General features: G+C 32.2%; 14 protein-coding genes and 3 long non-coding RNA genes across 20 annotated transcripts in view; 8 read left to right on the top strand and 9 right to left on the bottom strand.

The window, feature by feature from the left end:
• Positions 1–6,636: 6,636 nt before the first annotated feature.
• LOC124842059 (B3 domain-containing protein Os01g0905400-like) lies at positions 6,637–10,124 on the top strand. The gene is made up of 7 exons (XM_047318470.2): positions 6,637–6,783; positions 6,870–7,042; positions 7,512–8,283; positions 8,670–8,741; positions 8,919–8,978; positions 9,079–9,194; positions 9,644–10,124. Exons 2-7 carry the CDS (start codon positions 6,908–6,910, stop codon positions 9,908–9,910), a joined length of 1,422 nt encoding a protein of 473 aa, XP_047174426.1. The 5' UTR covers positions 6,637–6,783; positions 6,870–6,907; the 3' UTR covers positions 9,911–10,124.
• A 4,882-nt stretch (positions 10,125–15,006) lies between these two features.
• Positions 15,007–16,935, bottom strand: LOC124842060 (adenine/guanine permease AZG2). Its single transcript, XM_047318471.2, has one exon. It carries the CDS (start codon positions 16,763–16,765, stop codon positions 15,164–15,166), a length of 1,602 nt encoding a protein of 533 aa, XP_047174427.1. The 5' UTR covers positions 16,766–16,935; the 3' UTR covers positions 15,007–15,163.
• An 11,879-nt stretch (positions 16,936–28,814) lies between these two features.
• Positions 28,815–30,213, bottom strand: LOC124842062 (uncharacterized). Its single transcript, XR_007029148.2, has 2 exons — positions 29,276–30,213; positions 28,815–29,184 (listed from the first exon to the last, which is right to left on the bottom strand). It is a non-coding gene; the product is annotated as an uncharacterized LOC124842062 (long non-coding RNA).
• Positions 30,214–42,351: 12,138 nt separating this feature from the next.
• Positions 42,352–59,203, bottom strand: LOC148195151 (DENN domain and WD repeat-containing protein SCD1-like). Its single transcript, XM_088095099.1, has 19 exons — positions 58,737–59,203; positions 58,513–58,606; positions 57,480–57,681; positions 57,038–57,179; positions 56,840–56,940; positions 56,287–56,350; positions 50,385–50,498; positions 49,016–49,236; positions 48,351–48,405; positions 48,173–48,256; positions 47,370–47,565; positions 47,145–47,274; positions 45,945–45,987; positions 45,810–45,854; positions 45,370–45,445; positions 45,168–45,241; positions 45,030–45,080; positions 42,488–42,645; positions 42,352–42,403 (listed from the first exon to the last, which is right to left on the bottom strand). The coding sequence occupies exons 1-19, from the start codon at positions 58,908–58,910 to the stop codon at positions 42,352–42,354; spliced, it is 2,076 nt and encodes a 691-aa protein (XP_087951225.1). The 5' UTR covers positions 58,911–59,203.
• A 2,351-nt stretch (positions 59,204–61,554) lies between these two features.
• Positions 61,555–63,787, top strand: LOC124842729 (cytochrome P450 CYP736A12-like). The gene is made up of 2 exons (XM_047319291.2): positions 61,555–62,661; positions 62,782–63,787. The coding sequence occupies exons 1-2, from the start codon at positions 61,972–61,974 to the stop codon at positions 63,475–63,477; spliced, it is 1,386 nt and encodes a 461-aa protein (XP_047175247.1). The 5' UTR covers positions 61,555–61,971; the 3' UTR covers positions 63,478–63,787.
• Positions 63,788–64,041: 254 nt separating this feature from the next.
• Positions 64,042–67,880, bottom strand: LOC124842727 (aluminum-activated malate transporter 9-like). Its single transcript, XM_047319285.2, has 6 exons — positions 67,318–67,880; positions 66,898–67,035; positions 66,500–66,769; positions 66,292–66,428; positions 66,054–66,200; positions 64,042–64,878 (listed from the first exon to the last, which is right to left on the bottom strand). Exons 1-6 carry the CDS (start codon positions 67,673–67,675, stop codon positions 64,201–64,203), a joined length of 1,728 nt encoding a protein of 575 aa, XP_047175241.1. The 5' UTR covers positions 67,676–67,880; the 3' UTR covers positions 64,042–64,200.
• On the top strand, positions 67,628–68,158 carry LOC148195152 (uncharacterized). Its single transcript, XR_015780684.1, has 2 exons — positions 67,628–67,767; positions 67,957–68,158. It is a non-coding gene; the product is annotated as an uncharacterized LOC148195152 (long non-coding RNA).
• Positions 68,159–68,896: 738 nt separating this feature from the next.
• On the bottom strand, positions 68,897–71,865 carry LOC148195153 (aluminum-activated malate transporter 9-like). Its single transcript, XM_088094470.1, has 6 exons — positions 71,235–71,865; positions 70,900–71,037; positions 70,495–70,764; positions 70,196–70,332; positions 69,966–70,112; positions 68,897–69,897 (listed from the first exon to the last, which is right to left on the bottom strand). The coding sequence occupies exons 1-6, from the start codon at positions 71,587–71,589 to the stop codon at positions 69,238–69,240; spliced, it is 1,707 nt and encodes a 568-aa protein (XP_087950596.1). The 5' UTR covers positions 71,590–71,865; the 3' UTR covers positions 68,897–69,237.
• A 7,738-nt stretch (positions 71,866–79,603) lies between these two features.
• Positions 79,604–80,641, bottom strand: LOC124842731 (uncharacterized). The gene has a single exon (XM_088093761.1). It carries the CDS (start codon positions 80,590–80,592, stop codon positions 79,948–79,950), a length of 645 nt encoding a protein of 214 aa, XP_087949887.1. The 5' UTR covers positions 80,593–80,641; the 3' UTR covers positions 79,604–79,947.
• A 1,985-nt stretch (positions 80,642–82,626) lies between these two features.
• Positions 82,627–85,474, top strand: LOC148195154 (uncharacterized). The gene is made up of 3 exons (XR_015780751.1): positions 82,627–82,809; positions 82,960–83,032; positions 85,273–85,474. It is a non-coding gene; the product is annotated as an uncharacterized LOC148195154 (long non-coding RNA).
• Positions 85,475–102,422: 16,948 nt separating this feature from the next.
• Positions 102,423–103,131, bottom strand: LOC148195155 (uncharacterized). Its single transcript, XM_088094954.1, has 2 exons — positions 103,113–103,131; positions 102,423–102,990 (listed from the first exon to the last, which is right to left on the bottom strand). Exon 2 carries the CDS (start codon positions 102,817–102,819, stop codon positions 102,493–102,495), a length of 327 nt encoding a protein of 108 aa, XP_087951080.1. The 5' UTR covers positions 102,820–102,990; positions 103,113–103,131; the 3' UTR covers positions 102,423–102,492.
• A 3,597-nt stretch (positions 103,132–106,728) lies between these two features.
• On the top strand, positions 106,729–111,709 carry LOC148195156 (lysM domain-containing GPI-anchored protein 3-like). Of its 3 annotated transcripts, XM_088094613.1 has the most exons (6): positions 106,729–107,453; positions 108,708–108,822; positions 108,909–109,070; positions 109,237–109,268; positions 109,359–109,418; positions 109,747–111,709. In XM_088094613.1, exons 1-6 carry the CDS (start codon positions 106,793–106,795, stop codon positions 109,791–109,793), a joined length of 1,077 nt encoding a protein of 358 aa, XP_087950739.1. In that variant the 5' UTR covers positions 106,729–106,792; the 3' UTR covers positions 109,794–111,709. The 3 variants fall into 3 exon arrangements, with proteins under 3 accessions (XP_087950739.1, XP_087950740.1, XP_087950738.1); XM_088094614.1 differs by lacking the exon at positions 109,747–111,709 and having other exon boundaries at positions 106,729–107,487; positions 108,685–108,822; positions 109,359–109,727; XM_088094612.1 differs by lacking the exon at positions 109,747–111,709 and having other exon boundaries at positions 109,359–109,727.
• A 151-nt stretch (positions 111,710–111,860) lies between these two features.
• LOC148195157 (zinc finger protein CONSTANS-LIKE 16-like) lies at positions 111,861–113,457 on the top strand. Its single transcript, XM_088094616.1, has 2 exons — positions 111,861–112,835; positions 113,103–113,457. Exons 1-2 carry the CDS (start codon positions 111,957–111,959, stop codon positions 113,328–113,330), a joined length of 1,107 nt encoding a protein of 368 aa, XP_087950742.1. The 5' UTR covers positions 111,861–111,956; the 3' UTR covers positions 113,331–113,457.
• Positions 113,458–116,885: 3,428 nt separating this feature from the next.
• On the top strand, positions 116,886–123,645 carry LOC124839643 (kinesin-like protein KIN-14P). The gene is given in 25 exon segments (XM_088095100.1): positions 116,886–116,979; positions 117,087–117,244; positions 117,327–117,437; positions 117,714–117,930; positions 118,337–118,464; positions 118,573–118,656; positions 118,828–118,905; positions 119,011–119,103; positions 119,321–119,557; positions 119,898–120,107; positions 120,338–120,667; positions 120,751–120,832; positions 120,924–121,019; positions 121,098–121,274; positions 121,389–121,495; positions 121,584–121,762; positions 121,855–122,019; positions 122,116–122,369; positions 122,455–122,507; positions 122,509–122,619; positions 122,709–122,984; positions 122,986–123,041; positions 123,148–123,227; positions 123,230–123,268; positions 123,355–123,645. Coding segments are annotated over 25 exon segments (3,471 nt in total). The 3' UTR covers positions 123,411–123,645.
• Positions 123,646–124,668: 1,023 nt separating this feature from the next.
• Positions 124,669–126,974, bottom strand: LOC124839641 (uncharacterized). 2 transcript variants are annotated; one of them, XM_047315528.2, is made up of 4 exons: positions 126,817–126,974; positions 126,199–126,386; positions 126,033–126,096; positions 124,669–125,444 (listed from the first exon to the last, which is right to left on the bottom strand). In XM_047315528.2, the coding sequence occupies exons 2-4, from the start codon at positions 126,357–126,359 to the stop codon at positions 125,139–125,141; spliced, it is 531 nt and encodes a 176-aa protein (XP_047171484.1). In that variant the 5' UTR covers positions 126,360–126,386; positions 126,817–126,974; the 3' UTR covers positions 124,669–125,138. The 2 variants fall into 2 exon arrangements, with proteins under 2 accessions (XP_047171484.1, XP_087949903.1); XM_088093777.1 differs by lacking the exon at positions 126,817–126,974 and adding an exon at positions 126,622–126,723.
• Positions 126,975–133,885: 6,911 nt separating this feature from the next.
• LOC124837604 (uncharacterized) lies at positions 133,886–136,927 on the bottom strand. The gene is made up of 6 exons (XM_088093801.1): positions 136,573–136,927; positions 136,074–136,486; positions 135,455–135,766; positions 135,014–135,388; positions 134,708–134,916; positions 133,886–134,617 (listed from the first exon to the last, which is right to left on the bottom strand). The coding sequence occupies exons 1-6, from the start codon at positions 136,719–136,721 to the stop codon at positions 134,369–134,371; spliced, it is 1,707 nt and encodes a 568-aa protein (XP_087949927.1). The 5' UTR covers positions 136,722–136,927; the 3' UTR covers positions 133,886–134,368.
• Positions 136,928–143,860: 6,933 nt separating this feature from the next.
• Positions 143,861–144,179, top strand: part of LOC124843904 (NAC domain-containing protein 20) — a 2,851-nt gene continuing 2,532 nt past the window's right edge. Inside the window, exon 1 of the mRNA XM_047320739.2 lies at positions 143,861–144,179. This exon is cut by the window's right edge and continues 51 nt beyond it. Within this exon, the coding sequence (XP_047176695.1) occupies positions 144,077–144,179 (103 nt within the window). The 5' untranslated portion in view covers positions 143,861–144,076.

Raw genomic sequence — 144,179 nt, forward strand, 5'->3', positions numbered from 1 at the left:
TGTTCAAAGTATTAAATGAAAATTTGTTATTTTTAATAATAAAATAAACTAACTTTTTCTTAATGAGTTGTTAGTATGCATCCATATTTAAATATTTGATTGAAGTCTTCTGATCAACCTTTGAAATTTACTATTTAGGGTCCATTTGGAAAAGGAATGAAATGAGAGAGGAAGAAATAAATAAATAGAAGTGAATTATAAGTGAGAACAAATATTGTTTTAATTGACGAAAATAAAAATAAAATAAAGGGTGGAGATAATTTTTATCCATTTGTTTAGTTGGATATAAATATTAAAAGAAATAATATATTTAATGAAAATAAATATTTTGTTTGACATTTGAAATGTTTATGTTTGAAAATATGTTTTTGTTTATCATAATTGTGTATATTATGTGACATCTCTATTTTAAATAACTATATTATTTATTTTATTTGTACCTAAAAATAAGAGATAAAAAGTCTTATCCTTTTACTCTTGTAATTATATTTATTTAAAAAAATCATATATTATTTAAATAAAGTCTAAATAATGAAAAAAAAATCATTAGTATTTTTTATGAAATATTGTACTATAATAAAAATAATTAATAAAAAAATACTTCTTAATATATTAATTTGTAAACAATATATATACAAAGAGAAAGAAGATAAGGTAATATTAATTTAAAATATCATTATTTATAATTTTGTAATATATAAAATAATAAAAATCAATGAACTATAAAGAAAATTATATATATGTTGTATTATTTTTTTTAGTACTATGTGTACTTGTTTGTATGGTATATAGATCACTTGGTAATCATCATATTTTGTTATCCTTAAAAGATGTTCAAAAATATATTTGTTCAAAAAGAATCTAAATTTGGTTCTAATGAGTTAAGATCAAATCGAGGTAAGAGTATTTATGTTTGGGAAGTCCCTATTTGGTATATTATGAGCTAAAAGGCAGTAGGGTCTAAGGAAGTTTTTACTAAGTAAGCGAATATGATGATAGTAACCTAAACTAGGATATTCACGGATCAAACTTGGGACTATCTTATACCTGCTCGTCATCGACAACGTATGTAGTGAGTATATATCTCTTATGTGAGCCAATAATGAAATATAGGAAAACACTAAAATTTGGGGATTTGAATAGTATTTTTAAGGCTCTTTTACAAATAGTGATTAGATGGGCTGCATAGTAGTATAACACACTTAGTTAAATATAACGTTTGAATGGAAAACGTTGTTTGAAAATAAATGTTATAAATCACACTTTAGTTTTTTCTTTTTTTGTTTACTCAACTTGAGTTATGTTTAGATCTCCCTTAACAACCTATTAAGAGGTTCCACTGACATTTTACAAAGATTATAAAGAATGAAAATCGCTCTTGATAAACCTGACTAGAATGAGTTTAATCATTCCTCGTATCCACACTAAACAATCTGTCTAGAATGTTTAACTCCGTTGAGTTAAACGATATATACAAGTGTTTGAATTCACTTATGAATATAACATCATAAGTGTTTGAATTCACTTATGAATATATATATATATATTACTTCATGAGATTATCATTGGATATTGAGTTGATTATCAAGATAAGCTTAATAGACTTTTCTAGTAACTTGGTAAGGCTTAGGTCTACATTGTAGAGTAGTAGAGCTTTTTCCTATAGCCCGATGTGAACTTGAGCTTGTATGATGTGACAGAGTAAATGGCTTGAAGGAAACATTCTCAAAATGTTCCTTTTCTCTCACAACATATTTTTTCTTGGATGTTATTATTTTGATTATATCTTTTTTCTTTATTGATCTACACAAATATCAAGAAATAAAGTATACAAACATTAAAGTATTTTTTCGTACATGCATTAAATGTTTTGAACGTTGATAATAGTTAAGTAGTGTAGTTTGTTCAAGACATTTTATCATTTATTATTTCATTAATAAATGCATCATTTTGTAAGACAAATGTATATTCATTAGATGATATAAACATAAGATGCTTTCTCAAAGGCTAAAGCATTCAACAGTCACGTATTAGATGATGTTTTCTCTAGAAGGCTTTGCTTGATATAATATTGTACTGAATGAAAAGGTTATTTTAAGTTTAGTGCTATATAAGAGATAGACTTTTGTTTTCATAAGAAGCTAGTTTATTTTTCTCATATAGTTTATTGAGAGATTTCAATTAGTGACACTTTCTTTTAGATGCTGTTTATGATTTTCTAATTCGTTGAATAGAAATACCACCATGTGAGGAATGTGAAAATCTTTTGCCCCAAGTCTTCGAACGAAAAGAACAACTTTGTGAAGAAGTCATTCATAACCCTAACTCTTTGCTTTTAAATTTGGAAACAATAACTTTGCTCACTTGAGGACGAATCAACAACAACCTTAACCCTTTGCTTTTAAATTTAGGAACAACAACTTTGTTATCTTTAACACGAATCAACAATTGTCCTAGCCCTTTATTTTTAACCAACTACTTCAATTTTAACATTTCCACACACATTGTCAAGTCATTTCAACTCAGCATGCCACATAATAAATAAGTATACAAGTTGTAATTGTTTTTAATGTTGTAAGCAAAAAGGATTAAACTGGACTATTTTTACAAAATATAAGACTTTGTGAACTTTTGAAAAAAAATAGAACAACTTTAAATATACCATAGAAACTAAGAAACCAAAATAGGTAGTATACCTATTTTTTATTTGTAATCTATAATACTAAACATTTATCATAAATTTTACCTTCTTTCACAAAATATAATTTTAGCCTCCTATAGAGCTAGTTGTTTAGCCTATAAATTAGTAAAGGTTAAACGCCTTTAGTTGTCCCTATTTTTGTGGGTTTTTTCCAATTCGATCGTCGTTTTATTAGAATCCAAATTTAGTCCTAAAAAATGTTAATTTGAGTCAATTGAGCCTCTATCGTTAAATTGGCTTAACAAGGTTAAGTTTTTGATGAGGTGGGAGGTTGACGTGACCAGTTTTTAAAATATGGCATTCTGAGACCTTTATATATGGCATTTCATAAATAGGGATTTTAAAACATGGCATACGCAGATGAGAATGGATTTTAAAAATAGGGTTTCTTAATGGATTTTAAAACGTGGCATATGCAGATGATAATTTAGGGATCTAGGGTTCATTGTTCTTGAAGATTAGAAAGCACTTGAAGTTTCGAAAGAGGGAAGTGCGACAGCAGAAGAAACAACAATGTCTATGGGTCATTCGTGTTCATCTTCCACTTGTAGTAAGTGTCAAAAGCAATTACGTTGTGTGAGCTTTGGTGGAGATGAAGGCTGGAACAGGAATGTGAGCTCTAGTGGAGATGGAGGGTGGAATAGGAAGGACTCATCACTGATTTGTCATTATGGAGAGAAGTCTGTGTTGAGGACTACGGAAACCAATAAGAATCGAGGCAAAAAATTCTAGGGTTGCCCTAAGTATAAGGTTGGAAGTGAAAATGTTAGATGCAACTACTTCAGATGGTGTAGTGATTGGGGATTTCACGAAAGTGTTAGTTGTGAGGTGTTGGAAGCAAATGATGAAAGGTTGTTGAAGAGGTTAGAAAAATGAAAGTGATAAGAAGATTGATGTGCAGAAAGTTGTGATAGGTCTTGAAAGGTGGATGAAATTTTTGGTTGGGGTTGTTACTGTTCTATGTGTAATGAACATCATTGTAGTTACAATGTTTAATGGAGGCATGACATCTGGATATTGGGTTACCACCCAGAGGTTGTTTCCATTAATAGGATAGATAATAGAGGAGTAAATTTCTTCATACGTTGACTTTTGAAAGCATAGAGGTATGTAGTCCTATGCATCTATGTTGAGAAACCTCATTGCTGACAATACATGAACACAAGGTATTCCACTGATGTTCCATTTCCGATAGGAGCATGAATATTCATTTATATTCACCACAAACTTGTCCCCACTTTGGGACACATGTCTGACTTCAAATAACCTTTGTGCAGACCAACTGTGAACATAAGCCAACATTAGTTATTTAGACCATCTGTGCTACAAATAAAGAAAAAAATACATATCTCATAATTCTTGGATACTTGGGAATCCACTCTTTGTTAGTAGTGCCTCCTTTTGTAGTCTATTGACTACTTTTTGACAAATTGATGACTTAAATGACCTTACCATTGACCTATTAGTGGCCCATCTCTTCATCATGTAAAGTCTGATTTCCTCCAACATTTTAATTATTTGTTTTGATCTCGTTTGAACCAAAACACTATTAAAGGCTTCTGACATGTTATTTACCAAGGTATCAGATTGTGTTGTGCTTGTGAACCTTGATTTGGATCAAAACCTTTAATGAAGATGTATGTCATACAATCAATATGTAAAATAATCAGAAAGTAAAAGATATTTAAACTAAGAGTGGCAAGCCTTGGAGAAATAGCTATCAAGTGGTGAAAAACGTCTTAGTTAACCTCTTTGATACTTCTCATCTCTTTCTCCCATTTTTTGTGGGTGGGTTGTTGTAGTTGCCCTCCACATAAGCTTCTTAAGATTCTTTCCAGGGAATTTCTTCCTAAAGTTTACATATAAATGCCTTACACAAAATCTGTGTGCAACTCCAAGAAGTAAATCTTGTACAGCTGGTAACAGACCCTGTGAATGAGTGAGCAACAAGTTAGTTGATATTGATTTGAAGTCATTTTTATAACATAAAAGACAATGAATATACTGTAATTTACCTTATGTTGATCTGATATCAATGTAAGTGAAGAACACACCTCAGGTCCACCCAGGTCTTCAATGAGTAGCTCCATAAACCATGTTCAGGTCTCCTTGTTCTCAACCTCTACGATGGCATATGCGAGTGGCAACATTTGATCGTTTGCATCTCGACCAATAGCAGTTAATAGCTCACCACGATGTTTGCCTTTCAAAAAGGCTCCATCAAGGCTAATGATTGGCTTGCATGAGACAAAGCTATCTTTGAATGCCTTTAGGCATGCGTAAAACCTCTCGAATATTGGTTTTCCATCATTTTCTTCAACTTTGACCTTGACTGTGGACACTGGGTTTCTTGCTAATAGCTCATAAGCATAATCATAAATTCTATTATATTGTATAGTGAAGGACCCTTCCACTTCGTCTGATGCATAGGCTTTCGCCTTGTAAGCCATATTCTTAGATATTGTTATGTTCCATTTCCTACTAATTTTACCCTCAACTTCATCTGCTTCTGTTCTATTACCATCACCTTCGTCAACTTGTATTCTCTCAACCTCAACTTGATCTGCTTCTGTCCTCTCACCATCACCTTCATGAACTTCCTTTTTATCACCCTCAACATCATATGCTTCTATTATCTCAGCTTGACCAACAACAACTTCTACTCTCTCACCATCAACACCTACCCCCTCATCCAATTGTTGTGTTACACCATCATCTATAGCCTGACCAAACTGTGCACCCTCACACCCTCATGCACCTCAGGTGCAACTTCGTCACCTCCTTCATCAACATTATATTCAATCATGCGAATCACATCATGTTGAGACACAATGTGCACAACATATAAATGAACTTGACCATTTAACCTAGTTAAAGTGACCATATGCATGTCACCTACATCATCACACAAGGCTTCTAGCCTATCATCTAATATAGGACCACATCCAACAGAAAATCACAAATCCTTAAATCCATCGTACCCGAGACCTTTGACTACAGTCACTACAACAAAGTAACTCCACAAGTCAGGGTCAAAATACATTGTATCACTTTCCCCTTCATACTTCAAGAAACCATTGTTGACGAACTTTTTCCCATGGTGAATAACAACCTCTATATCATCGTCCATCACAGACAACACAAGCAACAATATTCTACACCTAGAAATAACCCTAAAACGACAAAAAACACCGCTTATTAAAGTGATAATGACAGAACAAACAAACTTTAACTATGGGGGACCATAAGCACAATATGCAAACACCACATTTTCGGACAACCCCAACCCCACATTAAAAAAAAGCATTGCCAGAAAAGCACCAAATATTAAATTCATATCTATTTATAGTAGAGATACTAACCTTCCACCAAATTTCACTTCACACACATGTTGAAGGACTTTGCGATTCACGTCGAAACTCCAATCACAAAGCTCCAAAGCCCTAATTAAGCAAATATCGTCTCCACTAAGGACTTCGCGCAAGGTTGCGATAACTCTCCTCTCAGATTTTTAATCCCAAATTCAATTTCATTGAACCCTAAATCTCATTTCAGAAATCCTTATTATTAAAATCTAAAATGTTGGCAAATTTCACGTATAAAAGGTCTGAGAATGCCACGTTTTAAAAACTGGCCATATCAACTTCTCATCTTATAAAAAACTTAATTCTCTTAAACTAATTTAACAGTAGAGATCCAATTAATTTAAATTAACATATTTTAAGACTAAATTGAAAATTCTAATAAAACGAAGATGAAATTAAAAAAAGTAAAAAAATTAACTATATTTTAAGATTAAATTAAAAATTCTAATAAAACGAAGATGAAATTAAAAAAAAGTAAAGGGATTTAACGATATGTAGACAGACAAAAGAAACTAACTAATGGGTTAAAATTTTTATTCTGATTCACTGTTTTTTCGATGACGGACGGATTTGTCGGGTCTAACAGGTTTTGACAGCAGAGAATTTGGCCTCGAAAGTGGAAGCTCCTGATCTCTCACATCACGTGTTCGAAGAAGGTCACGTCAACTGCTGACTGGATTGCTGTGCATGCGCTCTATCACCTCCTCTTTCCTTCTAGTACTGTCCAAGAATCGCTTGTGCTTAGTTCCCTCTAGGAAAAAAAAAAGTGCTAACTTTGGTTTCTGTTTCTGTGCATTGTTAAGGAGAGAAATTTGAACAGTTGATTGAGAAGAGAGGAAAAATGGGTGGCGAGGAACAGGGAGTTTCTGTTTGTGCTGCCTGCACCCACAACTGTCTATTGTTCCACCAAACCAAACAAACCTCACCAACCTCTTTCTTCAAGTTCCTCACTAGACAAGATTATTTAACAACTTTGGTTCGTATTTTACTTTCCTTTTTCAAACATCAACACCATGTCTTACATATATAACTTGATAAACTGTTGGCAGTGATATAATATTATACTGTTTATACCAACTCTTCAAAATGTCCCAAAAATCTGACCCGCAGCATTCTCACTATTAGCCATGGAAATAAGTTTAGACAAAAAGATTAACCCCTTTTTGACCAAATGAGATTTTGGTTTGAACTCTTCCCCATGTATACCCGATATCGATTTCTGCTTTTGTAACAATGTACAAGTGATTTTCTTCTTTCATGGCGCTTAGTACATTATACAGCCATTCATATTATTTTGTTACCTGAAGCAGATATCTCAACACAGCCTGCATTTTGCTTTGGTCAATCCAATTATTTTCATACTACTCTTTTTTGGTGTATTTATCTTTATATTGACCATGGGTTCTGATCTTGTATATTATTGCTCAAAATCTATTAAACTGCAGTGTATTCCTCCTGCTTTTAGTGGTATTGTGGCCAGCATGGTTAATAAGAAAATCAATCTCAATGATTCAACTGGGCAGCAGTGGAAGGTTAAAGTATCAGAAGTTAATGGTTCATTTGTTTTTGGGGAGGGATGGAGTCGTTTTTCATCAGGTCATGGGCTTAAAGTTGGCTATCTTTTGGTACTCAATTACATTAAGGATTTGCACTTTGATGTCAAGATCTATGATACTTCTGCCTGTGAAAAGCTTGGTCTTCCTGAAAAAAGAAATCAGAAGAAAAGAAGTAGGGGCAAAATTGGCTCACCAGTTAGAGATGGTATCTTGGTCAGACAAGAACTCGATGCGCCAAGGCAGTGCAGCGAGGTTGACTTAGTAGTACCACAAAAGGCTAAAGAGAGTGGCCAACATGTGCTCGTACTAGATCACAGTGAAGAAGACCCATGTCATTCAAAAAGCCTAGAATTTGACCAGAGCCATGAGGATGATGGGACCATGAAAAGTCAGAACGGAGATTTAATAGTTTCTAATGTTGATTATGAATCCAATATCGTTGAAAAGGATGCAATGATATGCAGTAAGGATACTATGCTTGAAGGGGTGTTGAGTACTGAAGTTGCCTTGGATATATCTGAACTTCGAATATATGGAAGAAGTGCTTCTCTAGAGGCAGACACATATACATATGACAAGACTTTTAATTCGAAAATTGAAGAGAACAAAGCCATCTTGTCCAACAGGGAAGCTCAAGAGTGCCAATTTTCCAAGGCCTTAGGTACTACAGTTAATAGAGTACCTTCATTTTCATTTCTAGAGACTTAAAGCGGGTATAGGATCAAATAAATATCATCCTATTAAAGCTGATTTGTCTTACACACTTGTAGTGCTTCACGCTTTTAATTATTCTCTTGTAATGCATGCCATGATTTCCTAGATTCTTGTACTTTGCATTGCATTATTTTCAGAGAACTGATCATTCTGCAATATCTATGAAGGAACATACTTTACATATTGGTGATTTTCACGATACCAAACAGAAGTTCAATGGGATCTCAAATTCATTGATGCTCATATTCATAATGGGGCATCTTAGTTTATAAATATTCTCTCAAACAAGCCCTTTAATTTACCAAGATTATTAATCAGTTATTATGATTACAGGTGAAATGAAGAAATTGCCTGTGGACATGACTCCCAACTTGGACAGCTCCATGGATGAATTTCATTTAACAGGTGTTTTCTTTTCTGTTACCGCTGTTGAAATTTTTTATCACTTCAAATCTCGTTATACATGCGTTCATGTACTTGTCTGCATTGTTGTACATGGACAAGTTCTCAGTTTATATGTATTTCCTCCTACGAATCCCCTTCTTTATTTGCCTGAATCAATCGATTCTATTATGATTACAGGTGAAGTGTCTAAAAAGTTGAAGAAAGAGTTTGTAACTCTCAATGAAATGGAAGCAACAGGTGTTGAATCCCCCTAAATCACTTTTTGTGAATCTACTTCTCTGTACTTACTTGCAGTACCAGATTCTGACTCATGGATAATTTTTCTGTGTTATTGTAGGATTGCCCAAGGAAATCAACGGACTGTTGAACTCTGACATATTTAATGAAGATAATGCGAGTCACTTTAAACCTACACAGCTCTCCTGTGTGGTTCCTCATGATAACGTTTTCCTTGTACAGTATTAACAGTCCCTGATCGACCTTGTCTCCATTTATTTTCTTAATAGTTTATCTTGTAAATTGATTTTTCGTCACAAACTGGGATTATGTTTATTTAGGACACAACTTAACTATAGTTGCTTGAATCAAAATTAATGTTTCATCTTGATACCCTATGCTATCCTTTAATGCCAACTTTTGCTGTCTGGACTAATGAGATGAAATACCAATTTTGATTGGAGATCAACACTGAAAGCCTGTTATACTAAATCTATTATGTTCTATCAGTATGGTTACATTTCGTTAATTACATGATAGCTACACTACACACTTGGCAAGAGCCATTCCATTTTGTATTTTGAATGCCAAATTGACTATTTTCATTTAGCTTCACGCTGTTCTTTTATGTTTGCTTGTTCATTCTTTCATCTTTGTTTGAGCACTTGTACTTATCATTGCTGCAGGAATTGCCCTCATGCCTGCCTTTGATTCGCAAGGTAAAGGTAGATCAGCAAAGGAAGATGTTAGTATTTCTTCGGGATCCACTGAGGAGATTGTGGCCGGTGTATTATCATGAAAAACCACATTTGAAATTACTGGCACATGGATGGTTAGATTTTAGCAGAGCTAATAACATTCAGCCAAAAGATGAGTGTATTTTTGAGGCTGAGGTTGATCCTGAGTGCAAGTCTAAACGTATCTTATCTGTTCAGATAGTCCACAACAAGTGATGTTTGTTGGTATATTATTACAGAGAAGCATATGCAGTGTTTGTGTCTGTTTTCTTTTGGGTACATGCTATAGACTCCTGTACCACAATGGTTTCTTTTCAATGAAGGACTTGTCATCTATTTTGTTAAGTTTTGTTTTTTATGTAATGGAATCAATCAGTAACGTTTCTGGTTTCTGATCCAACTGGTATCAGTTACTCTAAAACCATGGATACTGCCAATGTTTGTTTGCTTAAGTCATTTTCAATTTTTCTTGAAACAGCTAGTCTCCAGTCGTTTCAATCTGTCTCCTGATCTATTCGACTTATAATTAACGTTCAAGATTCCACATGGATTACTAGGAATTTGTAAACGTAAATTTTGTATTACAAGCGCATTTTTGTAGAATTAAATTAGATTAAACTTCATTTTCTTTATATTTTAAATAATTTTTAAATTCTAGAAAAGCAGCATCTCTTTTTTTGGTTTTTGTCAATACAATGTTTTCCAAATTTCAATTTTTTATGCCGAATATTTAAAATGAACAATAGAAGTTGTCCGGATGACTTTTAATAGTTTTATATTGTTTAAGAGATATTAAATATTCATTTCACTGTCCGATACATCTTTTAAAGACGTAGATTTAGTCTTTTAAAAATAAAATAAATTAAAAATTTGGAGGAATTAAAACTAACCTAAATTTTTTTATAAGTCAAAACATAAATTTATTCTATGTATAAGTGGTTTTGAATAATAAAAAATCAGAAGAGAATAGGATAAAAGTTAAATTTACGTGTTTTTTAGAACTCAAAAAATGATTAAGTATTTTTTTATTAATTATGTCGCTTTATGTAATGAACATTAAACATATATATTACATTTTTCAGAATAATAAATGCATTTATTTTTATTTAATTAAATGCATTTCCAGAATTGTGTAGAGAATTTTTGGGGGTGTGAATTACTGCTGTGAGATTTCTCATCTTCAATATGACCTACTATTCTTTGTTTTCATGATCAACCCTTTGAGCATGAGTTGGATGTTGAAGAAGCATATGTGAGAATCAAATCAATGATGAAGTTGGAGATTTATGATCATTTGGTTCTTACTCGAGCTTATTGTTAATGTCCAGTGTTCCTAGAATTAGGATCCTAATTGATTGGATTTCTCCCAGAATAGCAGAGTGGAATATGTTCTAGGAATTCATAAAGGAGTTGTAAAATTATTCACAAAAAGTAAGCTTACCTTTCTTCAATGCATTTAATAACATATAGGCAAACTTTTTCAATCATCTCCATATTTTTCATCCATCGATAAATATAAAAGGTTTATTTTGATATTTTTAATTGGATAATTCAAAAGTTAAGAATGACTTTTAGAGTGTATAATTAAAAACTAAAATAAACTTCAAAATTACATAATCTGGGAAATATTTTTTTCTTAAAGAAAAATTTTGGATTTTATATCTAGAAAAAATAAAACTTCTAAAATTATATAATCCAAAAATAAAAAATGACTTTAGAATGTATAATCTAGAAATTATTTTTCTTATCTCTAATTTTCAAAGTTATTTTTAATTCTAGATTGTACGATCTTAACTTTATTTTTTAATTCGAAAGTTAATTTCAACTTTTACAAAATTCAAAAGTTACTTTTAACTTCTAAATTTTGTCATCTAAAATGTATTTTTTTAAATGACTTTAGAACGAATTTTTATATTTACGAAGTTAGAGGAAGAAGATTTGGAAGTGTAAAAAGAATTTGACTAACATTAAGTTCTGGTCACAATGTTCGGCTAAGTTCATTACAAAGCCTTTGGGCCTACGTCTTATTCCACTTTCATTTCACCTTTTGGTAATTATTTTCTACACCCTGTTATATTTTTCCTGGCCCCATCATTTTAATTAGTTCCAATTGTATCCTTTTTATTTGAAATCTGTCTCAACAAGGAGAAACGTGAAGAACAAAGATTGGTGTTACGTTGGTAAAAAATGTTCTTGGTGTGTTTTGACATTGTTGAGTTGGTGAAGGAGGATTTTGGTCATTTGAAGAAGGAGATACATTGTTGAAAGTATAGCAAGGAGATATGTTTTTCTTAACAGAGATTTGTAAGAAGAGATTTATATGGAGAAACCTCTAGGATTTGTTGTCTAGGGATGTCTTCTGGATTGATATGTCATCTTCGCAAATCATTATATGGCTTAAAAGTCTCCTAGAGCTTGGTTTTGAAAATTTAGCAACATTTTTCAACAATTTGGTATAACACAATGTGATGGATGTTTCTACTTGATAGTATATGTTGATGACATTGTTCTTACAACCAATGCAACCATGTCCTAGATGAAATAACATCTTTGTCACCATTCTCAAATCAAAGATATTGGCAAATTTAGATATTTCTTGGGTATTGAGGTGACACAATCCAACAATGGTATTATTATATCTCAAAGGAAGTATACATTGGATATTTTGGAAGAAACTGGTTGATGAATTCAAAATTTGTTGACAAACCCATGGGTCATAATACCAAACTCATACCAAATCAGGGGAAGCCTATGTCTGAAAAATTGAAGATTAGTTGAAAAATTGAATTATCTTATAGTTACTCTTCCTAACATTTCCTTTATAGTTAGTGTAGTAAGCTAATTTCTTAATTCCACATGTGAAAATCATTGAAATGTAGTCATCCATATATTAAAGTACATTAAAGGGTCTCTTGGAAAAATGTTTTTATATGATTTCAATAATCATACAAGAGTTGTTTGTTATTTTGATGCTGATTGGTCAGGGTCTCCTTCTGATAGATGATCCACTTTTTGATATTGTGTCTTCATTGGTGGTAACATGATTTCTTGGAAAAGCAAGAAACAATATTGTGACAAGATCTAGTGCAGAAGTAGAATATAGAATTATGACCTTAGCCACTTGTGAACTTGTTTGGCTTAAGCAATTGTTTAGAGAGCTACAATTTAGAAATGCCACTTAAATAACACTTATATGCGACAATCAAATTGCTCTTCATATTAGCTATAATATTGTATTTGATGAGAGGACCAAATACATTGAGATTGATTGTCATTTCATTTAAGAAAAGATTGTATCTAGAGATATCAAGACTAAGTTCGTTAATTCAAGTGATCAGTTAACAAATATTTTTACTAAGTCTTTACGAAATCGAGAATTATATTTGTAACAAGCTTGCTACATACAATTTATATGGACCACCTTAAGGGGAGTGTTAGATATCTTAAGTTATTAGACATATTATATTTATCCTTTATCTTTAGTTACTTGTCTTCTGTTACTTTGTTATTATTCTTTAGTTTGTATTTTGGGCTTAACCTATATTTTCTTCGTATTATAATAAAGTATTTGTATGTATTTTTACATAAAAAAGATTAATTTCACTATATTTAATAAAAAAAATAACTTTATTCAAATAAATATAAATTACGATTAAGATAAAATTCTAGCATATATCATTCTAAGCTACAATTCCCTATAAAAGTCATAGTTTAAAGTATGATTGTCTCACATTAAATAATCGTATATGTTATGATTTTATCTTAACCATATTGCTTTGTTAATATTTAAAAAATGTTATTGTATCAGCATGCTACATTTTCATTGGAAGTGTAATTTATGTTGTTTTAATTCATATATTTGCATTAGTATTGTATAATTATCTAGTAATAAATGTTTTTTCTTGTATTTGAAAAGTTATTAAATTTTGTATATGAGAGAAATGATAACTATTTAAATGATAATATAAATTAGTTATAATATAATGTAAGTATTGAGTTGGGCACTAAAATTTAACATTTAAATTGATTGTACACTAATCTATTTGTATAATAAATGGGTCAAACTTGTAAATAAAAAATTATTTTTCAATATCAGTTCCTCACCTAAAAGAAAAGGTTATTATAAGGTATAAAGTGTTTCTCGTAATCAATATTTATTTATTTATGTAAAACATTTAATATTAGTAATTATTTATTTACGTAAAATACTTATTGAATATTTTAAATGATTATTTTAATTATTATTAAGTTCATATTTAATTTATAGTGTTTCGTTAAGTCTACGCATTGAAATAAATTCTAAAAACATTTTAAAATTATGTATAAATTATATACAAACAGTATCCATGTAAATAATTTAATTATATATTAATGTTATAGTTTATTAATGTAAATTAAAAGTTATTGTACAGTTAATTTTTTTTATTAACGATGGTATAAGGTTCTAAAATATTTTGTCTTCTTATTATATATATATATATATATATATATATATATATATATATATATTTCATTGCAAAAATGAAAAGAATAAAGTTGCAAATATTGCTTACTTTTTAACTATAATTGTTAAAGCTTTCTCTACTTCCTATATTTCATAAAAAAAATACTCATTTCAAATATTTATTATTTGTCATTTTATTTTAAGAAATATAAACAGTATAGAAAGCTCTGATAAATTTCAATAATGTATGTTTTAGAAGAATTTACGCTCGTTAATTAATTGAATCTTGTTACAGTTTGACCGAAAAAGATCACATATGTTTTTTAAGGTAAATTGTATATATCTTATTCTATCTAAGTTTATTTGAAGAAATTAAAACCACAAAATCTATTGATTAATGTATATGAAGAATTTAAAATCTCTCCCAAAATTTACTAAGAGGAAGGGTGGTTCACTTATTCACTACTGTCATATAACGCAGAGAACGAGCAAAAAGAAAAAAAAAACCCTCCAACAAAAATCTATGGTTTTACATTACTTAAATCTAAAAAAAAAAAAACTTATTAGGTCGAAATCTACCTTAAAATATATAAAAAGTAGGAAAATGTTATTTGGACAACAAAAGTTTGACACAATTTTGACAACGGCGACGTGGCAGCTGTGCATTGGCTCAGTGAATTGAAAACAAACCAGAAAAAACCCAAAATACCCCTCACCCCGGTTCACTGAGCCAATGCACAGCTGCCACGTCGCCGTTGTCAAAATTGTGTCAAACTTTTGTTGTCCAAATAACATTTTCCTAAAAAGTATGTGTATGAAAAATAGAGAGAGAGAAACGGGGAATAGAATATACTGATCAAGGCAGATATGAACCGAGAAATTTTACTCTTGAACTTAAATAAATACAAAACAGAGCATAAGTTGAGGCTACTTGTGCGCTAAAATATACGTAGCATGACACTGAATATCTAATATCTATGTTATCCAAAGTCTATAATAAACAAGAAGGTGTAATAATAAGCATGTCATACTATTTCCACTGCTGCAGTAGCAGAAACTTGGTTTTGTTCCTTGGCCACCATTCTCCTCATCTTCCTCAACCAATGTACAATGCTTGCAGCATAATCATAGAGGCTGAGAGCAATGTAGAGTCCAATCCCAGCAATGATCCCATTTGCTATGGAATATGTGAGAGGCATGAGGAGCATTGTGGCAAAAGCAGGCACTGCATCCTTGGTGTTGTTCCAATCTATGTCCTTCACCACCTTCATCATCATCACTCCAACCATCACAAGTGAAGGTCCTATAGCCCAAGGAGGAACACTAGACAAGAGAGGAGTAAAAAACAGTGACAAGAAGAAGAAGAACCCAACCAAAACTGCTGTTAGTCCAGTTCGACCCCCTTCTCTCAAACCAGCCGATGATTCCACAAATGTTGCTGTGCTCGACACACCCAATGCAGAACCCACGATCGTGCTTCCTGCATCAACCATGTAAGCCACGTACTCACCTTCAAAATGCCCCTTTTCATCCAAAAACCCACCAATCTCTGCCATCGTGTACATAGTCCCAGTGATCGCAAGCACATCAACGTAGAACAAAGTAGCCAAAGCCACCCAAACTCCCTTTTCGTTAAAATCACTAAACCTTATCATTCCAGCAGTGGATTCGATCTTGTGAAAACCAACCACTTGCTTGAAATACTCATAACTTTCATCACCAACTGGGGTGTCAGGAAAATAAGTAACTTCTGTGTGCCTAAACCAAGACACAAGAGTCACAAAAACAATGCCATAGATCATGCTTCCCTTGATATTCTTCATCAGTCCATAGCTCGTAATCAGGAGGCCAACCATGCCCAGCCAGAACTTTGGGCTTTGCAGTTTCCCACCCAAGCAAGCCCCGGTTTCTGGGTCTACGATCTTGCAGGCCGTGATGGTAACCAGGTTGGAAGGGTCGGGCCCAATAAGCCCAACGCCAAGGCTTGACTGCAGGCCCGTAAAGGCGATGAAAAGCCCAATCCCGGCTGCACAGCCGAGCCTCACTGAATGAGGGATGAGCTTGGCAAGCTTCCCCCTCAACCCAACGGCAGATATAAACAGAAAAGCACAACCCTCGACCAAAACCACAGCCAATGCAGTTTGATACGACATTGACCCGGTTCCATGAAAACCAACCAAATTAAAAGTCAAGTAAGCATTGGGCCCCATGGCCGGAGCCAGGCCCAAAGGAAGGTTAGCCAACAGGCCCATGGCAACAGAACCAACAAGAGCAGAAACGGCAGTGGCCACAACCAAGTCACTCTTGGTCTTGGCAAGACAACTCTCGTACCCAACGTTGGGCTTCACCCTGCAGTCCGGGCCCGCCGGAGAGGAGCAGTCGGCGACGGAGCATGTTCCGCCGGAGGCACCGATGATGGTGGCGTTGACGGTGATGATGTAAGCCATGGTGAGAAAAGTTGCGATGGCAGCACGAAGCTCCCTCGTGAAGCAACTTTTCCTCTGTTCCAACTTGAAGTAGGAGCCCATAAAGGTCTTGGAAACGGCCTCGTTTAGGGCTTTCTCCATCTGGGAGAAGGAGTTTGTGAAGGCTCTGAGTTTTGAAGTTTGAGAGAGATCTCTTCCCATGTTTAGAGTGATGTTAACGTGGAAATAAGCAAATGAAATGAAGAAGAAGAAGAAGAAGAAGAAAGTGTGAAACTTTGTTTGGTGGTTGGTTTCATCATGGCTACTTCTTTATATGGTTTGTTCTTTTGGTTTAAAATATCTGTGCACCATGCCAACTTGTTTTCTTTTATGAATTAAGAATAACGTTTAAGGGAGATAAATAAATTATATTTGGAGTTTTCTTTTCTTTCTCATTAATTTTATACGACATACAGAAACGTCTACCTTACATGCACGCACGCATCTCATTCATTTTGCTTTAAAACCGCTTAAGAGAGTAAACATACACATTATATTCATTTAATTCCTCATTACTCTTTTTCTTTTTCTATTTATTTTACAAATGCAATAATTTATTTTTTATAACTTTTTTCCTTTTACAATATATAAAGTGTCAAACCATCACTATTCTAATGTTTCTGGGAAATCTGCACCCTCTTCTTTTATTATGCTAACTCTTTTATTAATTTTAATTTTTTCTTTGTATTTAAATCAAATGTATATTATTATGTTATATATTTAATTTGCAGAGAAGAAAAAGAATAAAAGTTATACATTTATTAATAAAACAAAACGAACGTGATTTGTCTCCTAAAATGCCATATATTCTTATTTTTAGTAGAGTGGTAGAATTATTTTTATTATTTTTCCTTTTCTTTCATTTTTATAATAGTAATATAATAATACACGGGATTAATTAATGTATATTGATGTGATAATTTGTTATTAATATTTAGTTTAATTATATAATAATTTTGAGTATTTTTATTTGTCTATTGATTTTTCTCATTCAGTCTTACTAAGGGTGGATGACGTAATTGTTATTTTCTTTCTCCAAATTTTCTTATTAAAGGTTTTAAATCATTATATTTTTTAATTAAATCAGTGTCATCAAGTAGGGAGATATTATAGTTTGATTTTACAAAACAAAACATCATGAAGTGGAACAACAAAATATAAAAGTTTTTGAATCTTAATTATTTTTATAAAAAAATAGCATCCTTTATTTTATAAATTAAGTACTAAAATAAAAACCAAATCAACCACGTAAATACATATGAAAATAATATTTGATAAATTAAGATTTCATAACTTCATTTTTTCTATTATTTAAATGTTCAAGACTAATAGATCAAACAATCCTTTTAATAAAAATATAGAATCAATTGAAAAGCATTTAAATTTATTAAAAATTTAAACTTACTTAATCTCAAAACATTTTTTTTCTCAAGATTGACCGTCTCACCAATACATGAGAATATTAATTAAATAAACATAAAAATTATTTAGAAAAGAAATTACATCATAAATATGAAGCCAATATTCATTTTAAAGTGGTAAAAAATATTTAGTAAATAGATTAACTAAATTTAAGGCTCTCTCGGTAATTAATAATTTGTCTTTTTTAACGTGAAGTGGGTGGTAACTACAATGGAATCTTTATTTTCAAATTGTATTCTTACAATTCACAATATGTCAACGTAAAGTTGAATAAATACTTGAATTAATTAGAATTATCTCTTATAAATAAGTAATGTGGAAAAATACTTCAGATATGGCATGAGAAAAAAAAAACTATGGATTTTGACTCTAGATGATGAAGTAATGATAGAGATAGAGTAGGTGGTTTAAGTTGAAAACTTTATAATATAAAATAGTGTGCACTTTAAAATCACGAAGTTCGACGAAATTAGAAAAAGGAAATATAATAGGGTACTCTGATTCTGGTTTGATTTTGTTTGCAATTATTAAGATGCAAGACAAGAAGATACATTTCAAAATCCAAAATTAAAATGTTTCAGAAATTAGTACTATTTTGGCAACACTCATGTGGGAGAATCTCATCAACCTCAAATATATCTAACGTCTGTCTCTCTATGAAATTGTTAGAATCAATCTAACATTATATAAAAGACACGTCAAAATCATCAAGCCTAACCAATTGCATAACAAAAATACAACATATATTTAGAAGGTTTAGAAAAATAAAAACATAAAATACAGTATATTTAAACAATTTTTTTTAAAGTATTTAATAAAACAATTTTTTTTAAAGTATTTAATAAAACAATTTTTTTTAAAGTATTTAATAAAACAATTTTTTTAAAGTATTTAATAAAACAATTTTTTTAATACAACTATGTCTATAATTTGAAAGAGTATGGGTGTGGTCTGGGTGATGAAATTTTAATTATTTTATTCTATTTCCATTTCTTGCATGATACAATGCGATTCATACCTTATCATGGTCACGTGACAAGATACTACGCGCCTGCTTCAAAATTTAAAATAAGAGCATTAAACATAAAGTAATTCCTTTTAATAATTTTATTATTCAAGTTTTACAGTCTCTTTAAAGTTAAAATCTGATATCTATAAAATCGTGTCTAAGAGTAGAAATAGTTCTATACATTATACTCAAATATTTTATTATTAAAAAGTTAAAATATAAATAAAATTTTTAGTAAAAGACTTTATTTTATAACAATTTATTATTTCTTTAAAACATTTTCTCTAAATTTTTTTGTCATTTATCTGACATTCATTTATTTCTTTCAAATCTGGTTCACTTTATAACTCTTGTTATAGAAAACAACACAATCAATTGGACAATTTTAAGAAGTAAGTTTATTTTCTAGTCTTTTCTTAAGCCAATTTTGTTTTAGTTGCATGAGATTTTTTAAGAAATTTGCATGTTTAAGTACCTTTATGTGAATATTTGTTTTTTTTATGATCACGAGCGTATGTTTTTAATAAGGTCATATTAGATTCAAGTCTATCAATCATTTGTTATTACATGAAAATTTATTAGAAAGAAAAAATAAAATAAAAGAATATAAAGCATAAGAGACTACACCAAATCATGATAAAATTCATACTTCATGAAACATAGGCAAAATACACCTATTATGAAAAAATATAAATAAATACATGGAGGTAAAACATCAAACCATTTATATTGTTTTTTACGAATAAAAGCTAAATTAGCTTACTTATCAGCATAATGGTTTCCTTCATGAAAAATATGACAAACTTTGAATTAAATATATGTACAAAAATGCAAGCACCGACACCATCTCTTTCTAAGAATCAAAAGAACTACTCAGTTGATAAAAAAATGACAAACTAGAGAATAATCACTTTCAAATAAAAGCTTATAAAAGCTCTCCCTCTGAGCATGCTCTAAAACATAAATGGTTCCCACAATCATACACCATATAACTTTGTAGAAAATAATCATAAAGAAAGAAAGCAAAAGCAAAGAAAGTTGAAATTTGTAAAGACAAAGTAGAAGGCAAACTCCACTTAATTGGGACGAGCCATATCGCATATTGGATTCCCTCAAGAATAATGCCTACAAGCTAAAGGAGCTTGGAAGAAAGCTCATCCTAGAGACATGGAATGTCACACACCTAAAGATATATTACAATTGAAGGTATGAGGATGTGTGTGCTTTTTTTCCTTTGCTTGAATTTTGTCCCTAAGTTGGCTTTTAACTGACAAGATTTTAACGAGATACACTTTACTTTTACAATAAAAGTTCTCTTTTGTTTTACATATCTTTATTTGTTAAAATAAAAACCTCAAAAGTGAATGCTAGAAGGTACTAAGTTAAGCTTGTAAACGCGAAATCTAAGTTATCTAGATGATAACATAAGTTAAAGCTCGCAAAGACAACACCCGAGTTACTTAGACAGTAATAAAAGTTCGCAAATGGAGCACCAAAGTTACCTAGATGGTAACATAAAGCTAAGCCGCAAACACGACACCCTTGTTAACCTAGACGATAACATAAAGTTAAGTGCACAAACGTGGCACCTGAGTCACCTAGACGGTAACATAAACCCATAAATGTGCACCCAAGTTACCTAGACAGTAACAAAAGCCCACAAACATGACATCTGAGATACTTAGACAGTAACAAAAACTTGCAAACACGATACTCGAGTTACTTAGACGATACCATAAGCTCACAAATGTGGCACCCAAATTACCTAGACTATAATACAAGTTAAGCCAGCAAAGGTGGCACCCAAGTTACTTAGATAGTAACGAAAACCCCAAACACAACACCCAAGTTACCTAGATGGTAGCATAAAGTCAAACCCGCAAAAACAACATCCTAGTTACCTAGACAATAACATAAAGTCAATCCCATAAAATGTGGCACCCTAGTTACCTAGATGGTACATAAGCCAAAAAACAAGGCACCAAAGTTACTTAGACAATAACAAAAGCACAATAATGCAACACTCGAGTTACTTAGATGGTAACATAAACCCACAACGTGACACCCGAGTTACCTAGACGGTAACACAAGTTAAGCCCGCAAATGCGACATCCAAGCCTACCTAGATAGTAGCACAAGTTAAGCCTACAAACGCGACACTCAAGCCTACCTAGACGGTAGCACAAGTTAAGCCCGCTTAGGTTGCACCTTAACCTACGTAGATAATAGCATCAACTTAAGCCTGCCAAGACGACACCTAAGCCTACCTAAGTCGGCAACACACACAAAGTCTGCCTATGTCGACAACATAAAGCTTGCTCAGTTAAATGACATCAGATGTTGTCCACATTAATAATTAAAAGTAATCAAAATAGCATCCATGGTCAAAGAAAACCACCCGCATGCAAAGTAAAACACTACTACATACAGTTTGGCCAAATGGCCAATGCACCTGCAAAGGCAAATACGACCACAAATAATCCGACCAAACAACCAAATCTAGTTGTAAAAATAAAGTCGCCTACAACTTGACCAAATGGTCAGTTACATTCACAACAAGCATTCTCTTTACGTTAATCAAGCTTCCGAGCTTGAAGGGCTTATATACATACCCGACCCAACAAATATACTAAGTAGCATGGCTCAACAAGGCTCATTCAGCATTATTGACTTAAAAGTGGTTAAAAAATATTTTAAGAAAAAATACACACTGTCATAATGACATTCTCTTACTCTTATATTGATCCAAACTATTTCATTGGTTTGAACGTCGATTGTAACATCTCATTTTTTATAGTAAAATACTACTAAAATAAATATTACATATATGATATTTGATTACTATAAGAATTTTTTTTTATGAAAGACAAAGTCTACACTTGTAGAATCATATGACCTCCCAACTGTTTCACCATCACCTTTTGCTGGAACAACTGTAAAAAATGTCTCCCTAAGCTCACACCATTAAGGTGATCATCACAAAAGAGAAAACATACACAAAGACAGACAACACATAAGTAAGGGTAAGCTAGATTCAAAACAATTAATAATAATTTTATATATACCTATTTAAACATTATACATAATGCAAACATATCAAAACACAATTACCAAACACTTTATGCAATACACTATTATGAATGGACTATCCGGACTTAGAATGATTGTCGAGCTATGGCGGGTTGTGCACTTGTGGTGACCTCTACTGCTTTACAAAGCCATTTCCAATGGGTTTCACCCTACCACTCTCACAAGGTTAGTCTGTTCCACGCCTTGGATCATATTGAAAGCACCCAAGACTAAGACCTCATGCTACTCTCACCATATGTGTCAATCTTCTCTACTTGAGAATGAAAGACCATTAGAGTTTCAGGATAACCCCCAAGGCTGAGCTCCCTACATTCATTCTAACACACTTGAAACCACACCAAGAACTTCCACCTTGCAACTAACCTTCATAACTTTGAAACTATTGATATCACTTCACATTCACATAGTACACCAATTCACGAGACTACTGATCATACATTAAAGAAATAGAAACAACCATACAAGTCATTAGAAATCACCCAATAACACAATTTATTCATAGCATCTCGATAATCATATGTAGGTAAGGAAAACAGCTTTGCAACCCTCATCAACAGCTCCGGAAGGGTCACAAACCCCTAAAACGACCTAAAGAACGTCCAAAATGGACATCCAGAACCCTAAAAACTCCCTAAAAATGTTGCAGTGCAGTCTAGTGGCGCCCAACGACACCACACCATGTCGCCTAGCGACCTCCAACCAGTCAGCTAGCGCCCAGCACTATGCCGGCCAACGGTATGACAACAACTAAACCACTTCGAATTGAACTTTGGGGACCCTAGCTCAACTTCTAAAGACCCCTAGAACCCTCCAGAACTTTACAAAACTTAGAGAACCTTGTTGTAGCTCAGATTGACACTCGAAAACCCATTTTTCACTTCTACAAGCTACGCAATTTCATTTCTACTCTTTTAAACCATCAAATCAATTTGCAACCTGCATAAACAAGTCCAATTGCACTTGCTAGTGCACTCCAAAACCACATAATACTCCCATCTATCCTACTTCTCATTTTCACCCCTTAGAACCTCTAAAATGTGCTAAAATCTCAACCTATGAAGTCATTTTTCATTTTATAACAAATTTTACTGGTTTAAACACATAAACAAGTCCTAATAGGTGTGATAACATACATATAACCTTCCAAAATAGTGCAGACCACTTACCTCAATATTTCACTACTCAATTCCCTCTTTTAACACCAAAAACAGTTGAAAACAACCCCTATAAACTACCCTTTTTATTTCACATAGTTTTTAACCATATAATCCCTCCTAACAAGTTCTAAATTACCTCATGATAGTACCAAAATAGATCCCATGACATCCCCATACCTATTTCTACATTTCACTACCTAAAACCCCTCCTTTTAAACTTAAAGTCTAATTAACTTGACCAATACTCTCACAACCACTTGAATTCTATTTCAAACCATAAAATATCCTCATCACACACAATTAAAAAAGTATACAGTAGCAAACACATCCTCATACCAATTACAATAACACCATATCATTGAAACACCAATTTAACATACGTCAAATTTAACCCAACACACCAATTTTTACTAAAACTTCTAAGATTTATAAAATTACTAAATTTACACTACAAACACAACTAAGATAAGGTCTAGTTTTCCTTACCTCAAAATAATAGCTTAACCCACAGAAACGTCCCGCCAGTCGCTTGAAACGCAAGAAATTCCTGAACAAACCTACGAGATACCAAATTGGAAACGGAGAGAGTTCTTAGAACTCTAAATTCACCGAGAACAAGAAAAGAGAGCTAAACGATAAATGCATGATCATTGACCGAAGCAAAGAGGTAAGAAAATGAGTAGAAACTTACTTGCTTTAAAACAGAAATTGATCGGTTGGATTTGTAGGCCTTGACTTTGTGGTCGTCTAGGCACCTCCTGATCGTCAAACAGATGACTTAGAAGTTAAAACATTTAGAGAGAAGGTAGAAAACTCTAGAAAAATGGTTTCTAGAGGGATGATGTGTTTTAAAATAATGAAATTCGTTTATAACAAAACTATTTATAACTAAACCATTTAATATTAAAATAATCGAATCTTACTATTTTTAAACTATCATCGTATCTAAAATACCATTCTCTTGGATTTTATATTAATAAATATTTTACATGTGGATCTTGTCTTGTTACTATCATAAAAAATATTCAATAAGAATCATTAAGTTACTTACTTCAAATCACATGAGAACATCTTTATTTGAAATTACAAATATTTTTTCACATTGGTATTTACAAAATGAATTTAAGAAATAACTATAAAAGATAAATATTTAAAAGTTTTACATTATTTTTAATAATATTATAACGTAAAAAAATCTTAAATTAAACTTATATTGTATGTAAATATTAATTATATTTCATCATTAATCCAAAAAGCAGTTTATTAAGTAGATAATTATAATTAAAATTTAAAATATTGACTATTATAAATTTCTGAAATCTAAATTTATTAATTTATAATGTTTAATTTTACATTAATGTTCTTTTGTTAACGCAATCAATATATTTAATATTTTAACTTACAGAAACTATTTTTTAGACAATATTTCACAGTTTATGAAATAATATTGATTACTAATTTATAGATATAAATATTTGATAATAGTTTAATATATTTTTCACTAGAAGAAAAATCATTAAAAGAATTGTAATGAAGTAAATATATATTAAAATTTATTTAATGACTAATCTCTTTCTGCTCATATATTAAAAGTCATTTAATAAATAACGTTTAATATATATATATATATATATATATATATATATATATATATATATATATATATAATATATATATATATATATATATATATAGTTATAGATAAGGGATTTAAATTGTTGTAATTTAAATTTGAAATTTATCTACACTTAGAATTAAAAAAAAATATTAAAAATCTTAAAAATAAAAACGTAAATAATTTAATACATATTTTTTTATTAACTTTTAAATTAATTTTTTCTGGTTTAATAAAATTTAAAATTTAAAAGTAATAATTATCTTTTAACACCTTAGTCACATAGTTCTTGTTCACTTAAATGGATTTGGAGAAGAGTGATTAAATGAATTTGAGAGGATTTCAAGATAAATTTTTTGTTGTTTATTTGAGTAGATTTTGGAGGTCAGAAAGAATAAATTTCGAAATAATTTTTTTTAATATGTGACATCAATCAAATTCTATACTAATTCTCGTAAATATATCGAGTCTCACATTACATATTTGTGAGAGTTTAATACAAGTTTAATAAATTTGTCTAAGATAAATGTTAAACAATTTTAACACCTAAATTTATGCTTAACTCAACTTTATAATCTCAAATTGTCTGGTAAAATTTATATTTCATTTATATTTTATATTTCAACTATATTTCTATTAAAGATATATAAAATCTCTAACATAATATTTTTTTTCTTAATATTATTTTGATTTACAAAATTCCGTAACTTAAAACTTTGAGTTTAGTTTCACTTCCGTATTTTGATCTAATAATATTATTTTGATGTAAACATATTCCTAGTTATTTAGTAATTAATTATATAATATTTAAAAGTCGAATTTTTTGTAATGTAAAAGTTATTGGTATACTTTTCCAATAAAATGTAAATATATTATTTATCGTTTGAATATACTAATGTGAAAGGTTTAAAAAATGAACCAATCTTATCTAAATTCATGCAAATAATTATTATATTTTCTTTATGAACAAGCTTTTAAAAACTCCTTTTCCAAAAGAGTTATAACTTGACAAGAATATAGAATTTAATAATAAGAAGTAATTTTAAGAATAGTTTCTAAAAGTGATTGTAAAGAAACATTAATTCATTTATATTTTTTAAATCTCTAAAACTAAAACTAAATTATTTTGCATTCGAATAAACTTTTTTTTCTTTTAAAACAAACACGCCCTTAATCGTATTCACAATACACATAATAAAAATCTTAAATAGTCAATCGATTGCCTTTAATTTTAGTGAAATTGCAAAAATTTAGCGTTACGGAAGTATTGTATTGTTGTTTAGATTTTCTTCAACGTGACAAGCTCAATAAAATTTAAAGAGACATATATCCCAAGGAAATTAAATCAAAACTTTACTAATTATGCCAGAAAGAACATTATTTTAAATATAGATATAAATAATGAGCATTTTAGATTAATTTATTATTATTTTTTGTATAGAATAACTTATAAAATAGTTTAACCATCATAATAGCATTTAATAAAATATCTTAAAATAATTTATTTTAAAAACTTCTAACTCTAAATAGATTATATATATAATTTATTTAATTTTATGTCAATAATAACTTTTATATTTTAATAAACTTTTTTTTACTTATTATTGTCTATTTTAATTAAAAATTACTTTTCTCCCTTTTCTCTCAACATTATCTCTTAGGAGATACTGCATCATTATCATATTCATCATCTTATTATTATTAGATAAATACAAATATTTTCTCAATAATTAATCTCTGATATTATATGTGCTAGTCATTTTAGGGTTACTTTATTTACTTACTCTGATAATGTCATTCACGATTTTTTTTATTAACAATGAGAACTACCATGAATACGTTCTAGAAAGCATACATTAAACAAATTATGGTATAATTGGGAACTAAAATAATAAATTCATACATATAACATTAAATTAACTAAAGATCTATTCTTGAAAAGTATATAATTGATAATGATGAGACGAGAGAGATGAAGAAAACAAGAGCAAACGGCGTAAAGCATGAAATAATTTAGCAAAACGCGTAAATCATGATAAGAAATGGAAAAAACAAAACTTGCTAAATGCAATAAATGCTAAAGAACGAAATTTTCAAAATATAAAACACTTAGCCGTTTAAATTGTTTCAATTTTCATTAGATAAGTTTGATGTGAGTGTAAAAGTAATATTCTCTCCCTTAGCCTCATCAATCAGTTTATATAAATACAAATAGTTTTTAATCCAATGATAATCTATCACAATAAATAAAATACAAGTAAAAGAGTTAAAATTCCAGAATTTGAATAGACCTTTAAGAGAAACCAAACCTAATATAATAAAAGTAATTATTGTAGTAAATAAATACCAATTGTACTTAAAATTGTATAATCTTCCATGTTACTTTGATCCTTGTTGTAATATATTGATACCTGTTGTAAAATGGTGAGGTGAATGATTAGGCCAAACGTAGTTTGTAGAGAATACAATAAGTATGAGTATAATTTATTAAATAAATTATTTCAGAATAATAATTAATTAAATAATATGGTTGTAAAATATGTACTTACAAAATCGACTATATCTTGTGAAAAGATTTTAATTTCACTGACTTCTTCCATCCTTGGTATGTTACTATCATTCTCACTGAATTAGAATTAATCCTATAATACGATAACATATTTTATTTTAACTCTTATGTATTTGAAATAGTACAAATTTTTTAATATTTAGGAGGATAAAATTATTATATTGGTTAATTATTACAACAAGTTTACTAATACTGGTTGGATCGGATTTCATGATTGAATCAGGTCTTAACTGGTTCAACGAGGGTCCCTATAAAATATTTATTATGATTTTTCATAACATTTGAAACGTGATTACTGATTTTTTATTATTAGCCTGTTAATTAATGTTTGAAACACTGATTTTAATAAGTTGTTTTTATAATTTACGTGAAAAGGTTAGGAGTATCGTTCTTTCTCGTTACTTGTGAGATTCTCGTTGTGCATCAGCTAAAGTTTGAGCTTTAAAGAGAGTGTAGGCTAATTTATGGGTTTAATTTGGTTCCCGCTTGGGGTGTGGCTTCTGGGTACCAACTGAGAGTCATGCGTGGAGCCCATACCAAAAATATCCTTTTTGGAATTTCATCTTAAGCAGCTTTGAAGTTCAAAAGGCGTTATATAAAATTATAATCCTTGCATGCGCAATGAGATTGTATTTATACTTTATACTTTTACATATATATGGGTTCTTAATATAATGTGTATGGTTCTTGACCCTTGGAGAGTGTAGAGACTGCGGTGGGTTCTTCTTTTAAGATACGGTAGCCAGGGAATTTTTTAAACACTTTTTAGTTTTGGCACTACTTCAAACAAAGAACAAGAATAAGAAATAATACAGTTATGTAGCAGAAAGCAATGTCTTGTTAGGCTCTTCTTTTTACGTGCTTAGTTTCTTTCCCTCTTCATATTGCACATGCTATTACTATTCACATAAACAGAAACAAGTGGCAATGTTATGCAATTTGAATCACCATTTTAATAAATCTCTATTTCAAATGATCAGTAGCTTCAAATTTTATATAAAAATGTTTCTCTCTATTTATCATAATATTAAGAATGAATTTATAAGAAAATATTTTAAAATGTAAAATACCATTATATTATTGTAAAACATAATTGCATTGAATTGAGCTAAAATGAAATTAGACTTTCTTAACTTTCATCAAATAGCGCGTATATTTTGTCTACTAAAGCAACTATTTCTTTGACGTATTTAATGACCCCTAATAACTTGGTTTGTACTCTAACGCACATTCGTATCTTCAATATACATTTCAGAGCGAAGATAAAAGCACCGAATAAACTTTTTATCACTAGATTAATTCTTAATCAAGGTTCAATATAATCGATTAGATGATGGACACAGACGATAAACAGCTAGAAGTGGATCTCAATTTCAAGCCTAGAAAAATAAGATATTAGATTCACTGTTCTATTTTTTCTATTTTCTATTACGAATTCCGAACTCCATTTCGGGGAGGAAATTCGTGGTGTAGCTGAATTTAGGGTGATTGTTACAGATAGATTACATGTAACGTGACCATGCTACACATTATGTGCGCAATCATCTGAGATAACGACATCAAACTAAATCAAAATTGCATATTACATTCTTGTCGAGACCCACATCTCGCGTGCCGCATCAATTATCAATTTCTAGTTTTCTTCTTTCCTCTCTTCTTTGCACTAGTTTCTGGCCCTTCAGCCTCCTCAGCCTTCTGCTCAGCTTCTAATAGAGCCAGCTGCAGTGTCCAAAGAAAATCATTTTTAGGGGCAAGTTTGACGAAATACTCAACAAAAACGAGGGTAGATGTTTGTGAAACAAAATATTACCTCGTCAAGAATAGGTTTTAGCTCCCTGTACCGTGCTTCAGCGAGATCAAAACCATCCTTGCGGAGTTCCTATTACAGCAGAATTTTACGACTTAGACATGAGGCATTCATCAGTATACATATGTATTTGTTTGTATATATGAGAAAGAACCTTAAATTAGAGCCAGATGAATATCAAAATAATTATATTCCCGTTCATTTCAAACTGGAAAATTACAATATTAGGGTGTACTTGTTCAAGAACTAAAAATGAAGCAGGGCAGATTTCGAACATAATTAGCACTGCAGTTTCATGGTACAACTCATTTACATTCCGTCTCACAAAATCTGGACCCACAGAATGAATTTGATGTTACCCTTCTCATTTATATTGTGTTTTCACAATCCTCCGAATTTTTCCTCCACTAAAACCTGCACAGCCTTGGTCCTTCCGGTGTCTAGTTTACCTCTTTCCAGGAGTTTACATTCAATCCCAGATTTGACCAAATTATGAAATATTGCAAATTTAAAAGTATTATTAAAATTCTTATCATGCAAAATCTGTTATAAAAATGCAAACCAAGAGAGTAAAACCACAAAAAAATGTAAAAAAAAAGCAATAAAATGGATTTTGTTCCGCAAAATGGATTGCTTGTACTGAGTGCAAATGAATGATGAGCTCAACAAATACCTGGAAACTCTAAGCAAATCCTCATGTCCAAAATAATGTACTTTTCCAACGAAGTTGTGCATTTTACAAATCAACTATCATTATTTTGTGTTTTGTCATCCAAGTTTTTCTGTACTTGCATTTTACTGTTATTTATCAAATTTTGTGCATTTTACCAATCCTTTAAATGTCTAATGGTGTGCAATCGAGTCATGGAAAAAAAAAGGCTTTTAAAAAGTGAAATAACTTCATTTTGAAAAAAGTGGTAAAAAATGACGTTATGTTTTTTCTAACCTTTTTTCTGACACATCAGCACATGACTGTACAATTAAGGATTGAAAAAATGTGTGGAAAAAGAAAATATGACGGTAAACATATGCATATTGCCTATTCATGTGAACAAATGCATGAATATCCAAACTAAGGAAAATAAAAATAAAAATCAAGCCAAATCAGATAAAATATTATTTGTAAACAGATCAGACCCAAATTTTATGACTTTTGAAGTAGTCGGACACTTTGAGCCAAGTCAAACAGAAAAATCAATTGGAGTTTCTTTAGTTCCTCCTGAACTACTTGTTAGTAATATACAGAGCGTGAGCGGCCAATAACAAAGAGGGAGTAAATTGATTTTTAGTTAAAAATAGCTTCTTTTTAAAAAAATCTTGCCTTTTTATAAAGTAACTTCACATAACAGAAAACCACTTCAAATAAAAGCAAGTAAATAAAAGAATATAAGGAAAGAGAAACTTGCAAAAGTGATTTTTATATTGGTTCAAATCAAAAGATCCTAAATCCAATTGTTAATCTCTCTAAAAGAGGGATTAACCAATAACTAATAATAAACCAACAACTTACAATATGGAGTAGAGTAGAGGTTTAGAAAATATCTCTCTTGACAGACAAGAGATGAACAATACTTCCTTTTGACACAAAAGGACGAACCGGCTTAACTTTGCTTAGTAGATATGCTTCTATACTTAGACACACTAAGACAAGCACTTCCTTCCACTTAGCACCAAGTTCACAAGCTCACTTAAAACATAAAGAGTTTAAGCAATGCACTTCATTCTAAAATAGTTTAAGTAACTTCTAAAAGAGATAAAAAATAAAGTATTTATAGGTGTGTGCTTAGTAGATATGCTTCTATACTTAGACACACTAAGACAAGCACTTCCTTCCACTTAGCACCAAGTTCACAAGCTCACTTAAAACACAAAGAGTTCAAGCAATGCACTTCATTCTAAAATAGTTTAAGTAACTTTTAAAAGAGCTCAAAAATGAAGTATTTATAGGTGTGAGATATGTCAGAATATGTGAATTATTGTGCAATTAATATAGCAATTATGTGTAATCCTGCAATTATGTCTAATCCCTAAAATTAAGGGATTAGGATTAGTAATTATTGGGCAGATTTCCTTTTATTAAGATCAGGTATTATTGGGTAGATATCTCCTGATTTAGAGACTTTATTTCAGGAGATTTTTTACCTTAATTAGACAATAGTTTGTTTCTTTTTAAACACTTATGTATTGTTTCAAAAGTATGAATGAGAGAATAATTAATTCCAGCATCCTACTACTGTTTTACAACATGGTATCAGAGCTCTAGGTTTTTCCTGGAGCCCTGGTCTTTGTTTTTTGTCTCACGGCCTTCATTGCCGTTCCTCAACTATTGCTGGCCTTCATTGCCATTCTCGTCCAAAAAAAAAAAAAAAAAAAAAAAAAGGGGCAGCCTTAATTGCTGCTGTTATTCTTTCCGCTGTGTTAACCTAACATCCGATTACAATGTCTGGTGCTACATCAAGTAGAGAAGTCTCTAGTCCTTCACACAAAAATGGAGAACTCCAAGGTCTCCGAGCGTCATACAGGTTGGATGGAAAAAATTTTCTCAAATGGTCCCAGTTTGTTAGAACCTATCTCAAGGGAAAAGGATGCCTGGTTCATCTCCTTGAAAATGGTCCAAGCATGGAGGATCCAGCATTTGCAGCATGGGATGAAAAAGATTCCATGATTATGTCTTGGTTGTGGGACTCCATGGAAGCTACCATCAGCGACACTTGTATGTTTCTTAATACAGCTAAAGATATTTGGGACTCCATAAACCGCACATATTCTAAAGCCAATGATGCTGCCCAAGTATATGAAATCAAAATAAAAACTGCAGCCACAAAACAGGGAAGCAGAGGAATCACAGAATATGCGGCACTGTTGCAGAATCTATGGCAGGAACTTGATCACTACAGAGTTTTTGAAATGAAGTGTGCTGAGGATGCAATCCTCTTGAAGAATTTCATAGAGAAGGATCGTGTGTATGATTTTCTTGCAGGACTAAATCCTGAATTTGATCAAGTTAGAGTGCAAATTCTAGGGAGAAAGGATACTCCTTCACTAGAAGAAACCATCTCTATTGTTCGTGCAGAAGAAAGTCGAAGGAGTGTAATGCTTGAGTCTCAACCAATGGATGGGTCTGCTCTACTTACCAAACCTGAACTGGTGCAGAAAGGAAATGAGCAAATTCCTAATTCTCTATGGAAAGGAAATAGAGATAATTTATGGTGCACCTATTGTCAGAAACCGAGACACACAAGGGAGAAATGTTGGAAATTGCATGGCAAACCTCCAGGAAAGGAGTGGGTGAATCGTGGAGGACAACAAAAGTCCCAAGTGCACATAACACAAACAGAGATTAAAGAATCTCCAGCAGTAGACAGTTTCAATATGGAAGAAATAAAGAAATTGAAGAAGCTATTGGGGAATATGGAGGAACCCTCTGGATCATGTTCTCTTGTTTTCTCAGGTAAAACTTCTTGTATGAATACCTCATATAATGTGAACTCTTGGATTGTGGATTCGGGAGCTACAGATCATATGACACATTTATTCCACTTGTTTCATTCTTATACACCCTCACCAAGTAATAGAAAAATTATTGTTGCAAATGGGTCAGTAGCTACTGTTGCAGGATATGGTAATATCCAAGTAAACCCGAACCTTATGCTTAAAAACGTTCTCCATGTTCCCAAACTCTCAGCCAGTCTTCTCTCCATAAAGAAACTAACCTCTGATCTCAATTGTTCTGCAATGTTTTCCCCATCTCTATGTGTTTTTCAGGAACAGGACTCGGGGAGGAGGATTGGACTTGCTAAAGAAAAAGATGGTCTTTACTACTTGGAAGTATCTAAAGAATCCCAAACCAACCAAGCAAAATCCCTTCACAGTATAACAAATAAGGATGAACTATGGTTGTATCACTATCGTCTAGGACATCCATCATTTAAGGTGCTACAATTTATGTTTCCTCATTTGTATGAAAACTTAGATATCTCAAAGCTTCATTGTGAAACTTGTGAGTTAGCGAAGCATACTCGTGCTTTTTTTCCCAACAGCAATAATAGAAGCTCTCAACCTTTTCAATTGATTCATAGTGATATATGGGGACCGTCTACAGTACCAAATATTTCTGGGGCCCGCTGGTTTGTAACATTTATTGATGATTGCACTAGGGTTACTTGGCTCTATTTGCTTAAACAAAAATCTGATGTCAGCACTATCATTCCCATATTTCACTCAATGATCACAACTCAATTTGGAGTTAATATTAAAAGGTTTAGGACCGATAATGCTAGAGATTATTTCAACCAAACCATATCCTCGTATTTCCAATCTAATGGGATCATCCATGACTCTTCATGTGTTTATACCCCACAACAAAATGGAGTGGCAGAAAGAAAAAATGGGCATTTACTCAATATAACTCGGGCTCTTCTTTTTCAAGGGAATGTTCCAAAAAATTATTGGGGAGAAGCTGTTCTTACTGCATCATATCTTATTAATAGACTTCCCTCTCATGGCCTAAGTAATAAGAGTCCAATAGAAGTCCTAAATAATTTCTTTCCTCACTTTAAGAAATCAAATGGATTGATTCCTAGAATATTTGGATGTACAGCCTTTGCACATGTCCCTGTTCAAGCTAGAGATAAACTGGATCCCAGGGCTGTTAAATGTATTTTTTTAGGATATTCAGCCACACAAAAAGGGTATAAATGTTATGATCCTATCATTAAAAAATGGTATATCTCAGCTGATGTTACTTTTCTTGAAACTAAACCTTTTTTTAACAAAACCAATCCTACAGAACAATGTCTAGAAGACCCTCATGAAAATACTGAGTTCTTAACTCTGCCATATATCACAACCAACAGATCTGAGCCTCCAACTATACAACATAATTCTGAACGAGGATCAGAAGCTATGGATACAGATTTCCCCATTGAAGCAACTCGAATAGAAGCTGACAATCCTCCGAGATTTAACAAGGTTTACACCAGGAGAAAGCAAATTCCAGAGATGATGCAAGTCCATGAATCCAATCCAAGTTCTGCACCAGAAAATGAAGAAATACCTGAACCAGAAAATGAGATTGACCTTCCAATAGCCATCCGAAAAGGTACTAGAAATTGCACTAAAAAACCTCTCTATCCTCTCTCAAATTATGTTTCTTATGATAGATTATCAGCTAATCATAAAAGCTTTATTGTAAACTTGAATTCTGTGGTTATACCAAATAATATTATTGAAGCACTAGCAAAGAAAGAGTGGAGAGATGCTATGCAAGTGGAAATGACAGCATTAGAGAAGAATAACACTTGGGAAATTGTGGATAAACCCAAAGAAAAGAATATTGTTGACTGTAAGTGGATATTCACAGTAAAATATAATGCTGATGGGTCACTTGAACGATACAAAGCAAGATTGGTGGCCAAAGGATACACTCAAGCATATGGAATAGACTATGAAGAAACGTTTGCACCAGTTGCTAAAATGAATACTCTAAGGATTCTTCTATCCTTAGCTGCTCATTTTGATTGGAAACTACTACAGTATGATGTTAAAAATGCCTTTCTTCATGGAGACCTAGAGGAAGAAATCTACATGAACATCCCACAGGGGGTTGAAGGAGATAGACAAAATAAGGTGTGCAGACTTAAGAAGGCACTATATGGACTGAAACAATCTCCTAGAGCATGGTTTGGGAGGTTCTCAAAAGTTATGAAGGGATTTGGCTACAAACAAAGCCAAGGAGACCACACGTTGTTCATAAAACATTCAGAAAAGGGGAAGGTAACAGTTCTTTTGGTGTATGTGGATGATATTATAGTAACTGGGAATGATGAAAAAGAAAAGGAAAAATTGAAACAAAGACTAGTCCAAGAATTTGATCTCAAAGAGCTTGGAAAACTGAAATATTTTCTAGGAATTGAAGTAGCATACTCTACCCAAGGAATTTTTATATCCCAACAAAAATACATAACCGATTTGTTGGCTGAGACGAAGACTATTGGATGCAGACCCGCAACAACTCCAATGGACCCCAATCACAAACTGAGTAAATCTGGAGATGAACCAGAAGTAGAAAAAAGGATGTACCAGAGGCTGGTTGGAAAATTAATATATTTGGCGCATACCCGACCAGATATTGCCCATTCGGTAAGTGTAATAAGTCAGTTTATGCATGAACCAAAGGAGTCTCACCTTCAAGCTGCCTATAGGATTCTACATTACTTAAAAGGCACTCCTGGAAAGGGAATCCTATTCAAGAAGAATGAAAAATTGAACCTTGAAGCCTACACCGACGCAGACTATGCAGGATCTCTAATTGATAGAAGATCGACTACTGGATATTGTACTTTCCTGGGTGGAAATTTAGTAACTTGGAGAAGTAAAAAACAGAATGTAGTGTCTAGATCATCAGCTGAATCAGAGTTCAGAGCACTTGCTCAAGGAATATGTGAATTATTATGGATAAAAATTATTCTGGATGATTTGAAAGTTGATTTGAAGGGTCCCATGAAACTGTACTGTGATAATAAATCAGCAATAGAAATTGCACATAATCCGGTTCAACATGACCGGACAAAACACGTTGAAATAGATAGACACTTCATCAAAGAAAAAGTAGACGAAGGTCTATTATGCATGGCGTATGTCCCATCCAGGCAACAAGTAGCTGATGTGTTAACAAAAGGTCTCAATAGCCCTATCTTCCAAGATCTTATAAGCAAACTGGGAATGACCAATATCTATTCCTCAGCTTGAGGGGGGGTGTCAGAATATGTGAATTATTGTGCAATTAATATAGCAATTATGTGTAATCCTGCAATTATGTCTAATCCCTAAAATTAAGGGATTAGGATTAGTAATTATTGGGCAGATTTCCTTTTATTAAGATCAGGTATTATTGGGTAGATATCTCCTGATTTAGAGACTTTATTTCAGGAGATTTTTTACCTTAATTAGACAATAGTTTGTTTCTTTTTAAACACTTATGTATTGTTTCAAAAGTATGAATGAGAGAATAATTAATTCCAGCATCCTACTACTGTTTTACAACAAGATATATTATATCTTAGATAGGTATCTTATGTTTATCTTTTATCTTTAGTTAATTTGTTATTATTTCTTATTTGTACTTTGGACTTAGCCCATATCTCTTCTATTATAAATAGAGTACCCTATGTGTATATTCAACTCAAGGAAGATTATATGGAGTCCATCCTTTGAAGAAGCTTCATCAACCCACTTGAAAGATCATCTTATGTTGAAAGAGCATCCTCAAAGCAATCTCCATCATGGATTTATTCCCCATGGTAACAACTTCATCCACAAAAGGGATGTGCCTGCTGAAGAAGGGGAGGAAGATGCTCCTATGCCTGATGCTACAGATGATGTTGGACCATCAAGAGCTCATGAAGGCTCATCCTCATCTATGGAGGAAAATATTGCAACTCTCACTAGGAAGATGGAGGAAATGTACAACCTCCAAGCCACAAGGCATTAAGAATTGCTCTCACTTCATGTTGCTCAGCATGAACAAATGTGTGGCCTCATTAGTGACAGATAATAGGCTGACTAATATTGAGCGTGTTAGACCGTTATTAGTCTATGAGAGAAGAAAGAAACATAGTTAGTTGGTCTAACTGTTTGGGCAGTTAGAGGGCGCGGGGAAAAGCTTTTGAACTTGTATAAATAGTTGTGATTAGTTTGGGGAGGGATGATTTTGTTGATCAGGACTCATTGTCCTGAGGGGGAGAGGTTAAGCTCTCTGTATTCTTGCTGTTGATTGAAAGTGAATAAAAGAAGCATTTCTTTGTCAGAGAGTGTGTTTGCAGAGTAAGGAGTGAGTTTTTCCTAGGTTCTTGGATAAAGAACCTAACATTTGGTCCGACCTGCCGGATTCGAAAGAAAGAGAGAATCAGTGATGGACGGACAGTCATCGGAGGATAGGGTGGATAACCTGGAGATAACGGTGGAAGGAATTAAAGAGGAAACGGCGGCGATAAGGCGAGACATTCAACAGATGATGAGGATGATGAGCGGAGGCCCGAATAATCACGGAGGAGGGTCGGAAAAGGGAAGTACGTTCGTGAATGCCAATCACGAGCATAGCGACAGTAGGGGAGTGCATCAGAATTGGAGGAAGAGGGTGGAATTACCTGGGTTTGATGGGCAAGAGCCGCACAGTTGGATCAATCGGGCAGAGCGCTTTTTCGATATTCAGACAGTGGCAGATGATGATAAAGCTGAACTCGCATATATCAGCATGGAGGGTAGTGCAAGCTACTGGTTCAAGATTTGGAAAGACAAGGCCAAGAATCGATCGTGGACGGGATTAAAGGCATCACTGATTAATCGATTTGGAGGAGGGTTTCGGGGCACGGTGTACGAACAATTAGCAACTTTACGTCAAAAAGGTTCGGTGGAGGAATTCGCCAGGAATTTTGAGGTATTGCTGGGGCAGACGCAAGGATTAACGGAGGAGTTGACACTAGGATTTTTTTTGGCGGGATTGAAGGAAGAGGTCAAGGGCCAAGTACGCATCCAGGCCCCCAAGGAAATTGAGGAGGCGATCAGGGTTGCGAGAGATGTGGAGGACGCTATGGTACGAACGCGAGGAGGAGGTTGGAATGGCGTAAAAATGAGTGGGGGAGGATCGCGACCCACAACGACAGTGATTCGCGGAGAAATGGAGCGACCTACCGTTAATAGATCGGGAGGAGTGGAGGGAGTGTGGCGAATCGAAGAGAAGGGCCGTTGCCGGCAACGGGCCAGAGAGGCGGAAATGCTGGGGGTGGCGATAATCGGGGGAGAATGGTTCGAAACTTGCCCTATCCGGAGTTCTTGAAAAGACGAGAGGAGGGACGATGTTTCCGGTGCGGCGGCCCCTTCGCTCCAGGACATCGCTGCTCGGAGAAAAGTTTGAGAGTACTCTTGTTGGCAGAAGACGAGGAGGATGTGGTTATCGAAGGTGAATCTCCGGAGGGGGATTGCATGGAACTGTCGGCGTGCTCGGCGGAAGGGATGACGTCGCCGACAACCATGAAGCTCGCTGGGAGAATCGGAGAGAACCCAGTGATAATTCTCATTGATAGCGGGGCCAGTCATAATTTCGTGAGCCGAAGGGTGGCAGAGGAGATGAGACTTCCGGTGACCGACACAGCGCCATACGCGGTGAGTCTCGGGGACGGACGGAGGAGGATGTCAAGAGGGCGTTGTGAGGGGGTACCGATCAACATGGGGGAAAATAAGGTGGTGGCAAACCTTTACGTCTTCGAGCTGGGTGGAGTAGATGTTATACTGGGAATTGCATGGCTGGCAACGTTGGGGGAGGTGATTATAAATTGGAAGGAGATGTCTATGATATATACCATGGGAGACAAGAGGATTAGAGTGCAGGGGGACCCAGCTTTGGCCCGACAGTTGGTGGAACCCCAGGAACTGAAGAAGGTAGTGGATGCTGACTCATGGTTCCTTGTGTGGGAAGTGGGGCAGCTGAAAAAGCAGAGAGACGACACGTGTCCAGGAGAGCTCACGGGGGAACAGCAGACCGAATTGAAGGCTGTGTTACAGGCCCACTGCGGGGTGTTTAAGGAGCGAGAAGGCTTGCCTCTGAGACGTGATTTGGAGCATCGGATTGTCCTTAAGAAGGGTGAGGATCCCGTCAACGTGAGGCCATACAAATATTCTTATTTTGTGAAGGAGGAGATAGAGAAGCAAGTGGCAGATATGTTGAAGGTGGGAATTATTCGTCCCAGCAGAAGCCCATACTCCAGTCCAGTCATTCTAGTGAAAAAGAAGAATGGTAGCTGGCGATTCTGCATCGATTACCGAGCACTTAACAAGGCAACTGCCCCTGATCAGTACCCCATTCCTGTGATAGAGGAGTTGTTGGACGAGCTGCATGGCGCCAAATACTTTTCTAAGATAGATTTGAAGGTCGGGTATCATCAAATCCGAATGGGAGAGGAAGATATCCCGAAAACGGCGTTCCGCACCCATCAGGGTCACTTCGAATTTTTGGTGATGCCCTTCGGGCTCACCAACGCCCCAGCAACTTTCCAGAACGCCATGAACAACCTGCTGCAGCCCTTCCTCAGGCGATTTGTACTAGTTTTTTTCGATGATATCCTCGTGTATAGTCGGACATGGGGAGATCACCTTGAACAGCTGGGCTCGGTGTTGCAGTTACTGGGACAACAGAAGTGGGTAGCCAACCAAAGTAAATGCGAGTTCGGGAAGCAACAAATTGGCTACTTAGGACACGTAATATCGGAAAGAGGAGTGGAGATGGACACGGAGAAGGTGCAGGCGGTGTTAGGGTGGGGAGAACCAAGGAATTTAAAGGCTTTGAGGGGGTTTCTAGGCCTCACGGGTTATTATCGCCGATTTGTGAAGGGATATGGGAGGATGGCCAAACCTCTGACAGACTTGCTAAAAAAGGGGAGTTTTGAGTGGTCACCAGCCGCACAGACAGCCATGGAGAATTTGAAAACAACCATAACCACGGCACCAGTTTTGACTCTTCCAGATTTTAACCAAGAGTTTCATCTGGAATGTGATGCCTCAGGAATAGGTGTGGGAGCAGTACTCATGCAGAATAAAAAACCTATTGCTTTCTTCAGTAAAGCGTTATCGGTGGGATCTTTGAGTAAGTCAGTATATGAAAAGGAACTTATGGCTTTGGTAATGGCCATTCAACACTGGAGGCCCTACTTATTGGGACGGCGGTTTGTGGTATATACCGATCAACGCAGTTTGAAATACCTGGTGGAACAACGAATCACAACCCACAGCCAGCAGAATTGGATAGCTAAGCTCATGGGTTATGATTTTGACATCGTATACAAGGTGGGAAGCTCAAACAAAGTGGCTGATGCCCTCTCAAGGAAAGGGGAAGAAGTTACGGAGGATATGGAGTTGCAAGCCATCTCACGGCCTTATTGGTATGATTTCAGTGAGGTGTTAAAAGAAGTTGTGGAAGATGAAGCACTACAAAAGGTGGTTCAGGAGATTAAGGAGGACCCAAATAGTCACACCCCATATACTCTGGAGAATGGACGACTCCATTATAGAGGAAGGTTGGTGCTATCCGCTACATCTAGTTGGATTCCCAAATTATTGGCCGAATTCCATGTGACCAGCACAGGCGGACATTCAGATGTGTTCAGGACGTATAGGAGGCTGGCGCAGTCCTTATACTGGGGGAATGAAGAAAACAGTGACAGACTTCGTTGCTAGATGCGTAATATGCCAGCAACATAAATATATGGCAGCATCACCGCAGGGTCTACTTCAACCTCTGCCTATCCCTCAGGCAGTGTGGGAAGAGGTGAGCATCGATTTCATTGTCAAATTACCAAAATCTCACAATTACGATGCAATTTTAGTGGTGGTGGACAGATTGAGTAAGTATGGACATTTTATGGCATTAAAACATCCCTATTCAGCAAGAACAGTGGCAGAGGTTTTTGTTCAAGAGGTGGTTAGATTGCACGGGATTTCGGTGTCGATTGTGAGCGACAGGGACCCCCTGTTCCTTAGTACATTCTGGAAAGAATTGTTTAAGATGCAAGGAACACAATTGAAGATGAGTACGGCATATCATCCAGAGACTGATGGACAAACGGAGGTTTTGAACCGCATTGTAGAAGGATATTTGAGGTGTTTCTGCTCTGAGCAGCCCAAAAACTGGAGAATGATGTTACCATGGGCTGAATACTGGTACAACACCAGTTACCAGGGCGCTGCCAAGTGCTCTCCCTTCGAGATTGTTTATGGCAGGGCACCCCCATCATTGAGCAGGTTTATTCCGGGGGAGACAGCGGTGGAAACAGTGGCTCAGGACTTAATAACCCGAGATGAGGCTCTGCGACAATTAAAATTCCATTTAAGCAGGGCACAGGATATGATGGTGGGCCAGGCAAATAAAAAAAGGAGAGAGGTAGACATTCAAGTGGGGGATTGGGTCTACTTAAAAATCAGACCGCAAGGCAATCGTCTATGCCTGTAAGATTACATCCAAAACTTGCAGCTAGGTACTATGGACCATTCCAGGTGATTCAGCAAATTGGGAAGGTCGCCTATCGTTTACAGTTACCGGAAACAGCCAAGATACACCCTGTTTTTCATGTTTCCCAGTTAAAAAAGGCGGTGGGAGAGAAAAAAATAGAAGGGGAGCTGCCTGCAGAGTTACAGGCGGATGGACCCAGCTATTGGCCAGTGGAAGTCCTAGAAAGGAGAACCAGACAGCAGGGTGGTGAGCCTATACACCAAGTATTAGTGCAGTGGCATGAAGGAGGAAGAGATGGAGCAACTTGGGAAGACGTGGAAACGATGCAGGACCAATATCCAGAATATCCAGAATTCAACCTTGGGGACAAGGTTGCTGAAGGAGGGGGGAGTAATGTTAGACCGTTATTAGTCTATGAGAGAAGAAAGAAACATAGTTAGTTGGTCTAACTGTTTGGGCAGTTAGAGGGCGCGGGGAAAAGCTTTTGAACTTGTATAAATAGTTGTGATTAGTTGGGGGAGGGATCTTTTTGGCCTTAGTGATTTTGTTGATTAGGACTCATTGTCCTGAGGGGGAGAGGTTAAGCTCTCTGTATTCTTGCTGTTGATTGAAAGTGAATAAAAGAAGCATTTCTTTGTCAGAGAGTGTGTTTGCAGAGTAAGGAGTGAGTTTTTCCTAGATTCTTGGATAAAGAACCTAACAGTATGAGAGGAGGAGAAAGCATTAATTACCTAACTGCCTAACTGTTTAGCAATTAGGTAAGGCGGGAAGGGGAACTATGTATAAAGGGTTGAGTTCGGTTTTGTAAAGGGGTTGTTGAGTATCTTTCATTTGTTAGTTGCAGGACACATTGTCCTGGGAGGGGGATTAGGCTCCCTAGTTACGAGTTGTACATGTTTTCCTGAGAATTGAATACAAATACTATTCTTTTTCCTGAGTGTTCCATTGATTGTTGTGTGTGAATGTTGTTTTTGAGTAGGTTTCTTTCCAAGAAACCTAACAGTAGAGGGTGAGAATATGTTTATAAAGAGAAAGTGCAGAAAATCAAAGGAAAACTAAATCCAAGAAAACCTAATCCTTACTTGTTTGAAGATTGCTCCATTAAATAGTCAAAATATCCTTCCCAAAATCTGCAGGGGACGTGCATGAACCAAGTTGAACATAAAAAATTCCAGATAATGAAATCATGAAGAAATAATACATGTAATACATACCGTAATTCCTCCCATATAGGTAAAGAGATAAGGTGACGTTGGCAATAGTCTGGCACATTGTTATTATCTTTCTTATACATATCAGATGAAACTTCAAGAGCATCTCTAATCGTCAACAGGTCATTTCTTGATGTTGCTCGATTGATAGCTGTTTTAAGCTGAAATAAACAAATTCAAAAAGAGACAAGAAAGTTAAACTTTTACTCTAAAAGAGAACTTTTACTCAAATAGAAGTTAAGGGAAATATTATATATGTAAAAAATAAGATTTGATCATAGTAATTAGGGAAATTTGTACAAGTGATAATTCTGATTATTCTCCATTATTAGTCATTATTAGATTTTCCTATGAATGATTAAAAATAAAGAATTTATATGTGTTTCAACATACAATTCCCAACAACAGAGAAACTCTCTATATACTATATATGGTGTGTGTATATACACATATATGTAAGTAGAGAGAAAGGACCGAGTTATTCCTAGAAAAACATTCAGAGTTACTCCTTAGTCTCGCCGTTCATTTTCTCTTAATTTAATGCTTCTAACGAGAGGAAATGAACAATAATCTTTCTAAGGTAAGATTACTTTCCCCATTAAAAAGTTGGCTGACATATTTATCAAGTCTTTAAAAAGATCAAGGATCAATTATCTTTACAGCAAATTGGGCACATGTGCCTAATATGCTCCAATTTGAGGGACGGTATTATAATTATAGAAATATTATGCAGATCCTATATAATCAAGAATATCTAGATTATATATGTAATATCATGAACGTTTTTATTTATTCTCATATCACACCTTTACTTGAAGATATCAAATGTCCTCTATTTATTGTATTGATTCTTTTTTCTCAATATAAATAAAATAAAGTATTTATGTTGTCTTAGAAGCACATGGTTTGGACTCAATACCTTTCTTTATCCTATAGTTTAACATGTCCCACAAAACTAACTTCTAAAATGAGGATTGCTCTAGATTTGCAAGCTCTATTTAAATGAGGCTAAACCACCACCCTTGAGGTTGCAGCTGTTAGAATATTTATCTTATTTATCATGATTATATTGTGTCTAGGGTTATCCTATTTATAATGATTATATTGTGTCTAGGTTACCCTATTTATCATGATTATATTGTGTCTGGGGTTACCCTATTTATCATCATTATATTGTGTCTAGGTTACCCTATTTATCATGATTATATTGTGTTTAGGTTACCCTATTTATCATGTATTCTTTATCAAATTATTTTTATAAATAGAAGATTATAAGAGGATCAAAAAAGCCCTTTAGAATTATTTTACAGTTTAATTCTCAAGTGCAGCTAATGCAGGTTAGGAGTGACCACAATTAAGCCAACTCTCCAACAATCCCTCTCACTCCCAAGGCTATTGCCCTAGAGTGTGGCAAATGTAGGTGGCCAACACTGGATCTAGGATAGGCTTAAGTGAGTGTGGGACAAAGCACACACCATACCTTACCCACCATTACCATTTATATTTGTTAAAGTCTCACCAATGCTGGTTCTAAATTGTTTAGTAAAAGTGTTTCTCTTTGTTGACTCTCAAGTCACCACTTAAGTAAACATAGTCACTCCATTACAGAAGGGGAGATAAGAAAAATGAAAGACAAATGTCACCACCACACCCCAAAACACAAAAAAAGAGAGAGAACTCTAAGGGTGTTGGCAAGGGACAGTAGAAGTCTTGGGAGTTGGCTGTTATTATTCATACTTTTTTCTTCAATGTTCACTGCTTCTCACTCTAAAACGGTCAGTTGGTAACCTCTCCCCATGAGATCAATTTATCACTCAGGTTTTGATAAGTTCCTATTTTATATGTCCTAAGAATCTTGATCTTGTTTATGTCTGTTTGGCTGTATTTGTAATGGAAAAATCATTTTTAATGTGCTTTGGTGAAAGAGGCGATTATTTGTCCACTGTGAAGGCACAAATTTTTGTAGCCTCAATATTTCCATGGTGACCAATTGGTTTTTGCAGTGATTCAACAAAACCAATGGTACATTCTGAATGCAAGGTTTTATAGAACTGATTTAAAAGAGTTGGAAATTGGTCCTAGGGAAAACTTTAACCCCTCAAGACTAGTTTCCAAGGTGAGGACTGTCAAAACTTGATAGATCATATTTCCAATCAATGTGAAACTAACCATCACACTTAAAGCTGCAATTAAGGTTGCTGCCAAAGGTTGCAACTAAGACAGCTTACAGGGTAATAAAGGCAGCTTTCCAAGTGGTCCAACTCAATACACTATATCTTTGTGGGAGATAACCTTATATCATGGAAGAGTAAAAAGCAAAATGTTGTTGCCACACTGAGTCGGTAGAATATCAGGCAACAGGTTGGTTATGTTAATCGAGAAGGTTGGTATGCCAGTCACCTCAAGTTTGCTTGGCAGCATATCAAGATTGCTACACCAGCAAATGTCACTTGTAGATTCAATAAATTCAAAATATATCTTCTCAACAAGTGTAAACACATGGCAGATTAAAAAGTTAAATACAAAAATGAATAACATCTTTTACCAATTCTTTCACTGCAATAAACTGTTCTTCAGTGAGATGACAGTCCCAACCCTGGTAAAAAGATCCAGCATAAGATTTAATGTACCAGATTCCAGAATTATAAATAACTATCAGTGTGGGCTAAATAAAGCTTCTAACCGAATGTATATGCTCCCTTATACATTCAACAAATCCACTACCACCAATCCCTTCTGCATCAGATTCAATCAAAGCTGCAAAACCAACCACACAATCACTTTTTGGCAGGCTCTCCAGATGTCCAATAGTCATTTGTCTGTCAACAAACAACATATTCTCTCTACAAGTATTAACAAGAAATAGATGTGTCATAACATAATACCAAGTATTGTTCCATATTCAAAAGATGAGAGAGGATCATCTGTCGCTCCCAGTTTAAGAAGCCGCAGCCATAAACCCTGTGTTATGCAAAAGACAATGAAGAGAAATAGAATGCCCTTTTTTTATGACATGATAGAATTAAAACAAAATATAAATGGTACAAAATAGAAATGAACATCATATATGAAGCATTACCCAACAAGCCCCCTCCTCTCCCACCCCATTGTGAGCTAGAGATAGCAGATAGGGGCACAATTCACAGTCCGTAGGATTGCGTACAAACACTTACTCACCCCCAACTATATAACTGGATTTCTAAGTAATAGCTGGTATTACAAATAATTAGGTACTTATCTATTTACTCTTGTATAGCAGCTTCCTTTTATTTCCATTATCAGAACACACACAAAGGAATGAATATAAAAGGATCAAAGAGGCTACCTGCAGCTTAACCTTAATATCTAGCACCATGCGGTCCCTTTCAGCCTGAAACAAATAAATCAATAATTTTAGGAACCACTTAAATCTGTATGTTAACACACAAGAAGCAGTAATGTCCTATTGGTTTTAACTTACAGCTCTCTCAAGTGGACTAAGAGTATCTGCTAAAGGATCCTTACTGGTCAACACAGAAAGGAATAGTAAGATAGAGAAAAAAGCAGAGAAAGAAGAAAAGCTAAACCATACAAGCAAGCCTGACAATCAGTTTATTCAATATAAATAGATATATAAAATAAAGCAGAAAGTATTGCATGTCAAAACCAAATTCCATCCCACCCAATTACCAAATAACAATATGCATCACCACTCACCACATTAGTCCTTCACAAAATTCTTGGAACTAAATTAGCCTTTCAAAGATTTAAATCAACACTCATCTTATTAGCCCATCAAAAATTGTCACCCAAAACAATTGATAACCACATCAATCCCTCACACATAAAAATGACATTATATTTGTTATTAAGAGGGCCTAAAGTGGGGACACAAAATAAAAGACTTATTGGAGCTTTTCAAGGACTAATGTGGTGACTATGGCTTTGGAGGACCAAATTGAGGGCTCTAAAATATTTCTAATACATTTGTGAATTTTACTAGGATGTAAGTTTTTTGAATTTTTTAAGTGTAGGGCACTTTCTAGAACGTAAGCTATTATTTAACCTATGGACTATGACTGGAGAGGGACACCAGATTGTTCAAGCCATTACCTCTTTGGTGGGATAAAATGGTCTTAGTTACTCATATTTACACAATTATAATACATAGTAATTAGTACAGGCTAGTTACATATATTTCACTATTGGACATGAAAAGAGACAGCCAAATTTCACTTAGTTGAAGAGATTTTCTAGTTTATGAATTATGCTATGTTGGCTTCTAGAAAGATAAAGCATCCTCCTACTCCAAACTTTTTCCTCTGCAAACATTGTTCGTTTATCAAAAAATAATGATGTAAAAAGAGCCAAAAACTTTTGGCACTACAATTTATGCCAAAATTGATTTGGCTGACACCCATAAAAATTGAGGCGATCTATATAAATAAACTCCCAAGCTTCCTTGCCTTTATGAAACATAAGGTAATACATATACCTTTATGAAATTTGTCGTATGGATAAGGGATCCTTATGTGTATGCAAACATTTGGCATATTGGCAGATGTTCCATTTAGAAAAGACTTTTTGAAATGACTGAAAAGGATGTGCAGTCCTGGCACTGATATAGAAATATGATAAACTTAAAACATCCTTTACCCGTTTCATAATTGCTTGCATTTACCTTGGAGCATGTCTTCCTGAGTACTCAAAAGCGTTACTAACTGCTGCAAGAGTCTGTTTCCTCTTTTCTTCTTGGTCATCTGTTCTGATATTTACAGGGAATTTATCATAAGTGTATTTGGCCCCAGATCCTGAAGAAACAAAAAGTTATGACCATATGAAGTTTAGCAGGTATTCACAACAAAATCATTTAGCAAGAACCTTGTTTATAAGTCAGTCATTTCACCTGATATTCCAATATCAGAATCTGATACTGTTAAAACCTCGGTTTCTATTGGGGGTGAAGGAAGAATTGACATAGGATTTTGACCCCTTCCAATTGCATCTTGCAGCTTGTCAAGCAGATTATTGTTGTTTTCATCAGAACCTACTCCTCTTTCCAAATAATCCAAGAAGCCATGAGAGTCAAGGAACTGAGCTATCTGTAAAAATCAAATTTGGAATTACTATAAAGGAAGAGAAAGTCTACACTGATATGACAAATAAATTAGCATTCCAGTCATAATTCAGGAAAAGAGAATCTATCTGCTACATGGTGGAATTGTTAATATTACATCTATCGTAATGCATGGAAAAAGCATTGGATGCTTCCAAACATGGGTTGGATGCTTTTAAACATGATTATGAAAACACAAATTATATTCCATCTTAAAATCAATTGGCATTAGCATAGTTGCTAAACCCAAGGAGGTAGGTGATGTGGGACCTCTGAATAATATTTGCAAAAAAATGTAAAAAAAAATGGTATCATCTGCACTATGTTGAGAATATCATACTAAGATTTAGTGTTTTACTAAGAACACACCCTTTATATTAAATTTTCCAAACATGGGTCATCTCACTTTCAACCAAAATTAATTTAACAAAATCAAGACCATCCACGCTCAAGTTGGCAAATGCTCAATGCAATACATCATGAGACTATATCAAACTATCATAATCAGTAAAGAATTCTAATCAAAATTAGGATCATTTAAGCCATTGTTACTCGCCATTACTGCTAATTGGAGAACATAATCCAAAATTTACCATGGGCTCTGGTGGTTGGTTAGTAGATCGAGAACGCTTCTTCAAAAAAGCTTGAGTGTTGAAGACTTGAGTGGCACTATTTTCCTGATATCAAACAAATTCAAAGCTCATAACAATGTTGTGCTATGGTAGATTATTGAAAAAATAAATATCTGAAGCAGCAAAGAAAAAGTCATACTAAGAAATTGCGATATCCGCTTAAAAGTGTTGCAAAAAACTTAAGGAATATCATCCTGTACAACACACAAGGACAAAAAATACACGTCAGACAAGAGATCAATTATGTGCAACCAACATGTCTAGTGCGCTATCAAATGTATTGCCCACAGAAAAACTTATTAGTTACGTTCATAATTGTTGAAGGCTATTTTAAGGATGGATTTCATTTAGAGGATTAGCCACATTGAATTCAATAGAAGGCACAAATCAACCATCAATTTATTAGTTCAGTTGCATCTTTTTGCTGAATTACAAAAATTCAAAGCTTAATTGTATATTTGATTCTCTACTATCACTGAAATTTGAATTTAATCCTGCCATTCTTTTTTTAAGAAAAAAGAATTTGATCACCCGCTATTTTAATTTTGAAATTTTGAGCTGTCCATTAAAACAGTGTTCAATATTTAACACAGATACTGATATGAAAGTGCAGTAGAGTGCAAAGTCAGCATTTCCATTAAAATTTGAATGTTAAGTTTACATAAAAACATTTGAGACCAAATTTGAATTTCAACAAAAACAGAGTAACAAAAGGTTCAATTAAGCCTAAATTCAAAGATATGGCAAGGATAATAAATATGCAACTCATGAAAAATAGTAAATACTCTAGCATCAAAACATCACCTTAGCTGAAGGTCATGGTCCTCTCCCCATAGCTTACCCCTAAGTTTAGAATCATGCTCAGATAGACGGTATATTCCAGACTTCATCTCATCAATTCCAATTACATTGGGATATATTAGCTTCATTATTTCACCACGCAAAATACTGAATTCTGGCTCAGGAATAGGAGGAATTTCTTCTGAGGTAGTAATGAGATTATACTCAAGATCCACAACAACAACCTACAAAAGGTTAAAATACAACGTTATTGTTAGATATTATTAAAATATCATTAGATATTATTAGTTACAATATTATGTATATTTGGGCTTAGCCCATATTTCCCTGTATGGTTCTTCATTATAATTAAATTACCTTATGTGTATTTTCTACACAAGGAGAATTAATCTTATCCCTAATTTTTCACTATTTTCACAATTATTATCAAAGCTAAACATTCATTTGAAACAAATGGAATACTTCACATGCATTCTGACCTCTAAATTAACAAAACAAAGCCACAAATAAAATAAAATAAGAAGTTGCACTTTTAAGTAACACCTTACATCAATTGAGAAGCTATCAGAGTAAGTTGTTACTTGGCAGGCCAACTTAAAAAATACTTACCAACTATATAAAGAAGCAAGAGTCGGGATCATAAGCAAGATCAAGAATATGATACTGTTTTAATGTGTCCTTTGCATGGCAGCCCACGGCCTGATTGCTTCGGAAAAATCCAACAAACCACCAGTAGGGGGTTCACATGGTGGCCAGATTGTTACAGGTTGATAGTAGGATATTAGGTTTACTACTAGAAGCCGTTAGAAGCTCTTAATTCTTACAATATCATGAGATATGTTACAAACACACTCTAATTCACTTCCTATTACAGACTATCTTAGAATGGACTTAGACTTAACCCAACTTTATAATAAGAGCATGTAAGATAAGAACTGTCCCCACCTGTATACTTCTCTTTTCAAGCTCTACCTTTATCCAATGTTGAACTTGGGTTTTCCAAGTATCATCATCCCCAACTTTATCTAGTAAAGTTAAACTTTAGAGCATTAAATATGATGTATCATAAAGTAGCCCCAAATAAGAATTAGCAACCTAAAAAACGATAATGGTTCTTTTTTTCTGAAAACAAGAATTCATCTAACTTTTACTCTTAAAATATTCTTCAAACTCATCAGTTCACAATACAAAATAGCAAATCATTAGTTATGACAGTATACCTTTGATCAAATGAAGAATCAAAAGATTTCAACAAGTGGTCAAAAACTAAATGATATTCACAAGACTCAATACAAGGTGAACTTGGCTACAAACTGGAATTCTGAAAAATAAGTGATCGCGATGACTAGGAACAAGATAAGGAATGACTTACCCCATCCATTGCCAGAGCAGAAATATCAACACCCGAATGGAGCCCCATCATATATGGTGTAGGAGCATCAATATAATCTACTCCACTGAAAAACAGCAACGGAATGTATACATGCTTGAGGAAAGAAAAAAAAAAGACCCAAGAAAGAGGGATTAGAAGTGAGTCAACATCAATATTTTAAGAATTAGCAAGAGAAGTTATTAAATATGGTATGCACACAGGCAGAACAATAAATTTTCCAGCGGGGATGCTAAATATACAGAAGAAAGGGGGGGTTTATCACATGATAATCAAAATCAACAATGACTAGCAATTTTACTATTAATAATCGTATAAGATTTAGTTTTGAAAAATATTACACTTCTTAGGTAATTAAATATACTAGTAAATCATTTCATCAAGTTTATGAGTTTGTGGTGAAATTTCTCAAGTTTATGATGAGTTTTGAAAAGTATTACATGACTTAGGTAATTAAAGATACTGGTGTAAATCATTTCATCAAGTTTGAATTTGTGGTGAAATTTCTCAAGTTTATTACACAAAAGTACGGTAAAATTGGTCAAAATCATTACCTTCCTTTTTCTTAAAGGATGAACAAAGCTGAGTTGTCATACTTCAACTATTTGTATAAGAATTAATTATCCACCAAAATCCAAATATTATAAATCCTTACTTTACAATGAAAAAAATTATCTATAAAAATATTAAAAGCAATTCAAAACAAAATTACTGCCTAAAGTCTATCTAAACAAGCAACCAAATTCTTCCTAACATATATCTATAATGTATGAGAAATAAAAAAAAAATTATAATGTATATCTTAACAAAAACGGACTGCTTTATAAAACAAATTAAAAGCATTCCAAATCTAAAACAGAGGCATTCTTTCTATTGATAAAATTACTTACTATCAATTAAAAGCAAAATTAAATCCTATAATGAAAAAAAAATCCTAATATGTATTTTATTTATTTCTATTAATTGTTGTAGATATGTCAGACAGAGTTGTATATTAGTTAGGTAGCTAGTGGACAGTTGACTCATTGCTTATAATAGTTCTATTAATAGCAATGATGTACTGTGATACATGTGTATGAAATGTAAAATTTCAGATTCAGTCACCATATCCCTTGTTCTCTTTTCCTTTTCCTCTGTGTTCTTATGAGTCAGTTTAGTGTGTACTCTAACATTATAACTATTTTTACGGTTCAATTTTACTTATAAAACAAAATAAAAACAAAACTGAATCTCTATAATAGTGTTTGAAATATGACACAATGTGACAAAATGACAAATTTAATTATCTTATGGCGTTTTAAAGTTTAGCTTTAATAGATGAAACTCACAATTATTGTATAAAATTTGTAAACATAACTGTGTACCAGTAAGGATGGAGGGGGTGCGGTGGAAGAAGGGGATAAGGTGGGAATTTAAAAAAATAGACACAAATATATTATATTTGCATACAAGTCTACATGGTTAGAATATTTTGTATACAAGGGGGTAACTCCCCCAGTTTAACATGGTTTCGTCCCGAAGGGTGGTGCATAACTAATTGAATATAGTGATTAAAGAAGAAAATAAATGTTGTTTGGAGGTATCACCCCTTATATCCATACTCTTTGTTCCATATGGAATATATTGTTTGAAGTTTTGCTTGGCTTCCGTCGAACTGGACCTATAGGGGAATATATTGAGTCGTTTGAACAATAAGCAAGTTCATGAAAGGAATGCAACAAGATTACTTGGTGGACATATTCTTGAATGGGCTGAATGAAGACATAAAGGCGGAGGTTAAACTTTATGAATCTCATGATCTTGCTGAGTTAATGATTAAGGCTCAAATGGTGAGGAAAAGGTTAGAGTCACCACAAAGAGGGACTCTCTCACTGTGCAACTTCAAATGGGTTCATGCAACATGTTTGGCAGAAATCTTCTAACCACTGCATCTTTGAAGGTTTCCTATGTTGGATGCGGATGGCAGGTTTCCCACCATTGAAGCCAAAGCTTTCCCCTCCAATGCCATCATAACAGCCTTCAATCACTAACCCCTTTCAAACGGAAATACCATTCTAATCTATTGGTCCACCCATAAGCTTCGTCCCTTGCAAACACAGTAATGTCCAACTTCTTCCATGTGGTAGAAATCCCAGTAGAACTTCCTCCTTCATTATCCCATTATCCTCACGGTCATCCATGGCAATAGCATCCATGGCAATAGCATCCAAGTTCCTCCTTCATTATCCCATTACCCTCACGGTCATCCATGGCAATAGCATCCAAGTTCTACTGGGATTTCTACCACATGGAGGAAGTTGGACATTACTGTGTTTGCAGGGGACGAAGCTTATGGGTGGACCAATAGATTAGAATGGTATTTCCGTTTGAAAGGGGTTAGTGAATGAAGGCTGTTATTATGGCATTGGAGGGGAAAGCTTTGGCTTCAATGGTGGGAAACCTGCCATCCGCATCCAACATAGGAAACCTTCAAAGATGCAGTGGTTAGAAGATTTCTGCCAACAATGTTGCAGAACCCATTTGAAGTTTTGCTTGGATTTCGTCAAACTGGACCTATAGGGGAATATATTGAGTCGTTTGAACAATAAGCAAGTTCATGAAAGGAATGCAACAAGATTACTTGGTGGACATATTCTTGAATGGGTTGAATGAAGACATATAGGCGGAGGTTAAACTTTATGAATCTCATGATCTTGCTAAGTTAATGATTAAGGCTCAAATGGTGAGGAAAAGGTTAGAGTCACCACAAAGAGGGACTCTCTCACTGTGCAACTTCAAATGGGTTCATGCAACATTGTTGGCAGAAATCTTCTAACCACTGCATCTTTGAAGGTTTCCTATGTTGGATGCGGATGGCAGGTTTCCCACCGTTGAAGCCAAAGCTTTCCCCTCCAATGCCATCATAACACCCTTCATTCACTAACCCCTTTCAAACGGAAATACCATTCTAATCTATTGGTCCACCCATAAGCTTCGTCCCTTGCAAACACAGTAATGTCCAACTTCTTCCATGTGGTAGAAATCCCAGTAGAACTTCCTCCTTCATTATCCCATTATCCTCACGGTCATCCATGGCAATAGCATCCAAGTTCCTCCTTCATTATCCCATTATCCTCACGGTCATCCATGGCAATAGCATCCAAGTTCTACTGGGATTTCTACCACATGGAGGAAGTTGGACATTACTGTGTTTGCAGGGGACGAAGCTTATGGGTGGACCAATATATTAGAATGGTATTTCCGTTTGAAAGGGGTTAGTGAATGAAGGCTGTTATGATGGCATTGGAGGGGAAAGCTTTGGCTTCAATGGTGGGAAACCTGCCATCCGCATCCAACATAGGAAACCTTCAAAGATGCAGTGGTTAGAAGATTTCTGCCAACAATGTTGCAGAACCCATTTGAAGTTTTGCTTGGCTTTCGTCAAACTGGACCTATAGGGGAATATATTGAGTCGTTTGAACAATAAGCAAATTCATGAAAGGAATGCAACAAGATTACTTGGTGGACATATTCTTGAATGGGCTGAATGAAGACATAAAGGCGGAGGTTAAACTTTGTGAATCTCATGATCTTGCTGAGTTAATAATTAAGGCTCAAATGGTGAGGAAAAGGTTAGAGTCACCAAAAAGAGGGACTCTCTCACTGTGCAACTTCAAATGGGTTCATGCAACATGTTTGGCAGAAATCTTCTAACCACTGCATCTTTGAAGGTTTCCTATGTTGGATGCGGATGGCAGGTTTCCCACCATTGAAGCCAAAGCTTTCCCCTCCAATGCCATCATAACAGCCTTCATTCACTAACCCCTTTCAAACAGAAATACCATTCTAATCTATTGGTCCACCCATAAGCTTCGTCCCTTGCAAACACAATAATGTCCAACTTCTTCCATGTGGTAGAAATCCCAGTAGAACTTCCTCCTTCATTATCCCATTATCCTCACGGTCATCCATGGCAATAGCATCCAAGTTCCTCCTTCATTATCCCATTATCCTCACGGTCATCCATGGCAATAGCATCCAAGTTCTACTGGGATTTCTACCACATGGAGGAAGTTGGACATTACTGTGTTTGCAGGGGACGAAGCTTATGGGTGGACCAATAGATTAGAATGGTATTTCCGTTTGAAAGGGGTTAGTGAATGAAGGTTGTTATGATGGCATTGGAGGGGAAAGCTTTGGCTTCAATGGTGGGAAACCTGCCATCCGCATCCAACATAGGAAACCTTCAAAGATGCAGTGGTTAGAAGATTTCTGCCAACAATGTTGCAGAACCCATTTGAAGTTTTGCTTGGCTTTTGTCAAACTGGACCTATAGGGGAATATATTGAGTCGTTTGAACAATAAGCAAGTTCATGAAAGGAATGCAACAAGATTACTTGGTGGACATATTCTTGAATGTGCTGAATGAAGACATAAAGGCGGAGGTTAAACTTTATGAATCTCATGATCTTTCTGAGTTAATGATTAAGGCTCAAATGGTGAGGAAAAGGTTAGAGTCACCACAAAGAGGGACTCTCTCACTGTGCAACTTCAAAATAACACCTATAGATAATTGTCACTTACTTGCAATTACTCACAGGAAGGGAGACATTCAGTGGGTTTTACCCACTCCAACAAAGGAAGTGGAGAGAACAGTGGTTGTGTGAGCACCATCAATCTCAACAAGGAGGGACACCATTTAGAAAATTGTCCCGAAAAGAATTGCAAGATAAGATTAAAAAAGGCTTATGCTTTAGGTGTGATGAAAAGTTTGGGCCTAATGATACTTGCAAAAATAAACAGCTCCATATGCTGCTTATTTCAGAGGAGGGAATTCAAGAATTAGGAGAATATGTTGCCTGCATTCATAAAGAATTTCCAGAATTTCACCCTGAGGATAAGGTGCACCTTCATGGAGGGAGTGTGATAGGTTTGATACAGTTTACAAAATAAGGAAAAAAGAAGGTAGTTCGTCCACTTGAAAACACCTCTCACCCATTGAAAACAGCTAGGAAGATGCATCAATAAGGAGTTTTCTACTTTTCACCTTAAGGACAAGGTGAAACTTCATGGAGGGGTATTGATAAGTTCAAGGGAAATATTTATATTAAGAGAAATAAAAGGGACAGACAGTTATAACTGTCTGTGGGTAGGTATTATTGTCTCAGAATTTTATAAAGTGTGTAGGTAGTTGTTTTTAGCAGTTTTTCATTGTTTTTGTACATTCTGAAAAGAATAGGAAGAATGGAATGGAGAGTTTGGTTCTCTCGAATAACCAGAAATTGTATGTGTTGGGTTTCTCCACATTGAGAAAACTTGGTATGTTGTTAGAATAAAGATCTGCAGGTTAGCACTCCAACCTGTACCAATCATATCCAACATTCTTAATCACTAGATGATATTTACTAATATGCATGTTACTTAGTTCAATTAACACAATTTCATCTATTGTTTATAGATTATATTTATTTCCTGTCTATAACTGTACTTATGTCATAATTGATGACTCTTATTATGATATCAGTACCTACAAAACAATGTTTGATCAGGCTTGCTGGTATGTTTAATACGTATAATGCTCGTGTCGGGATTTTTTATAGACTACATTCATATTCATCCAGGATTACATACCTAGACAATGCCTTATCACATGTATGTATCAATCTAAAATATCAAATGTGCTTCTACTCAATGTTTTGTTGTTATGCCATATTTATCAAAATCCACATTATTTCTTATTGTAATCTAACTATCTATCATACAATATTCACATTGTTGAATTAAAAAAGGCATAAGCAATAATTTCACTCGTGTGTAGAAATATCAGTACTGAACTGGTTTAAGTGAAAATAATGGAGTACATAAATATAGGAAAAACTAATGCCAAGTCTGAAGTAAATCTCACCTGCCATCGGAAAGGGTAAATTAAGTGACAAATCGCCTCTGATACAAGTGTAAGAAGTGAATACCTGCCAAAGTAAAATACAGACTAAACAATCATTTTACAAACTGAGTATAAAATCTAAATGACAAATTACCAGACAACTAAGATATAAACGAGGGAGAATTATGATCAACCTGCAGCAAATGGTCCTTCCTTATCATATTTCCCTAAAATACTCATGCTAAAAATTGATAAAGTAAACATCAAAATGGATCTTTTTGACACCATTACATCAAATGAACCTGCCAGACTGCTCACCTTGTCAAAAATATAAAAGATTTGATATCCGGAGGGAAAAAAATGTAAATTGTATTATCAATATGAAGCATAGCAAACAAAGGTAGAAATTGTAAATATGTGGTAAAATTCCCCATAGGCTTCATAGTGAATGCTGTTATTAATATGAAATTTATGGTAGTTTAGATGAAAGTCAAAGAGCAGACACATTGCCGCCATAGAGGCCAATCTTGACCAAAAAAGTAACAGACTTCAATAGTCTTAGAAAGATAAATACTTGTTAGCTCGAAACAAAATCCTTCTCTCAAGCAACACTGCTGTAAAAAGTCTCACTAAGTTGTCAACATCCAAGCACTGCACTATAGGCAGAAATGATATCTGTGCCACAAAATTTAGGACAGTTGTCAGCTAAGGAAGTTATGAAGCTGAAGCACACAGCAAACAAACCCAAGAAAAAGGACTTAGGAGATTGTACATCAGCATGGGGGAGCCAATCATTCGGTGGAGCCTCCACAGAAAGCAAACAACTATCAATAGCAAACAGAACTCGTTCCTTCCCAGGAGTTGGCAATGGCACACTGGACACCATATGTGCTATAACATCCCATAGTGGCTTGCTGAAATTATTGTAGAGATGGGACATTAAAACCAACAGAAACAGAACATGATGCATTTTCACATTTAATCTTGGGAAAAACCTCAGTCACATTCATGAAGCCCAACTATAGCAAAGCTAACAGTTACATGTTCATTTAAAAAGAGAGAAAATGATTAAACTGAGTTATGTGCTGATTTTCAAAAAAAAGTGAAAATGGCTATACTTTGTACTGTACAGAACATAGACAAAGGTCGTTACATTGTCAACTGCTGGATCCATAACAAAGCAGGAGAAGTTATTGCAACTATGGCATACATACCTACTTCCTTTTGAGGAAAAACAGAGAGCAAATATTTCCTCCAGAGCACTTCTTAATATGCTGAAACTTGGCAAGCGTGAAACCAGACAGATGCATTTGTCAGCATATGAGTTTGCCTGTATCCGGTAGGCCTCTACAATATCCTCACAAACTAGATCCCGGAAAGAAATGCAGCTGACATAGATTTTTGATCCATCACCCTCTGTATCAAATTTTTAAGTTAAATATGGTATTGGAAAATAATACCCATGGAGAGAGTTAACAATGATCCAAACAAAAAATATATACAAATTAAGTGAAATATTAACTCATAATATACAATGTTAGAATTGTGAAAGCAACAAAAGAAGGAGTAAAGGTAAATGTAAACCGAAATGTTAAAATATTTTGCAGATTTGAGGTCAAAACTAGGGGCTAGTTTATTACTACACGTTATAAGATGGCTGCTTGCAGTTGGAACAATTGTTACAGTGTGATAGATGAATATTGGGTTTATCATATGTACCCATTACTTTGGAACAATTTCGCTCCGTTTGCTTTGTTAAACCATAATGCCTACATTTTAAGAACCTCTACTTGCCCCCGGATTAGATTTGCTCATGCCTCTGTTCACAAATTCTCTCTGGTGCCCAGAATGTGGCTTCTTTCTCAATACACAGATATTGGGGGAGCCTTACTGCATTCCATATTCTATACTTTCCTTCTATAATCTCCAAAAAATTTTATCCGTAACAACACACTCCATCGCCAATCGCTTCTGCATACGTACATTGTGACATTTCCTTAATTAATAGAGCATCACAAGTAATACCTCAGTCTGGAGTACTAAAACAATGTAGTGTAAGCACAGTCTCTAATCTCATTTTTAAGATTCACCGTGACCACATTCCTCGTGCTCACCTGGTAGTCTTAGTGAACCACCTCGGGAAGAAGCTTCAAGAAACAGTGTCTAACTTCCTCAAACACTTCCACAGAAACTAAAACAACAACTAAGGTAAATTAAAGATTTAACAGCGCACGCACACAACCATACCGGTCAAAACAATCGGATAGCTCCGAGGAAACGAGGAAGGATCGTTGGAATCGAATCCTGACGAGTAGAATTCAACGCCGGCGGGTAAAACACACTGAAAGCAGCAACGACACGCATCAGGTCAAACTGAAAACAATACAATTCAACAACGCGATAATAACACGTAAAGAAGACTTCCAAATCGTTGTAAGCGAAGGATGCTATCTCTGTCGTTCGTTACTTACTGTGGAAAGCTGAGGCGGCGGAGGAGGATAGAGAGCGTGATTTGGAGGAGGATACTGATCGAGAAGAGAAGGAAGGTACATGCAACCAGGGCCATAATAGCCTTTGCTTCCGTCGATGGTTCGAATCTCTGGTCCGATCCCGCACACCACGAAGTACTCGAAGATTCGAGACATTTCTTCTGGCGATCTTTTGTGGTTACTTCCCCTTTCCCCTCTCAGAAACGCGAGAGAGAAGGGGCGCTTCGAGATCTGGTTATCTTGGTCTCGCCGATTCAAGAAATTGAATTTGAATGTGAATGTGAAATGCGAGTTTTAACTTGGATTTCTGAAATGAGGAAGTTTATTAATTGTATCCTTTGTAGATAAATGTAAACCAGGTGCTGCAGCGTTCAAAATGCATGTTTTTGGTTCAGTTCTGGGATTGCTTGGGTTGACAAAGAAAGCCAAAGAAGAAAGAAACGAGAAGAGAAAACTGTTAGAATTATTGATTGCTGTAAATTGCTGTAAATAAATATCGTTGTGATAATGTTACCGAAGTAAAGAATTACAAAAAATACGTGAACACAAAAATTTAAAAAGAAAAAAATACGTATACAATCTTTTAATAGTATTTTTTTATCATTTTTCTTTATTTTTCCTCACGCATTCATACATACAAAAATATAACTCTTTATCACATGTTTAGAGATTAATTTAAAAAATAAATAAATTGTTTTAAAACAAATATTCAATTAGACCCAAATGCTCGTTATTTATTAAATATACGTTTTATTATTCATGGTCAGACATTAATAATAAAAATGTATATTTTAATAAATAAAGTGTACTTAACTTTAGTTAATTTATTTAAAATAAAACTATTATTTAAGAAAAAAAATTGTTTAAAGATAAAATTATATACTATTACATAGTTAGCATGCTGTGTTCTTTTTTTTTTTTTTCTTATCGTATATCTTTACCAATTATAATTTTTAAAAACTTTTTAAAAATGTTTCTTAATAAAAATATGTGGTTTCAATATAATCTTCAGTTCTTTGATTAAGCATTTTTTTTCTAACAGTGTAATTTTTAAACGGTTCAACTTAGTTTATTTAATCATCATTTGTTTTGGCTAGTTTACTATATTTAATAAAATGTGATATCGTAACACACATTAATACATATCACATAGAATTTACAAATGAAAATAATGAACAAATGCATGGGCTACATGTCACATTAACATATGATCACATCATCAATAATAACATTTATAAGTACGAATAAATGTTTAAATTATGTATAAATGTAATACCAAACAAAACCTAACTAACAAGAAAAAATTGTTTTTATCATTAACACGTTATATTATTTATTTTATCATCATTATAGATGAAAGCAAAACAGAGCAAATATGTAACTACTAGAGGATCTACGACTTGTCAAAGGTAATACTAATGTGACTTATTAGTTAAAAAATGTCACTATTAAGCTTTTTGGAAAACCTTAAAATAAAATAACAAGGTATATTTAAAAGACAAAAAAATATATTAGGTGTTTTATGTCCTCTTACTCAATCAAATATATTTTTTTATTAATAATAAATTTTATTGAAATTTTTTTATATTAACGAGATGTTGAAAGTTTCATATCAATTAAAAATAAGATCAATCCATGATATATAAGTAGGTGTAAACCTTATGTTACAAGTTGATTTTGTGAAGTTAAGTTAAACTTAAAGTTTATTATTTCATCTTCTATCTATAAAGTCAATTTATAATATATAATTTGATGCAAACCTCACTTTACAGGTTGATTTTCTTGATATAATATAAAATTAGTAAAAATTTAACACCATGTTATATTATTTTTGTCATCCATTACAATAATTTTTGCAAGTATAAATAAACTTTTGTGACAAAAATAAATTTGTCAGTAAATCTAAGTTTATTGTTGGATTCTAGAATTTAAATTACCGATAAATATTGTTATCAAAAATGGATCTGTCAATAAAAACATTAATAAGTAAATTATAATTTATACTATCCATGAATATTTTCATCATTAATATATTTGATGACGAATGTTGTTAATAATTTATAATTTCTATTAGCGATGAATTTTCTATTGATAAATTTGTCACTAAAATGAGTAACAAATTTTTTTTCATAAATCAAGGTGGAATGAGTACAAGTTTTGTCTTATAAATAAATAAATAAGATATGAGTATAATGAATCATAAATCCATTATCTCGAGGATTTGGAATGAAAAGTGGTGTTTTAGTCTTTGGTATAAATTTGTTCATGGGTCATTGATATAAAAATTCTCTATCTCCCCTTAAAGAAATCTAACCATAACTTGAGTTTATTAAGGAATTATCAACAACCCAAAGATCATTGATAAAATGATTGTAAAAATTTTTTTTTGAAGGAGAAACTTGTCGATAATTATCAATGACTACAAATTCGTCGATAAATATTTATTAGTAATTATCGACGGATTTTGACCATCAATAAATATCATGATTTGATATATATATATACCCCTCATTAAGTATTAAGTGTGGAAGTTTTCTGTATTGAAAAAAGATAAAAATATAAGTGATAAGTCATAAGAACTATTGTTACATATCATCTTAGATGAAAATTGAAATTCTTATATAACACAACTTAAAAACAAACTCAAAGATAAAATTGAATTGTTATTTTTTTTTATAAAACTTATGTATATCAATATCTAATGAATGAGGAAAAATCCTCCTAATTCCATATTAATTATCACTGACTAATATTTAATTCTTACTAATATTATAATACATTCACATAAAACACTTGAAAAATATTAATCAATAAGAATAATTTGAATTTGAAGTAAATTCTTTTAAATACAAGGTTTTGATTAAGACATTATTTTAGCACAATCCTAGTATGCTAAGGATATGCAAAAGTTAGAATGTTTCTCCACTTTCTTTTGGGCTGCGTTTTCATCCGTTGGCCGTTCTAATTCCATTTCCCCATCTGTCACGTCTCTTTCATTCCCTTCTCCGGCATTTTCATTCACATTTGCCCTTGTCTCATTTCGTTCGCTCCGCACTTCTTGTTTCTTTTTCTCGTGAAATATTGCAGCTGGTTGTATCCAAATCCAAAAGTATTAGCTTTTGCCAAGAACGGTGAGAGCAGTTTAAAGTCAACGCTGCACCGCGCTTAAGCAGAAGCAGCCTCATTTTCTCCTCATCATATCATCAATCAACCAACCATGTATGCTTCAATCCCTCTTCTCCTCCTTTTCACCTTCTTAATTTCATCCATTCTCTCCTTCATCTTTCTGCGTCGAAATCACACCCAAGATCACCGGAGACACCCGCCGGGCCCACCACCATTCCCGATCATCGGTAACCTCCACTTGCTGGGGAAGCTCCCGCACCGCACGCTCCAGGCCCTGGCCCAACAATACGGGCCCATCATGTCCCTTCGCCTGGGTCAGGTCCCAACCGTGGTCGTCTCCTCCTCCGAGTCCGTCCAACACTTCCTCAAATCACACGACGTCGTTTTCGCTAGCCGTCCAATACTCGAAGCGTCCAAGTACTTCGGCTACGGCTCCAAGGGACTAGTGTTCTCGGAGTACGGCCCGTACTGGCGGCACATGAGGAAAGTGTGCACGCTCCAACTTCTGAGCGCGTCGAAGGTGGAGTCTTTCGCGCCGTTGAGGAAGCGGGAGCTGGAGCTGGCAGTGAAGTCGGTGCAGGAGCGCGCCGCAAGAGGGGAGGTGTTGGACCTTAGCATGGTGGTGCACGACGTTGTGGAGGATATCGTGTACAAAATGGTGCTGGGATGTAGCAAGCACGATGAGTTTGATTTGAAGGGGTTGATCCAGAACGGGATGAACCTTACCGGTGCGTTTAATTTAGCGGATTATGTGCCTTGGCTTGGTTCTTTGGATCTTCAGGTATATATACGCAACCGTAATCTTTTTTTTTCCTCACACAGTAACTTTATGTCACAGTAGCAAAAACAGTAAGGAAGATAAACATTTATAGGAAGCATAACTAAATTTACTTGTTATCAGGGATTGAATCGAAGTTACAAGAAAATTAGTACAGCACTTGACCAAGTGTTGGAAAAGATAATAAAGGAGCATGAAGACGGTTCAAATGCACAAAATGAGCAGCAACATAAGGACTTCGTAGACATATTACTCTCGCTGATGTACCAACCCATGGATCCTTATGATGAACAAAGCCATGTCATTGATCGAACTAACATCAAGGCTATACTTTTAGATATGATTTCTGGGGCATTTGAAACTTCTGCAACTGTGGTGGAGTGGACGCTATCCGAACTCCTAAGGCATCCAAGAGTGATGAAAAAGCTTCAAGATGAGCTAGATAATGTGGTTGGAAGGAACAAATTAGTGGAGGAAAATGATTTGGTAAAGTTAAATTACTTGGATATTGTGATCAAGGAGACATTGAGACTATATCCTCCTGGACCATTAGTTCCCCGAGAGTCAACAGAGGATGCTATAGTTCAGGGTTATTTCATAAAGAAAAAATCAAGAATCATAATAAACTTATGGGCCATGGGAAGAAATTCTACGATATGGTCTGATAATGCTGAAGTATTTTATCCAGAGAGATTCATCGATAACAATTTAGACTTCAGAGGATATGACTTTAAGTATATACCATTTGGTTTTGGTCGAAGGGGCTGCCCAGGAATAAACCTGGGCTTAGCAACAGTTAAACTTGTTGTGGCTCAATGAGTACATTGTTTTAGTTGGGAACTTCCAGGAGGTATGACCCCAGATGAGTTGGATATGAATGAGAAATTTGGCCTCTCAATACCAAGAGTCAAGCACTTGTTTGCTGTACCCAGGAATCGTTTTCACAGAGAATCTTGCAAAGAATAAAAATTATTTTAGTTTGGCATAAAGGATGATATAGTTTCGGACTATAATTTAGTTGTCCTACTTTTTTCTTCTGTAACTCTTGCTATAACACTATATATGACGCCTGTAGAATATATTTTTGTTGCTTACAATATATATGGATGAAATATTCTGCTACCATAAACCACCGCTTTCATTACTCCTACTGTACGATTGAAGATTTTCCTGCCAAATCCAGGCAACTCAGGTTTTTACTTGGGTTAGTGATGTTGTATGTTTCTACTTTCGGATTCATTTTGTGCGTTTTCTACTTGTTTCTTTGGATGCTTGAATATTCATTGCTTTTGTGGGTTCATCGCTGATTTACTTGAATTGTTATTGATTACAATTCCTACACATTTTCATACTAGTAGTTTTCTCTGCCGGAATTTCTTCGTCTATAACAAAATATAAAATTGATGATTTTTACCATAATTCAAACTTCATTTCCCCATTCGAATCTCATTCATTCCCTCATTTACATAGAACAAAATCAACAAAGTCCTCGAAAAAGCAGATTCTGTAGAAGATGACGCTTGACACGAGGCAGTGCATGTTTCAGTTGTGGAATGTTAAGCAGTTACGCAACCTGCTCCAAAAACCAGGTGATGCTACCAGCGGTGGTGGTTGGTCGAGTGGGTCAGAAAAGTTTGCTGTTTCACCCAATTCCTCGAATGAATCTACCAGGTTTTGAAGCCTTGCCACAAATTCAATGAGAAGCGATGTAAACGTGGTTAGAGACAGTGATGTAGCACTTTGGTAGGTTTTTGATTCTTGACCCTCTTTGGGCACTGGTTTTGATTTCTGGTAAATCTGATCGGGCCAAGTTAACTCTTTCCTAAACATGTTTGGAGAGGCATCAATTGCAGGGTTTCCTTCCCAAGAAGGTGGAACTTGAAGCGTTCTCAGATCAAGCACTGCTTCACTGAGAGATTTGCATTCCAGAAATTTTCTTTCTTCATCGGTGTGAAAGAGGCCCTGTTGAGGATGAGTCTCCTCGTCGTCTCTTGCGCGGTTTCCAATTTCCCAGCTCTCTGAATTCACAAGAAGATATGATTTTTTATCAATTTTCCGTTGCAATTCCTCTGCTGCTACATGAACTTCGAACAGCAAGTCTCCAGGACCTAGTTTCTCCATCTTTTTAACCTTGCTTCCAAGTTCACGCAACACTCTTGCCCCTTCAATACCCACCCTTTGAACCTCACTGCGGAAAACTAGTCTCTTCTCAGCTGGGGCCTATTTATCATAACAACAACAAATATTCTTCTTTGAAATAATTATAAAAAAAAAAGTGAACTTTTATATTTTTAAAATAAAATAAAAAGTTAAAAATAATAATAAATAAATATAAAAAATTTATATATCAAAATATCATCTCTGTTCTTTTATTATAACTTTACATGAACTACTTCTGATAATAAACTCAATGTAGGTCTTATTTATTAATTTACTATTATATAAATATCTATATATAAAATTAACTTCCATAATAAAAAGAAAATATGGTTAAGCTATTTTTACGTAAGCTAAACTTGTTTTTGTTAAGTTATCTCAAAAAACTTGTCTAAACATGCTTAAAAAAGCTTATAAATATAAAGTAAGGAGAGAAAAAGAATATTTAGATACAATTTACGTTCATTTAACACATTACTCTTTATTTTCTCATTACAAAAATCATGTCAAATATGTCATTTATCATTATCTTACAGGAAATTATACTTATAATTTCTTTAAAATATTTATACAAACATTTATATCATAAAGATATATTACATTATACATAAACTCTTCCAAATAGCCTTCACCTTATTTGTGTTTTTTTTTTTCAAAAAAAAGTTAATTAGCTTGAGGTTGTTGTACTTACACATGAACCACTCCTTTGATTTATACTACATAAAACCCCATACTTTTGTGACCCGTGATAATTGCATCACTAGATTTATATAACATCCCAAAAATTGCAAAGCATAATTAAATAAAGTTTGTGTTAATTATCTTGATTGAATATGTTTGTTATATCAATTTTGGCGGACAAAAATCAAATTAATCAATTATACGCAACAATTTGAGTTTTAACTATTTTGATGCATGGAAAATGCGTGGCAGAAAAACCAAAGTCAATAGAAAGTTAGTTTTATACCAATTTAGTTAATTATTAACAGGATAAGTTTAGAGTGGAAAATTAGTAATTGTGTAAAGATAAATTAATTACATATTTTCCTAAGTTGTGTCAAAGAAAATAAAATATATTCTAACTAAAATTCTAAAATGACACACGCTGAATATAAGACGCTTGCGAAAATAAAGTAAAAGTGAATTCCCACGACCGTTGAACACTCTTCATAATGAAAAACAAAAGGTTGGGAGGTTTTGTAACAATTACTATGAAACAGTCGACAAAGAAGAAGTACCTGAATTTCAGAAAGTATGCATCCATGCATAGCCATAACCATAAATGCGCAGTGCCTAAGAGCTCCACTTAATTTTACATAATTCTTCCATGGATATCTGAACTTGTTGTAACGACCATGTGGTGGTTCCCAAACAGCAAATCCCATCTACAATCACCAGCACGTTACAGTTAGTGAAAATGATGATAAACATCTATATATTCATGATCCAGAGAAAACTGAAGCAAACAAACAATACCAATGAATCTTCTTTACTTGTAGATTCAACAGCCGATCTGTAGCCATTGTAAACTGGGTCATCAGCAGCTTGGTATGTAAGAATTTTAGATGGTACCTTTTTATATTCAACACACTGAAGGTAGTGATTGACAACGCCTGAAAAACACGACAGTTATACAACCTAGTAAGAAACAAGTTTGAGAGTAACTCAGAATAAGTGAGAATACCTTCCAAAGATGTTGCAACACCGATGAAGTTTTTCGTGACAAGATTATGCAGATCCTCACCAGCCCAGATAGGGTATATGCAGATATTTACTCCCAAAGATACAGCAGCCCCAAGTGCAATAAGTAAAAATCTGTTTATAGCTGTATCTAGAAACTCTCCTGTTCGATATCCAGAAACAGTAATGAAGCAATACGTGATCAAGAACACGCGGAACCCATATTCATAAGTCTTAAAAGTAGGGTATATTTTTGCATAGGTGGCACAGAGTCCTATCAGATCAATCACACAGCTAGTCAGAAAACCAGACATAAATATGTCAGAAATGCACATTTTTGGATACAACATATTTTCACAAACAAAACATGAAAGGAAAGTGATTGTGACAGTGAAACCATACCCACGGTGAAGATGTTTACAACAATCATAAGCCGCTGCCAGTCTCCAGCCAATTTTGATAACTCTGCTATCCCCAGAGAAAGTCCTGCAGCCGACAAAGTTCCCAATCCTCTGTTAAACCCTTTGCTCAGAGTTGCCCCTGCACTAAGCATCATCTTTTATTATAATTTCCCCCTTGATCCAATGCAAATCATGAAAAGGATTTATGATGAAACTATTGAAGCTTAAGGAATCCATGAATTCATTCTAGACAGTAACAGTTACGGATTTATGTTAACGTCTACTTCTGACTGAGAAAAGGACTAAACGAATAATTGAAATCAAGTGCCCCCACCAAGGAAAGAAAACATACAGTATTGGAAGCATATTACATATTATTATTATATTGGGAGCAGTTACAGAGTTATAGTTACAATAATACCTATGCTGAATTCAAAGACTACGACGACAGTTAGAATAGCCCAGACGGAGTAGCTAATCATATCCTTGAAGGGTTCTTTGAGGTAAATCAAAAACGACATAAGGGTCAGAGCAAGACCCATTTTTGCAGAGAAAACAACCTTCCTGGGATCAGAGCGACCCATCTCCCATGCCTTCTCAGCCACCTTCTTAGCCGTGTTCCACCGCTTCACCATCCACGATTGTTCTTCCTCTTCCATCATCGCCACGCCAATCCCCATCTGTGAAATATTACCAAAACTCTTCTCCGATAGAAGCCTCTCCTTCTTCTCCGCCAAACCGTGACGAAACGATCCCGATTTCACCAATTTCGGAGCCATTCGAATAGAGATAAGATGAGTGGTAAGGTAATGAATGTTATTCAGTTCTTCTCGTTCCACTACTGAAGAGTGTACTCGTGAAGTGTTGGAGGGTGAGTACCTATCTATTAGCGAAGCTGTGTTTTAGTTCATAAATACAAACAAAAAATGGAGTCACGTTTTGGTTTCGATTGTACTGCTTTATTTCCATCCTCACAAAAATGGTTTTTGCAAAAAGCAAAAAAAAAATCAGTCTTATTTTTGTGGTGGCCTGACTTTCTTGTGTTTCTTACGGAAACCAGGAACCAAACCGCGAGGGTCTTGAACATGACATCTTCGGGTGCATGAGTTCTTGGTCGTTTAAGACTGGACACCTCACAAGATGGGCCCAAATTCCAAGAGTAACATTTGTTTCCAATCGGCCACATTTTCTTTGTTAGGTTAGGAGAAAGGTATGGATATTTATTAATTCTTATCAATAAAAACAGTTATATTGATTCCATAGTTCAACTTTCCCATAATTGATTTTTTTTTTATTTAAACTTCTGTTAATTTTCTTTTATATTGCATACTTGGAATTTTTATATTTTTCAATTAAATGTATGACATGAGTATTATTTTATTTTTTATGTTGTTTATTTATCAGGACATATTAAGAAATATAAAATTTTGTAATTAATATAAAATAATATTGTAAATATATTCTTATGAAATGGGTTCAATATCAAGAGATTGATACCGTTACCTACATTAGTGACAAGAAAAATTCCTTATTTACATAAAAATTATTGGTAGTATAACAATCCTATTATCAAAAAGCAATATAAGTCAATTACTATTTTTTGCGCTAATTGTAATATTATTTTTATTAATCACAAATTTTCATATTTTTAATACAACTATTTAGATGTAAAATTATAATTTATATATATTTTAAATTTTAATATATTTTAAGCTTTAATATATTTTAAGCTTTAAATTTTAAAAATAAATATAAATATATTTTACAATTAACTGTTCATCTATTTTATATTTTTGAGATTCTTTTTAATAATTTAATTTAAAATTATATATATATATATATATATATATATATATATATATATATATATATATAAAGTGAAGCTTTTAGATGAAACTACACACACTTCTGTATCCTCTTCCCCATCTTGCGATATTTTTCCATCTCTAATTTTGCAAGATGTTGATGGAATGTAGGGAGATTGTGGTTGCAAAGTAGTGTGATGAAAATCATATATAAAACTAAGTATCCACCTTCTTCGTGATGAAAATCATATATAAAACTAAGTATCCACCTTCTTCAAATGGATGATAGTGACGATCAAGCAGAAGTTTACTACTAGATGAGTTACATCACATTAGTAAATTCTCTAATAATTATGTTCTTCTCACACACACACCATCCTCGTTTAGCAACCTTGGAAAGTAATTTAGAATCAGAATCAGAATGAGGTTAGCAACCTTGTAAGGTAATTTAGAAACAGCTATTGACACGACCAGCTCCAAGCTTCAGTCCTTCAATTTCAAATTGTCATAAGGAATATCGTATTTCAGTCCTTAAATTACAAGCAGTTAAACAACCTGGTCCAAAAGCCATGAGATTTTAATGGCTCTCGTTGCTCAAGAGGGTCAGAAAAGTTTGCTGTTTCACCTAGTTCTTCAAATGAATCCACCAAGTTTTGAAGCCTTGCCACAAATTCAATCAGAAGCGATGAAAATGTTGTTAGAGATAGGGCACTGGCACTTTCGAAAGTTTTCAGTTGTTGACCCTCTTTGATCTCGGCATTTGATTTTTGATGATATATATGAGCAGGCAAAGATGTCTGTTTCCTGGACATGTTTTGAGAGGCATCGGTCGCAGGCACAACATGGTTATTGCCCAGAGTTAAATTTCCATCCCACGAATGTGCAACTTCAACTGTTCTCAGGTCAAGCACTGCTTCACTTCGAGACTTGTGCTCAAGAATTTCTCCTTCTTCGCCTGTGTCCTCGATTGGTCGGTTTCCAATTTCCCAGCTCTCTGAATTCACAAGAAGGTATGATTTTTTATCAATCTTCTTTTGCAGTTCCTCTGCTGCGTCGTGCACTTCATCCAGCAAGTCTTCCCGGTCTAGTTTCTCCATCTTTTGAACTTTGTTTCCAAGTTCACGTAACACTTTCGCCCCTTCACAACCTACCCTTTGAAGCTCGCCACGGAAAACCTGTCTCTTCTCAGCTGGGGCCTATGTATCACAGAACGAAGTTAACAAGAAGACAACAGACCATTATCAGAAAGTTCACAGACAAGAACCTGTATTTCAGAAAGTATGCATCCATGCATAGCCATGACCATAAATGCGCAATGCCTTAGAGACCCGCTTAATTTCACATAATTCTTCCATGGATATTTATGCATTTTGTAATGACCATGTGGTGGTTCCCACACAGCAAAACCCATCTTCAATCACCAGCACATGAGAACGAGTCAAAATGATGTCAAACATATATTCATGAACCAGAGAAAACTGAAGTGTATTGTACCAATGTATCTTCTTTACTTGTCGATTCAACAACCGATCTGTACCCATTGTAAATTGGATCCTCAGCAGCTTGGTAAGTAAGAATTTTAGATGGCACCTTCTTATATTCAACACAATGAAGGTAGCTACTGACAACACCTGGTGAACAGAGACAAACAAGCTCAACAGAGTCATACTGTTGGGGTAAATACGAGACTAAGATTCTATCTATTATAAAATTTACCAAATGTTTGAGAAGCAGCAAACCAAATGGTATTAACTGGAAGTAAAATGTGACGATGAAGATGACATTGTGCATACCTTCCAAAGATGTTGCAAGATCCATGAAATTTTTTATGACAAGATTATGCAGATCCTCTCCAGCCCAGATAGGGTATATACAGATATTTACTACCAAAGAGACAGCAGCACCGAGTGCAATGAGGACAAATCTATTTATAGCAGTATCAACAAATTCCCCTGTTTGATACCCGGATACAGTAATGAAACAGTACGTGATCAAGAACACGCGGAACCCGTATTCATAAGGCTTGAAAGAAGGGTATAGTTTTGTGTATGTGGCAGAAAACCCTAGCAGATCAATCACACAGCTAGTCAGAAGACAGATTCATCAGCAAAAAGACAAACTCATGTGGATCATAAAACAAAAAGTTTTTTTTTTTTTCACAAACAAGAAATGAAATAAAAGTGAATGTGAAACCAGACCTACAATGAAGATGCATATAATGATTATTAGCTGCTCCCATTTTCCAGCCAATGTTGATAACTCTGCCATTCCCAATGAAAGTGCTCCAGCCAACAAGGTCCCCAATCCACCATTTAAGCTCTTGCTCAGAGTTGCCCCTGCATTAGTGCATTATGTTTGATCAAAACTTATTAACCCTTGACAGATTAGACAGATAGTCCACCCTTGACCCAATGAAAAACATGAAAAGGAATCGAAGCTTAGAACAGGATCAACATCACCTACAGTTTCACAATTTATTGTATAAAATAAAAAAAACATGATTAAAATTGCATTCTAGTTAGGTAACGTATACCTATGCTGAATTCGAAGACTACGACGACAGTAAGAATGGCCCAGACACAGTAAAGACTCATGTCCTTGAAGGGTTCTTTGAGGAAAATCAAAAATGAAAGAAGGGTCAAAGCAAGACCCGTTTTTGCAGAAAAGATGATCTTTCTTGGATCAGACCGACCCATTTCCAATGCTTTCCCAGTTACACGCTTAACCGTGTTCCACCACTTCAACATCCTCGATTGCTCTTCCTCTTGCATCACCATGCCAATCCCTATCTGAGAGATATCACTACTACTCTTCCCCGAGAGAAGCCTCTCCTTCTTCTCCGCCAAACCGTGACGGAACGACCCCGATTTCACCAATTTCGGAGCCATTTTTGTAACCAGAGAAACTGGGAACTAAGCCAATTGATGTAAATCCGATTCTGTTTCAAGAACTTAACGTTGACATGTGTTTTAGTGATAGACAAATGGTCTGCTGCATTAATCTCACCCTCACAAAAACCTTTTCCCGCAGATTATTATATTATCTTGCTTAATATTTTTGGAACTGCTCTATTTTTTTTGTGAACTTGAATTACTACACCTTTAGGGGAATATTAGTGGTGTTTGGTTTTTGCTTTGTTTTGTCGTGGTTGGGAAAAGAAGCTGGTAGAAGACATGACATCACTGTGACAAGGAAGAGAGCAGAATGTGATGCTTGGAATAATCTGAGTTTAAAATTCAAGAAGATAAGCCCCAAATCCCCTGAAGAACAAGAATTCCATTTTATACGGAATGCGTGTTTTCCTTTTCCCCAGAAGAGCATTGGATCATTTATTAAGAGATAAGTTTCCTAAATTTTACAATATTACTAAAAAGATATATCAATATCATTTTATAATCATCAAACTCAATTAGTTAATCTTAATTAATTTTGATCACATTACCTATAATGATGCGACTTTTTGGTATAATGGTTAAGCGTGCAATGAATTATGGAGGTGGCTTTCATAGCTTACCTTTTGAGTGACAAACTCTACATGCTCTGCATCAAGACATTAGACAGAATAGCAAATAATGTGTGAATTTTTTAATCACTTCGACATATCCATCGATGTTTTTTTTTCTCAGCAACAATGTACTAGAATTACGTGTGACACAAGACGTGTCTAAACTTTTTAACCCCGTTCAACAAAAAAAAAACATCAATGGCTATATAGTGCAAAATTTATATTTTGGAGAAATATGTAAAATGCCCTTTGAACTGAAACATGGCAAATGAAGATTTCTTTAATTAAAGCATGGTTCACTGTACAATAGAAGAAGAAAAATTGGTAAGTTAGTATTGACATTGGAGTTGTTCTTTTCTTAAATTTGATCTATATTATGAAATAAGTGTTAGTGAAATAATATCATCGTGGAGTCTATTTGTTTACTTTTTTATTTTTTATTTTTGTATCAAGTACATATTTTCCTTTTATCTATATATGATTTGGAATTGCTATCTTATATATCTTAAGAAACAATAGATAACTTTAGGATGATGAATCTTCAGGCCATGAATTATTTGTTGAATTATTTGTTCTTGGGCCCATTCGCGTTAAATTGCATGGTTATCACTAGACAAAGTAGTTATGTACATTTATAATTTTTTTCTTAAATTCTTACATAAAAATTAATTGTTACCTAGCTCAACCGAACATAATAAAAACAAGTAACTTTAATTCAGAAGTTTTAATGGCTTATCATAAGTGCTCATCACCTCCACGTTCAACACGTGCGTCATTTCCCTTCTCTTCCTAACTTTCCTGAAATGCCAATCACAATCTTCTTTATTTCCTGGTTTCTAAATTCGACAATTATAGAGCTGTTCCGAAAGTAAAAGGAAAATCGTATCATTTAAATTAAAAAATAATTTTTTATATATATAAATTTTTTACATTCATTTAACATTATTTTTTAATATATTTTTTTTGAAATACATAATTTTTTTTTCTTTATAATTATTTTACATTATATTAAATAAATATAAATACATGCCACTTTATCACTATTTTTTAAATTATAAGTGTGGCCACCCGACGTTTAAAGCCCAGCAATCCTGGCAACAACAGACATATGGGTGCTATAACTTCAAATTATGAAACTATTTTAAGGACACGTTTTATCAGAGTTTCTTTTATCATATTACAATGTCCATTTATGGACATTTAAAATTTCAAACTATCATCACCCTTCTCATTCATCTTTGTATCTCCTTTTAGGTCTAGGAATAAAGATAATTTTACAGCATTGCAAATCTCTTGTTTATAAAGTTTAGGATTAAAATCTATATTTTAATATGATATTAAAATTATTTAAAGTTTATTTTAATAAAATATATTATTTATTAGACATATTTATAAATTAATATAAATTATATTATACGTTGTAAAATTAGATCAGACTTGCATCTCTAAATAATGTATTTTGGATGTAATAAAAAGAAGCACAAGTAAGTATCTTGTTCTTCATCGTTTCTACGTCGTGAGATATAAGATAATTGTAGTTCCAGTTTTCCTAATTTCTCATATGACTATTATTAACACCAAAAATGGTTGAAGAGACGTAAGAATTTAGAACTGTGCAGAAGCCAACAAAATGTCCATTTTATTGGAGTGGTCATTATCAAAAATTAGATGTGATTCTGGTGAAAACACGACAAAACATTTTCAAACCGATAATCTTTCAAAAAATTATGGAACTTGATTTCTTTCTCTTCGCGTTTTGTGTACGTAAATTAATGAATATATGCAGGTTTTATTGTGTAGGTTTACTTACCTCTAGATCTCCACACTAATAAGGTATTATTAGAAAGTGGGTTTTAAGCCTAACTCAACCCCACAAAACCGGCTTGTAAGGTGAGGTTTGTGGAACTTCCAACATGTATATAAATTCATGTTTATTTCTTATTTTATCCGATGTAAGACTTTGTAGTCAACAAATATCATACTTTTTGGTGAAAGAGAAAGAGAAAGCCATAAGAATTTAACCAAAATTGAAAACCATCAATTCAAAAACCACACATATTTTTATCTTTTTTCCTTTTGTTAAAGCAAAAATGTAACTTTTTGAGAACAAAAAAAAGGTTTACACTTTGATGGTAAGGTGGCCTTTTTCAGTAATAAGATATACAACGATTCTCCACTTTATGTATAAGCCATCCACTTGGGTGAGAATAAATCTTTTTGAATGAAAAGTTTGGATGATAAAATTATTTATAATTTGTGCCCATTTCATATTTAATATACATTAAACCAATTAAAGGTTAAATATATTTTTGGTTTTTTAAATTTCACTTAAAATTTGAATTAATTTTTTTTAAAATTTAGAATAATTTAGTCACTCATACTTAAAATAACATAAATTTAAATCTTTTAATCAGATTTTGTTAAGTTTATTTTGAAGTTTTTTAATTAATATTAAAAAAAATTATCAAATAAGTATAAACAATTTAAATATTTTTATAAAATACGTTTGAATAGTTAATTAAATTTAATAAAATTTGATTAAATTTATATATTTTTATAGTTGAGAGACTAAATTAGATTAAAATTTCAAACAAAAACTAATTTCAAATTTTATGGAGAGTTAAGAAATAAAAACATATTTAATCTAAAAATTGAAAATGTAAAATTATAACTTATTCCAAAATTTTACAACTAGATGTCTTATTTAAAGTTATTCCAGAACCGTAAAAGGAAAATTCTAGTTTGGAAGAGATTTGTGAGATTCATTTTTTTTTCTTGGTAGAAATAGATTTAACAATGAAACAGCATTGTCCATCACTGATGCAAAATCCTCCGGCCCATTAGTGCAACGCTTCAGCCCATTCTTTAACAATAATTTCGGTATGCAAAATAAAATGAATAAATAGTGTATGCATTCTATCTCTCATTTAAGATGAAATAAAAGGAATATTTTTTAAGTGAAATTAAATATAAAAAATTAAAAAATAAATAAATTTCACGAAATTCTTACTTTCATTCATTTTTCCTCTTTAACTTACATCTATACCGTTTATTTAATACCAACCATATGTTGTAAGTTTGCTGATTTTCACATAATTATATTAATAATAGTTTTTTTGTTAATTTAAATATTTTAGTGATTTTTATATTAAGATATGACATCATCTTAAAAATCAAGTAAAACAAAGTATAGATATAATGGTAAATAATATAGCAATTTTTTTTTCAAAGATGGTCTCATAATCTCTTAACTTAATTTGATAAAAGAGATTTACAGATCGCCTAACTGAAAATGGAAGGTTACCACATGGGTTGGTTTTAATTAAGACAGAAACCTAACTTAGTACTCGTGTCATACATAGAAAAAAACGTCAAATTTATAATTTATTTTTCTTTGTAATATATATATATATATATATATATATATATATATAAAGCTTTAAACTAAATTTAAAGAATGCAAGTTAAATATTACTCAGACCATTGATCAGAGTTTTGTAAATAATATTATAAAATTATAAACCGAAGAGGTTAAAGCTATTTATATTATGCATTAAAGTTGTAAATCAATAACAATTCAGTTTACATAAATTTTAGAAGATGACTATTGAAAATATATTTATGGTAGTTTAAATAAATCATAGACACGATTTACAATTTAGGTTTCATTTCAATTTATACTATTACTTTGATTATATCAGTCATATATTGCAAGCAATATACTTCATTTATTAACAATCATAACCATTATTTATATCATTCCCTTTTTTGTATATAAATGCATATCAACATCACAAAAAAATGAGAAATTCTTTACATATATGAATAATATGAAATTGAAGAGACTATCATTAATTCTCCTTAAGATAAGGTCCTAACAATTATTTTTTTTACCTTCATAAAGTATACCCAGATTTGCAGTAAATTTCTAGTACTAAATTTCACATAAAAAGCATCTCACATCTACAAAATATGTCAAAAGAATACAAATAATAATAATAATAGTAATAATAACATATTTACTTAAATAAAAAATTTGAGTCGTAAATTTTGATTCTGTCTCAGTACCTTCTCTGTATTGTAGAATTCCAGTTATTCTCTAGATTTAGAGAAAAATTTATAACAAATCTCTAATAATTTTAAAATATAAATATTTATTACCTATTTAGAGTTTTGTTTTTTATCCATTTAAAATTTTATTTTACTAAATCTCAAAGTCTTACCCATAAAATACAATCAAGATAAATAAAATAGGTATATGAAGTTGTTCCTATTACACATCAAACGACAATTATTATTACGTATGCCAAAGTGGATATTAATTATAAAGCCTTGAAAAGAAAATATAAAATAAAAATGGTTAAACATGAAACATTCGAGATACAAAAAGAAAATGACAACATAAAAAATAAATAAACAGATAATGCGCTTGATACCACCACAATGATTAAACATATTCAGAAATACTCCAGAATTTTCCAGAATTGCATAGTTTCAATATTCTGACAAATATCGCATAAGATAACATTTTATATATTAATTTTTTAATAAAGTCAATAAATCTATACATTTCGTATCCCACCCACCTCAAATGATTCTATTGTTTATCTCTTTTTTTGTACACACTTGAATTGTTTTCAAACGAATTAATTAAAATACACAAATAATATTAAAGATGAGTAAACTATACAATTGTTTATAATTAAACCTCACTGGAAGAAAACATAAAATAATTTACATTTAATTCACATCATAATCGGTCATAATCGGAATCTTTAAATAATAGATGTGAAAAAAAATTACATACGAACTAAAATATGGAAACATGTTATCTTCTTCCTAAAAATAATTCATTTTGTAACATTCCAAAAATACAATAATAAAACTATATAATAGAATTAATTACAGTTAATAATATATCAGTCCAGTCTTAACTAAACAACGAAGGTTTACGGCCGAACAGTCTTACATAAGTTACAAACTTAATCTGTTCCAGGTGAAAGGAAACATGACCGAACGGTTTACAAAAAAATCAAATACCGTACAGTCACATAGAAATAAAAGAGAGGAGGTGACTGAACGATCACCTCACATCAAAACTACTATAAACTAGCCGAACGCTCCTATGGCTCGGCCTTCACTTCCACTTCTATCAAATTTTCTTCTTCCAGCACATCCTCCAACAGCGCGTCTCCATCTGCTCACATCCACACGGATGATCATTGCAATGACAAGACGGACGTACAAAGATGAGACAACACAATAAAACACAGGGTAAGCTTATGTAATTTAATTCAAGCAATAACATACATTTCTCATATTCACACACATCAAGTGCATTTCAACATACGATTCAAACAAGGCCTACTACTAGACTGACTGTCCGGACGGTATGAATTTTGTGTAGCTACGACGTTCGTGCACTCGGATGATGTAGTAACTGGAATACTCTCATCAGCTGCCACCCGAGGTTAGTCCGTTCCGTCCAAAGTATCCCTAAGGACTAGGACCTCCTGTCGTTCCCACACATGACCTACCCTTCTCTACGTGAGGACGAGTACTCACGGAACATCAGGATGAACCGCCAGTCAAGCATTACCACATTCATACTTTACAATTTCAATATTCAAACATGAGTCTTTCCTCCCCGGAACGCTCATTCATAGTTCCAACATATTTCATTCATATCATATTCTCCTCATCTTCCATTATCAATCATCTTAATTTCATCTTTCATTGTCAATCATTTCAATTTCCTCTTTGTTCAAAGACTTATAAAGACACCAGATAACGAACGTTCAATCCTCACTCAGAACGAGGATGAACACTTGGAACGAGACCGAGAGGTCTCCAGTTCCATAATAGAATAAGATCGAGAGGGTTACGGTCGGTTTGAGAGAAAAATCGAGTGTAATAAATATAGCAAGAAACGAATGAACCAATCGTTCATTACCAAGTGAATCAATTGTAGGAACTGACTCGTGATAGCTCTAACCGAACGCTGGAAAGGTCTCGCCAAGTGTTACGACTCTAGGCCAGAATCAATCGATACAAACTCATCAAGACATTCCAGTAATAATACTTAGAAGAATTTACATGAAGAAACCGAACGCTTATGAATATTTAGCTTAGTTGAATTTACATCAAGAAATCCGAATATGAGTCAATGACCGAGCACGGTAGAGAAGAAAATTTTATTGAAATTAGACGAACGCTATTTTTCATCAATATAGATTATATAAGAAACGAGTACAAGCGCTTGGTGTAAGACCGAGCACTACTCAGTACGAGCGCTTGGTGTAAGACCGAGCACTAATGAACTTATAATAAAAGGCTTAATAAATATAATAAGATACTATCGAAGCAGTGTTTACGAACAACAAAATATACCGTTACATATAGAAATTTAGTTTATCACAGGATACCCAGATACAACTGTGCTTGGTCGAACGCTCAAGCATAGTATTACCACACGAGGACGCTCGTCCTCAACTAGGATTCTCTCCAAATGAAAGAATCTCATTTCAACTATATTTACCAGAATAATCGAACGGTCGAAGACCGTTCAGTAATGAACGTACACTTTCATATGAGAAATTTCATATTGAAAATTCATTTATATCTGTCTCATTTCTTAATATATAGTTTTATAACTTTATACATTCATATTATAATCGACTTTCATACTTCATACAATCCATATCATATAAGTTTCATATATTTCATACATTATACATAACTCAGCCATATTTCATTTCCACTCATTAAATCAACGAACGTTCATTCAATCCAATCATATCAACCATCATGCATCAAAATCATTCAGTCAAATTCAAGTTTTACTTCACACTTCAAAACGAACGTCTCCTCATCTGTCGACACCTGCTTTCCACTGACTGATTTTCGGGTCTCCTTCGCTTGACACCTGGCATCCGTCATTTGAGTGTCGAGTCTCCCTCTTGACACGTAAATTCCACTAACAATACGTGCTCTGATTTTACTGGTTCTGACATTTTTTACTTTGTTAATTTTTTTGTTTAATCTACACATAATATGAATCAGAAATCCAACTCGTAATTTAAAAATTAAAAAACGTGTTTAACTTTTCTTTTTATTTTAGCATATAATTTAACGTGATTGAAATACTTATTTCCTTATTTTACCATCGCAACATAATAATAAATACGTAATTTATTTTAGTCCTCATCAGATATTTCGTAAAAATAAACAATGTAAAACTAAAATAGGTAAATGCAAATAAAACCGCAAAAGAAAAAAAGACGATTTCAGAAAGAAATCATACGTAACCCTTATGACATTTTAAGCTGAAAGTGACGGATAACCCAACCCAACAGAAACTAAAAATCGTGGAGAAAACTTAAAATGGTTAAATCCGGTTAAACACCAACCTCATCAATCTGGGGCATTTGCTTTTTCGCCAATAACAACATCGATTTCAACCTTAACCATGTCTAACTACATAATTTCACATTTTAAAGAACATTTTACAGAAGATATTAAAAAACATGTCTGGGGTCAAGGCCTATTTGTTTGTTTCAGTCCAATAGAACAAACCAAAACAACAAATTTTTACAATCCTAACACAATCATTTCACATCTAACTAACCACCTACGTTGTTACTTTTGGCGCCTAACATCTCTTTACACCTTCCAAATTTCCCATTAGCTTAATTAACTAACTAATTAATTAATTAATTAATTAATCTCCAAAAACCATCCCCTACATCGCCTGCAGCGACTCCGACCGCCACAAAATATCGGCGCCAGGTTCCGCATGATCAAACAACCCATCTATAGTCACGTAACCGCCACCGTTATCATCCACGGCATCGTACCCAAGGAAACCAAAACCTTCGTAGCTCCCAATATCATCCTCAAACCCTAAAAATCCCGTCAGATCCACTCCCTCGGGTCCAACCCGACCCGAATCAAGGAGTTCGTGTTTTGACTCGTCCTCGAAAGGCGCAACCGTGGGCGGCAACCCTAGCTCGTCGTCGGATGCTTCCAGTAAGTAACCCAGGTTCGGTTTAAAGACCTCCGGTTCAGGTGGTACGTTGGGGTTGGAAGGCGGAGCGAGTATTTCCTCTTCGAAACTCTTGATGAAAGAGTCGAGGTGCTCAACCTCGACGGCGGGGTCACGCTCCGTCACATTCTCCGCATCGTTCAGCATGCTGAAGAGGTCCGGGTCGACTCGGGCGAGCTCGAACTCGGCGGAGTCAACTCGGTGAGACTCGGAGGAGCTGGTATCAACTCGGGGCAGTTTGGGGGGGACGGGGAGCGAGTCGGAGTCATCCCGAACTCGTTTCCTCTTGTCGGTGTTGTTGGGTTTGGGTTGGTCCATTTGAGAAGGAGGGTTTAGTGTCATAGACAAGAGAGTGTAGAGAGAGAAAATGAAAATGTTTGGGTGGAGTGAGAAACATAGGGTGAAGGGTATATATAGTGGTGAGAAAAGTGAGATAGATAGGATTACTTTACTTTAATTCATTCATTAACGGCAGATAGAGACAGGCGCGTGCGTAGCAGAAAAACCCGCATTCTGCTTTCTTTTTCCTTTTTCATTAAATTCGTTTTATATTTTTAATAAAGAAATAAATTAAAAGAAAAAAGGATTATGAAATTTGCGTGTGGGATCCGTTGGTCATTATTGCGGGGTAAGAGGAGGATATTTTTTTGTTTCATTTATGGCACTTTAACTATATTTGAATGCTGTGTGAAGTCCGTGGGTGCGGGCCCACCGACATCGGGGAATCATGTGGTTGGTTTTGTTTTTTTTATTTTTATTTTTTTACTTTTAGGGTTTGGAATTTTGGAGTGGTCACTGGTCTCGGCCTACCCCACCGCTGGAGGAGCGCTGTTGTTGGATTCTGGGATTTTTGTTTTCTTTTTTCGTTTTTATTATTTTCAGAAATAAATAAATAGGCTTATCAATTTTTTAATTTTGACAAATTCATGCTGATTTTTCAAGGAAAGAAGTTTCTGAGCCTTCAAACATACGCTGTTGATGTTGTTAATGTTGTTGGCGCCAATTGTCTGACGTTCGTTACGATTGAGTCTCGTCTCGTCGTGTTGGCGGTTTTCTCCTTTTGATTTTCTCGGTTTGACTATTTTTTTTTTCTTTTTATTTTCTCCAAAACCTAAGACCATATCCACAGGCTTTTATTATTATCTACTACTTTTCCGCGACAATTATCAAAAGGTAAAGTGATATTTCACGAAAAGAATATTACTACGAATTTTATTCCTGACTGGCCAAACGAGTCAATTGCCGAAGAATATAAATAGAATATATTTTTTTTCATTTTTTTACGCAATAATTTTTATTCTTCTTTCAAACTTTAGCCCAAAAAGTTATCTACATGGTGCCAATGGTTTCTTCCATGCAATTACCAAGAATCAGTCGACACCAGTAATCGTGAATTTAAAACATTTTTTCTTAATTTTGCAGCGTTCTATTATTTATCACACTTTTTTTTTTATTTACTTTTGTCGGCCTTCCCTTTCATTTCTCGTTGATCAAATATCTCTCTGCCTTTCATTAATTGATTTTCAATTGAAAATTCAATCTTCACCATGCAAAGGGACATACTGACGATGTCTTATCTGCTATGCTTATCAAAATCAACAGTGCCACAGAAAATTGTTTTTCTGATTTCGAATATGTGTGAACGAAACATTATTGTAAGCGCGAATGTTAGCAATTTATGTCGGGATATACTTAAATATTAAAATAAATAATAAATGAATACATGGATGAAATCGAACCATAAATATCGTAATATAAAAGTCTACGCCCAATTAAATCATGAACAGACCTGTTTCTGATTAAAGTTCACTCAATATGGTTTTAAGGTCAATCCAAAATAAAATAAAATAAAATTGATAATAAGTTTTTCTAGATCTGACACTTTCTTTAAATTGGAGAGTAAAGGAGCATAGTTGGATGGATAAATAAACACACTATTTTTCGCTTTCTTTTTCTTTCTTTTTTATTCCCAAAAAAACACTAAAAAAAGGAAATGAAATTTTGTTAACATAAATATATATAATAAAAATAATTTAAATAATTATAAAAATGTCGATAATTAAAAACAAAACACTATTAGTTATGCATAAATATTTAAATATTTATCACGGGCATAATTTAAAAATATTTGTCTCTTTATTCGATAACTATTAGAATAATTCATACGAATTATTTGACGGTATCCATGGTCCCATCCCGTGAGTGCTTTTAAATAATTCATATATTTATTTTTTTATAAATTTTAAAGGATACTGTTTTAAAATTATTGTTATATATGTAAGGGCCTGTAAATTTATAAAGGGGCCTTTGGGCCTTATGTGGGGCAGCCAGGCCCATCAAACTAAGGCCAACTTGACCTTAGGAGGGGCTCTTCAGAACTCATTTTCTTCCCCTGAACTTCATTTCTCCTTCTCTCTAAAACTCTCATGCCCTAAACTCTCTCTGCCTTCTCTCTAAATTTCCAGCTCTTTGAACCTTTCAATCTTGAGTTGGAGGGTGCTCAGACGTTCATCTCACCGAAGGCTTCCTTTTGAACCGATCGCATTTTCGATTGGACCGGTGAGTCAACTTTTCCCTTCTCTGTCTCCATTCTAAAACCTAGAACATGAAATGCTACTGGTTGTATGTTACTAGGGGGTTTTGTTATAATTTTTGTTTGTTAAATCAAGCTCTAAGAGCTGTTACTGTCACCACCTTGGTGGTTTGTAGGGTTTGGTTGAGTTCTCATTTGGTGAAACACCGTAAAGGAGTGTTCCTATGAGCTTGGTAGTTCGACTCTGAGGTAAGGGGAGCTAGACGTTTTCTTCTGATTTTATTGTATGAGGTGTATGTGTGTTGAAATCTGAACTGTTGTGCTGTTAAAGTTGAGTTTTAAGATTGAATGTGTAGAATAATATGTACTGACATGTTCTTATGTGAAACTGTAAATTATGTTATATGACACTGCCTTGTATGTGAATGTTGTGTGAACCATGAATTGAGGTTGTGACTGAATTTGGGGTTAACCATGTGGTAGTGATTAAATATGATGGAGAGCGTTAATACTGTTATGATGGTCATTTTGGGAGGGACTAAGTAAACTGAGGTAGGAATTTTAGTTACTATGATTGGGAGTGTGATTGAAGTACTGAGATAGTGTAGAGTGGTAAATTGGGACAGGTTGAGAGCACTGTGTTGGTAGGATAGAAGAATCTTAAAAACCTGAGTTGGCACATCCCTGATCATAGAGCAGCCCTGGCCTGGTCCAGTCAGTTGTGACTAGTCATATGTGCTGGCGTCGAAGGTGAGACTGATGCGTTCAGACATCTGATTCTTCTCCGATGACCAATTGGGTTAGGGAGATGTGGTTGAGGTGGAAATCCTGTCTTAGTCGTGTTTAAAATGGTAGAATCAAAATTGGGTCCTTGGGTTGATGAACTTGGAAATTTAAGTTGAAAAACTTGGTAGTAATCACTTTAGAATCATGCTAAGAACGTTTATAATCATCTAGACAAGTTTAATTAGGCGTGATACAAGAATTAGGAGGGTTAGAAGTTGGGGAAATAACTGGAAGTGGTAAGGATTAGTGTGAGTGTGTGATTCTGCAGAATTCACGTTCTGCAGATTATGCAGTGTCGCTATGCGAGTTGTCTCGCATAGCGAGACCCTGTAGAGGGGTGCTCACTGTCTTGGTAATTCGCTGTGCGAGTTGGTGCGCTGTGCGAATTATTAGAGGTTGATGCTCACTGTTTATGGACTCGCCATGATGAATCCTGTCGCTATGCGACTGGTGGTTGTCTGGGATCACTGCCCATTTAATTCGAAGAGCGAGTGGGGTGCATAGCGAGAGGTTTGAGGTGTGATGTATGCTGCGAATTAATTCGCCATGCGAAATAGGGTGCGCTATGCGAATTTTAGATGTCCCTTTGTCAGGAAAATTCGCCCAGCGCATCAAGGGTGGTGCGCTATGCGAATTTTAGCTGAAAAACACTTTCCCGTCAGGGAAATTCGCTCAGCGCACCAAGGGGGGTGCGCTGTGCGAATTATGTATGACAGATTGAGTGTTTTCGGTGTTTTTGATGTTTTGGGAGTTCCGGATGTCCGTTTCGGATGTTCTTTAGTTCGTTTTAGGGGTTTTGGACCTTTCCGGAACTGTTGGTGATGGTTTCAAAGTTGTTTTCTTTGTCTAAGTATGAGTTTAAGGGGTTCTGTGTTGTTTAGTGGTTCTTCTTGGACTGTTATTGCCTATTAATGTACAGGGAATGGTTTCGTGTGATTTTTTATGACTTGTTAAGTTGTTTGTGGTCTTTTGAAGTATAATTAGTATTATATCTATGTTTGTAAGCAATGTAAAAGTGAAAGTATGTGGTTTCTGAAAAGTATGATGGATGAACGTAATTCCATGATCCTCAAGGAGAGGATACATGGTGGTGTTTTGGGGTTGTATAGAATGATTACATGGTAGCTCAGTTTTGGGGGTCATCCTGAAACTCCAATGGTCTTTCTTCTCATGTAGAGAGGATTGAACATGTGGTGAGGAGTAGCAGGAGGTCCTAGTCTTGGATGCTTCCATATGATCCAAGGTGAGTGATAACGGATTAACCTCGTGACTGTGGTCGGGCGGTAGTGCCCAAAGTTCCACCGGGCGGTAGTGCCCAAGTTTCACAAGGCGGTAGTGCCAGGGCGGTAGTGCCCAAGTTTCATAAAGCCACAACGAGTGCATGACCCGCCATAGCTCGGTAATCATTCTAGTCCGGACGAGTCGGTCTATAAAGTAACAGGTCGGGGTATAAAGTAACAAGTTTTGTAATGCCAATTTACCATGATTGATGAACTTTTACATGTCGTGTGAGTGTGTGAACTATGGTTTAATGAGTATGGCTTAATTGTTCTTTTATATGAATCTATGTATGATAACATGAATTAACTGTGCTATCTGTATAACATGTTTTTTTTTTATATCTAGCTCACCCTTGCTTGCTTGTGTTTGTGCATGTTGTATGTGTTTTCTTTTGCAATGATCATCCAATTGGATGTGAGCAGATGAAGAAGAGGTATGTGTGGAGCAAGCACTGGAAGACGGTGATGTTGCAGCTTAGTATGCTTAGGCTTTTGATTTGTAGAACTACTCTGGAGAAAATTTTCAGTGGTCCTCTGTGTTTAAGAGACCAACTCTAATTTTATTTTGGATGACTGTAACTCATATAGTCTGCCTTATGTCTCTAACTGCTTTCCAATATTATAACTGAATGACGTCTTTATTATATATACATGTCGTATATTTTGGGGATGTCACAATATATATATATATATATGTGTGTGTGTGTGTATGTATATATGTATGTATAGATAGAAAAAATTTGATTTTTAACATAATTGAAAAAAATAATATAATAAAATTATAACAAAGAAATATTACTCTGTTTAAATATATTCATTTACGTGGTTATATTTAGTTTTTCAGGATTATTGGATGAGATCATAAGTTTTCTTATACGATATGCGATAGCTAAAATCAAGTGGGTAATGTTGTAATTGTGCACGAATTGTAGTTGTGAAGGAAAGGCAGCATAATAAATTATTATATGTGAGACGGACTTTGTAACACAATCTAGCATACTAAACAAAAATGTGATGAAATTTCTCCATAAATTAACCTTTTATAGTAGAAAATAATGGAGAGTCTGACCTATTTTAAGTCTATATTTTATGTATCATATTGTGCTTTTATATGTTCATATATTTAAATAAACTTATTTTATCAGTATTTCGATTAATTCAAATAATTCTCAAAATTAAACCTTATATATAATGTCTTTTATAAACGATCATTTGTTAAAATAAATTGATTTAATTTTTTGACAAAAATGTTGGAATCTCCATATGAAAATAACTGCATCATAGATAGAACAACCTTCCATAAAATTGCAAGGGACAAAACATTAAAATGTGTATTTCAAGTTCTTCAAATGGTTCTTCCATGATAATTATTAAATATTGCTATCAAGAAAAAAAAAAATAAAGACACAAAATGTATGCACATAACATCAATCCCAAACATTTTTTATCATCTTCTATCAACTACTCACAAACACACGGGAATTGAGAAAATGAAAATAAGTGGATTTGAGGGGAAAAAGAGATAAAAATTATGTTGTTTGAATTAATGGTGTGTTTGTTTTCAAAAACAAATGATTTCAATGAATTTGAGAGAAAAAATAGATGAAAACAAGGTTATTTAAAATAAGGATAGATAGTAAAAAATGAAAGAATTTGGGAGAAAAAAATATGAAAATTTGTGAATGATACAATGATTTTGATAGATTGATTAAATGTTTTAATTATTAAAATTTGAGAACCATTGTTTTATCCTTGCTTATAAAAATAAGTTAAAATAAAATATAATAAATGTGTATTATGTTAAAATAAAATGTGAGTTATTATTTAAAATAAAAAAAATCAAAATGAAAATTATATTGAAATAAAATGCGATTGGTAAAAATTAAGTTTAAATAAATTGCGGTTGAGGTTTAAATGAAAATATTATTATTATTATAATAAAATGTTAGTAATTATTCAAACATAGCTGAAATGACATTCTCTTATAATATTTTCACTCATTGGAAGGACGAAGTGTAATTTTTGTTCGTTTTTTCCAATTTATAGCATCAGTTTTCGAAATATCATTTTAGCAATCTTTTTTCGAGAGTGAATATTTTTTCCATATGATACATTCTCCTCAGTGTATGATGATATTTATTTATATTTTTGTTGTTATAGTTATAACAGTCTAAGTTGTCATATTTATGCCTTTTTATTATGACTATGATGTTTTTGTTGTGGTTGTTATGTTATAGAAAAAAAAAAGTTCACTAGGAGATATTATCTCTATGTTGGATATTAAATATAATTTTGATTGAATATAAATATAAAATCAACTAAAACTTTGTTTTTCTTTTTAAATGGCCAATTACTTGTTGATTTGGATGTTTAAAAAAGGTTGTGGTTATGTCAGAATTGTAGAATGTTTTTTAAGTTTTGGAATTTGACTCCTTGGATTTAGGAAGTGTAATAGAATGTTGTCAATTGTAGTTAAATTCAGACTCTTAAGAGTGTGAATGTAGGTCAAAGAATTTGAAAGTATTTTCTACCTGTTATACAAATTTTCATATATTGTTATCTTTTTATTGTCTTTAAACAACTACAATTACTTTTTATACAAAAATTTATATATATATATATATATATATATATATATATATATATATATATATATATATATATATATTTCATGAGTTATTATATGTTTAACATATTTTTACTTTAATATCATATAAAATGTGTTTGACATATAAAGAAATAAATATGATTTAGTTAAAAGTTTATATATTTTTTAAAATTTAAATATTAAAATATATCTTGAATCAAGATAAATATTAATTTTATGTCAAAATTTATGATTTAACTTTTTATATTTAACTTTTTATTTTATATTAAAATTTAAATATTAAAATATATCTTGAATCAAGATAAAAATATGTAAAATAATATTATATTTAACTTTTTATTTTATATATGATTTAACCTTTTCTCGTACATATGATTGAAAACTCAAGAAATAAAAACCTTTTGATACATTATTCTTACACTTTTTTCTATTTATGCTTTGGTAGTTGTGACATAATTAAATTAAATAAACCGTGTTTCTTTCTAAAAGCAAATGTATCAGTATAAAATACTTCGTGTGGCTCTCACATAACTATTAGTTTGGGGATATTTATGAAATTTGCATCGGTGCTCTGAGTATAAAAATATATTAATATTGTTTACATATCGATTTGAATTAATCACAAACTTACAATGTTATAAAAAAAATGTGTGAAATTATCGTTATTATAAAACCGTGTAGTAAAATGTTTTAAATCATTAATTGATTTGGTTTTCTTTTTCTAGATTTTGGAATGATTAAAGAGAATTGCATTGTATAGTGTGCAGTGTACTGCGTTCACCAAACAAAACAGCTTTTGGTTAAGGTGAGAGAGAAGTGAATCCAAAATAGCTGTTTACGAGGCCACTTTTTGGTTGTTCTGTAATTGTCCATTTGTCCAATTCTCCTGTCCCTCTGATACTATCGCTTTGGGCCATTCAATTTTAATAAAATCATCCTCTACTCACTGCCCCAGGATCTCTTTCGCTGCTCCTCACTTTTCTACTCTTCAATATAAAATCATACTTCTTTTGTCTTCTCAAATCCAAGCCAAACATCTCCCACTTCTCTTATATAATTAAATTAAGCTGTGTTTTAAGTCTTTCAAATTTCTGTAAAAATCATTTTTTTTCTTTATATTTTTTTTAATTTCTAATGCTCATAATCATTTTTATTTATATTATTAGTTTTATCATCCGTCATTATGTTCCTATTGTTTTCATGTGTAATGTGATAATTACATGATTTTTTATGTGATTCCTATTTTTTGTTGTCATCTCTTGATTATTTATTTTATTAGTTAAAAAATGTTGATTGTCAATTTTTATTTGTGAAATAAATTGCGAGATTGTTATTGTGAATTAACGTAATAAAGATTTTATATTGTTATCTTTTTTATGTAATATAAAATAAGATAATGATATTTTGACAATACTTTTTGATAATATTTTAATACTATTTATGTATAATGATGGGTTATATTAGTGTTTATGATTATTATTATTGACTGTGAACAAATTTTGGACCAATTATAAAACGATACATAAAAGATGTTAAAATATTATTAAAAAATATTGTCAAATTATGGTTATCCTAAAAAAATATCTAGATCAAATAAAAAATAATAATTTATTCATTTAAATATCTTGGTCAACTTTTCTTACTTTCTTTCTCAAAATTGAGGGAACGTACAATTGCTCTCTATTAAGCTAAGTAGCCAATTATGGAAACAACCTTTTTTTTATGTTTTCATATTTTCCCTCCCTCTTTCCATTAAGTTGGTATGTTTTTTATTTTCTTGTGTTTTTATTTCCCAGATAACATGATAGTTTCAGGGGGTGAACAGAACTATAATATTAAATTTTATTTTTTAATATTTTTATTATATATATATATATATATAAATAAATATAAGAATATTTAATTCTTAATTTAAGTTTTTAATAACATAAATTTTTTATTTATTAGATAATATAAAAAAATTACTTTTTTTATTATTCGATTATTAATTTTTGTTTCATTTGAAAACTCAATTATTTTGCTAAAATGACTTTTGTTATCTCTTAACCATTCAATTATGTTAATATTTGAAATTTTTTTAAATACCTAAGGTATATTTTGTCGTATATAAGCTGACAATAGAAAACAAAGATCACAAACATTGTCCTTAGCACCCTAGGATACAAAAAGAATTTCTGATAATCTTAAAACTAACAAGAATCTCTTAAAAAGAGAATAAAAATAAACTTATAATCTTTTTAGGAAAAGAAGAAAAGAGAAAGAATGAAAACAGAGAAAAAAGGATGAGAGATAAATAACTTCTGATGATGTTCTTTTTGAGTGAAGTAAGTACTCTATTTATAGAGTTAGTGAAGCAGGTCCATGATCCAAAAGATCCAAAATATCTAGCAAAATATCTTCTGAGAAAAGAATTTTTTTAATAATATGAAGGTTGCAAAAAAAAAGAACGTTGACAACAATGAAACACAAAACTTTGGGTAATATCACAATGTTAAAATAATAACGTTCATCCACAAAAATAGAAAATATATTTCGCAATACTTTATCCTACATGTACAACATATTTTATGTTATCATACATTTATTTTATTTTTGGGATTTATTAATGATTTATTTAATTGTTTTAAAACACACTTCTAATATTCTTTTTTCTTATTTATTTTCATCATGCAACATATTGTTTTTTTCTATTTTTTATATAATTATTTTTAGTTTCTAACTCATTATCATTATCATAGCGTAATTTTATTATTATATTTGTATAAATAAATTTTATTTACTATAATAAAATAATATAAAATAATTATCATATTGAAATTTAAGAAATAAAAAATATATGTTAAATTTAAATTATTATTAATTTAATATTTATTTTTGGTGTAATTTTAATTAAGTGATATGTTATCATTTTTATTAGTATATAAAAAAGAGTATTCATTATAATTTAAAAATTTTAAGTTGAAGTAAAGAGACATTTTTTAATTTTAATATTTATTTTCTGTTATACTTTTAAAAATATTTTTTATTTTATTAACTAGGTTTTATTAACGTTTACAAATTTAATAAATATTTTAATTCTTATGAAAAATTTTGTATTCTTTAATTTAAAAATATACAATTATAATTTCTTTATAAATATTTATATTAACGAAACAAAAATACTCTTATATATATATATATATATATATATATATATATATATATATATATATATATATATAAAATAAATTATGTAACTTTTGCTTTGTTTTGTCTCTCTAGTTCCAAATTAATGATTCACTTCTCATATCTGAAACCAAACAAGTTGTAAAGTAACTAAGAAAAGGATGTAAACTTATAATAACATATCGTTCTATTTTAAGAAATAAAACTTGATTTATACGATGAATTTTTCTTTTCTTTATCTAAAACTTAATGATAATTATGAAATTAAGTTGCGTAATTGATTGGCACAGATATTTTTGTTGTTGTTTATGTAATTAACGAATTGGTTGGACGTTTGGAATCGTCCAAGTTGGTGGGACCACTTGTGCCCATAGCAGTAACTAGTTGCATGAAAAGTACGAGTACTACTACCAAAGCCAGAAAAAGAGAGGGAAAGATAACGTTACCACACCACACCACCAATTTTAAATAACCGGTTGTTGGTTCGTGTGAATATGACACGTGCGATGACGTATCCGATCATGACCCCTCACATGCGGCTGCTATAATTGACATTGTTGGGTAAAGCAAAACCATCCATCATCACATCATCCTCTTTCTTTCCTATCATGTGAAATTACGTATCTGTCCTCTCTTACCCTTTTATATTTCTTCCAACCCCTTCACTCACAATCTTTCCATTTTAGACTTGGAAATTACTGTTCCTTATATTTTACTTTTTATATGGGTTTATTTATAGCTTTGTGGGATCTCCACAAATTCAGAAAAATATTAAAAAATTCAGCAAACTTATTTTACAATTTTCTTGAAGCTATTTACTGCATTTTATTTTGTCAATACCAAGCTTTATATTAAAATAAATCTTATATAAATTATACACAAAACTGAATTAATTATAATTGTAAAATATAAAGTGAAAATTTAGAAGAATTACAAATTTCGTGTTTTTTCTAGGCTGAAATACTAATGGAAGGGATTGAGTGGAACATCTCCTTCTATGTATAATCTAAAAACATACGTATAATGAATATATATATATTAACTCTCATAGTATATTATACACATGTATAAAAAAAACTGATAATGATTCGAAAACGTTTTAAAAATGATATAAAAACATAGATTTATTTTAAATCACATGAAACAACCTGTGCATGCATTCAAAACTTTTAAAAATTGACTAAAAAGAAATTATAATAATTAACTTATTTGAGATAAAATTTAATTAATTATGATTGTTTTGCTATATGTCAGAATATGGTAATCACAAATTTAGAAAGAAATAGAAAAAAATAATGATCTTCACGAAACTTAAATACTTAATTTTTCTATTTATAAACTTGACACTTTAATAAGAAAATATTAAAACTCCACTTACTAATATATTTTTTATCGTATAAAATTAATTAAATTAATGACAGAAATTTTATTCATTTTTTTTTATTTTCATTATTCATCTTAACCGGTGGAAATATACATATTAAGTAAATCTATTACCTTTCTTTTATAATAAAATTAAAAAAAAATAATAGTTATTAAACTTTAAAATATAATTAAGTATAACAAGATCATCAAAATTAATTATAAAAATAAATATAAATCAATTTTATAATTTATTATAGATAGTTTTTTTATGATAACTATTTTTAGTATATATAGTTATTTTAGTTTTCCTAAAGAAAATATTGGTATAATCTCTTTATTAATGTTATAAATTAATTTTGTTCTTTTTATCTTTTTTTTTCTTTCTTAGGTTTTCGTTTATTCTTTTACTGAGTATATTATTGGAATAATAATTATATTAAATTTAAATTTTTTTGGTCCGTGAATTTATAGGTTTGTTTTGTTGGGTACGTCAGTTGGTCTCCAAATATTATTTTGCACAATATATATGCTAAAAAAAGAAAAAATATTTGATGAAAAAGTAAAGTAAATTTTCGTTTTACATCCGGCACTGACGAGGGCAGGGAGTGATCGCCGGTGCAAGAGGCATGGTGCAAGGGGCATTGACAAGGAACGGCTCTTGGTAAGCTTCCAATGAAAGGGACACATGGACGAATCGAACATACACCGGAATGAAATGGATCTAAGGACGGTAAAGGTATGTGACTATACAGTTGAAGGATAGCTTAAAAATTGTTATTCATAATCAACATAAAAATAGTTAATTAAAAGTAGTTTTTTTTGGATAAATAAGAAACACGGGGACGACTAATAAAATATGAAAAATTTATTATCATTTTAATTTATTTTTGAATTAGAAGGCTTCAAATGGACTCAGATGCATCATGTTTTCTACCGACAGAATCCATGTTTTATGTTGAGTTTGTTTACAAATGAATAAATATTATGTTATTTTTAATCATTATTAAAGTGAGTTTTGTTACAACTATAACTATAAAAGATTTTTACATCTATAAAGAATTAAATTGAACATTTATTGTTTAATTAATAGAATATTTCAAAAATTAAGATATTTTTAAGTTGATTAAACAGTGAGAAAATATATATAATAGTTAAAAGTATGTAAAATAAGTAATTTTTTTAAAGTACAGAAAGAAGAACTGTAAGTTGTTTGAATTTTTATTTCCATTAACATCTTTTATTGCTAATGAAATAAAATTATATATAAAGTGTGTATGAGGGTTAGTGAGAGATATTTCCATATATATACGATATCATGCATGTGAACCATATAATACGTTAAAGTACCAACATTATTCTGAAAGTCGGTAATGTCTGTACAAAAATAAAATATTTCTCTTTATAACTTTAAAAGTTGGGAAAATAGTTCTTTTTGTAATTTTTGTATATCGAAACATATAAAGAAACCTTAGAGTGAAATAAATCATGCAATAAAACTAAATTTATTTAAAATATATTAGGGTGTAAACTTTTTTTTATTATAGGTTTTGAAGTTTGATGAATTTATTAGCATTTTTTATAATTATTTTAAGTGCAAGAAAATTTTATTCTTAGGTTTAATTAATTCATCGTAAATATTTAAGTGTATTATTGATTTGTGTTCTTATATATTTTTTTATTGATCAATTGTATTTTTAATCAGAGTTAGTGACTTTTGTCAGTGTTAAAAGTTTGTAAGTTTTGCATGTTAGGATCTCAGTTATTATTTTTTCTTCTTTTAATCCTCCATATTTTTTTTTTCTATTCTTCATTTTTCATCACCTTCCATAGTTTTTTTCTCCTTTTCTTTCTCTCTTTTCCAATAGTTTTTTTTTTCTTCTCCTTCTTCTTTTTCTTAGTTTGTGTTTGATAAATTTAAAGAAGAACAAAAATGAATAAATTTGAGAAAAAAAAAATAACTGATGATAAACTGTTTAGATTAGAAAAGATATATTAAAAATATAAAAATAATTTGTAAAAATTTAGGAATGGATTAATATAATAAATCTTAACTAATTATTAAAAAAAATCATAAATTAATTTAACTAAATAATACATCATAATATTATTATTATCATTTAAAAAATATATTTTTTTGTTACGTTAATTTTACTTATTATTTATAGTACTTCTAACACATTTTTTACGTTATATATATATTATCATTTTTTTGTAAAATTATTTAACCGCCAGTGTTTTTATTTTTTTTTTCAGTTGGGACTACTGTAGCATGACAGATAAAATGTTGGAGTGAGAAAAAATGTTAAGAAGAATGAAGCAGGTGAACAAGGGTTTGGGTTTTTTTAGTTTTGATAATGAAAATTATTAAAATACTCTTAACCTTAAAACTTATAATCCATAATATATAAGAATATTTTTGTTTACTAAAACCTGAAACACGTCGTATACCAACTGAAAAACAAATGTACGCGTGTTAACAAACCTCATATATATATATATATATATATATATATATATATATATATATATATATATATATATATATATATATATATATATATTGTAGTTTATTTTGTTTTTATTATAATATATTCATTGTATGTTTCCATCATACTTGAATTTAAGAGTTAAAAATAGTTATACTTTTATGATATTATTGGCCTATTCAACATTATATAATTTCAGAATAAATTAGTGGGACCTTAAATATTATTTATTAACTTTTCACATATACTAGAATATGATCACATCAATCATTATCTACAAAGATTTTTTGGTAAATAAATTTGATGTGGCTACCCTAACATGTTATAAATATCTTAAATAACTTTCTTTTTTGGAAATGTGCTAGTCGAATAAGTTATCTCGAACATGTGAAAACTCTAAACCCAAGACATGAAAAACTTGAAAGTAATACATCTCGCAATTGACACAGTAATATTCCAAAGATTAAAGATGAATAAGACCTAGCAACATGCTTCCACGTTTCCAAATTGTATAAAACCAGATATCCAATCACATTTAACTTTTTATCACATGTTTACCCTGTAATGTCTTAATTATGATTCATCAGTATTCAATTGAGATAAAATACAGTAAGAGTCCAAATATTATTTTCAAGTTAATGTGTAATATTTTCAAGTTAATGTGTAATAATTATATTTTGAGATAGTTTATCGAATACGATTTCTAGCATAAAATATATTCTGATATTATGGTGTGAAAGTCATCTTATTCTAATATTTTCAAACTGAATGATGATTATAAACATTCAGTGTTGATTGTTTGTCTAATAAAATATCACTTAATTGGGAGTATATATTTATATTGGGAAAATTGAATTAGCTAGGGATAACTTGCCAATTCATAAAATATTTTAATATAATATATTTTTAAGACTATTCTAGGGCATATTTTAATTTAAGAGCTATAAATAAGTGTATTTTTTAGAATTCCATGAATTGATTATTAAACATGATTTATAGACAGTTTTTTGGGACGAGTTCAAGTATATGAACAAGAATTTAGCTCCACAATATTCTTTCATTCTTATATTTTGTTTATCACTCTTTTTGAAGATTCCTTTTTCTCTACTTTTATTTTTACTTTTCTTTATGATATACATGATAATCTAAAAAGAACTATTGCAAATCGCTTTAGAAATTTGAAAGAAGTGAAATTCTGATTAGACTATGTGTGTTTAATATCTTCTTATAAATTGAAATATTGATTAAATAAATTAACAACCAAAACTATAAAAGATGTATTACGCTTTCTAAAGTCTAATTTATAACTAGATATTCTATATTTTTTTCAAGAAAGACCTAAACTATATGGTCACATCCTTGTAGATAGCCGAAAGGTACAATTATTAATGAAGGTGGTTTTCAAGATTGAATGTGAAAGTGGAATATTTGAATATATTAAAGTTTTGACATTTGGACATATTATAATTGGACTAAGGTGGGTGAATAGTTTTTTGATAGTACATAGAAAAGGAAATACCAAAGCATCCATACTTAAAATATATATATGTATATATATGTATGTATATATATATATATATATATATATATATATATATATATATATAGGATTAATTATACCCTGAAATTAAACTTATTCCATTTAAGTGGTTAACAATTAATCCTTCATCTTTTCCCCTTTTATCTTGTCCTTAGAATATTTAAAAGTAAGTTTCATGCTTTGGTTCCACATTCGTGGTTTAGAGAGCCATGCCAACTTTTTCCTAGTCATTACTTTTGTTGTTTTTTGTTCGAGATTTAAGTTTACACGAATAGTGCTAATGGTAAGATTTTTATTTTTTTTATATAACCGTGAAAAAAAATTTAAACTCATAATTACATTTTGATTTTAATTTATTAATTACGTATTTAAGGTATTCATGAGATATACATCGATTACTTTTACACTTCGTAGAACAATGGATAGTTTTCTTTTGCTCGTTCGCATTTGATGTTTGAAAATTGTTAAATAATATGAGATATGATATAAATGGACGTCCAATAATAGGAAAAAGTTAAAGTTAAACATTTAAATGTAGAATTAAGCTTCATAAGAAATTTGGAAATTATGTCCTCTGATATTTTTTTATAGAAAAAAAATACATACTTGGTTGGAACTTATTATCACTACACCAAAAATATAACAGGTAAAACGTCATTCCAAGTGTCAGAATTTAGCTCAGTTCACTTAATATACACTGTGGGACCATTATTATACCTTCTAATTATCTTTTATTCAATATTTGTTAAGTTAGAAATCAAATTCTTCAATTATAATAACTTAATATACTTTATTTATACGTAACATATCATATAAATAAAAAATTATAATTTATAGTCAGAATGATGCTCTTTTAAATTAAAATGTAGCAACTGAACCTTGCGTCACGTATCACAAAAACAACTCATGGATAGACAAATGTTCAACCAAAATTATTTATATTTACATTAATTTTAGCTTAAATAAAAAGAAAGTTTTTGTTTTTAGTTTTTTCTGCTAAAAACAATCTTAAAAAGAACTATAGAAACGATATTGTGTGTGCATCTAGAAGTATATGGACCTGGTTTTGGCACTATTGACGTGAAAACAAAGACAAGCGAAAACAGTGAGAAAAATAATGTTTGGTGACTTTACAAAGGACTATTAGTTGGGTTGGGGCATGTGACACTGCCAATGCAATAAATGACTTTTTAATGTTTTTTATAACTAAGATATTTATGCAATCAGAAGGTACCAAAATTAATATCTTCAAATTGTGAAGCAAATGCATTCAAAGGGATTTATAGCCCTAGTCAATATCGTATATTATTTCCTTTAAATTTCTACAACTTTTCTTCTTCTTTTCCCTCCAACCATTTTTTTTTTTCACTTTTCATAATTTTTTCTCCACCATTTTCTACTTCTATATAGAACTATCTCTGTTTCCATTATTTTAATTATTAGTAAAAACCTTCTAATCTTTCACATATTCAAATTTCAAGTAAATAATAATTAAGACATACTCAATAAACATATCCAATTTTAATCAAAGTTCGAATGATGGTTTATAAATAATAAATATGTTAGAAGTTTCACGTTATACTCAATGATAGGTTATTTTAATATATATATATATATATATATATATATATATATATATATATATAAATAGATATAAATTTTATTTTATAAATTTATTTTTATAAGATTGAGTCAATCTCACAATTTATTGTTAAGAATAATGAGTTAGAATTTATATTATTGAGATTTATTGTTTTTTTTTAACTTATTATTGTGTTATCTATTATCAAAAGATTTATTATTTGTAAGATTTATTATTTGTAAGATTTATTTTCTTATCGATTATTATTTTACTGCTATTTGATTACTTGTTTAAAATATTTGAAATATATATATATATATATATATATATATATATATATATATATATATATATATATATATATATATATATGGGTTTGTTAACGTTTTTCAGTACATTTTAGTAATGTGTATCGGGTTTTAGTAAACAAAAATACTGTATATATCATAGATTATAAGTTTTAAGGTTAAGGATATTTTAATAATTTTCATTCTTAAAACTAAAAAAAAGGAAACTCCTCAAATCTTTACTCACCTCCCTCGTTCCTCTCATCTCTTTTTTTTTCTTTAGTTTTGAGAATAAAAATTATTAAAACTTAAAACATTATAAGATAATGAATGCATCCAACCTCGACCTAACTTCGGTTTGTCTCATGTATATACTATGAATAATATAAAGAATGGTAGAACAATGCACTCTCATTTATTAACAGAGATCAATACAATCACGTAACCACCAGAAGTAATCTATGTGTGAGCTAGTTCGTATAGGAAACATGTAATATAATATGAAATAATGTAAAAAAGTTGAACAAATTATCTTCTTATAACATTCATTGTTTACTAAACCATACAAATCTTATAAGATTTGATGACTTTTTCGAAATAAATGTCATAAGTTTAAACATTTATTTAATACTAAAACCTACTATACAAATGTTCTGGGTGGTTCATTATGTTAGAACGACTAAGACCTATTCATTATGTTATCAACTTTAAGCCTATTTGAGGAGAAATATTAGACAGTATCAACATCAATAACTCGTCATCAAATAAATTTATATAGGAGACGATAATGTCTCTCATGCAATACTTTAACTTGTAAGTTTTTCTTTTTATATCGTCATTATATTTTATTGCATCTTTTCGTATTTTAGCTATCAACTTACTCTTTAAGTTTACCTATTTTTTAATTACGTTGATATGTTACCTAAACTAACTAATCGCACCTCAAATACAACTTTTAATCAAATTTATTAGTAAGCCACACATATTAAGTTTTGAACCATGATTATAACTTTGTTAATAGTGTTTAATTTGAAATTTATAAATATAAATCAAAGGTAAAAAACAGGTAATTGTATTGATTGTGAATTTAAGATTTTAGTATGATCTTCGATTGATTAGATTATAGATTTGAACATCAAAGTATCTTTTAATCCACTCGTATGTTTTGGAATTCAGACATTGAAAAAGTGAAAAAAAATTAACTAAGAATGTTCTAGATAACCTAAAATAATCCGAAAAAAGTATGAAAAAGATGTTTTACGTTCGATCTTACACAACAATAAAAAAAATTAACATGAATTTTTGAAATTGCCAAACTAATGATATAAGATCAATGAATTACGAAGGTTCCAAAACTAATGATATAAGATCAATGAATTACGAAGGTTCCAACAGCAACAATTTAGTGTTTTATATGACATTTTTAATCTATTTATAAAATAACATACTGCTTAAATTTTTATATATGTTTTTAGTGCCTCTAAGGCCTCTGTCATTATCCCTCTTACCTAACCGCAGAAGAGAGTGTATTTTTTTGACATATTTCCACCATTGTTTTGAAGAAGATGAGTTTTTAATGCATTAATAATTTTGAAGTAATGTAGTAAATTGAAACAGAAGAAGACGACGCCGTCAACGATAATATAATTATATAACCTTCAGATTCAGGAATTAATCAATTATTGACTGTATTGGCGTGCAGAAGTGGCTCAGCGTTTCTGGCCGTTAGTAAAAGTATGTGAAACTGAAAACGATGCCTCCCACTGTCACAAACTTTAATAGTTTACCCTATGACATTAGACCCAGCAAACCCCAGTTTTTTAAGCTTATGTTTCAGTTTAGAAGAAAATGAAGTGTTCAAGATTTTTTTGATATGTATTTTGTATTGAATATTATAATTGGATTTAGGTATGATAACAAGCCTTACGTGTCTGATTCAAACACTAGTGAAAAGAAGATTTTTTTATGACGATTTATTATAATAGATTAAATTATGTTTCGATAAAAAAAAGTTATTTCTTAAAGAAAAGTATTCAGATAGATTTAGTAGTAAAAAGTATTTTATTTTATATTATTTAAATTTATTTATTTTTATTTTCAGTTTGAAAATATAAAGACAAAAAAAGTAAATATTAATAAATAAATTGTTTTAAAATATATCACCAACATATTTGTAATATATTTATATTATCATTATTTCAGTCTATAAATATATATTAATTAGACGAGTAAGACAAATATAATAAAAAATATATATAAGTTTCATAACAGACCTATTAAACAAATTTCTACCTATACTAATTAAATAAATATAATAAAAATAGTTTGATCAGTCTAATAATATAAAATAAAAGAGTCTCTTTATACAATTTGTTAAATAAATATAGCAACAAAATATTAGATAGATTATTCCATATATTCATTAAATAAGTTTAAAATTTTTTACTAAATAAGTATGTTGATAATTTCATTTTTTTTCTATCCTTAGATGAAAATTTCATAATATCCCGTAGAATTTATAAAGATATTAATTTTCCATTAAATATACAAAGATAAGTTTAATTGTATCTTCACCACAAACAAAAACAAAGAATTTATCCACAATAGAAATGAAAAAAAATTATAAATAAAATCTTTCAACAAAGAATTCAATTTTGAGATTTCAGAAATTTTAATTCATCATATCTGAATTTCTAATCTGTCATATCTCATCAATGACTGAGTCAGGGCTAGCTCTACCTCATATATTTGTCAAAATTTACAATTTTCTTCTTCTTTTTCTTATTATGTTGAGTAATATACAAGTATTTTTAGAAACCTTTGCTTATTATATTTTAAAAACTACTCTTATATATTTTATTGTTTAAAACCATGGGTCAAGGAAAAAAACATATACCTCATGATTTATGCAACATCTCATTTCAGCCTGTCTAATCTGTCATACATGTGATCAGCGTGTCACTCAGCTTGAAATAAATGTAATAACAAAAACGTTTATTATATTGGTAAATAAAGCTCATTTTAAAATATATTTTTTGAATTATAGACATAATTAAAAGTATATTTAAACAGTTATCTTGATTATAAATTTCAATTTTTGTTAATTCATGCAAAAATGATCTAACTGTTTTCTTATAGATATAAAAAATTTGATTATGACAGTAAAACAAAGGAACCCCAAGATTATAGAGAATTTTACAAGTGGAAAAAAATATGACAGAGGTGGTCCTTCAAAAATAAAAGATAACCAAAATTGATAAATTAGTGAGTTGATTTAATAATTTAAAAAACCAAACGTATATTGAGATAGATATAGATGTTATTTATTATTTAAAATCTCTAATAAAGTTAATAGATAATAAAAAATAGCCTGTGGTGGCAAATCTTCATCACAAATAACACACAATTATACTACTATTTCATTGTTTATAAGCCACACACAACGTTAATTTTGCTGATAACATTTTGTCTGGAGTGAAATTACATAAAAGAAAGATGTGTTTGCCCGTTTCTTATGGAAAATTATCATGAAAATAGTATATAGAATAATGGTGGTGGAGATTTATTGCATTTTTTAGTAACAATATCTTCCTTAAAAATTACCAAACATCAATAAAACGTATTAAAAAACACTTTTTAGTCTCTCTAATTTGAAAAAAAAAAACTTTTTTATCCTAAAAGAATTTGTAATTTTTTATATAATTTCTAAGTTTTTTCCCCAACTTGTGTGTAAGTTAAATTTATTTTTTAAATTTTATCTCTTAGAATTTTGTATGAAGATGCTTGTCCAATTTTGTTCTTACTATAAAATACATGTTTAATTATGTTTTTAATCACTAAATTTTGAAAAAAAAAATCGCACCAATTGACTGTTTTTAGCCTTCCAAATTAAGAAAAAATTGATTTAAACCATAAATAATAAATTTGAGAGACTAAAAACGATTTTAAAAAAAATATTTTACTTTTTCAAATTTAATATTTACAAACTAATGTAAAAAAATTCTTTTATTTCAATTACGAAAAGCTATAATAAACCTTTTAAAATATGGGTTTGAAGTCAGTGTCATCCTTAATTTAAATAAATAAAAGCGCATTTGAGCATTGAATTGAAAAAAAAAATGTTTCTATCTGATTAGCTTCACTATGCATTTTTCTCTACCAGAGATAAAAGGCAGTAGGCACTGGGCCGGTAGCCCATAGAAAGTTCAGTTGTATGTTCAGCCCATATAAATTTCAGCCTATTACTTCCTGCATCTCACCAGATTTCTTTCTGCACCCCAACAATTACGATAATGGATTTTTTTTTTTGGAAAGTAATCATCCTCTTCTGTTACGGATAAAAGTTCTCTTCCTGTTTTGATAAAAAGTCACGAATAATACGGTGAGAAAGAAAGTTATGCAGAAAATAATAGAAAGAGAACGATAAACCTGTTTCTAATACTCCAAACTTCGATTATTGTAGCGTTCAGAGAGCCAGTAAGCAATTAAGTACGTCAAAGAAATAGATGAAATTGAGTTTAGAGAAACCTATTTCCCGGCTACAGGTAGTTAATTCAGAGAAGGAAAAAAATAATAATAATGCAGAAATTGTTTTCTTCGTCCACACAAAACTAGGTGTCGGCGGCCTCAGGAGCGACGGCGTTGAGATCAAAACGATCGGCGGCGTTGTTTTCGACGGGAGGGTGACGGAAGGTGAGGTGAGTTTCCTCGAGTGTCTCCCTCCAGTGGTTGGCGGCGTTTGGTTTGCGGTGGAAGTGAACGAGAGCGAGCTTCATCCGGCGGAGTATGGCGAAGAAGTGGTCGACCTCCTCCTGGGTGGGGCCCTCCTGATCAAGCTTCTGCTTCTGCGCCGTCTCTCTCTCTTCCTCCCCCCTAACCCTAACGCCCACCACCCTCTTCTTCTTACCCTTCTCCACACCGTCCATCACTGCCCTCATTCAAAGGCAACACAAATTATTACGCTCTGTATATATTATGTTCATATGTGGGTGTTCTCAAACTCTTCTCTACGTGTTCAGATATTGCGTCATCCAATATTCTCCACTATCTCTGTAAATGTCGTCAGAGGTTCATTTCCTTCCTTTTCTGTTTCATTTTTAGACCTTTTTCTGGTTGGACGAAAAATGAGGAACCAAACAAAATATAAACAAAATTTCCATCACATTTATTCGTAGAAATGTTATCATGTTGGCCAAAAGAATAGATATTAGTGTATCATGGAACATCGCACCTTGGGTTAGTGGCTTATGATATATAACGTGTTGTGTTGGCCGAGGTAAAGCTTCATCCCACTCAAACACCACTTTCTACATTTGCCATTGTTCACACCTAGATAATATTGTTCCAAAAGAGGAAAGATAAATGGCGGAAGATATTCTTATATTTGATTCGTGAAGACAACGGGTAAGAGAGTTTTTGATATTCAAAGTTTAGATTTGCTACTTTGTTCATGATTTTGTTTGCTACTTTATGTCAAATCCAAGGTTTTCACGTCTCTCTTTGCACCTATTAGCGTTATATTATATCTCTTGTTTATGAAAATTTGATACTTTGTTGTTGTTTTACCTTATTTGTGCATAAAAAGGTAAATTAAGCATAGATGTTTCGAAGTATATCTTATTGTAGAGTTTTTACCCATAAGGTAATGACAAGGTATGAATTTAATAATATAGCCAAGATATACGGGATATAATAAAGAAATTTCTATGTAAAAAATACAATTGCATTCACTTATCAAAGTACACTAATAACATTATTGAATTGATACAAAATAAATAAATTAAAAAAGACATAAAGATAGAAATAATTATGACCATATGGCCCGGACGGTCTCCATTGACCACAAGAAAGACATGACTGAACGGCTAGTAACAGGACAATTTGACCGGTCTGGACGGCCGGCCTCATAAGCGTAAATGATTAATGATTAGGGAGATTAAGGTAAATCATGATTAAGCTTACTGGACTACAGATTGGGTCGAGATTAAAACATCACTAATCCCGGGCCCATGCCAGAAAACTATAAATGTAAGTCAAAGGTAACCGGTAGAAGAAGACATTTTACTGTGCATTTATTACTGTCATTGTCGTATTAGATAACCGGACGGTTCAACTACTGGCTTTGACATCAAAGTATCTTTAACAGGTACACACCGACCTGACCAGGGACTCAAGGAGCAAGACCGGACAGCGAGGAAGGACAAACTTGTGAAGGTGTTTAGTGACTCAGTCCCATAACCGAAACAAATTAATTAACTATATTATATATTTAGTAAAGTAATTATTAAGTTATTTCCCCCACCATACACGTTTTTAAGCATTACTCAACATTCTCTTTATCATCAACGACATTAGATTTAAATTAAGGTTTAATTGATTCGGAGGTCCCTATTTGTGCAGTTTTGCGTCAAGTAGGTCCCTGTATTTTGAAATAGCTCAATTTGGTCCCCAATTTTAAAAAATTGAAACAATAAAGTTCGTGCCATTAAATTCTGTGAACGACGTCTAAATTGTTGCCTGGTGGCTAGGTGAGGTGGCATTTGAAAACACGTGACACATAAATAGTTTATTAGGTGGAGTTAAATTATTTTTTAGTTTCAGAAGCATGTGGTTTAAATTAAGCTAAACGTTATAAAATTGGGGAAATTGGGGAAATCAAATTAAAAGGTATTAGGTTGAGATATTGGGTGTGTGCGAAATTGGGGAAATAGGGTTCGTGGGTTGGTTGTTCTGGTCCCAAGTTGTTTGAAGTTCTTCATGCGTCCCAAGTTGGGGACAAGTTTGTAGTTTGATCTTGACAAATATGAATGTACATGCAGGAAATGGGCTATCACAAGCATTCCATGTTGCCATGCGTTGGCTGCTATGAAGTTTCTCAATTTAGATGCAGAGGACTTCATACCTGGTTGGTTTAGGAAGGCAACATATCAAGAGATATACTCTTCAATTGTGTATCCAATCAATGGTAAAGAGATGTGGCAGATTACACCAAGTAATGATGTCTTCCCTCCAACAAAGAGAGTATTATCAAGGAGACCAAAGAAGAAAAGGAGGTTGGCAGAATGGGAGTTGATAAGGGACGATACAAGAATGAGGAAGGGTGGTCTACATAAAAGATGTGGCCTTTGTAGGGAAATGGGTCACAATAAGACTTCTTGCCAGATGAACCAAACACAACAAAGTAACCCAACAAATGAACCAATCCTGGCATCAACAAATGAGGGTGAAGCATAGGAGGAGATTACTTAATGTTTATCATACTTCAGTGAACCATTGTAAAAGAGGATGAAGCATATTTCAACACTTTAATATTTTGTCTTGTGAACCATTTACAATTCTGAAGACTTTTGTAACCTTTGTGACTTACTGTATTGAATGCAATGGTATTTTGAGCCTTACTCATGTGAACCATTTACAATTTCAGCACTTTAATATTTACTCGTGTGGACCCTTTGTTAGGAGTTGAGGGGGTCCGAACGGTAGGGGGGGTCTGAACGATAGGAGGAAGAGGAGTACCGAACGGTATGGGGGGGGGGGGGTCCGAACGAAAGGTTATGGGGGTCCGAACGAAAGGTTATGGGGGTCCGAACGGTATCTATAATAATACTGAACAGAGGCGGTAAGGGAGAGAGAGAAGGACCGAATGGTAGGGTGTTGTTAAATTATCTTGATTGGAAGGGACGCCATATGTTAGATTAAGTTTAATATGGATACTTCATTCACATGCTGTATATTTGGAGAAAAGACAAATTCTCATTTAACAAAGTTTTCATATTAAAGAGAACAATTTTCATTCACTCTTATCAATACATTTGTTCTCATCTCATACACTTTCATCCCATTCTCAACAACATTGAAACTAAAATAATCTCTATGACACATAAAACACAAACCAACAATATCAACAACTTCATCCACTTTTGAACAATTAACAGTGATTTCTGTATCTTAACTAGATTTTCCTAGTACTCTCCATTTCTTCACTGTTGACCAAAGTTTCTTTGTTCGCTTCCCTCTTCACGTAACTACCACTTTCGTCACTTCCAACATCTGTGCACCATTTGAAGAAGTTGCAACCAGCGTCTTCAACACCATTCTGCAAACACAACTGCCAATTACAATGCTGTGTTCTCAGAAACACTACCACAAATTAATTAGGTTCAATCTAACATACCTTATACTTGGAGCATCCCCAAAATTTCTTGTCTCGATTCTTCATAGTTTTGGCAGTTCTCATCACAGATCTCTGTCCACAGTAGCAAATCGGTGAAGAAACTATAGGGTTTTCCTTCCGCCTGCATGTCGACGAAGAGTAAGAGTACTCCTTCGACATCCTCTTCCAAGAAGAACGACTACAACCTTGATCACCACCAGACCCACCCCCCTCGCAAATAATACTGAACCAACACCCTTCGAAGAAGAACGAGTACAAAGATCCTTTTCGAACCCTTTTCAATTAGGGATTTTGAGCTTCAGCTGAGGGATTTAATGAAATCCAAACAAACTTTGTCTTAGATGCTTCTGAAACTAAAAAATAATTTAATTCCACCTAGTAAACTATTTATGTGCCACGTGTTTTCAAATGTCACCTCACCTAGTCACCAATTTAGATGCCGTTCACAGCATTTAACGGCACAGACTTTATTGTTTCAATTTTTCAAAATTAGGGACCAAATTGAGTTACTTCAAAATACAGGGACCTACTTGATGAAAAACAATTAAACCTTAAATTAAAAGTCACTTACCGTAACATTAGTGGTAATAATTAAATTAGTTTTTATAAATGAACAGTCCTTCACCTAACAGTTTTGGTCCAATTAATTTAGACTTGTGAGTATGGAATGGAAGGAATAGCAGTCATCTAAAATCCTTCTATTTCTACTTTCCTGGTCTGAATCTGCATACCAAAAAATGAGAAACTATCAGCAGTTTGTTTGGCCTCAGATCTTGTGTTTGATGTTACTGAGTTTTGAATATGAAGTTGAAACAAAGTCCACCATTGAAGCATGCAATTCCTCAGACTCATGCCCCTCTCTCCTCTCTTATTTCTTGCCATGGGACTCCAAAGTATCAGAAATCGCGACTCGTTTCCACGTAAACGCCTCTGATATCTTGGCGTCGAACTCTCTCTTCCCCATAACATCATCAAGTGCACACCAAATCCTGAGGGCCAAAACGTTTGTCAAAATACCCATCTTCTGCTCTTGTGTGGATGGCATCCGAAGGTCCATGTCAACCATTTACACTGTTCGTGCAGCAGACACAGCTGCGTCCATATCAGAAGGTTATGGTGGGTTGGTCAGTGGTGAACAAATCAAGATTCTGAACAGCATCAATGGCAGCAACCCCTTGAGGAATGGAGGCACCCTTGTTATTCCACTGCCATGCACATGTTTTAACAACGTTAACAATGGGGGAACCGCTGTTTACATGTCATATGTTGTACAGATAAGAGAGAGCCTGAGCAGCATAGCAGCGAAGTTTGGTACAACTATTTCGGACTTGAAAGCTGTCAATGGCTTTTCGGAACCTACAGTAGATCCTGGAGACATTATATCTCTTCCCATTGCAGGTTCCTATCCACTTCTCACAAAACCTCTAAATTCGAAACCATAGCCTTACACATCTTAATGTACAATCAGTTTAAAATGTCTCTTGAAATCATTTTTTACATCAAAAAGGTTTTGAATTATGTAATTTGGTAGGTGCTTTTAACTAATGAATTATAACTTAAGTCATTATTTTTGGATTAAAAGAATTTTTGTATAAAGTTATTTTTTACTTTAAGATCAATTTGAAAGTCATTTTCATCTTTCGAATTACACATTTTAAAAGTTACTTTTTCATGAAAAAAAATTATAAAAAAACTTTCAAATTTGTAAATATTTCTATGTTTTCAAATTATATAATCCGGAAATCATTATTTATTGAGGATTAATATGTGATATGTTACTTCCTTCTTGTAAGAGGTAAAAAAAGTAAAACTTGATTAAGACACAATTAGATATCAGAAAAGGACAGAAAGAACCAACAACTACAGCGAAAAAGAAAATGGTAAAATAATGAGAATATTTTTGTCTTTTATGCAAAAAGAAACCAGGAAAAGAAAAAAGAAAACCTTTTCTCTCTTCAATATATTTGAGGAAAAAAAAATATACACATATATTATATAAATAACAACTTTATACCAAATGAAAATAAAGCTAGCTACTTTGTGTCATTTTAAAAGGATATTAAATAACATTAAAACTACTGGTATTCCTAAGGCCCAATAATACGACAGTTTGAGACATTTTCATAACAATGCCATTGACATGTTTTAACTCTTTTTTATATTATATATAGGAAAATATTTTCTTACACTAGATGCTTCCACTTCTAAGGATATTTTAGTCATTGAAAAATTATTTTTTGTATTTATAAAGAAAGATAAAGGTTGAAAAATAAAGTAATAAATATAAAGTGTGTAAAAATCTATTGTGTCAAAATAATACTACCCTTATATATATACAACGTCATTTAAAAATAAATTAGTTTTCCTTTTAGCTTCACTTGGGTATAATTTACCAATGATAAGAAATATATTAAAAAGGTGTATTGTAGTAAAAATTGGTAACACTAATTTTCTTATTATGTAGTAAAATGAAATTAACCAAATTATTCCTCTTGCTAAAAGAAGACACGTATTAAACGGCACCGATTTTATCTATTCATTCACGTAGGTTTTACTAAATTCTTCATAAAACTTAGGATTCTGTGAGTGTGTGTGTTAGGAATGTTTTCTTAGTCATTAATATTCTGTAGACAATTGTACTGTCTTTTGCAGCATGTTCATCAGCAACCTTGAAATGGTACGATGAGAGTATGATAGTCCCAAATGGCTCATATACATTAACTGCCAGCAACTGCATCAAATGCAGTTGCCAACCAATGGATATTACGTAAGATCTATTATATACACTCAATCTTGCTAAAAATTCAAATTTTAGTTTTAGTCTGAATTTAGTATTTCAATCAATTTTGGCAGGATGCGATGCGTTCCTTCTGGGCTAGCTGTTCCCTGCTATAACTTACGTTGCAAACAATCCAATCTTATTATTGGCAGTGAATGTGTGGAGCATTCAGAAACAGCTTGCAATCTGATCCAATGTGTTTACCGTGGCCACAGGGGTGGAAAAATTCTGAGTAGGTAAGCAAATTGAATGCTCATAACAACTGAATATTAATTTCAACTACAGTATTATTCGATTTGCTTGCCTTAAAGAATGAATTGTGGCAAAACTTTAAAATGGGGTTTTAATTTCTGTTAAACCCTGTTAGCATTTTAACAAATATATGGTATGCTCTTTTTGCAGTATGAAGAACTCTTCTTACCTCCAGTGCCCTGGTAATTATCTCTATATTATACCAAAGCAAGATATGCACAAGTTTCAGATTGCTGATTTGGTTTTCAGTCTAATATCTTCGTTTTATGCAGATAATGTCTGTCATAGACGAGCATCATGTTGGTCTTTCTCATCATCTGAAGACCCATTTGGTATGTCTCCGAAGACATCCTCCTCCTTGCCATTGCCAGTTTCTAAAGCTTCTCAAAAGACCAGTGCCTTCAATGGAAGGCTTGCTCGATTTTTAATCAATCTGCTGCAAATATTCTTATTTTTAAAGTTTATCCTTTATTTTCTGATTTGAGCACATCTTGTATTCAATTCTACCTTACCCTTGTATAAGAAAAGAAAGATTTCACTGGTTTTTTGGGTGTACAAAGCCATTGTTTTTACTGTGTTTTTTTTCATCCTTGATAAACTTTGTCGCTTTGTTTGGTTTGGGGACTTACTTGAGAACATTTTTCTGCTCATTTGATATAGCAAAATTCCGTTTATTGTTCTTGAAGAACTGCAAGTGGAGCAACTAGTCAGTTGTCATTATCACTGTCCCTCGTTAGAAGCTACATATATCACAGGTAACATTTCTAGAGCTAAGTTTTTGCAAATTTGAACTTATTCGAATTAATATCTGGGAGGTAATTAAGAAGCTCAAAATTATTCCGAAAATTCGTTATTAAATGCATGCATTTCTGACAGTTTATTGAAAAACCTTCACAAATAACCTGGTTTAATAGATTCTGAAACAATGCTCCATTTCCGAATTTGGTTATACATTCAGTTTTAGCCTTCCTTTCCATAAAAGGTGTAGATGACAAGATTATTAGTAGTAGTAAAAGAATTTCAAGGCAAAAACGCTGACATTGATGAGCAAAACGATATCTTCTCAGTTATGTCTATTTTTACCAATTAGCAGCGACATGTTTTTGCACGAATACCTTTCCTCCAGTTTCTGCGAACAATATCTGATCGATCAGTTCCATTCATGTTGACGTTGAATGAAAACAGGTGCCATAAAATAACTTTCTATCATTGTTCCATCAATTATCAAGATTTTGAAAAACCGCAATCACACATTGAAATTAACGTTATACTGAAATTCCTCGATATTTCAGCCTTTTATCCACACATGCCACGCGTTATTATAATACTGTACAACATAAAGTTTGTTTTGTACATGCTTGTGTCCCCCCACTTTCCCCAGTTAACTTAATTACATGATAGAATAGAGTGTATGTGAATGTTAATGTCAGAGTGTGCTTAAGATTGGAATTCGAACCATGATCTGTCTTTTCGTGAAAACTAGTCCATTCTATAACACTAAACTTCCATTGGTTGTAATTTATGGCCTCGGTATGAAGAAAATTTACTGGCCCCAGAAAAATATATATAATTCTAAGGTGAACTGTTCTTTGGACTGATTCTTAAAATGTCAACACTCGGCCTTCAAATATCTGTTACATCAAAATTGGCCTTTCTTGCAGTGAAGTTAAGAAGATTACTTACTCAAATAAAACTGCTTGGTAAAATTGACAATATAATTAAACTAACCATAGTTTAAATTTGAACTTGGTAGATAAGATATCAGTTTCTCCACTGGTGGGATCAGGTTATACAGTAATCTCTCTTCCTATACATAAGATTAGTGTTTACATTTGAAACAGAGAAAAAAATGATTAGACATGACAAATTAAAATTAATGGGTTTGTTGCTGAAAAAAAGGTCTGTCACTGATGTAAGACAAGTGGGAACAAGCAAGACAGAGTTCCTTGTTACTAAATTTGACTATATGTTTACAAACCATGCTTTAATTTATGGTTTAGATTTTCTGAAGCAGAAGTAGCAGCTCTAAAACTAAAAGTTAGTACAAAAATTAGTAACCAGAATGACAGATAAATTATTCAGACACCACTCAGCTTCTCTAATGGTTGTAAATGCACTGTGACTAAGACAAGAAATGGGTAGAAGGCAACCTCTGGTGAGGAGAAAGCAACATCGAGGTGGGGACCACAAATTGAAAATTTAATGTTCTACCAGGAATTATTGAATTATAAAAGCAAGACAACAAAAAGGGTCACGATCAAATTTTAATACAAAACTCACACTAACCCCAGTAGAGTAGTAGACCCAAAACCAAATGGGTCCATGAGAAATCCCATAATCAGAAAGGGAACCAATGGGAATTCAGAGAACAAGATGAACATCAAATCTCCAGCCAATAAACACTGGGATGAGGCCAGATGGTAGGGCCAAAATCCCCTCACTAGTAAATTACCAAAAGTGCATGGCCAGAGAGGGAGAGCACCCTATCGAGTAAGAGAAAGTTTGATGTAACATGGTTAACAGATAATTTGTCTTTTAATCATTTGATGAGAAGTTTAATCTTTAAGTTTGTATATATATACAGGAACATTTATAAGAAAGATAACCTTTTTTCTAAAAAAAAACCAGTCTCTTAAATAAATCCTTCTACATTAAAAGACTGCGTTTTTTTTCTAAAATACCTCAGACAAAACGAAAATAGACAGACCCCACTGCCACACCACGCTGTCAAGTCTGAACACACACTAACAATAATTGAACCATTTTCCTATCTGATTCTGAGCAAATAAATATATGAAAAGCATCTCAACATTCCATTGTTACTTTCATTTCAAACTTCACAAACCAAAAAATAGCAACGATTTTCCACGATGAGAGACATGAAAGATGCAGGTGCCTTGGGAGCCAAGACAGCACGAGCCTGCGATAGCTGCATAAGCAGAAGAGCAAGGTGGTTCTGTGCGGCTGATAATGCTTTTCTCTGCCATGGCTGCGACACTTTGGTTCATTCCGCCAACCAGTTAGCTAGCAGGCACGAAAGGGTTCGGCTTCAAACTGCATCCTCCAAGGTAACCACCACCACCACGCACGCATGGCACAGTGGATTCACACGCAAGGCAAGAACCCCACGTCACAACAACAACAAACACTTTGCACTGCAACAACGTCTCAAAGAAGAAGTTCTCTTCAACAACAGCAGTGTTCTTCCCCTGGTTCCGGAGCTGGGAAGGGAAGAACAAGAACCTGTGGTTGTGGATAATGACGAGACGGAGGAACAGATGCTATGTCGCGTGCCCGTGTTCGACAATTATGATGTGAGAACAGATGACTTGGACAGTTTTTCCGACATGGATTTCGCGGAGTTTGCTGCTGATGTTGAAAACCTACTTGATAAAGAAGACGATGAAATAAGTGAGCGTGTGGGAGGGGGAGTTCAGGGTGCAATGGCGAAGGTTAAGGATGAAGAGGATGTTGATGGTGATGTAGCGTGTTATCTGGAGTCAGTTTTTGACATGACGAACGATGATGCCTTTCATTGGAATAGCATTGAGTCCGTGTTGTCAGATGCACGGGAAAAGGAGTGTGTGGTGGCGAGTGACGGTGCTGTTGGTGAAGAAGGAGGAACAAAGAGAGACATATTTTTGAGACTGAACTACGATGAGGTTATAACTGCATGGTCTAGCCAAGGTTCTTCTCCCTGGACAACTTCAAACCCACCTAAGTTCAACTCTGGCTATGACTTCTGCTTGGTACTACCTCTACTTCTTGTTAATTTTCATCTTTTACATGAATTACGTTTGTATGTTCAGATTAAAATTTGAAAAGTTAAGTTTGAATTAATGTTATTTTGGAAACGGGGTTTGCAAATTTTGCTTTTTGAAAGGGTGTTGTAGGACTCTCAAATGAAAACCAAACGTTCCTTTCATCTCTTTGAGTAAATAAATGCTAGCAATTATGCTCTTTACATCTTGCATGTGTGAGCTGTGGTTGAGATGTGATTATTTATTATTTTTCAGGGTCTGAGTGGTGTAGATGGGGACGTAAGAGCCTTAAGGGGTGACCTAGACGGAGGAAGAGAGGCAAGAGTGTCGAGGTACAGAGAGAAGAGAAGGACTCGTTTGTTTGCAAAGAAAATAAGATATGAAGTGAGAAAGTTGAACGCAGAAAAAAGGCCCAGAATGAAAGGTCGTTTTGTGAAGAGAACATGCTTTGTGGGGGCGAATGCTTTTCCTGCTTACCAATGACATCTATCAGTTAACGGATCCATCTTTGCTATTTCTGCAAATTTGGATCAATACTTGGTTTGGCTATACATATATAGCCTGTATTATATTAAACAAGTAATAATATTACTGGGCAGTCTTAATTTTACTAAGACTTGTTGCTTGGGATATTTCTGTTTATATATATCTCCGGCAGGTTTAATTAGTAATTAGTACTAATTGACCATCTTCCTTCTCAGCAAAACTTATTGGGTAATCCAATTTTTGAAGCCTTTTTGTTGTTTCCTATTAAAAATTCAATTATTCAATGCCGATGCTGTTATTTTAGGTATTTTAGGTTGCTGATTAAAATTACTGGTATTGGCTTTTATATTTTTCTCTGGTGTCCACGGTTCCTTGTTTTATGTACATGAAGAACAAATTAAACACGAGGATGGTACCCAGAATGCATTACCAATTTGAACAAATTCATAAATAACCAATCTTCTCAAGCTATGTACTGCATGATGGGAATAACTCTTTTCAAACTTAGCCCTACATTTGAAATCAATTAAAAGCTCTGTGGTTCAAGTTAAGAAGATGTTATTTTCTTTCATAACTTCGTCATTTACTATGTGAAGGCTCGATATTGTTATATACAAGAGAATTTACAACAATTTATACCATGCATTTTGTACTCCACCTCCTTCTTTTTCTCTTTGAAAAACAAAGTTGTATAAAACTGATATAAATGAATTTCTCGATAAAAAAAGAAGAATATGATAAGTGGATAACTTTTTATAACAACAGCTTGTCTCCCCAATCTATGTATTGGCTTCGATGTCTTCTCATCAGTTAACTTACTTTGGAACCAAACCAACTTTAGGTGTTGAACGTCTGATCTTCATAATAAACACTTTTGTTGAAGTGTTACGGACATAAGTAAAAGTGAGAAATCACATCAAAGGCAATTTTTTTTTTATGGTTTGCTATCTGTTGTTCCTATGCGTGGAGGTCTGTCCCAACACAAAGAACATTGGAATTGAAATAGTTCTCCTATCAAGAACCACATGATCATGAGTCATGACTTGTTGTATATAAGGGCAAATATTATATTGATTTATTGAGGATAGACACATCAAGATGTGCTAGTTGCGTATATGAGTAAATAAAATTATAAGTGATATATGTAAGTTGTAAATTGTCTTTCTGATAACTCAAGAGCTACATAAGCGCAGTAGATGACACCCAGTGACATGCAAGTTTTGTTGTATCCCATATGAACAATGAGTGGTCCATAAAATTGTGGTCACTGGGCCAGATTTAGTGAAAGTGAAACAACAGAAACTTCAAAAGGGTAGTGGCGTAGGACAGAAAATATAAAGCCAATGGGTCAGCACAATCATCATCATGTCTCAATTTATAAGCTTCTGCTCATGAGAGACTACTCATGCAATCCCTAGCTTTTCTTTATGAATCACTTTCCATTCTTTGGGTCCCTTTTCTGCAATTGGCTTGCCTAATACGAACAAGAAGCATTGCACTGTATTGCATGGTCCTTTCCAAATTTGAGAGCAAATTTGTCAAAGATTTTCAAATCTTTGCTCATTCATATCATTTCCTAATTGCCTCGAATACTTCTTTTCTTTTTTTTCTCTCTCACGAGTCCTTAGTTCAATTTCGCCAGCAATTTTAAGTTCATGCCTTTGGCTTGGCTTTTCTATCCTACTCAAAGTTCATAACTTTTCTCAGTCACCAAAATAGTTTTTCCTTTTCCAAGGAATCTTAATATACATTAGCAAGACGGTTTTCCTTTCTCCTACAAAATGTTTAGGATGTGTTTGTTATTAATTAAACTTTATTAACAAAAATATATTTTGTGAATCTCATTTCACATTTAATAAGTTTCATTTATATATAGTTTTATTTTCTTTAATAAAATGGTACATTATTAGCAATCAACTTCACCCTAAATGTTATCTAGGTTGCTCATGCCCTATTACAATTAGTTATATGTCAGATATTTTTCTTTAAAATATAATAACATTTTCATTAATACTAATAATAAATATAAATAAACATAATATTCTCATAAAAAAAGTTAATATTATTTCCTAAAAAAATAAAATCTCAACATAATCAATATATTGATATTTCTAAGAAGGTTGAGTTGATTCTAGAAAGATAAAATAGTTACGGACTTTACAAAAATGTCTATATATGTGTATTAAAGGGAAAAATAGTTTAAACTTAAAAGTAAAATATATATAGTGACAATGGGTAAACAAATATATATTTTATACAAATCAAATAGTAAAATTAATTTAAAAGTAATAGTTTAAACTTGAAAAGATAATCTTTGGTGACAGATAAAATACAACTAATGAAGTAATAGAATTGCTTTGAACTTATTCTTGGACTAACCTTTCCAATATATATATATATATATATATATATATATATATATATATATATATTACCATTATATTTTAATAATTTGTTTTAATAACTTTTTGAAAATGAATTATGTGTGTGGTTCTAAAAAAGTTTTCAAAAAAAAAATTATTAAAAAACATTTTTCATATATATATATATATATATATATATATATATATATATATATATATATATATATATATATATATAAGTACATTGGTGTCCCAGATAATAAGCTTTTGCAGCCTAGTTATGTTGATGCACGTGCCAATGCATGCATGATCAATGGTGACGCAGAGAGTCTTACTCTCCTTCTTTCTCGGTACACTCTTTATCATCTTTTTCATTTTTACACTTCTAAAGGAACATACATTACCAGCACTAGTCATCACATCATTTTATTTTTAAATCTTTATAATTATATATCATTTATTCAAAATTAAATTTATTCAAAGGATTTTTCTCTCTCTCAGTCTCCTCATATTCAATATCAAGAACCATCTTTGATTCAACGTGAACGTCTCACTGTATTCTCTGTTACAATGCATCAATAATCTACTTTTCTAACTTTTTACATTCTTCTTCCGTTTTTTTTTTCTTTCTTTTATTCTGCTGTTCTCCGGAGCTGCAGTTTTACAGATTTTCCCATTCTTGAAGGGTCAACAATCTCGATCATTTCAGACGCGAATGTTTGACTTCTATTAGAATTTAGAGGGTTCTGATAACCATTATGCATGATTGAATTGCCATTATTCTTGGTATTCTTTTTATTCTTGGAATGTTATTTTGAAAATATGTTCAATTTGGAATACAATCTTGAATTGTAGGATATGGAAAAGTTGTTCTTTTTGACTTCCTCCATTGGATTTTTCTTTTGTCTGTAAAGAAGAGTGTGCATATGTAGATTGTGCCTTTTTCTGTTCTGAAGGGAGTAAATGGCTTTAGCTAGTGAATGGAATTGGAATCATGATTTTTTTTTTCATTGCGTTGTATTTGTGCAATTTGATCAGACCACCTTGATGCTAACTTTTACTTTTTGTGGTGGATTGGGTATTATTTTCAGGCTGAGTTTTTTCTATAATGAATTGATAAAATGGGGGTTTCGTTGAAACATGTCTCCATGGAAATGTGAAGTTGCTTTGTCCCTCGAGGAACATAGTGATGAATTTCCCCTCAGAAGCTACAGAATTGGGCTGCCCAATTGATAGTTCCTTTGAAAATGGGAGTTTTCAATCCCACAATGTTGAGTTGGAAGGTAATGGAATAGGACTTACTTAGTTCCTTACCACGCCTATTGCCAATTTGCCTGTTGTATGTATTCATTCATGTGGTAATCTCCTCCCATAATTGGAATATTTTCAGCCAAAAATCGATTGCTTTTGGTTCAGTGGTTATCTAGCCTTATTCCTTCATTGAAATTTCCACCAAATGTCACGGATGGTGAATTAAGAGCATGCTTGAGTAATGGTACTGTTTTGTGCCAGATACTGAACAAGCTACGACCTGGTATTGTGAATGTGGTAACACTTTTTAACCTTTTAACTAGCTCTAAATTTGCAAGTGATTTGAGATATATCTTTTAGTCTGGATTCTCTTGTGTAGGTTAGTGAACCTGATAATGTTCTGCCATCACAATCAGAAAATGTTAAATCCTTTCTGAAAGTTTTGGATCTAACGGGATTGCTCCGGTTTGAAATCTCAGACCTAGAAAAGGTACGAAGCCTACTTTGTGTCGTGCATAAACTTAGTTTAACGGGAGTTACACAATTGTAATCAATCAGGCTTTAAGTATTACATGAATTTAACTTTGATACAAACTTATTTCTGTCAACTGATGACAGGAACATTATCAGTAAAATCTTTATCTTTGAATTATAGTAAAAACCTTATGTATCTTCATGTATAGCATTAGTTTTGTTTTGATGCATGAGTTTTTCATCAGCTTGGTTCATGTTCCCTGTTGGGTTACCATGTTCTTTTGTTGTGTAGGGGTCTATGAAAGCTGTTGTGGAATGTCTTTTAATACTCAGAAAAAAAAGTTTGCAGCATGGTTTTGGAGATAATCTTCCTAGTTCCATCACAGTCAGCCCTCGTGTGAATTCACCATTCCATCATCATCATTGTTCTACAACATTTGGTGGAGAGCAAAAGAAGTTTTCAATTTCGTCAAAGTTGCAGCGTGTTATGAGTTCCCCATCTGTGCAGGGTTCGGTGAATTTAAACTCGGACTTCGTTTTTTGTGTTTGTTTAAGCATACCACTTTCTGAACATGGTGCCAAGGTTATGTTAACAATCAAGAAAATTGACCTGTATCTTGAATTTCCTTAACAGCAAAATTTAAGTACGACCTTGTACTATTAAAAAGCTAAGGATAAATTATTAGTTTTACTGAGATGAAATGCCGATTTTAACTAGAGAAACAGTGTCAAGAGAACTTACGACATTATACACTTGTCCTAAATTTAAATCTTAACTTTTGTGTGGAAGGCAATTTCCTTGTAATTTCTTGCTAAAATACTACTAGTATATACTTTTTTATCATCACCAGTTTCCAAATAGACTGTGTTCTCCGTGTTTAAGTAGTCAGTTTTACTCATTTGTATATTCGACAGAGCAATCAGCCTCATTAATACACCATGCTGGTCATAATTTCCATGAGGTGTTTCAACTGAAACCAGGAAGTTACATTGATCTTCCACCTGAAAAAATATCAGAAATGATGAAATCAAACAATATAGATGTAAGTTCTTAAAGTTTACTTCCATATACACTTTAATGCATGTTTACAGATGAACATGGTTTTTCTGTTTGATACATGACTGATATGTTTCAGAGTCTAATTTTGCAGAATGCTCCCACTCAGTCGCTTCTGAGTGTTGTGAATGGTATTCTTGAAGAAAGTGTTGAAAGAAGAAATGGGGAAATACCTCATGTATGGCCTTGGAGACTTTGGTTTGGTGTTACATAAACTCATTCATTAAACTACATGTATATAATCCATGCAATTGGTTTACACGTATACAATCAACGCAATTGGTTTGCAGCACAAACAAATATACCGCATACAGTTTCATAAACATGGTTTATTGTCTTTGTTTCTCAGCGTGTGGCTTGCTTATTGAGAAAGGTTGCGCAAGAGATTGAACGGCGAATGTCAACTCAAGCAGAACATTTACGAACTGTATGTCATGTTCATTACATTATTTTCAAAAGCTAGTTAGTTAGTTTGTTACTTTTGATTTCTTAGTCACTTTCTTCAAATCACTTTATTGTCCTGTCACTTCAGCAAAACAATCTTTTCAAGGCTCGAGAAGAAAAATACCAGTCCAGAATAAGAGTACTCGAGACACTTGCATCCGAAACTAAAGATGAGAATGAGGTATCACAGATAGTTTTGAGTTATCATTCTATGAGAATTTAGAAGTAGATCAATTTTATATCTGTAAAACTATCATATTGGTATGAATTTTCTACATAAATCAGCAGTTAATGATAATGGTTTCATGCTTTGTACAATAAACAATATATTGATATACTTTTAATTAAATTATTTTTTTTGTTGTTTGGATTTTGGGCTCTTTGTCCCTTCGATAAAGCGTGAGAGGATCAAAGAGGAAGAAAATAAGGTTGATGAGACAGAAGTTGGTAGGTTGATAAAAGAGCAGCAGGACAAAATATTGGAAATTTCAGCTTTGAAGATAGAACTGGAAACGGCCAAAAGAACATCTATAGTGCAATTCGCACGGTTGGAAGCAGAAGCTGAGGGTGCTAAAGCAGAACTGACACATATGGTTCAAGAATATAAACAACAAATAGAAGAAGTAAGAAATAAGGTAAGGTTTCTCTCTTTACTCGATAAGCAATGTATTATTGCTACACAACACTAGAAGAGAAATCAGGACAAGACCAAGAAGTTTTAGTTATTAGACAAAACTCAAATACTGTTTCACACATACTTATGATGTTATTCTTTGTTCAGAAATTCAAAATCAAATTTTTAGCTTGGTAACGTATACTGAAACTTTTTATTACTTGTAGTCTTGAGATGAGATAATACTCTAATTTTTGTTTGAAAACTACACAAACCATCTAAAGAACTGCATTTAAGTTTTATCCTTTGATAAATTATTTTCATACTATTAGTATTTTGAGATCTTTGGACCTTCAATACAGGCTGAAAATATGAAAGATGAATTAGTTAGGTTGATGAAAGAACAGGAGGACAAAAGAATGGAAATTTCAGCTTTGAAGAGCGAACTGGGAACAGCCAAAAGAACATATGAAGCACAATTCTCTCAACTTGAAGAAGAAGCAAAAGGTGCTAAGGCATGGACAGAAAAGGCCCAAGAATATGAATACCAATTGAAAGTATTACAAAATAAGGTATCGGTTTCTTACTTTATATTAGTACATTTAGAGGGACAAGACAAGACCAGGAGGTTTTAGTTTAAAGACAAATTTAGATGTAATTTCTAACTTTTATCACAAGGATTTTTGAGATAGAACAATAAATTGTTTAGTAGAAAATTTAAAAACAAATCCAAGTTTTATTCTTTGATAAATTATTTTCATGTTATTTGTATTTTTATGTGCTCTTTGGCCCTTAAATGCAGGTTGAAAAGTTTCAAGAAGAGGTTAAGACAGCAAATGATGAGGAAATTGCTAGGTCGATGAAAGAACGGGAGCACAAAGATTCAGAAATTTTAGCTTTGAAGCAAGCGCTAGAAACAACTAAAACAGCATTTGAAGTACAGCGGTCCCAGTTGGAAAAGGATGTCAAATCAGAATTGGAACAAAAGTGTGAAGAATATGAGCATCAATTAAAAGAGTTAAGAAATAAGGTTAAGGAACTTGAGGTTTCTTCGGATTCAAAAGATCAGAAGTGGAACATGAAAATGAACCGATTTCTGACTGTCATAACATTTCAATTCAGTTCACTACAGGTACACTTACAAATGTGTTAATGTCAATGTTATCTTGGTGATGTCAAACATTACAATTTTGTACTGAATTTGATATCATCCAGAAAATGAAGTTATCTTTGGAATCCACTAAGCAAAATGTAATAAAAGAGCAAACGGTTTATGCAGGGGAGTTGGATCTATTGGGTAGGTCTTGTTATTAGAATGTTACTCTACTGTTCCCTCTTTCCTTCTTTGAAGATAACTCTGACCATTTGATTGTAAATTATCTGTTCAGGTGTAAAACTTAAACCACTTCTACAGGCAGCTGAAAACTACCACGTTGTTATGGCTGAAAATAAAAAACTGTTCAATGAGATTCAAGAACTAAAAGGTGGCATTATATTGTCTTTTCTACTGGGTTATTGATGTGTAAGTGTACTATGAACTCAGTTTTTTTATTATGATACAGGAAATATCAGAGTATATTGTCGAATTCGACCATCGGCAATAGGAAAATTGGAAAAAGAGTCTATTGTTGAACACGTTGGTGAAAATGATTTGGTTGTGGCAAATCCATCCAAAGAAGGAAAAGATACTCTTCGATCATTTAAATTTAACAGGGTTTTCAACCCTGCCGCAACTCAAGGTTTAATAACATAAACGCACCATTTTTTATGATTACTTCGAAATTACAGTTTCTCCCTTTTTTTTTTGTTTACATTCTAGTGTTGTACTAATGATAGTAATCTGAACAATGCAGCGGAGGTATACTCCGACATCCAAGACTTCACTAGATCAGTTCTAGATGGGTATAATGTGTGTATATTTGCTTATGGTCAAACTGGTTCAGGGAAAACTTATACAATGGTATGGACCTTCTCGATATGTTGATTTTCATCTCATACATCATTTATTGAAGGAATTCTTTATTCTATAAGATGCCAACTTTTCTCAGACTGGTCCAAATGGGGCAACAAGCGAGACTATCGGTGTTAACTATCGAGCTCTAAATGACCTCTTCAGGATTTCCACAAGTAGACAAAATATAGTGGAATATGAGATCGGAGTTCAAATGGTTGAGATATATAACGAGCAAGTCCGTGACTTGTTAACAACATATGCTTCATCCAAAAAGATATCCTTTTTTCAGTAACTTTGAACATGTCAATCTTTGCATGGATTTTCTTCTTCTACATTTTGTGTCTCTGATTTCCTTAAATGCACACACTTGGGATATTGACTCAATCTCGACCAAATGGCTTAGTAGTCCCAGATGCTAGCTTGTTCCCAGTGAAATTACCTTCAGATGTTATTAAGCTAATGGAAATTGGACTTAAAAATAGAGCCATTGCTGCAACTGCTATGAATGAACGAAGTAGCCGTTCTCACAGGTTGCACCGGTTTTTTTTGTCCTTACCTTTTTTATCATTCAACATTGAAATGAAAGATTTTCATTGTGATGACATCATGCAAACTTATGTACACAGTGTTGTCTCAGTTCACGTTACCGGGAAGGACTTAAAGACTGGTTGCACTATGGCTGGTAATCTTCATTTGGTAGATTTGGCTGGAAGTGAAAGAGTAGATCGTTCTGAAGTAATTGGGGATAGGCTCAAAGAAGCACAGCATATAAACAGATCACTAGCTGCCCTTGGAGATGTTATTTTTTCCCTTTCTCAAAAGAGCTCTCATGTACCATACAGAAACAGCAAGCTTACTCAACTTCTACAAACTTCTCTTGGTAAATCTTTATTAACCAACCTTGAATCTTTTCAAGGTAGACTTTCTTCTGATCTTTGAATCTTGCCTTTGATCTTACCACACAGGTGGTCAAGCAAAGACGCTCATGTTCGTCCAAATCAATTCAGACGTAAGTTCAGTATTCTGAAACTCTGAGCACTTTAAAGTTTGCTGAGAGGGTTTCTGGAGTTGAATTAGGAGCTGCACGAAGTAACAAAGAGGGCAAAGACTTTAGAGAAATGATGGAACAGGTACCCAATTGATTATGTTGGCATGACTGTTTTCATGTTTGTGAATGAACCAGATGAGTAATCATCCCCTCCTTTGGTTGACTTTCTAGGTGTCTTCTTTGAAGAGCTCTATTTTGGCAAAAGATGAGGAGATTGAGAGGCTTCAAGCCATGAAAGGTTTAGCTGGTAGCAGAGTTAAGCGAAATATAATTCCACGAAGTAGAAGTAGTATCCAGTTACAATCTGCTAGCCCCCAACCAATTGATGATCATGCACAACAAAATGATTTTGTTGCAACTGCAGAAACTTCAGGATGTACAGATTCTGACTTTGACGGAAGATCAAGTGATTTTTCTGACGGTGGTGTTGCTGCAGGCACAGAAACCTGATGGTTCTGAAAATTCCAGTCTCACTGAAGTCCCAAAACCACCATCAGAGAAGATGTGAGTAGTGCTTATTAAATCTTTACATCAGAAAGGAAATTAACAGAACACCACCTGAATCATTTAGTGGTCATACTTAAAATTTATTCGTTTCTTTTTTTTGCAGGTCTAAAGGACTTCGCAGAACTGTTCAAGCGATGAGGAAATTTGGCCGAACTTCATCAAACACAATCCCTACAATCCCCACCTGCCGGCTCCAGTAAAGGAACCAGTGAAGAAGTCATCAAGTGTGTATACGCATACTACGTTAACACTCTTCTTAACATCTATGCTCATTCAACTTTTCAACTCTGTTTCACAAATTTGATTTCAGGTATTAAAAAAAGCATGAGTATAGGCACCCTTAAGCCTCCAAAACTGTGGAAGTAAAGTAGGAAGCAGAAGCGACAATTCATATTTCACTTTCACTCTTTGACAGGCACCGTGTAAATATTTCATTGGTATGCAATAGTTTACTTTTTTTTAGTCATGTTGGTGACACTTTTGAGGGTATTTGCATCCAACTCGTCACCTACAAAGAAAAAACATAGAAAATGTGCCAGTTTATGTATAAGCTTAGCATAGGACCTAAACACCATCAGTTTCAAATAAAATAGAAGGATTTATAGCATTCCAAGTTTATGTATAAGCTTAGCATAGTATCATTTTTTTTTGTTAAAAATGACTCACCACACTAACAAAATACATTATATTAAAAGAAGAATATTACAACAGTGTAAGGCTTATAATTTAACAAATTAAACACATTTAGAAATATTGTATCTCTGTGGACAAAATTATGTGTTCGTCATCTTTTCAATATTGTTCTTAAATGTTCATTTTTTTTTATAGCAAAACCATTAATATAGACAGTATTAAATAAATGTTACGTTATAAAAAATATATTCACATCTATATCTAATTGATACAACACTCTTTTCCACAACATCTTTCACGTTACCTTAAAATAAAAAACAGTATTGAATAAATGATACGTTAAACAAATGAAATTTTAATCACATATCTATATCTAATTGATATCACACTCTTTTTCACAACATCCTTAAAATCAAATCAGAATTGAATAAATGTTACGTCAAAAAAACTGAAATTTTAATCACATCACCTTAAAAAACAAATGAAATTTTAATCACATCACCTTAAAAAACACATGAAATTTTAATCACATATCTATATCTAATTGATATCACACTCTTTTTCACAACATCCTTAAAATCAAAAGAATTGAATAAATGTTACGTTAAAAAAATGAAATTTTAATCACATCACCTTTTTAATCACATCACCTTAAAATAAATCAAAACAGTATTGAATAAATGTTATGTTTACAAAAATGAAATTTTAATCACATCACCACCGCAAATACTAAAAAAACGAAATTTTAATCACTTATCTATATCTAATTGATACGGAACTCCTTTTCACAACATTCTCACATTACAACAAGTGGTCCATAATTGAAACACAAGCAGCCCCTCAAATCTGACCATAAATAACTCTTTGTTCCTAATATACTCTTAATCCAAAAATCAATATTTTTTCTTCATATGTCTCTCTCTTCAAAGAACCAAATCATCGGGGCGAGGTGCGTTGAATACACAGATTCTTAGAGATTAATATAACATCATATCAAATAGGCAACACCGAAAAGGGCACCCACAAAATATTAATAAAAAAAACTAATGTACAAAATTCCAAAAAGACTAGTTTTTCTCAATCTCCTCCAAATTACAATTACAACGGGAGGATCTGAGTGACAGACACAACAAATTGTAAGACTCTACGAACCTAACAAGAGAGATGTCCATTTTTTTTCAACGCCAAGTCCTTTTTTTATTGATCACAAGGAATAACAACAGAAAAGCCACCCTTCCCCCATCTTAAATGTTGCATGACACCAAACTCTGAAAACAAACTTCCATAGATCACTTGTATATACAGATAGTACTCTAACAGCATGATTAGCCCCTCTTTCCAAACAAAAATAAGTCACCAGCTATTTGACCTTCATTGACTTTTAGTCCTCTACCATCTTTTCTCTGCTTCTGTATTAGTTTTCTCTCTTTTCTTTTATTTTTTCTTTTGTGCAAAAATGGATTATGCCACAGCAGAGATGCTGCAGCTGCTCCTATCTCTGTTAAGACAGTCAAAACCTTCTATCCTCACAGCAGCTTGAGTCTGACCAAATTTCATTGGAACACAGCCTCGAGCTGAGGAAGAGACAGAAGAGGATGTCTCGGTAAATGGACTAAAACTCCCATTACCAAATGGACTAAAATTCCCATTACCAAATTGCTCATCTTGAATTACAGGATTCGAGGCCCTGGTTGGAGGAGATCCACAGAAAAACGGTGGTGATGATGCTACCACTTGCCCTCCGGATCTTGCCAGATAGCAGCTTTCCTGACAAAAACAAATCAGAGAATAAGTTTGGTTAGGTTACATCATTTCCACAAGTCCCAGAAATTGATCACAAAGATGCCATCATACATAAGTCCTCATCATGAATCATTATCACTACAAATTGACTCAATGCTTATTTACTCGGACTCAATTCCTCACACTTGCTCACATTCCAATGGAAATGTCTGTGGTCCAAATTAATTTGTTCAAAAATCCCAAATGACATTCAATAGGTTAAAATAAAATTCATGTTTTATTCAACTGCAAAAATAAATGTAACTTTGAAGTATTCTAAGAAGTCAACTTTAATAATGCAAGTTTTTTTTTTCTGTTTCCGAGGGAAAAACTTAGCTCTACAGAAATCAACACTGATTCGAGGGGCATCAGGAGAAAACATTTTTTATCATAGAAAACCTTTTTTTTTATCATATATAATAACAGCTGTTTCTCAGAGAAATACTTGTAAAAGGAAAAAAATGTTATTATTTTTTCCTCTAAAAAAATAGACAAATTTCCTACCATTTCCGTACTCTAAGTTATGTTTCCTAGTACATAACAAAATAACAAAAGATTAATATAGAAAAGAACCTTGGGGAGGATGATGTCCAAAAGCTCTGCCCCAACTCCTGAATCTTCCACCTCGGATTGATAGCTGCATTTTTTTAACAACAAAAAAAAGTCAGAATTTTTATGACAAAATTGGCTTCAAACCACAAATAAAAATGGCTAAAAAGGAAAAGGAAGAGAGAATTACCTGATGGGGTGTCTAAAGGGTCTGATGTGTGTGTTGATGGAAGAGTGGTTCATGAGACCTAATCGTCTAGGTTTGGGGCAAATCACTGATTCCATCCTCATCTCCTCACAGCTTGTGAAGGTGTTCTTCTCTTGGTAGCCGTAATAGTTGTAGCTATTCATCTTTTCACAGATCTTGACAAGGAACACCTGCAACCACATCAAACAACAAATTAAAAAATTTATTTTCTAATCACAGGTTGCTTTGGTTTCAGAAGCAGGGGATAAATTGAACTAAACCAAACCAAGCAGTAAAAAGAAAAACTGAAAGAAAGAAAGTGATAAAACTGTTATCAGAAAGAAACCCGTTTTCACAATTTCCTAAATCCACCAGCCCGTGAAAAATAGTGACACTTGAATGAAAGAAGACATGAAAAACACCGACCGTCTTCTCAAACTTTCTTTATTTTCAGCAGATGAATAATCTCAAAAGACTTTAAATTTTGAGACTTCACCAACACAAAAACAAAGATAACTTTGCCAGTAACTTTTTTTTGTGAACAAAAGACACAAAGAAGGGTGTGTATATATAGAGAGAGTGGAAGAGAGAGAGAGAGAGAGAGAGAGAGAGAGAGAGTACCTGAGCTGCCTATCACAGAGTGAGAGGGGCAGACTGAGAGGAGAAGAGGAAGGCGGAGCAGAAGAAGAGAAATGAGTGCAAGAGGGAAGGATAAGAAGGGATTAAGGATTTTATACAGTAGGTGAAGGTGCAGCGGTAAGATGTGAGACCTCACTTGTGGAACATCGATGAATGATTGAGATCTGGGATTCTGTCTAATGTGATATGTCTGTTTTGTGAGTGGTGACGCGATGTCATCCACACGTGGCCATGATTCTCTCGTTACTTTTTTTTTTTTTTCTCATTAGTCTTGTGTTGACAACGTGTACGCATTTATTGTTGTTCGGTCGGAAACGGTACTGTTATTTGTTATATACATATACGTATATGTGTGAGCTTTATTTATTTACCAAAATAATGATTTTAATTTCTTATAAATTAATATTTAGCTTATAGATGTTGGCTTTCTTATGCTAATTTATTAACTGAAATATGAATAAAATTAATCCATCCATTCAACTTGATTTTAGGCACATGAAATAATTTAAATTGATTGGCTAGCATCAATATTTTTTTTCAAAGTTATGTATTTATTTAAAGAGTAAAGATTGTTTCCAAATCAAATCATAATATGTTCAGATGATAAAAATAAGAAAAAAAAATGATAGGATAAAAATAAAATAAATATTAATATATTCAATCTTGTTAAATGTGAAAGACAAGATATAAATAGGTGATGAGTGTATTGATAGTAAAAGTAATAGCCATGCATTGTAACAATGATGGATAATAAAAACAATAAAATGATAACATTAATATAAATAATAATAATAGGAACACAAATTATAATCACGATAATAAAAATAATAAGTTAATATTAACATAATTAGAGTAATGAAGTTGTCTTCTTTGTTATAATGATGGTGTTATATTAATAGTAAATTTATATTAGATAGGACAAGTAGGTGATAATAATGATTAAAATAATAAGATTTAATTATGTTTTAAATTATTTGGTTATTTTAAATTGAGTTTTTTTTTTAAAAAAATATTTATGGAGTATTCAATTAAGTTCTCATCTTTTGTTACTTTGTTGGAGATTGCGAAACAGAGGTTTTCTCAATCAAAATCTAAAGTTAAATAATATAATAAGAATAACAGGAGTGAAAATCAAATGATAATAACAAACGACAGTAAAAGTAAAATCCAAAGTTTTAATAAAATGGTTAAATTGATTATAATAGTATAATTAAAACAATATGATGTTGTGGTGTGAAAGTAAATATTGTGATTTTTATAATATACAATAGAATTAGTTATACTATTAGATAGAGACAATATATATATATATATATATATATATATATATATATATATATATATATATATATATATATATATATATATATATATATAAAATAATTATGAGAGTAATAAAAATGGTGATCACAGTAACGATGTCAAGAATTATAATTAAAATAATTGTAGTTTTAACGAAGTTGAATGGCTTGAAATTGAAAAAATTGTCAACTAATATATTATAGTAAACTTAATTCCTAAATAAGACATATATTGCACATAACGAGATAGATAATAGAATAAAAAATACTGTAATATATTTATTGTTATTTTTAATGTATGCGAAAATAGTAATTGATAGAATAAGTCATTTTTATTTCAAAATGACTACATTTTTAACCAATTGAAAAAAATTCAAATTGAGTGATATTTTCATCTGTGAAAGAAGCATGTCTCATTTTTGCTAACATGTCATCAAATTTATAGTTTTCGTCGTAGTCAAAATATTACATTTATAAACATTGAGACTGTTTTAGTAAAATTGTTTCAAAAAAGTTATGCATTAATTGTTGTTCTTAACATGAATGAAATAACCTTAAATGTTAATATATACTAAGGTAGTATCTAATTTCACTAGTTAGGATGGTTCATTAAATTCATTTAATATTGGCTTAAATTCACTTTTTGATATGTAGATATGCACTTTTGATCCTTATAAAATTTTAATTATATATTATCTCAATTTTCTAATATTAAACAAATGAGTGGCAATTTTTTTTATAGACAAAATATATATATATATATATATATATATATATATATATATATATGTGGAAAAAAATATTTAGGTAAAAAAACATGAATCCAAAATATTTTTTAAAATATAATATAAATAAATATTTATTATTAATTACTAAAAGTAATTTTTAATTATATATAATTATTATAACCTATATTAGTATAATAGTACACTGAAAAAAGAACATCATAATTAAGATATTAAACACAATCATTTAGAACTTCTAAGTTATATTTGAAACTCCAAATGTTCAAAATAAATTTAAGGTCTATCCTTCAAAATGAAATATTTACAATGACGATAGGAGTGCATTAATACACATCTAGATATATATTTAAAATAAAAAAATTAAGCTTTAAACTATCTAGTAGAAGTCTCTTTATTTTTCATTGCTCTTACATGTACCATATTCAGTTTAAGTATAATATATATCATAATATATAAGTAAATCACAAATCAGAAACAATGTAAGTTAGTGTAATTAATAATTTATATGAATTTCAATCCATAATGAATTTCATTTATATGAATTACTGATGACAATAATTAAATGTTAACAAGACATGCGTACTCATGGTCCACAATACTTAAATATTTGACTTTACTTTCAAAAGATACATATATTGAGTAGACTCAAAGATTTTGCATCTAGCATGTCATCTTATACTTCCAAGGAGCACGCTCTCACAGAGCAATAAGTTAGAAACAATGTCCTCTTCAAGTATGACCAGATAAATTCCTTATACCTACGTGGTTTAGTCTTGTTCCATATTGAAACATCCGACTGTAGAAACATTTATCGACTCTCAACACTAGATATCTTCCTCTATATAAGTTAGATACTAATAGAGTCAATATAATATCATCAAATTTTACAACTCAATACGCCTTAAAATCAATATCAATGTAACACTTTGCCTTATTTATAGACCATTTTCACACTTTGAAACAATTATTTCCATTTTTCTCATATCTTTTTCATCTAGTGGATATAGTGACAAGACATTTTCACTACCTTGTCAATTGTTGTGTCTGTCATAATGATGTATTTCAATCCCTACCTATCTACATTCCTTGAGATTGGAGGCTAGTGTGCTAGGTAATGTCATAGGCAACATGTTAGATAAAAAAGGAACTTTTCTTGTATCCACGGTATTATGCAGACATTATCTCGGCATGTAACCAAAATAGACTCTTCTAAGATGCAACTACAAGTTTAAGATGATAATGTACAACATATAACTGAGATCATGGTACATTATATGTGATAATGTCATGCTAAGTTAGCCAACATCACCACAACTTGCATTTAAGGCTCATAATGTATCAATGTAACATTATGATATGAAATTTAATATGATATCCACATATTACATATTCCTAAAATAGAGATGGAATAGTTAAGTTAGGCTTATTCAAGTAACGATACATATGAAAAGATATATAAATAAAGTCACCTGGTAAGACAATTATTTTGAGAATACATATACATAACATCTCATACCACTTGTTGACTTGAGTATCAAAGTCTTTGCAGGTACTCAACCTCAAGTTAAATATATAAACAAGGAGAGAACATCTTAAGTAGCAAGGCAAGAGAAGTTAGGATCTTATGAGGACATCTCTATCACACACAAAAACAAGTATAAATTAAATTTAAGATTGCAATTTAAAGAACAAGTGCAATTCTAATATATATGTATGATATAACGTTAGGGAATCACATAAACTCTTTTAATCAAATTTGTTGAGAAAAATGTTCTTTCCACAATCAATTTCTCTTATAAACTAATCAACTTAATCATTTTAGCAAGTGTGCCAAATAACACATGTAGAACAAAGTATATTATATAATAATTACTATTAGTCAAATTAAATACAATACACTAAAATTTAGAGCATAAAAAATACATATAAGTAATCAATTTTCTTCATAAATTTCATAAGAAAAATCATAATAAATTTAATACATAAATTGTAAACTACATTTAAGATTATTCAATTCTATTAATCCAACTAAAGTCATATTCTAGTTGATGTGGTACTTTCAACATCTCTCTCACGCCTAGATATATACATCTGGAGCGTGAGACAGACACAATGGGTGGTCGGGTAGTGAGTGAAACAATGTATCCAACAAACTTTATTGGGATAGACTTTGACTCATGACTCTAATATTAAAAGTAGCTTTTAAGTCTAACTCAACCTTGTAAAATTGGCTTGTAAGTGAGGTTTGCATTATTTATATTTTAAATTTTACTTTATATCTAGTCATATCAGACTTCCAATACACTCCATCACACTAAGGCATAAACATCTTATGGGTGTGAGACTAGACATTAATAGCTGGTCTGATAGTGACCCAATGTATATGTCTCGGTTTGAGAAGGGACTGTTAGAAGTTCCATATCAACTAAAAATAATGTCAATTTACAGTATAAAAATAAGTGTAAATCTCGCCTTATAAATTAATTTTGTAGAATTAATTTAAGTTTTAAATTCACTTTTTAATATATTATTAAAATAGTATATTAGAGTTTATCCTAATAAAATTTATTATTTTTTGAGTTTATAAAATTAAAATAAACTTAAAGTGTATCTCAATATTTTAAATCAATTAGAATCTAGCATTCCTTGAGTGTAAATATATTTCAAAATGTTGCCTCCAATAAAAACCTTTTTGAATCAAAAATCTTCAAAGTAATTCACTTGTCATAATTATTATTTTATAATAAATATATATTAATTAAAAAAAGTTATATATCATAAATTTGCTAATTAGAAGATAATAATTATAGGATAAGAATTCTCAGAAATGAGAAGCGGTTGGAGGACTGAATTGAGAGCGATAACATCGGTAATATCACATCGCGTGGGAGACGTTATGAATATTAAATATAAATAATAAAGACGAAGCGGTGTGTCATAAATGCTACCGGTGTTTGTGGGCATAAGAAACAAGGTGCAGAATGGACCAGACACAGCTTCCCATCTCATTCCTGCTGTGTCTATCTCTCTCCATCTCACCTTAGACAAAACCAAAGATGCCACAAAAAATATTATACATTCTTCATAAAGAAATAATTATATAACTTTTTTATACCTCACCCACCCGACCAAGAATATTTTTTTTTTCTAGATCTCTAAAATTTTGTCAAACTCACTAAGCAACTTTATTAGCTCAGTACATGAACTGACCATGCATGATATTTTATTTTAAAAGACATAATTATATATTAATTTTATTCTGCTTGTTATTAAGTATAATTTTATTGTTAATATATTTTAATATACAATAATTCACATCCTTAGTTTACTAGCTAATTGACATAAATCTAATTCACAAAAAAAAAATAGGTATTACTAAAAAAAAAAAGACTTCCACCCAATATTTCCAAGATGTGCTAAATTTTCATACACATGGTGGAATTCCTATATACTCCAGAATTCCTATCATTATCCTATGTCAATATCTCCCAGAGCTCCTATTATACTTGATATAAATTATTTTTATTCATATTTAAGAAAAAAATAATTCATAGACATCCAAAACATGGATCAATACTTATTACAAACCTAGAGGAAATATAAGTTATAAATTTATAAGATATATAATGTAATAAAAAATTAATTTGTAATAAGTATATATAAAATTAAAGTGTATATATATATCATTATTTTTATAAGTTACTCATATTCAACAATGTGCTGCAGTAAAGAGCATATTGTCCTCCTTGAAAGAACCATAACTTTCCTTCCTTTAACCATCCAACTTTTTCTCTCTGAGCATTTTCCCAATGCTTTGTTCATTTGCAAATGGTTTTCATGTCCTTCAGTTTTCTCTCAAACCCCAGAAAAATATCATATTATATTCTTAACCTTTGTCATGTGTGAAAATTTATCAAAGTCTTACATAATTGGTTTTTTTTTTATCTCTTGTTATTTTATATGCACAAATTTGCATAAATTAAAGTATTGATTATATATATATATATAATATTATCAAATATTTTCTTCCATTTACAGATAAAATAAAAAAAGTTATACACTTGCCTGTTGAAAATGTTCACATTGTAACACAAATAACACTGACAACATAACTCATTGATGAGGTTAATTTGAAAAGTCAGTTCTTTCATTATTATATATATTTTGTTTGAATAGTGTTAGTGAACAAGTGGTCCTAAATACTTGAACTTTCATTATAATTTGATTCAAGACAGTAAATAGTTTTATAGTTTTGATGATGTTCATTTTATTTTACATGAGATAACTAATATAAAAAAACTAAGTATATTTAGATATCGTTCAAATTATATTTTCAATTGAAATTAAAGTCATTTTGGTGATTATCATTAAAATTTATTATACAATAGAAGTTATAGAAGAATAATAACTTTGATTTTAGTTTAATATTGATTTTAAGATTGGAAAGAGAAAATATTTTTCATGTGACAGGTTACTTTGTCTCGTTAATGTTTTTAGGTTTGGGATCCTTTTCAGCACATTCATATCCAAGTGGACAACCATCATAATATAATCAATTTTGTAATAAAAAAAAACCTGAGTTCAATATTATTATTTTTTTTGGAGAATTGGAATAATGTCAATGAAGAAGTGGTGTTGTCCTTTATATGTTCCTGCATAGTAGGGTAGTTGTGGTGTATATATTCAGCTTATAACAGCCATTAGTTTATTTCAATAATATATATTAAAAAGTAAATTCTACTAGATGTATACACATCAACTAATCAATGCTTATAAATAAAAAAAAAAACTATTATACTTAATCCTTTAATTATAGTTTCAAGCTTGATTGCAATTTAAATAAGTAGTCACAATTAGAAGAAAAAATAAAAAAGATAGTGTACCTACCAAAAAAAAAAAATATCTCTAAATTAGGTAAAAATAAATAATAAAAATATTTGTATACTAGAAAGAAAAAATAAATATTTTGTTAAGAATCTGTATTGAGGAGGATAATATCTGAGTTGTTGCTATAACTGAGAATATTTTACAAAGAGATATGATTTATTGTATTTTTGAAGTCAAACTGGAATATGTCAATATACAATGATGAATATATCCTTCTAAAAATTCTTATTGTTAACTTCTTACAAGATAATGTATGCTGCCGTAAATTCAATAAATATCTCATAACCTGTAGACAGTTTCTGCATTATTTTCTCTATTTATTTCTCTCTAAGACTATGTATGGTTTTATTCAACTTCATCTGTGACAGCCTTGTTCATTCTTATTTGGATTCAACACTTTGTCTCTGACCTTCTTCTACCTTCAAAATGCATAATAACATAAACATTTTCTGAATTTGGACACCACAATCCATGTTTCCACATGTTTTGTTGAAAGACTCCATTTTCTTTAATCTAACATTATAGAGTGTCATGCATATTCCTTCTGTGCAATTATAACTATACTAACAATGGAATCACCAAACAAAACCATCTGGTGAGTCAATGTGAGGGGAAGAAAAGTGGTGTGGAATAATCTCTCTGAAGTTTCCCTTCCATGATTCTCACTTTGCTCATCTTCTCTTCACACCAGTGCAACTGCTCTTCACTCAATTCACTCATTCTTAAAACCCTTGACACAACTTTTAGGTCTGTCAGAGCCATCAAAATATCCATATCCTTTTCCACCTTTAACTTTCTCTTCCTCAAGCATTTCCCTGCATGGTTAAGATCTTTAACCTTCACCCTCTTCTGTAGATTAGGTGGACACAAAAACATGTGTCAGAAAACTGAATTAAAAACAAATGTTGAAGAACAACTGCTTTGAAATTTGAATCTTGCCTTTTGGTTAACCTTCTTCATTAGTCCCAGTAGTGTTGGATCAACTGTGCCTCTTTGGTTTCTCCTGAAGTAGGCTGCAAGGATCTGACAGGGTTTTTCTTTGTCATTCTTTAGAAAATTCATGAATGTTTTGATCCCATCCTCCATTATCTTCAGAAATGAAGCTGATGATATTTTGCATTGAAAACCACCATCCTTTTGATCTTCCTCTAATTTTTTTAAAGAAAATTAACAAAAGTACATAATTATTTCACCTTGTGACATGAGATGTGCTACTATTAGAGGAATGAAAACTAATATTCCTACCTTGATATTCTGGCACTAGAAGCAATTTGGGTGCCAGAAGTCTCATTCTAGCATAGATTTCAGGTCTCCTACCGTGCTCATAAGGCTCATTCTCAATGTATCTCTGTAACAAAACCCGAAACTGCTGGAATTGTTGAGCAACTGTGGCAGAACAACCCGTGTCATTGTCCTGGCGTGAGGCATGTTTGGAACGAAAATTTTTGTAGTTCCAACTAAGGGCTTCCCATGTCAAGCAAATTTGTGCTACGTATGCAGCCTCTAGTTCACGATATGGGTTGTGACCAACATCAACAGATTTTTTATTTATAGTCTGAAACTTGTACACAATACGCTCTGACATTGATCTTGGAGACATTTGGATGGACCTTAATGACTCTGAAATATTGGATTAATAATTTTTCTTATAAGTAATGCACTTGGAATTAGAAAAAAGATTGTTACCTGTTTCATGAAGTTTCTGTGCACTAATTCTGTCTAGGATTGCCATTTCTTCATCATATTTTTGGAACAATGTGTACGATTCCCACTTGGGGCAACTTCTTCTGGATGAAGAAGAAAATGCATCCTCCTCAGTCTCGGAATCCCTGCAATTGATGGAGCTCTTCCATTTAGAGGACTCATCATCCTTCTCTTCAACCATCAACTTCTTACTCTGCAACTGGGTAGAAGCAAAAACAAAGAATCTCTCATCCCTTGCAGCGTTTGGCTCTTGCACCTTCTTGTTTCTGATAATTTCAACGCTAACGTGATCGTCTGCATAAAGTAACTAACATCAGAAACTTTACCTTGTAGAAATGGAGCATGTAAGAGTATCACAACTATAATCTTAAATTTTGGATTTAGGCCTAACTCAACCAAAAACTAGTTCATAAGGTTTACACTTACCATTGAATATCTCAAATTTAAACTTTGCATGATTAATAGCAAGTCATCTGATAAGCTTGAAAAAGTTAGAATTGGAGTTTAACTAAATCCAAAAATTATATACATAATACGGTTTTTACACTACCATAACACTAATATAAAATGGTGATACATAAGGTATAACGTAAGGAGATACCGTCATGGTGTTTTTTTCCTTTGTACGCGTTGAGGTTGAAGGGGGAGGTGTTCCTGCTTTCAACTTTGGTAACTTTGGTAGATTTTGGAACAGAATCAGAATCTCTTGCTGTAAAGTCTTCTTCGACCGTTTCTGCCTCTTCATTGTCGAAGTCAGAAACTTGCGGAGACTTATGGAGAGACAACGTTTCAGAATAATGGTTTTCTTCTGACTCTTCATTCAAGCTCTCTCTGGGGCTTACGAATTCTTCCGAATAAGAATGAGTCCTTTGATGCCTCTCATTGTGCACAAACACAGGAACTCCTTTCCCACAAGTGATGTTTTCTCCCTCGGTAGAATCAACACAAGAATACCCTTCTTGAGTATCTTCTTCTTCTTCATCCTCGGTGTACACATATTCATATTCTTGATCCCTGCTACACACAAAGAAAAAAGGTACAAGTGAGAGTGTGGAGGCAGAAGAAAACGTGTAATGAAGAGATAGAGAAATGGAGAAGACCTTTGGATGAAGGGGTATCTGCCTGAGAAGGTGAAGAAGGTGAGAAGGAAAACGGCAGAGGAGAAGAGAAGGAGAAAGAGAAGGTGAAGAGGGCTTGAGACATTGTAGAATAGTTTAAGAAGTGCATCTTCTTTGGGACATAGCAGCATTTTCTTTATTAAGTGGCCTTGCGTTGCTTTCGTAATATGTATCCTTCTTGGTCAAATCTGAAATGTCAAAATCTCTAATATCCCTCAAATGCTGCATGGCCCTGGTTATAAGCCCTAAGCACCATGGACAAACCTGTCGTGAACTTCACATGGTTTAGAATGTCTTCTTTCTTACAACAAGATCTACGAGTCTTCTAGTAGGAGCATAGCATGCAAATTTTAATATTATTTTATCAGAGAAAGACACTAAGCCTTCGTTTTCTGCATTTCACAGAAATGATCTTTCACTCGTAAGAGGTATCCACACACATTTTTATAACATTTTTTTTGGCTTTTCATTTGATCATCCAAATTTAGTTCACAAAATAGGGTCCCTCATGATCATGATATAATTAAATACTACCTCCACTCCTAGTTATAATAAGACATACATATCTTAAAACAAGTTGTTATAATCTTTTTACTAAACATTGTACAGTTTTCATATAATATTACGAGAGTTTAATTGTAATGTGCAAGCCATTATTATGGGAATTAAATAACGCAAGGGGTATAATATTTATTCTGCTTTTAATGAAAAAAGTACGCAGGTAACGTTTTGTAGTGTGTATTTGAAGTAGAAAATCCAGTGTAAGAGAGGGTTCTTTTTCCTAGAAGAACAAAAAGCAAAAGAAGAGACCAAAACCGAGACACACGCATAGGTAGACAAACATGAAGTGCACTTTATTAAAGAATTACGTCACAAGACAATCTTGGAGGAGAAGTGCTTCGAATTCATACATTGTTTAACTCAATAGATACTGTTTCTGAGTTCTGATTCTTCCTATTCCAAAACAGGAAATAGTTTTTTTTTTTGTTTAATATTATTCCTTACCTATTGATTGAATAAAGATCCATTTGAGAAAAGATAGTAGAGTTGGGTGTGTCACTTGCGAATTCTTGTGCCAACACTCTCTTTATTGATCCTTGTCTTTAACGTGGTTACTAAGATTGCAGGCTCAGGAGGAAAAAGTGATATTAATTATATGATTATTATTTAGAGTTTAGCCAACCTGATAATGAAGGTAAAAAGAATGAATAAGCTATATGGTATTATAATTGATAAATATGTTTGGGACGTAGGGTCGGGTATAGTCATAAACATCTTCACACCTTTTTTTTCAACTTAGCTTAGGTAATTTTGAATATTTTTAGTTTAAATTCTTCCTTGCACTCAAAATACTTGTCAAAAACAAATATTTAAATTTATGGTAAATGTAATTACCTACCTTCTTACTTGTGACTTCTTTTTATAGTTTTATGAATGAGTTTGTGATTAGTAAAACTCTAATCACGACTCAATCATGACTCGTTACTTACTAAGTAACACTTAACAGTAATTTTAATTTGAGATAGTGCTTGAAAATGTTTATTGCTGGAAACGTCTCTTCGGTCTCTAATTATTTTCGACCGCTATTATATTACTTATCTTGATTCTCTAGGTTTAAACATATGTGACCGATCGTCCTCTAAACTTATTCATATAGACATATAATACACATACTATGATTATTTAGACACCTTTACTCATTATATAAGTTATTATGTTTTGTTACTGCATTTTTCTTTTATATGTAGAAGTTAAACTATTAGCATCTTAATGAGATTACAAGATTTGGGTTCACGTTGTTAATATCTCACAATGTATAAAATCATCACCATCAAGATCTTTATTTATAGATATACACACATTAACCAAAAGTTTGAGCTTCGTGGAGGACGTTACGTGTAGCATATTAGATTAAAGTCTTGATTGGTCCACCGTTCATAATAATGAATTTAGCAACACACCACGGAAGAAAAGATTATTAATAAGTATGAAGAACTTAAGTTGCAACATTCAACATCCTCACGAATCAAAAGAATTTCAATTGTTATACTTTTTGCATTTATTTTGTTGTTTAAATTTCTCAAAGATATTATGACCAATTAATTTATTGCCGGTAGTTTTCAATGTTAATCAATTTTTGTTGACAATATATAGATCATATTTTCGTTTACCTATAATCTTTCTTCATGCGTACAAGTAAAAAAATAAGTATTTGTTCATAAAATAAATAATTTTACAGTAAGCTTGGAGATAATGTATTTTAAAAATTTATATTATTTTAAAACTCGAATATTTAATATTTGTCTTAATTAAAAAAACTATAACTGTAAGATAAAACAATAATAAGAAAACTAGTTTACATTAGTGGAGAATTTCTAATTGATACATTGTAGTAATTGTAATTTGAATTTACGATAGTTAAAAAGTATTGGTATATCATTATATATGATTTAGTTAATATACCTTTTCTGTTTACTTATATATAAGTTAGTTAATACCTTTTCGTCTCAAAAATAATGTAGCTTTAATCTTTTAAAAAATAATTCAAAATAATTGATATTTTCAGTATTCAATGACGCATTAATTTTTTATTTTTAAGTTGTTCCTAAATTAATTACTTATCTGTTTAAACAAAAGCAAAAACAAAATTATTTTAGTAATATCATTTATAAAAAGTAATAGTATGATTGCTACTTTATGTTTTAATTATAATCATAATTTGTATTAGTTATTATACATCTCCAATTAAACATTATAACTAATACAAAATTTTAATTTATTTTAAAAAGTATCTCACTTTTAAGGTTTTTCGGTTTATTTTTTATTTAACTTAATAATATATAATACTACAAGAATTTTGTTTACTACTAATGGAAAATTACTCACGATCAATAATTTGTTAATAAACTTTAATTTAGTGACAAATATTTCTAACGAAGTTCAAATTTAAATTTATTGACGGATACTTTTGTTTGAAAAGAATGAGTTTGTAAAGTCTGTTGGAAAAATTGTTAAATGAAAGCTTGTCATGAAGGCCACAAAGTGATGTAGAGATTGGTAGCTGACATAGAGGTTTGTCGGTAACGCACACTAGTAATGTCATTAATTGTCAGGAACGTTGATGGTGGTGGTGGTCTGAGTTAAAGAAATAGGTGAGGAAGAAGAAGTTGAGGAAGAGGAAGACAAATATAGAAGGAGAAGGTCTATGAGGATGAAAATGACCTAGACTGGTTGTGGTGGAAGAGGAAAAAAAATAAACAAAAGTGAAAGGGGGAGTGAGGAGGATACTCCTTCACGCATTTTAATAACAAATATAATTGATGTATTTGAGGTCATTTGTACTTACGGACGGATAATAAACTTTTTTGACAATCACTTTATTAATTAATTTATTGGTCGATAATCCGTTGATAAATATGATTTACCAACATATTTTTGTTATTATTGATAGATGGTAATTATTAGAAAAAATTTATTTTTTTAATGTAATATATAATATTAAACTATTTTATTTCAATTTTATTTTTAAAAACTATGTTTAACTCAAAATAATGAAAAAAAAAGTCATTTGACTACTAACTCCCTAACTTATTTTTTTCAAGAATAGTAATGTTTCAATTAGCTTATCAATCAAACTATTTAACATAACATCCAAATATATTAACATTAAATAATATTCAATCAATTTTGTAAAATTATATTAACATTAAAATTCAGAAGTACCTAAATAAAATATATGATTAAATATGTTTTTTGTTCTTTATTTTGGATAAAAATTAAAATTAGTCAAAATTTCAAATCCAATTCAACTTTAGAAATATGTGGATTTAATTATTTTAACTAAATTTTAGTAAGTTTATTTGATGTTTTAAATGCATTTCATAATAACACTTGCTTACACTTTAAAATGTTAAGTAGAAACACATTTGAAACCATCTTAAATAAATTTAACAAAATTTTAAAAAATTAAATCCACACATTTTATAAGTTGAAAAACTAAATTAATTCAAAATTTCAAAAAAAAACTAATTTTAATTTTCACTAAGAAAAAAAAATTTAACCTAATTGGTTACAAATATCATATAACAATATCTATATTAGCATTTAACAGTGCAATTACTTAATTATTACGAGTAAAACTCAAATACAATTATAATTATTGTAGGAAGACCAATTAATTTTTTTATTGTACTAAAGATTAAAAATTGATTGTACGTTATATAAAAAAATGATATTTTACTAAAACAAAACAAGATATATAAATTTTTTATTTATAAATATTAAATACAAATATTAAACGTTTATATATCAAGTCAATTACAACTAATTTAGATCGGCTTAGTAGATATTGTGATTAATATTACTGCAGTTAGGTGCAAACACAGGGTCAGTGTAAACTGTTAATTAACTTTAAAGGAGATTTAATCATATATGAATTGGAAAAAAAAAATAACATAGAACAACAAGGAAGGTGGTTTTGAATATTTACGGTAGGATTAGACGAGTTAAAAAAAATTAAACCTCAACTAATCAAAATAGCTTAAATATCTAAAGATGTTATTGCAATCCAATGCCAAACATGACTTATTAGATTTATTCTAAATTAATTAATGAATTAAAAAAAATCTTTGAATTTAATTCAACAAGAAGAATTTTATTAATTATAATTAATATTCATTGATATAATCAGTTAAATGCTAAAAAAATAACACGGTTAGTTAAATGAATGGGAAAAAAGGTTACTTGTCTCATAATATTATTCAAACCTAATAGGGTTATTGGTTGGTTAACTTAGAAAAGAAAAAATTGTAAAGATAATTTTTATAACAATGGTTGCAACTGAAAATTGTTGTGTCATTAAAGTTGACTCCGGATCTTAAATCGTGATGGCGGTCTTATCTGTCTTGCTTTAGTCTCCACTAAGTAATTACAATTATAAAACCCTAATTCTAATATATTAAATTGAATTAATCATATTTCTTTTTCATAAGCTAAACAATTCATCGATCAAGTACAACTCAATTATCGCATTACTGCCTTCTTTTATCTTTCATTTGCTTTCACCGCTGTACCATAACACATGCAAAAGGAGATGATTATATTGAACATAACATAATTAAAAATAAAACGAATTTATGCTATGAAAGCATAAACCTCAACCTCAGCTTATAAAATTAAGTTAATTTAAAGTTACTAACTTAGATTTAAAGTTTATTTTTTAAATATAATATCAATTATCTAAAAGAATATTTTTTATAATAATTTCAGAATCATCATAAATGCATTTAACATAAAAAAATTTATATTTTTATGACGGTTGAAGAATTGTCATAAAAGAATCACTTCTATATCGATTGGAAATGAATAATCATATAGAAAAAAGCATTAAAAATGTCATGTCCATCAAAGAAAACTTCGTATGATGATGATTAGAGTTTTAATCTTCATAAAATGTGGTCCTATGACGATGATTATAGTTTTAATCTTCGTAGAATATGATACTAATGATTAGTGTTACATATGTCATAAGAAATGATACATGACGTGTTTAACCTTAACCATTATAGAAAGTATATGTTTTTTTTTCATGATTATTCCTTCTGTATTTATATAATAAATACCCTGTAAAATAATATAATTTTCAATCATAAACTTCTAAATAAAATCTCTATGATCTAATATAATACATGATCATAATAAATACCTTACATAATAATCATAGTTCCCAAACACAAATTCTCAATTAAAATGTTAATAATCTAGTATAATATGTAATCATTTACATAACAAATACCACGTTCTATAAGAGAGGTGTACAACTCTAAGAAAGGGAGAGGTGTGTGGTTCTAAGAGAGGCAATCATATTCAAGCATCATGTGGAGGTCTTTATAATTAGTGTCAAATATGAGGGTGTCGAGATCTTCATTAAGGAGTTAATACTTGCGAAAGTTTGCATTTGTGATTTATGTATTTGAGTTTTATTTTAAGTTTTTTTAGAATTTCTTAAACTTATGTATTTGTATATAGAGATATAAAAAAGTAAAGTAAAATTTGAGTCTTGTCATATGTGAAAGAATTCTCTTGATTCTTAAATTAAAACTCAGATTCTTATAAAAAATTAATATTTTTATGATAAATTTTCATTTAACTATATGTTAGATTGTGATGTCAGTTATTTCTGTCTTATTCTGTATGTTTGTCTAATTTATTTTTGTTGTGTCTCGAATTTAGAAAGGATCATATTTTTTTTCTAGAAAAATCTTATGAGAGACACATGAAGTTGGGAAGAAAATAATATTCATTCTATAATTATTTGGCTTAATAAGAACAATGAGCTTGTGCTCACTTAGATTGGTTGTTGCCATCCCTATGTATAACGAATGAAAAAGTGAGTAAAACAACGCTGGTTCTAGAATCCCGATCGATGTTCCTAAAAAACGCAGAAAATGAGGGATTCGCAAAGTTTTGGGTAGGATTGAAATTTGGGATGCCTTGAAGATTAGCCATGAAATACGATTGAAAAGGTCCAACGGAAACGTTTACCCTATAGCCAAAGGTTGGTGACCATTTTAACCACTCATAGTAATACTAGTCGACGTAAACACTAACCAAAATAAATAATAATATGTCAATAGTCCACACAAACACCCCTTGCTAACAGTCATTAATCAATGTAAGAGCTGCTAATGTACACATGAAACTTCGTTTTGGTTAAACAAGATCATTTAATTAGCGTACTGAGAGTAATTTTGTTAGAATTTTGAGGAATAACGGTAGGTATTGGGCACTGTTTGATACATGTGTACCTACAGCATCTACAATGAGAGAGAATGTGGTTTGAATTAAGCACACGTTCTGATTGGACTATAGCAGAAGTTTGGCAAAGGTTTTGGTGGGTAGAAATGGGTGAAGGTAGTTGAAGAGGATCATAGTAGACGAAAATCTATATCCCAATTAGGGTGTAACATAGACTCAACCCCCTCGTGCACAAATAATTGCAACTAGCCTTCCTAATAAATACTACACATTTTCCCATCCCTTTATACTAATTGATTATGACACTTTTTGGCTGGATTATTGACTATAACACAAAACGCACAATATTGGACTATTCAAGCTCATATTTACTCTTGGTTTGAGTGAGTAAATACGCGTAAAACAAAGTGGTAGTATTGGAATTAATTCACGATATACGTAACCGAAGCTTGATATATATAGTTATTTAAAATTAATATACAGGAAGAAAAAAACTACATGGTTTTGGGAGAGTTCATGTTTGTCAAAGAGTTAGCTGTGCATGTATTTATTAAAAATAATATGTGGATGCAAGTTGTGAAAAGCGGAGAAGCCATTTATAAGAGCTGTTCATGGTGATGAAAAAGAGCTTATAAATTTTGGATGATCTATTTTCCGTACTATAGTTCTGAAGAAGGTTTTTCAGTTTTGGCAAGGAATCCGTTAATTAATTGGGCTGACAGTTAAGAAGATGGAAGAAAACCTACCTCCTGGGTTCAGGTTCCATCCTACAGATGAAGAACTCATCACATATTATTTATTAAGGAAAGTGTCTGACGTTAGCTTCACATCCA

This window comes from Vigna umbellata, chromosome 7 (assembly GCF_029865625.1).
Source record: "Vigna umbellata cultivar VRB3 chromosome 7, Vumbellata_1.0, whole genome shotgun sequence".
In the NCBI taxonomy this organism is placed as follows: Eukaryota; Viridiplantae; Streptophyta; class Magnoliopsida; order Fabales; family Fabaceae; genus Vigna; species Vigna umbellata.

Bases quoted from the DNA above. Each gene is read 5' to 3' on its own strand.
- LOC124842059 (XM_047318470.2), top strand. From the start codon at position 6,908: ATGGGTGGCGAGGAACAGGGAGTTTCTGTTTGTGCTGCCTGCACCCAC. The intron at 7,043-7,511 runs GTTCGTATTTTA...ATTAAACTGCAG, and splicing joins AAGATTATTTAACAACTTTG to TGTATTCCTCCTGCTTTTAG. The intron at 8,284-8,669 runs GTACTACAGTTA...TTATGATTACAG, and splicing joins CCAATTTTCCAAGGCCTTAG to GTGAAATGAAGAAATTGCCT.
- LOC124842060 (XM_047318471.2), bottom strand. From the start codon at position 16,765: ATGGGAAGAGATCTCTCTCAAACTTCAAAACTCAGAGCCTTCACAAAC.
- LOC148195151 (XM_088095099.1), bottom strand. From the start codon at position 58,910: ATGTCTCGAATCTTCGAGTACTTCGTGGTGTGCGGGATCGGACCAGAG. The intron at 49,237-50,384 runs GTAAGTCATTCC...AACCTTTTGTAG, and splicing joins CTGCTCTGGCAATGGATGGG to GTTGTTGTTGTGGATCTTGA. The intron at 45,081-45,167 runs GTTAGAAGCTTT...TCTTTTTACCAG, and splicing joins TAAGGGAGCATATACATTCG to GGTTGGGACTGTCATCTCAC.
- LOC124842729 (XM_047319291.2), top strand. From the start codon at position 61,972: ATGTATGCTTCAATCCCTCTTCTCCTCCTTTTCACCTTCTTAATTTCA. The intron at 62,662-62,781 runs GTATATATACGC...ACTTGTTATCAG, and splicing joins TTGGTTCTTTGGATCTTCAG to GGATTGAATCGAAGTTACAA.
- LOC124842727 (XM_047319285.2), bottom strand. From the start codon at position 67,675: ATGGCTCCGAAATTGGTGAAATCGGGATCGTTTCGTCACGGTTTGGCG. The intron at 66,770-66,897 runs GTATGGTTTCAC...TTGATCTGATAG, and splicing joins TGTAAACATCTTCACCGTGG to GACTCTGTGCCACCTATGCA. The intron at 64,879-66,053 runs GTACTTCTTCTT...TATGATAAATAG, and splicing joins GCATACTTTCTGAAATTCAG to GCCCCAGCTGAGAAGAGACT.
- LOC148195153 (XM_088094470.1), bottom strand. From the start codon at position 71,589: ATGGCTCCGAAATTGGTGAAATCGGGGTCGTTCCGTCACGGTTTGGCG. The intron at 70,765-70,899 runs GTCTGGTTTCAC...TTGATCTGCTAG, and splicing joins TATATGCATCTTCATTGTAG to GGTTTTCTGCCACATACACA. The intron at 69,898-69,965 runs GTTCTTGTCTGT...TGTGATACATAG, and splicing joins GCATACTTTCTGAAATACAG to GCCCCAGCTGAGAAGAGACA.
- LOC124842731 (XM_088093761.1), bottom strand. From the start codon at position 80,592: ATGACACTAAACCCTCCTTCTCAAATGGACCAACCCAAACCCAACAAC.
- LOC148195155 (XM_088094954.1), bottom strand. From the start codon at position 102,819: ATGAGGGCAGTGATGGACGGTGTGGAGAAGGGTAAGAAGAAGAGGGTG.
- LOC148195156 (XM_088094614.1), top strand. From the start codon at position 106,793: ATGAGAAACTATCAGCAGTTTGTTTGGCCTCAGATCTTGTGTTTGATG. The intron at 107,488-108,684 runs GAAACCATAGCC...TAATATTCTGTA, and splicing joins CTCACAAAACCTCTAAATTC to GACAATTGTACTGTCTTTTG. The intron at 109,071-109,236 runs GTAAGCAAATTG...CTCTTTTTGCAG, and splicing joins GGTGGAAAAATTCTGAGTAG to TATGAAGAACTCTTCTTACC.
- LOC148195157 (XM_088094616.1), top strand. From the start codon at position 111,957: ATGAGAGACATGAAAGATGCAGGTGCCTTGGGAGCCAAGACAGCACGA. The intron at 112,836-113,102 runs GTACTACCTCTA...ATTATTTTTCAG, and splicing joins CTGGCTATGACTTCTGCTTG to GGTCTGAGTGGTGTAGATGG.
- LOC124839641 (XM_047315528.2), bottom strand. From the start codon at position 126,359: ATGAATAGCTACAACTATTACGGCTACCAAGAGAAGAACACCTTCACA. The intron at 126,097-126,198 runs GTAATTCTCTCT...AAAAAAATGCAG, and splicing joins CCCTTTAGACACCCCATCAG to CTATCAATCCGAGGTGGAAG. The intron at 125,445-126,032 runs GTTCTTTTCTAT...TGTTTTTGTCAG, and splicing joins TGGACATCATCCTCCCCAAG to GAAAGCTGCTATCTGGCAAG.
- LOC124837604 (XM_088093801.1), bottom strand. From the start codon at position 136,721: ATGCTGCTATGTCCCAAAGAAGATGCACTTCTTAAACTATTCTACAAT. The intron at 136,487-136,572 runs GTCTTCTCCATT...TGTGTGTAGCAG, and splicing joins AGATACCCCTTCATCCAAAG to GGATCAAGAATATGAATATG. The intron at 134,618-134,707 runs GCAAGATTCAAA...CCTAATCTACAG, and splicing joins TGAAGAAGGTTAACCAAAAG to AAGAGGGTGAAGGTTAAAGA.